This window comes from Salminus brasiliensis, chromosome 13, assembly GCF_030463535.1.
Source record: "Salminus brasiliensis chromosome 13, fSalBra1.hap2, whole genome shotgun sequence".
Taxonomy (NCBI): Eukaryota; Metazoa; Chordata; class Actinopteri; order Characiformes; family Bryconidae; genus Salminus; species Salminus brasiliensis.
The window spans coordinates 18,881,314-19,025,492 of NC_132890.1; the positions used below are offsets into that span (position 1 = coordinate 18,881,314).

The 144,179-nt window shown below is 38.5% G+C and overlaps 3 protein-coding genes across 5 annotated transcripts; all 3 read left to right on the plus strand.

The window, feature by feature from the left end:
* The first annotated feature begins 24,758 nt into the window (after positions 1-24,758).
* rasgrf1 (Ras protein specific guanine nucleotide releasing factor 1) lies at positions 24,759-89,006 on the plus strand. 2 transcript variants are annotated; one of them, XM_072694624.1, is made up of 27 exons: positions 24,760-25,431; positions 40,458-40,564; positions 42,800-42,947; positions 44,416-44,505; positions 45,202-45,455; positions 45,974-46,053; positions 47,137-47,330; positions 52,450-52,559; positions 53,380-53,498; positions 53,978-54,138; positions 55,029-55,092; positions 59,002-59,144; positions 59,254-59,336; positions 59,503-59,751; positions 70,110-70,480; positions 70,673-70,792; positions 73,152-73,322; positions 73,405-73,511; positions 73,663-73,775; positions 77,348-77,408; positions 78,337-78,440; positions 79,013-79,097; positions 79,620-79,817; positions 80,470-80,549; positions 82,035-82,152; positions 83,071-83,139; positions 87,085-89,006. In XM_072694624.1, exons 1-27 carry the CDS (start codon positions 25,156-25,158, stop codon positions 87,175-87,177), a joined length of 3,768 nt encoding a protein of 1,255 aa, XP_072550725.1. In that variant the 5' UTR covers positions 24,760-25,155; the 3' UTR covers positions 87,178-89,006. The 2 variants fall into 2 exon arrangements, with proteins under 2 accessions (XP_072550726.1, XP_072550725.1); XM_072694625.1 differs by lacking the exon at positions 87,085-89,006 and having other exon boundaries at positions 24,759-25,431; positions 83,048-83,129.
* Positions 89,007-90,926: 1,920 nt separating this feature from the next.
* ctsh (cathepsin H) lies at positions 90,927-97,389 on the plus strand. Its single transcript, XM_072694626.1, has 12 exons — positions 90,927-91,075; positions 91,250-91,281; positions 91,459-91,564; positions 91,675-91,745; positions 93,096-93,200; positions 93,361-93,447; positions 93,596-93,651; positions 93,809-93,890; positions 94,465-94,533; positions 94,622-94,728; positions 95,855-95,980; positions 96,653-97,389. Exons 1-12 carry the CDS (start codon positions 90,997-90,999, stop codon positions 96,726-96,728), a joined length of 996 nt encoding a protein of 331 aa, XP_072550727.1. The 5' UTR covers positions 90,927-90,996; the 3' UTR covers positions 96,729-97,389.
* Positions 97,390-98,724: 1,335 nt separating this feature from the next.
* blm (BLM RecQ like helicase) lies at positions 98,725-110,473 on the plus strand. 2 transcript variants are annotated; one of them, XM_072694622.1, is made up of 21 exons: positions 98,725-99,259; positions 99,586-100,340; positions 100,459-100,600; positions 100,808-100,845; positions 101,754-101,874; positions 102,138-102,823; positions 102,922-103,098; positions 103,949-104,067; positions 104,195-104,308; positions 104,423-104,521; positions 104,609-104,757; positions 105,188-105,294; positions 105,396-105,556; positions 107,278-107,473; positions 107,764-107,954; positions 108,118-108,262; positions 108,342-108,541; positions 108,772-108,967; positions 109,270-109,392; positions 109,647-109,842; positions 110,085-110,473. In XM_072694622.1, the coding sequence occupies exons 1-21, from the start codon at positions 99,159-99,161 to the stop codon at positions 110,269-110,271; spliced, it is 4,203 nt and encodes a 1,400-aa protein (XP_072550723.1). In that variant the 5' UTR covers positions 98,725-99,158; the 3' UTR covers positions 110,272-110,473. The 2 variants fall into 2 exon arrangements, with proteins under 2 accessions (XP_072550723.1, XP_072550724.1); XM_072694623.1 differs by lacking the exons at positions 109,270-109,392; positions 109,647-109,842; positions 110,085-110,473 and having other exon boundaries at positions 108,342-108,572; positions 108,772-108,862.
* The last annotated feature ends 33,706 nt before the right edge of the window (positions 110,474-144,179 follow it).

Here is a 144,179-nt window from a genome sequence, read left to right on the forward strand (position 1 = left end):
ACTGCAAGGGAACTCTGTAATGTACCCAATCTAACAAAAAAAAAAGCAAGTGCATGAGCGTGAGGGCACACATGAACACACACAATATACAGCACAAGAAGAGGAGAAGAGGGAGAGACAGTAATAAGAAACACTGTAATAATCATTGGTACATTTACACTGGTGGGGAAAAGTCTTTGACCACCTCCGAAAGTGGTTTGAGTGATCCAAGCACAGTCCCATTGCAATGTGTCTTTGGGACGTTTATACCTGGCTTTTCATGCGGACAAGTGAAATCCGAGCATGATCTGATCACCAAAAACACATGTTAATGCCAGGTGTAAACAGGCTTTTGAAGTCCTAATCACAGATTGAATTTGCTGACTACCAACACTCAGGCTATTGCTAATTCCAAGCTAACCATTTTTGGAAGAAGGCCCATATAGTTCTCTGTGTGGTAGGTATAGACTATGAAGGTATCCTTAATCCCTTTGAGATTGAACAGGGAGTAGGCAATCAGGAGCAAAGGGAAAGCTTGGTGAAATGAGGAAGCTGCTAAAAAAAGGAGGGCGTAATTTGTCAATGTCGTCTGAGTAGAGCATGGTGAATTAGATGCCTAGTGGATCATATAATTAGGGGTAAACCAGCCTCCAAAACAAAGCACAAGGGTGAAAGAGATACTGAAGGTTTAAGGAGAAAATGTGAAAGGCCTGTTCTTGTATCGAGGTATGAGTTATTTACATGGTCACAGTATGCACAAAACTAACAGAATTGCTGTGCTTTAGTGACTTATAATAATATGAGCCAACTACAGTATTTATAGTGTGTGCACACTATCAAACCTCTCAAACTCCCTGTCTAATTGTTAGGCTAAATTGATCCAAAACATGCATAAATGCTGCTCAGTTCTCCTGCTTAGTGCTCCTGCTCAGTACTGAGAAGCTGGTGTTCGAGACTCACTGCCTGTTTACCTTGTACCTTGCTTACACATCTATCTTTGTTTATCAAATTAAATCAAATCAAATGTATTTGTATAGTGCTTTTTACTACTGGTGTGAGGTGCATTTATTTCACTATTTTAGGTGTTTTAGAACTGTCCTTAGTCCAAGCTGTGCCATCTTGGTGTCTCCTTTGTTTGGTTTTCCCACCTCTTTTATTTCATTGTTTTAAGGGGTGCAACTCCACCAATTGCCTGGTGGCGCAGTGGTAAGGTGACCTCCATTGCCAGGGTTGCTTGTTCAATACCCAGCTGGGAGCAACTGTTGTCCCACAGTACACAAAAGCACCCACACTCACATTAATCTGAAAACACATTAAGGGCTGTCCTGACAGGTTTTCCTCTCTGCACTTGGGTCAGCTCCCTGACCGACCTGTAACAGAAAGGTGTGACCAACAGCAGAGTTGGATCAGTTTAAGACAGCCTTGCAAAGCAAGGGGGCCAGTGCAGGAGATGGTTCAGCAGTTGTCTGCATTAATCAAGGCTGTTCAGCCTGGTGCTGATGCACCACCCACCCGATCCACTGAGGCAGGTGAAGCTCCTCCTCCTGCTGTGTGTGGGGCCTGTTGGTACTTGTTGGCAGACTACGCTATTGCGTTCCGTACCCGAGTGGTTGGACTGATAAGGCACTTTGGGCAGTGTTCCTGCAGGGGCTTACTGGCAGGCTGCAGGGTGAGCTTGCCGCTCGGGATCTCCCCTCTATGTTAGAGAGTCTGTATGATGTGTGCATCTAGCTACCAGGCAAGTCAGAACCAATTGAGCCCATGCAGTTAGGTGGTGCTTGCCTTCTCAGCCATGAAGCCTCACCCCAATCCTTTTGAGGCCAGGCAGTTTAGTGGCAGGTGTCACCCATCAGGAAATGTGCGGCCTCCTCCTGGCTAGGGGGACCAGTAAGAAGCCCACAGATAACCCCAAAGGCCTTCGGGCTCCAGCTAAAGGCAACCCTGTCATGGGGCCCCTTCCATCAAGCCACCCTGTTAGCCTTAGACTGCCTTTGGAACCCCTGGACCGACCCTTCAGACTGGTCATGGCCATTGCGAGAACACCTCACTATATATAACTCAAGTCCCCTACTTGCAATTTGCACTGGGGTATCCCTGGTTTGAACAGCACAACCTCCACATTGATTGGTCCACACCGTCAGTGTTTGCATGGGGTCCACGGTGCAGGGGCCATTGTCTGGACAGCTCAAGGCCCCCTATTGGAGGGCCAACTTCCCTAGGCCCAGAAACACAGAACCTTGAGGGGGTCCCTCGGGAATACTGGGACCTCCAAGAGGTTTTTAGTAAGACAAAGGCCCAAATTTTGCCTCTTCACAGGGAGTATGACTTTGCCATAAGCCTCCTCCCGGGCACTACACCACTCCGAGGACGGTTGTTCGCACTTTCACCCCCTGTGTACATTAAAGAAGCATTAGAACTACCAGGGCCTAAACTCACCATCAAGGACCGCCACCCCCTGCCGCTTATATCTACAGCATTTGAGGCACTGCAGCAAGCCACCATATTTATGTTAGGCAGGTCCTCCAACTGATATTGGAGAACTGCCAGTATGTTAAACTGGAAAAGTCCATGTCCAGAGTTCCATTCCTCGACAGTGTCATTTCGGGGCTTTGTAGTGTCCAAGGGCATGCTCCGTATGGATTCAGCCAAGATAAAGACTGTGGTGGACTGGCCCCGCTCTACTTCCTGTTACGGTGTGGTGTGGGGTTTGGACTCAAGTGCAGTTAAAGTTTGTTTTATTATGATCAAATGAAACTACTTCTCTTGCAGTGTGTGCTTGGTGACTGTTGGGCTTGAACTCCCAACCCTGTTAATGGGAGCCCAGTATATTTCCACTGTGCCACCATGGCAGTGAGGGGTGGCAGTATAAACACTGATCTAAAGCAACACAGAAAATGGCGGGAAAACAAACAAAGGAAAAACCAGGAGTGATGTTTACTTAAACTAAAGACAGCAACTCAAATGCTTTACTCTTTTCTGTTCACAATTTAAACTTTTCTCTTTTCTGTTTACAACTTAAACTTTTCTCTTTTCTGTTTACAGCTTTTCACTTTTCTGTTCACAACTTTTCTCTTTTCTCTTTTCTGTTCGCAACTTAAACCCACTGTTACCGTTCACCCCTCTACAAAGGTGTGACGGGGAAGTGTGTTTGGCTGGGTGTATTTATACCGTGCCACACAGGTGGGTCTGGTCAGCGTTGAGGAATTCTGGAGCTTGGAGTTCTTTGCTCCAACCCCACCAGCTTTCCTACTTTGCTGGCCAGGCCCCCTGCTGGCGGCTGGCGGTACATGCTGCCTGCTCACACTTCCCTCTGGCTGGTCCAACGGTTCCTGGGGTTTGCCAGCTTCTTCCAGCGTTTTGTGCAGAAATTCTGTGGCAGCTAACCCTCACTGCACTTACCCAAAAGACCCCGGTCCATTCTGTTGGACAGTTCAAGAGGCATCTGAGGGTCTTAAGACACGACTGACATCCCCCCGGTCCTTCAACTGCCCAATCCAGAGGAACCTTTTGTTGTCAAGGTAGATGCCTCGGATGTTGGTGTGGAAGCTGTCCTTTCCCAACGCCTATCTCCAGCCTATTCCCACAGGCTCAGCAGAACGCAATGACAACACTAATGATAGGGAGCTCCTTGCTGAAAAGCTTGCTCTTGAGGAGTGGAGGCACTGTCTTGAGGGGGCTAAACACCCCTTTGTAGTTTGGACCAACCACAAGAACCTGGCCTATATGCAGCAGGCCAAGCAACTCAACCCCCATCAGGCGCAATGGGCATTTTCAGCCGCTTCAATTTCGTGCTGTCCTACAGGCCAAGTTCCAAAAACACCAAGCCAGATGCTCTGTCCAGGCAACGGGCATCTCCTGGGCCCCACTCCAGAGCCCATTATTCCTGGCTCCCCTTCAATGGGAGCTTGAAATTGCCAATCGGGAGACTCTCCAACAAGAACCAGATCCCAGGGGTGGCCCTGCTGGTAGGATGTATATTCCCACAGCTATCAGGGGACGTGTCATGTCCTGGGGACATCCAGGGGACCCTGGAATTTTTACGCAGGTGATTCTGGTGGCCTAGTATGGAGAAGGACCTGTGTGCCTTCATTGCGGCGTGTGCCTATCCCTGCACGTCCATGGTCCCACATTTCCTTGGACTTCATCACAAGGCTATCACCTTCCAAAGGCAATATGGTGATCCTGGTCCTTGTTGACCGTTTCTCCAAGGCATGCAAACTTCCATCTGCTAAGGAGATGGCACAGCTCTTGCTGCAACACGTGGTCATGGTACACAGGATGCCAAGCAATCTGGTGTCTGACCGTAACTTTTGGAAGGCCTTTTGCCAACTCATGGGAGTCACCCGGGTCAGCAGGTCTGATTGTCCACTAAAGATCTCTCACTCCAAAAAATTGCCGCCACGGTTCGTGGGACCATTTAAAGTAGTCAGACGCATCAACCTCTGTCAAGCGGGGGCCCCTCCACCCCAGCCTCCTGCACCTCGGCTTGATCTCGGTCTGCTTGATTGCCGCCGGGTACGGGGTGGCACCCATTACCAGGTGGATTGGGAGGGCTTTGGACCTAAGGAGCAGTCATTAGTTAAGTGCACGCAATATTTTGGACCCGGAATTTATCCGGGAGTTATGTCTAGCCCGTGCAACAGGCCTGGGGACTTCTGGAGCTGTCCCTAAGAGGGGAGGTCCAGGGGTCCAAGGGGTCAGGACGACGACACGAGGCCTGTTACCCAAGGGAACTCCAATCCCCAGAGGTCCTGAGGTAATCAGTGTAATCAGACACACCTGGTGGTCACAGCATTTATAGATTTGACAAACAGCACTTCTGTCACACCTTTGTAAAGGGGTAACTGGTACACAAAAGTGAAAAAAAGAAGTCTTGACAGAAAGAAAAGCAAAAAGAAAGAAGGTTAAAAAAGGACTTTAAAGACAAAAAATTAGAAAAGTAAGAGTTGTGAGAGAAAAAGAGCTGAAGAGTTCACAGCTCAAGACTCAAGCAGGTCAATGGTGAAAAGAGTCAGTAAGTCAAACTAACAGTAGGCTAAGGTTTTAGTGAGGGAAGTATTGATCCTCAGTTCCTTTGTTTAAGAAGCTGCATTCACCAGCTCCCTCTCCAGAGAGAGGTGCATTTTTTTGACTGACTGCCCTTCTTAGTGTCTGCTTTGTTTGGTTTTCCCACCTTTTTTATTTAATTGTATTATATATTATTTATATATTTCATTTATATATATATATATATATATATATATATATATATATATATATATATATATATATGTATATATATATATATATATTTGACATATATTGAGCCCTTTGGCCCACTCCTCGTAAGCAAAGTTTTGAAGGGTGTCTTCAAACTGCATGACTGCATGTTTCAGCTCCTTCCACAGATGTTCAATAGGATTTAGATCAGGGCCCATAGAGGGCCACTTTGGAATATAATATAATACATTTAATTTGTATGCTTCATTTTTTGTATCAGAGAACAGAAAGAGCTGATGTGACTTGAGTTACAGTTTTGTCTTATCTATCCAAAGGCTTTTCAACATGCTTTTTGACAAATTCCAGTCTTACTTTTTTATGATTTCTCTTCAACTGTGGCTTCCTCCTCAATGCAATCTGGTTAGCCTTCTCTTCAATTTGTCATTAGTTCTTCTCTTGTGGTCAAGGGAGGCTACAGTCCTGAGTAATATTTGCAACAGTAGTGACAAGAACATCAAGCTGCTAGGAGATGGTATTATAGCCTTTACCTTTAACATAACTTCCTTTCTAATCTCCTGATCTCTCTTTAGCTTTCTGTGGTCCATGTTCAGTGTGGTACACACCATGATACCAAACAGCACAGTGACTACTTTTCACTCTTTAAATAGACAGACTGACTGATTACAACTTTGAAGACACCTGTGATGCTAATTACAAGACATCCCATTTTAACATGTCCTTGTGGTCAAATTATTTTCAGTCTTTTCTAGAAGTACCATCATTTTTGTCCAGAGAAATGTTATTAGTTTTTATAGTTTTATACTCTTCATTAGTTTTACAAAAAATATTCTGTTGAACCATAATATAATTCAAATGGAATGTCAGATTTTTATTAGTTGAGTTTTAGTAAATCTTAAAGTTATTTCAGTGACCATTGTGAAACTCACAATGGTCACTGAAATAACTTTAAGATTTACTAAAACTCAACTAATAAAAATCTGACATTCCATTTGAATTATATTATGGTTCAACAGAATATTTTTTGTAAAACTAATGAAGAGTATAAAACTATAAAAACTAATAACATTTCTCTGGACAAAAATGATGGTACTTCTAGAAAAGACTGAAAATAATTTGACCACAAGGACATGTTAAAATGGGATGTCTTGTAATTAGCATCACAGGTGTCTTCAAAGTTGTAATCAGTCAGTCTGTCTATTTAAAGAGTGAAAAGTAGTCACTGTGCTGTTTGTTTCTTTCTTTAATGGAAGCATGGAAGGGTACCAACAATTTTGTCCATGTGTGTATATGATTCTGCTGTGTAGTCTTTGAATGCTAATTCAGACTACCATTAAGTATCAGTTTGTACAGGATACATGGGGATATACTGGTGAGTAAGGACAGCATTTGGTACAGATATTAATATCTTAAAAAACATTCCGGGTCTTTTTACGCGAGGTGTTACATGATTTAATGTGTATGTACATATATTCATATTTAGAATAGTTACAACACTATAGTTACATCACTATGCTGCTGTAACTATAGAGACAATATATGTTACTTTAAATGTTATGGATGCAATTGTTCTTTGTAGAATCTGTCTTTTTAGGACTATATGGTAGTTATTTATGAATGCTAAATGAGTGACTGAACTGGACATTTCAGTAAGTGCTTGTACATTTGTGTACATTTTTTAAATCAATGTTGAACTACATTTAAGCTGGACTGTCCTACTACCCTCACTAAGCCAATCCATCGCCCCTGCATCATCTATTTCTCACATACCTTCAGTTTTCTAATATTCATCATCTCTAGGATCAGAGACATTACATTGTGAAGGAGTATTAGAGACTGAGTGCACTCTGGGAAATATAATTGATTGAGGTTTGATAACTAATAATATTTAAATTATTTGTTCATTTTATTGAGATCTCATTTATTTATTTTTTTATGTTCTATTTTTTTAATTTACTTTTTAGAGATGTGATTGATGTTTGATTATTTATCACTCTTGGGGTGAAAAATATATATTTTGAATAAATTTTGTCAGCCAAGTTCTCCTTAAAGAACCTACACCATACATAATAGAACTAGATATACCCAGTGTTTGTATTAAATATGAGCACATAGTTAGACCCACACACTAGCACACCCAAAAATACAGCGAGTGTTCTCACCTCTCATGTGCATCTATGCAAATGTATAAAAGAAGTAATGAGGTGATCACTTGGTAACATACAAACGAACAGTAAATTAGTTAGTGCTAATATTAATTCTATAGACAAACTGACAGCACTAGGAGAGAGGGTGTTTATGGCAGACTAGATGTAAGGAAGAGCAAATAACAGGGATAGTCATAAATACATTTCCTCTGAGAATTAGATACCAAGTGCCAGAAGAAGGACTGGGCCTTAACCAACAAATTGGGTGCTCAGAGAAGCATACAGACCATGTTTTATTGCCTGTCCCAAAAATTATCCATATAACAGCCCAGACAAAAGGGAGGAGTGAGGACACTCACGTTTTTATTTTATGAAGTGATGAAATAAAGACTGAATTAAATGTGATGTGCAGTGACCTTTAGCACTGGCAAAAGGAAACCCCACACGACCAGAGAACAACCATTACAATATTTAATAATAAAACCATGTTTGCAAACTAAATATTCATTTCCTGCTTGCAAAGCAAAAAAACAAAACAAAAAAAAAACAGAGATTGCAGTCACTTGTCATGCCTGGTCAGGTGTGGCAGCAGTGAAAACAGGGAAACACTTGCAGGGATGGACAATGCAAGACTTTAATGAAAACAGGCTAACTTAACAAGAAACATTTAAACAGAATACAAACGGGTGCAGCAATCTAAGGCTGTCTAGTGGTCTGCATGTGGAGCCGACCGCTCACGTTTGTTAATAATAATAATAATAATAATAATAATAATGTGACAAGTAGCGTCAATTTGGACGACAATTTGATAGGACTGGAATAAGCAACTAAATACAATTAGTATGAATGGGCATGGGAGTGTCACATTAAAAACCCCAAAAATAATCCATGACACAGTAAAGACTAAGATAACAGAAAAATTCCAAAAAATAAATAAAGAAAGAAAAAAAGGGATAGAAATAGGAGTCTGCAACAAGGTAGATAAAGAATCTATACAATAAAACTTTTATGTAGTTATATGAATATATAAACTTACATACTTTGGGATAAAACCAAGAGAGCAGGAAGGGATGAAAGGGATGGGAGCACCCTAGAACAGAGTATAAGGGAATTTAGCTGAGGTGAACAGAGTCTGTCTGAGGTGAGCAGTGGATGGAGCAGTGTTGAGTTTGTTAGAGGCAAATGGAGTTGAGTTGAGATAAACTGAGAAAAATTAACTTTGGTAGAGGCGAATGGAGTTGGGCCAAGCCAATTTGAGGCAAGCTGAGTGGAGTACAGCTGAGTTTAAGGGATACATGAGGGTAGAATGGAATGCAGCAGAGCCGAGCTGAAAAAAGGGAGCAGACGGAAAGCAGAAATGAGGGAAGGAAGTAAGGCACAGGAGAGAAGGGAGCATGGAAACAGAAGACGCATGATGGAATGGCCCCATGCCGCTCAGAACGTAGAGAGGTCACGTCATTGTGCTGAATGCGCATCGGCACGGGATGCCAGCCAGGGCAACAGATTGTTTACATCCGGCTAATCCGGAGAAGTATGACCCAACAGAGTAGGAGGCAAAACAGAGAGAATCCTGACACTTGAAGGGAGGGAAGCCAGAGGCTGGAGCAGAATGAAGAAATATTCATGCTTTGGAGGCAGTCAAATGCAGAATGAGCAAGAGTCTGTGAGAGGAGAGAATAATGGAAGACAGGTATAGAGGGAGATCTAAACAGGGCAACATGTACTCTACGTTAGCTCGAAGCAGATCAGTCAAGGGGTAGACGACAACAGAAAGGTTCTTGCAGAAAGAGCGATAGTAATCAGCCATACCTAGAAATCTGCACAGTTTGTGCCTAGTGCTTGATAGAGTAGTCTAGAATGGGTTTTGGAACAAGGATACACAGAGAGCACCATGGGCTGGAGCTAATGAATGCCAACTTATGCTCAACCACGTAACTTCTGACTGTATAAAAGCATGTTTAATGTGATTACCACGATAGCAGTTTTGTCCAACCTGACTATTGTTACCAACTTCAATGTCATGCTTCAGCAGATTTGTTTGCCACAGTACATCTGTTAAGAGGGTTGGATAGGACTTGATCAATGCCTTGAGGTTATCACTAGCATCTTTAGACAGATGTTGCCGAACTGAATCAAGTTCTGAAGTCGGGCAGACATAACTGAAAGAGAGGATGGCATTAAGCCATCAACTTCGTTCATCAGTCTCAGGCACCACAGCTTACTGTCAGAAACTTCACTTGGGTAGGAACAACTCACATACGGTTTCAACATGACATATGTTGCTCACGCTTACGGTCAGGTGTGGAGATCACATAATTAACTTCACTTAGTTTTTGGTAAATCTCATATGGACCTGAGAATTTTGCACACAAATTAGAACTAGGCATAGGCAACAGAAACAAGACCTTGTCTTGAGGTTGAAATTCACAGTTTATAGCCTTCTTATCAAATCTTGTCTTCATAGACTGTGCAGCGAGAATAGCTTGGGCAATATCACATGCTTTGTGAACACATCCACGAAATCTAATCACATGGTACACGAGCACACTGGCCATTCAACAATTGTTAGTTTAGCAATTTTAAGGGACCACGCACAGTGTGAGCAAATAACAATTGAGCTGGGCTAAAACCAGTGGATTCCTGCACAACCTCACAGAGAGCAAACATAAGGAGGTGCAACCCCGCTTTATTGCAGTTTTTATCAGACTCAAGGCAGAATGTGCACAACTGGGTCTTTAAAGTCAGAGGGCTCAGAGGGCTCCTTGAGATTCAGGGGGGAATGCTGAGGATGTGCAATCATCAATTTGCGTTTAGCTGTTAAAGGACTTGGAAGAACAGCTTAGCCATAAAATTGTTTCCCTGATCGGTCTGTATTGTTTTTGGTAGACCAAATAGAGAAAGAAGTGTACCAAAGCTTTAGATACTGGCTTTGCAATGATACTGTGTAAAGGTATCGCGTCAGGAAAACGACATACACAGGACAGTGAACAAATATTGATTCCCAGCTTTCATTTTTGGGAGTGGGCCAACACAATCCAGCAAAAGATGGTTGAACGGGTCCCCTACAGCGGAAGCCCTAAACAAACCCCTTGACTTTGTCTCTCTCTTTTATGCTGTGCACAATATACAGGCAATGTAGACTTCACAGAACTGTGTTCACAGAAGGGAATACAGTTTTATGAGTCAGTTCATACTAATCTGTTAACACAGCGGCTTCAGGGATTTAAATATACAACCACAGCCTCGGGCACAGAATTCAATTCAAGTCCTCAAGCAAAAGAAGTTATTTTAATTGAGCAAAAGTAGTTAAATTAGAGGCTGAGCATCACTTTTCAAACAGGACAGTTTTCTCCCTAGCAAACTCGAAAAAGGTTTGGTCTGGCGATTTTGAGTGAGATCGAAATTGTGGGTCTACGCCTCAGGCACTAACTCGTAAGCTCTGAGCACGGCAGCCTCAACCTGGTCATAGTCAAAGATTTGCTCGACACTTAAAGATGAACACACTTTCTGCGCCTTGTATGCCAGCTTACATTGGAGTAACAAAGGCCACATAGCAGCAACTCACTCAAAGGCAATGAAGTAGGAATCTACTTCAGATTCCCTAAACGTTGACACCAAAGAGGTGTGCTTGCTAATATCAAACTCTGAAGAATGCAAGACTGGTTGCCTGTGTGGGAGGGGAGCTCTCCTCACCTCCAACTCCAAAGCGCTCACACACAGCTACTGTGTTTCTCGCTCCTGCTGCTTGATAGCAAGATCCAGCTCCTTCAGCCTTATAGCCATGTTTAGGTTCAATTCAGCCAGAGCACCTGGCCCAGGGGGAATGCCAGGCGAAGACTCCCATTTCACCTACAGCAACACCAGTACCCTCTACCACAGACAACACAGCAGGCTGTGCTCTTGCAGGAGGCCGTTTATCAGGCGACACTGGCAAGATTGTCCCTTATCTCTGCTGTCCTAGCCTTTCAACACTGAGCCAACCCCTCCACAGGAGACAACACAAACTTCTCCAAGTGAAACTCCATGCTAACTAAAAAAGGAATTAACACCCGACCACATGCCCCCACCAAAAAAGAGAGGAAAAGAAAAGAAACACTAAACACAAGCACAAACACCACACACAAAAAAAACACTAGACGCAAAGACAGGCCTCCATTTGTTACAAGTCAGTCTAAGGGATGAGGTAGAGGTGGGTGGAACTACTCAGATAATGAATAAAACCACAGACAAGAAGTGTGTTTATCTATATGTACTGATTATTTAAAAAAGGGGAAAAAAAGATAAAAATAAAAAGATGCAGCCTAGAATTAGCCTAGCTCCCTAGCTAAGCCAAAACCAGGAGAAAAGGTAGTTAATTAAAACAAATGGCACTTACCCCCTTCCAGCAATAAGTGTGCAACAATATACAGATATATGTGAAAAAGTGAACAATACTATTTACAAACAAATACAAGTCAGGTATCACAAAACACCAGAACTCATAATGAGCAGATACACACAGTTGACACAGTTAGCCACAGCCTTTTAGGAGGAGAGGGAAAAGAAACAAAGTGAGAGCACACAACAGCATGCACTAAACACTACACAGCAGCCATAACAGTAACCTAGTAAGTATGATGTTCCACATATCATCTGACAGCTCCATACCCAGATCATCCGCTCTTTTATTAATAGAAATACAGGTGCCATTTATTTAAGATATTATAGAAAATATCTTTAAAATCACCCCACAGCCAGTGGAATCAATGTCTAAAACAGAATCTACTTACGGTACCTTCAGTAGCAAAGCTTTAAAGTTGGCTTCCCAATAGTATAACTAGAGGTTCGGTAAAGCATGCATCAAGTGAAATAAGCACTTCGGGGAATGACCTATGAGGAGTCACCAAACATTGATACCAGTAAAGGGCTTAATTTTGGAGAAAATGTTTTATACATTTCTAAAGGAAAACCATCTGGTCCTAGAGGTCCTGGAGGTCTTAAAATTACAAGATTAGATGGGGTTTCAGAAGAATACAAATCAGAATAAAATTTGCAGAACTGTTCATAGGTTCTCTGCCTGTCCTGTAGAAAAACAATCAAATTCAGTTTTATACTGTTGTCTCCTCTGATATAGGAGTGTCTGTCTATGCTCGTAATAAAGCATTAAAAGAAATCTGTTCTCTCAAAAATACTTTTAAGGTCTCCCAAAGTTGAGCAGTCAGGTTTAGCTTTAGTCTCTAAAAATATATCTATCTGGCCATTAATAAATGTAACAAAATATAAATTCGATAGGAGTAGGGAGTTGAATCTCCACTGCCTGTGTTCAGGTCTTCCAGGGGTGACCAAGTTCAATGTAAGTGGTGCATTATCTGAAATGACAGTACTGTTGTAGTATTAAAGTATTTGAAGTATTAAATTGGAGTGTATGCATGTATGACCTTCCCAACTACTATAAAAATGTTTTTGAGATTGTTTGTGATTGTTTTTTGTATCACAATTGATGCAGGTAGATGCATATCAGTTAGGAATGCAATATCTGTTTTTAGATGCTAAAAATGAGAGAGCAGCTTTAATTGGATAGTTTTATCGCTTGACAAGTAGTTTGCAGCGTGCTTTTTTAAAGTCAAGTCAAGTAAAATTTGTTGTCACAAAGCAGCTTTACATAATCAGTAATTAGTAAAAGACAAAAATCATATCATAACATAAAAAGACTAAAACTAAGACCCCCAGTAAGCAAGCCAACGGTGACAGCAGCAAGGAAAAACTCCCTCAGAGCTGGAGGAAGAAAGCATGGGAGGAACCAAGACTCACAAGGGGGACCCATCCTCCTCTGGTCAGAACTATTTATATATTATTGATAAAAGTTACTAAACCATCTATTTTGTAAAACTGCTCTGCACTGCACTGATCATAATCATAATATAAAAATCATGGTGTAGTATAACTTAAAATAGTCATGGCAGTGATTGTAAGAGTAATGAGAGTAATGATAGTTAATATTGGTAATATTAATAGTGGCAAAGAGTTAAGAGTCCATTTAGGTTTTAACATGGTCATTAGGCAAGTACCAGTGGTAGGAGGGTGTGCCGCGGGTCTGGCATGGGTAGTGGTGTGGGGGGGGGTGTGCTGCTGGTCGGACTGGTAGGTGGCAGCTGGTCTGACGCAGGTAAAGGGGACCTCAGCGGGCAGTCTTCCAGCAGATCGGGTTGAGTTAGTTCTGAATGGAGAGCAGTATCAGAGTGTATCCGATGACTCCGGCAGGTCTGACTATAACAGCCTACTTAAAAGGAGAGAGCCAGAAGGAAACTCAGACATGGAAGCACCCTGAAACGCTAGCGTCCATCTGCTCCACTGTCCACAAACCTGAGTGATCTCAGTATACTACAATTCCCTGTGTCTGTGAACCCCAGGACCTACAGCCGTTTTCTAAGGAGAAACATTACTTACCAAACGCTAAACTAAACAGATGAGTTTTCAGCTCGAGTTTCAGCAAGATTGAGTCTGTGTCTGAGTCCTGAACATTATCTGGAAGGTTATTCCAGAGTTGGGGGGGCTATATAAGAAATGGAGTTTTTTTTTTTAATTTTGGGAACTACTGAGAAGTCAGCACCCTAAGATCTAAGTATTCTTGATGGTTCATAATATGTAATAAGATCTCGCAGGTACACACTGGAAGCCAATGAAGTGCTGTTAGAACTGGACTGATATGGTCAAATTTTCTAGTTTTAGTAAGGACCCTGGCTGCAGAATTGTGAACCAGTGGTAACATGTACAGTGGGGAAAAAAGTATTTAGTCAGTCACCAATTGTGCAAGTTCTCCCACTTAAAAAAGAGAGAGGCCTGTAATTTACATCATAGGTAGACCTCAACTATGAGAGACAAAATGAGAAAAAAAATTAGAAAATCACATTGTCTGATTTTTAAAGAATTTATTTGCAAATAATGGTGGAAAATAAGTATTTGGTCAATAACAAAAGTTCATCTAAATACTTTGTTTTATATCCTTTGTTGGCAATGGCAGAGGTCAAACGTTTTCTGTTAGTCTTCATAAGGTTGGCACACACCGTTGCTGGTATGTTGGCCCATTCCTCCATGCAGATCTCCTCTAGAGCAGTGATGTTTTGGGGCTGTCGGCGGGCAACACAGACCTTCAACTCCCTCCAAAGGTTTTCTATGGGGTTGAGATCTGGAGACTGGCTAGGCCACTCCAGGACCTTGAAATGCTTCTTACGAAGCCACTCCTTTGTTGCCCTGGCAGTGTGCTTGGGATCATTGTCATGTTGAAAGACCCAGCCACGTTTCATCTTCAATGCCCTTACAATACATGGCCCCATTCATTCTTTCATGTACACGGACCAGTCGTCCTAGTCCCTTTGCAGAGAAACAGCCCCAAAGCATGATGTTGCCACCCCCTTGCTTCACAGTTGGTATGGTGTTCTTTGGATGCAACTCAGCATTCACTCTCCTCCAAACACAACGAGTTGTGTTTGTACCAAACAGTTCTACTTTGGTTTCATCTGACCATAAGACATTCTCCCAATACGCTTCCGGAACATCCAAATGCTCTCTAGCATACTTCAGACGTGCCCGGATATGCACTGGCTTAAGCAGGAGAACACGTCTGGCACTGCAAGAGTCCCTGGCGGCGTAGTGTGTTACTGACGGTAGCCTTTATAACGTTGGTCCCAGCTTTCTGCAGGTCATTCACTAGGTCCCCCCGTGTGGTTCTGGGATTTTTGCTCACCGTTCTTGTGATCATTTTGACCCCACGGGCTGAGATCTTGTGTGGAGCCCCTGATCGAGGGAGATTAGCAGTGATCTTGTAGGTTTCCCATTTTCTGATTATTGCTCCCACAGTAGATTTCTTCACACCAAGCTGCTTGCCTATTGCAGATTCAGTCTTCCCAGCCTGGTGCAGGTCTTTTGTTTCTGGTGTCCTTCGACAACTCTTTGGTCTTCACCATAGTGGAGTTTGGAGTGTGACTGTTTGAGGTTGTGGGCAGGTGTCTTTTATACTGCTAACGTGTTTAAACAGGTGCCATTAATACAGGTAATGAGTGAAGGACAGAGAAGCCTCTTAAAGAAGAAGTTACAGGTCTGTGACAGACAGAAATCTTGCTTGTTTGTAGGTGACTAAATACTTATTTTCCACCATTATTTGCAAATAAATTCTTTAAAAATCAGACAATGTGATTTTCAGAATTTTTTTTCTCAGTTTGCCTCTCATAGTTGAGGTCTACCTATGATGTCAATTACAGGCCTCTCTCATTTTTTTAAGTGGGAGAACTTGCACAATTGGTGACTGACTAAATACTTTTTTTCCCCACTGTATAATGTAAATAATAGTGGTCCTAAAATAGTGCCTTGCAAAATTCCATATCTTACTTTTGTGTAATTTGAAGATAAATCTTTTATCTTTACGAACTGATAGCTGATAGTTGTTCATGTTCATGTCACGTTTAGTTTCACGTTTCCACCCCACTCATGGTTGTTTTGTTCATGTTTTCAAGGTAAGCCTGTGGTGTCTGGGACCCCCATTCACGGTCAGGCAGGTGCTGGGTTCTGGCAGAGATGTCGGGGCCGGAGGCAGCACTTCATGGTCTGGGAGGGGTACACTCCTGGGAGCCGGCCGATCATGTCATAGGTCCCGCTCTGAGGCGAACGTCGCCCAAGTTGGTCAAGTAGGGCTAATAAAAACAGAGCCTTGATTAGAGGCAAGAAAGAGATTGTTTGTAATTTTCACTAGGATGTTTCACTAGGACTAGGAGTTGTTGGGCCAAAGCTTTTTCTAATATCTTGAATATAAATGTTGGAGATGGGTCTGTAATTAAACAATACACTGGAATTAATACACAAATGATTATATTATTTGGTTTCTTGATTAAAGGTTTTATGAATGCTAATTTAAGTTTTGGGTACATGCCCTAAGCTAAGGGATGCATTTACTATTGTTAAAAGAGGTCTGATTATAATTTGGAGTATTTATTTGAGTATTTCTGACAGAATTGGGTCAAGTGTACAAGTGGTACAATTTGCTAAGGAAGTGGGTAGAAGGCTTCCAGCCTTTGTTCTACAACTAAGTTATGTTCTAAAGCAGATATGTTCTTTAGAGATCTCACTAAAAAGTACTCTTGGAATGTTTTTGTTTTGAGAGGCCAAATATGCTGAGCGAGATTTAATGAGTGCCTTGTCCTTCCAGGCAGAGTGGAACGCCTGTAATTTGGTTGTCTGCCATTTCCACTCTAGTTTCTTTTTGTTTTAAGGTACGAGTTTGATCACTGTACCACTGTGCAAGTTTTTTTTGCCTTGTCATTTTACATTTAAACTGTGCCATTTTGTCTAAGGTTAATCGAAGGGTATTTTTTAGACTGTTTATTAATCTATCTAGCTACAGAGTGTAAGCTAAAGTCAATAGGTCTCGAAGGTTTTCAGTAAACTGTACAGTGGCCACTGGGGCTATTGCACGCTTTAGACAGTGGCAGGGGGTCAAATGAATATTTTGCCTTATATATAGCTCATAGGAGATTAGGTAATGGTCTGATATTTCTGAGCTTTGAGGTGGAATATTTAGATTGTCAATACTAACACCCAGGATCAGGACTAAATCTAGGGTATGATTGCAGTAATGTGTAGGTCCAGTAACGTTTTGGATGATGCCAACAGAATCTAGAATCAATGCAAACGCCTTTATTAATGGATTGTCTGCTATTTCAAAATGAATATAAAGTCTCCAGCTATTATAATGTTGTTGCTGCATACTGCCAAATTTGCAGCAAAATCACTATTACTAATTATTAAAAAAAAATCAGAGTAGCTGAATCTAAAACTAATCTAAAAATCAAATTTCTGATCACTTATAGCTTTAGGTCTGAGGTGGTGTTGTTACCATTTGAGTGTGAGAATTTAACACCAATTAAATTATTAAAACGAGGTGATTTAGTTTTTCTATGTTTGAGTTTAATTCGGGGCACAGACACAGTCTCAATACGGTAAAACCTGGGTGACGCCTCAAGGCAGCTTGCAAACGGTTGGTTTAGCCTGCCTGTCTGCGGTCTGGTCCCGGCTCTGGATTGTCAGCCTTTTACATTACTCTGCTTACTAACTAACAGACATTTGACATGTGCTATGTTGCGTGAAAGTAGGGCAGCACCCTCCCGTATGGGGTGGACCCCATGCCAAACTAAAAAAACAGGCTTGCCCTCAAACTTTATCTATGAAGCCCACATAATTTTCCGAACACCACTTGGACATCCAGCGATTTAGCGCCAATTCTGCTGTAAGACTCAGCCCCATGCCTCATAGGGAGGTCTAGCTCTCCCTAAGGCATCTGGGGCTGCTATCAGTGATTCTTCCTCTCTATCCTTTAGTAAACCCAGGATGCACACCTCTTACTGGTCCACTTTAACCACCAAAGAGCTAACTAGCTCACATTTAGTACAAACACTATCATTATCACTAGCGATGAAAAAAGGGTCTGGACTAAACATACAACACTTTGTACACTCAAAAATCCCAGCAACAGCCGTGATAAAGCAGGAACGTACCGTTTGGTAAACTAAAATAACCTAAAATAAACTGCTACATTTTTTTGATAAACCTGTGGGAATAGATTGTAAACACTACATTGGTGGCAGCAGTGGAATTTGTTTGCTATCCTTTTTGTGTGTAAAGAAAGCCTGATCAACCAGCATATACACTTGGTGGTCCTGACCATGTTCTCCAGTCTCAGCCCACTCAAATCAGTCAAGTCCAGCATCCAGTATTTATGCCAGAGACCTTTACAGGTTCAGGACGTGGCTGGTCTGATTGGTCTGAACATTTTGAAATGGCAGCAGATGTAAATGGCTGGAATGATGTGCTTAAACTTAAATTTATTTCACCACTTCTTACTGGTAGAGTGAGGAGGATATATATTGTACTGGCAACATATGGAAAGAGCAGTTGTCAAAGTTTAAAAGATTTAAAAGTTCAAAGATTTAACTAAATGCTTTCATCTATGTAATAGTGCTGAATGGAATCAGGGAAAATTTACAAGTAGGAAAAGGTTTTCTCAAAATGTTCATAACCTGAAATTACTGTTATTGTTTGTGAATTCTGCTCAGATAGGCTAACATTAGCTTGTTTAGGCCATTGCTGCAAAGGCTCATAACCTGTGTCGGTCTGAGTCTTTATACAAAAAAGCTGTTACTGACACAATTATTGCTAGATTGTATTTTATGGTTATATGCCAATGCTGGATGACTTGTTCTAATTAGCAAGTTCATCTGTTTGTTGTTAATGTCAGGCTGCCACTGTTTTTGTATATTATTATATATTATTTACTACACCACAGGAACAGCACTATTGTGATTCGAATCATATCTAACTGAGCGCTATCAGTTTGTAAAGACAAAAGATTTATCTTCAAATTACACAGAAGTAAGGTATGGAGTTCTGCAAGGCTCAATTTTAGGACCTCTATTAATTACATTATACATGTTACCACTGGATTCAGTTATAAGCAGACATGGCGTTAATTTCCATTGTTATGCAGATGACACACAGCTCTATATATCCGCCAAACTGATGATAAATTCTGATTACAGAAAATGGAGGACTGTGTAAAGGATATAAAACTGGATGTCACATAACTTCCTTCTTCTTAACAGTGACAAAACTGAGGTTCTCCTTTTAGGTCCAAAAGACACTAGAAATAAACTATCAGACTTAATGTTAGACTTGGCTGATGCTTCCATTATTCCTGGTCTAGAAGCTAAAAATCTTGGTGTCATATTCGACTCAGATTTATAATTTGAGCAACATATAGCCAATATTAGTAGGACAGCCTTTATGCAGCTTAGGAACATTGCCAAACTAAGAAACTCCCTATCTCTACAGGATGCAGAAAAGCTAGTACACACTTTAAAAAATATATATTACCTTTTATTACCTATTATATTACTGTAATGCACTTGTGTCAGGTTGTTCCAGCAGGAACCTCAATAAACTTCAGCTTGTTCAAAATGCTACAGCCAGGGGTCCTTACTAACACTAGAAAAGTTGACCATATCAGTCCAATTATATCAGCACTTCATTGACTCCCAGTTAAATTCCGTATTGAATACAAAATTCTTCTATTAACATATAAAGCCCTACATGGCTTCGCTCCTGAGTACTTGCGGGTCTTATTACATATTACGAACCATCAAGATTACTTAGATCTCAGGGTGCTGGCTTCCTAGTAGTTCCCAAAATTCAGAAAACCTCAGCAGGGGGAAGAGCCTTTTCTTATAAAGCCCCCCCAACTCTGGAATAACCTTCCAGATAATGTTCGGGACTCAGTCTCAATCTTTATATCTAAGCTGAAAACTCATTTGTTTAGTTTAGCTTTTGGTAATTAATATTTACCCATAGATAAAGGTTGCAGGTCCAGGGGTTCATGGACACAGGGAATTGTAGCACACTGAGATGCTGGAGCTGTCGTCTTGCTGCTTGCACGCGATCACTCAGGTTTGTGGACGGTGGAGCAGATGGACGCTAGCGTTTCAGAGCGCTCCCGTGTCTGTGTTATCTTCTGGCTCTCTCCTTTTAATTAGGCTGTTACAGTCAGACCTGCTGGTGTTGTCAGACACACTCTGATACTGCTCAACATTCTCTGCTCTCCATAAAATCCTCTCAGAACTAACTCTCTCTTTTTACCTTCTCCGAGTAAATGGTCACCCAGCCCGACCTGCTGGAAGATTTCCCACTGACCAGCAGGCCCCCCACCCATCACCACCCGTACCAGACCAGCGGCACACCCTCCTACCACTGCTACCTGTCTAATGACCATGTTAAAACCTAAATGGACTCTTAACTATCTGCCACTATTAATATCACCACTATTAACTATCTACACCATAAATAATATATTATGATTATGATCAGAGCAGTTCAACAGTATAGATGGTTTGGTAACTTTTATCAATAATGTTTAAATAGTTCTGACCAGAGGAGGATGGGTCCCCCTTGTGAGTCTTGGTTCCTCACAAAATGGGTAAGGAAATGGGTGCATCACTTCAGCCACCTTTCTACTTACCCTGATGCACCCATCACTCTTAAACAAAACTCCCATGTGTAAAAAAAAAAAAGTCCCACAGGACAATTTTTGAAATTGTATTTAATATATTATATTATTATTATTATAATATATTATTGAAAATGTACAATGATTGTTATAGTGGATTGTATGGACGGTGTCAGGTCCGCGTCGCCGCGCCCGCCCCGCAATCCCGAGCCGCGGTCCACAGGCTTCAAGTTCAAGGACATTTAAGGTAATGTTTAGTTGATTTCCTGGTTTACGGACTTCCTGTTCAGTATTCATGTTCATGTCAAGCTTCACGGACTGTGTCGATTTACATTCATTGGTTTGGTTAATCACGTGTGTTTGTTCTGATGATTTGGTTCACCTGAGGCTGGGGTACTTAGGGAGCTGACGCAAACTCCCCGTTGCCAATAATTACGGTTCCTAAGCCGCCCTGGAGTGGCGGCGTTTGTCTAATGTATTCTAAGTCGAGTTAGATCTTCACGAGGACGTCTGAGAGAGTCCGTCACGTTCATGCGCATACTGCTACTCTGGTTGCTTCTGAGTCGCCTCGAGGGTTCGGCGACTGATCCCCTGGCACCGATCCACGTCGTGTAAGTTTAGTTGCGCATGACGAGCGCGGGTTTTCGTTTGTTTCTTTTACTGGCACTTTTACTGATACCTCCCTATTTTATTTTCCCTATCGCGCCTAGCTCCCTGGCTATCCTCCAGCCTCAGGTGGCTTTCATGTTTTGGCCCCGTTTGCTGTGTCACATTTTGTATTTTGGTTGATCATTATTCTCTGGGTTATTGCTGCATTTTCTTCTGTTTATCCCCTGTTTTGTTTATTAAAGTCTTGCATCGCACCGTCCCTGCGAGTGAACACTCGCAGGGACTGTGCGATGCAAGATGGAATGGGTTTGAGCTATAAAAAAAATGAAATAGGCAGTAGATGTGGAAAGTCTGGCATCATAAGCTTGTCATAAGCTTAAAGGCCCATTGCAAGACATCTTAATTGACAGCCAGAGGTAATTCCCCTGATAAAGAAGCCATCTGTTTCTTAACCAAAAATCTCAACTTTCCTGACAAGTTATTATACTGTATTTAAAAAAAAAACAGCAACAACAACAACAAAAAATTATTGCCCGGTCACGCAATCCATGGACACCCCATGGTTTCTTTCATGCGGTCATCAAATTCCATGAATTCCATTACATTAGTGAACACATAAGCCTCCTAGCAATTTTGTTGAATTGGCAGTAGCCGTCTGTCATGACTGGCTAAATCAATGAATTCATGGAATTTCATGACCGCATGAAAGAAACCATGGGGTGTCCATGGATTGCGTGACCTGGCAATTGTTTTTTTTTTTGTTGTTGTTGTTTTTTTTTGTTTGTTTGTTTTGTTTTTTTTTTAAATACAGTATAATAACTTGTCAGGAAAGTTGAGATTTTTGGTTAAGAAACAAATGACTTCTTTATCAGGGGAATTACCTCTGGCTGTCAATTAAGATGTCTTGCAATGGGCCTTTAAGCTTATGACAAGCTTATGACGCCAGACTTTCCACATCTACTGCCTATTTCATTTTTTTTATAGCTCAAACCCATTGCATTCAGAGAGAGAAAGAGTTGTAGTAGAGGCAGAATGTCTAGGTCTGAATCAAGAAATTTAACACAGGGAACCGCAATTAGCTACATTGCTAACACACCTGCTGAGATACCTGTTAAAGGCACTCTGGAGACTGTTGTTTGACATGTGAAAGTAGCTAGTCCTTTAGGGGCACCAGCATTAACAGTTTGCTGTTACTGGCTTACAGCAGACAAGTGCTAAATTGCTGGATGTCCAAGTGGTGTTCAGAAAATAAAGTGGACTTTGGACAGTTGGTTAAAGTTTGTAGGGATGGTCTCCATCCCACATGGGAAGGTGCTGCCTTACTTTCCTGCAGCATAGTCCGTAGTCTTTTAGTTAGTCGGCAGAGTAGTGTTATTAGCTCCTGCAATCCAGAGCTGGGACCAGCCTGCAGATATACAGGCTAAACCAACCATCTGTGAGCTGCTTTGACAAGTCACCTAGGTTTAACCATATTAAGAATTAAATCTGAACATAGAATCTTAATTTAATCAGTATTAAATTGTCACATTCTATTTTTGACAAATCTTAGACTTAAGGTTTGGATTTCTCAAACTAAGATTGTTAAACTCAAAAGCAGTCATTGTGAATTAAATTATAAGTGATCATAAGAAACCTTGGGAGGAACTCACAAAGGGGACCCCATCAGAACATGATTGGTTTAGATCCATCATTTGACCAACAATGTTATCTAACATTACTAGGACAGCTATTACAATGTACTAGACTATTGCAATTGCTCGACTATTGGCTAGACTGTTGCAATGCACTATTGTCAGGCTATTCCAGCAGGAACCTCGGTGAACTTCAACATAGTTTAAAATGCTGCAGCCACATTCCTTAACTAAAACTAGAAAATGTGTTCATATTAGCCCAGTTCGATCAGTGCACTGCATTGGCTTCCAGTTGAATTTTGGAATGATTATAAAATTTAACTGTTTACATACAAATCCCTACACAGCCTCGCTCCTGAGTACCTGCAAGCTCTCATTTCCAATTATGAACCATCACAATTCCTTTTCATATAAAGCTCTGAAACTCTGGAATGAACTTTCAGAAAATGTTTAGGGCTCAAACAGTCTCAATTTTCAAGTCTAGGCTAAAAACTATAAATCCATTTAGTTAAGCCTTTGGTAATTAATGTGATTGTGGTGATTGTGGTAAACTGAGATGCTGGAGTTGCCGTCCTGCCACTTGCACACAATCGGGTTTGTGAACAGTACAGAAAATGGATGGCTGTTATACTCCGATTGTTAGCCACACTCTGATCCTGACGTTCTCTGTACTACATAAATCTAATCAGAACTAATATTCTTTATCTCTTTACCTTCTCTGAGTTAATAACTGCCCACTTATCCAGCCTAACCTGATGGAATCTGGGCTCCCCTGCACCTGCGACAGACCAGCTGCCCACCCAAAAGACTGACAGCTGACAGCCCATCTGAGCAGTAGAACAGTCTTGGTGGTATGGTACAATAATTTATAAGTAGTTTCGACCAGAGGAGGATGGGTTCCCCTTGTGGGTCTTGGTTCATCCCAAGGTTTCTTCGACCAGTTCTGAGGGAATTTTACCTTGCCGCTGTTGCCTTTGGCTTGCTCACCGGAGTTTTTAGTTTTATGTTTTGTTGATCTCTTATCCTATTACTGATTTCTGTAAGGCTGCTTAATGACAATATCAGTTGTCACAAATTTTATTTAATTAGATTTGTTTTGCTGTCTGGTGTGAACCAGAAGAGGGTGCATTTCCATTTTTAGTCTCAAGGTTTTTCCTTGTCACTGTCAGTGACACAGCCATCATGTGAGGCTATGCATGTTTTTATGTATTTATTAAGGAAAGGTTCTATGTTCAAAGTAGTAAGATAGCTCTGCCTCCTGCCTAAAATGAAGTGGGGGTGGGGACTAAAAACAAATGGGATGTAGCAAGCTTAATAGTTACTACAAGCTTGTAAGAAGGAGTGCACTTCAATAATTACAGGTTCTCACTGTTCCCATAAGGTATAGCAAGACTTAAAAAGCCTTTATCTTAGTTCCTGACTTTTTTACAATTTTCACTGTACGACATTGCATATTAATAAATAAATAATTCTTATAAAAGGGACAAAAAGGCTTTATGAAGGATACATTGTACATTATGATATGTATGTATTAAGAAAAAATATTCAACACAATCACCCTCTGTGAAAAAGTGATGGTCTCCTCAGTAGCTGGTTAAGCCACAGATTTAAGATGTAAACATGACTAACAGAATTGTTGACAGTTGTGGTGATAAGAACCAAATGTATGAAGAGTTTAATGTCTGTAAACGGCACATAACAGAAGGTTATTACACAAATGCAATATGTTGGCTAAAGCCTGAGACATGGCTTAATGATAGTATTAAAAAAGTGTTGGCCTAAAATCTACAATATTTTTTGTGCATGCAGGGGGTTTTAAGGGAAAACGGTACCCAAAGAAACATTTTCTTTTTTTATATAGGTTTATCTTTATTTTACCATTATCAATATTGTTTGATGAGAGAAGACAATTGCAGTGCTATTCACTACAATAGAGTTGAACTGCGGCTAAAATGTTATTTTATTATAGACACTTATGAGGGTTATGAAAAGTAATTCCCATTTCAGCAAAGCCTTTCAGATTGGCCTCAACCAAATCCTGCCAGTTCATCTGCATCTGCCTAAACGCAGTTGTCTCTGTCCGAAGTACTGAAATGAAGTCGCCACGATAGACAGTGACAGAGTGTATCACGTGACGACTCAGCCAATCTCTTTACATCCCATATGCTGGAGCGATTTCACGTGAGAGCAACTCGAAGGCAGCATTCACGCACTGTCGCTCTACGTTCACCTCGTTCTCCCGCTGCTGCAGGGGCGAGGCTTTTTTTATGGCGGGTGTCGTCTCGCAACGGTCTGAGTACGCGCCTCCGGATACATTTAGGATGGTCGAGGCTTACAACGCTTGTCTCTCGGCGCGCTTTGCCCTTCTTCTTGATGCGCGGGCACGCTGCGCCGTGCTTCGCTTCTAAAACACCAACGCAAGTGGTCGCCTGTTTTTTGGAGAGGGGGTGAAGCTTTCTCTTTCTCTTCAAGAAGATGTAAGGGAGGTAGCCAGCATTTTCGTTCCTTCCTCGTCCCCCATTCCCAATTCAGCTTTTCGGCCGGCAAAATGCAGAAGGGAATTCGCCTCAATGACGGCCATGTCACCTACCTGGGTCTCCTGGCCAAGAAGGACGGCACGAGGCGAGGCTGTCTAAGTAAGAAGAGCTCGGACAACACGAAATGGCATACCAAGTGGTTCGCCCTGCTGCAGAACATGCTCTTTTACTTCGAGAGCGAGTCGAGCTCTCGGCCATCGGGGCTGTACCTATTGGAGGGCTGTGTGTGTGACAGGTCGCCGTCGCCCAAACCCTCGCTCTCTGCTAAGGAGTGTATGGAAAAACAGGTAGGCTAAGGGCACGAAGCGCAGTGCCAACTTCCTACCCTAACTTGGTGCAAGCTGCAACAGTCGTCGACTTCTGACGATGTAGGTCAGGCGTTGTCAGCAACGTAATAAGGCTAAACATATGCAACGGCAAGCTGGATGTTTTTGGCTGCGCATTTGTGGCTTCATTGCGTCCAAGCATTTGTAAACGATAAGCACGCGTTTGCTCAAGAGGCAACAGTTGTATACGTGACCGAATAGACATTTGTGGTATTTCACGATTAAAATGTTTATCGCTCCCATTCGGTTGGTCTTGTAGAGACTGATACAAATAAAGCATCTAACTCGACGTAGGGCAGGCTGCGTTACATAATCTGTCCGTTGGCTGACGAATTAATTATCCACGCCTAACTGAATTCAGGAGCTCTATTGCTGTTGTTTATTGCATCGTTTAAAAACACGTAACGGAAATTTTGCAAGTATTTTTTTATTTTGTCGTTGTCTATATTGTTTTGTCACAGTTGGAACACTTCAGCATGTTTTCACGTTTCCATAATGGTTTCGCCCCAAACCTTGAAGTGTCAAATCGATGTTTTTTTTTCCTCTCGGGAGAGAAAATTACGCTATAGAAGACACTTCAAAAAACCCAGTGTCACCCTCTTGCGGTGAAGTGTTGCAAAACCCAGTCTGTCCTTATTCGTACCCAGAGCATGGAGTGTTGTGTTTTTTCAGCCTCAGACTAAAATCTCAAAACCTCAAACACCCATACGCGGCAGATTTCTCTATCAAGAACCCCCGCCCCCCCATCAGTCAAAAACATATGAACTAAATGTAACTCTTTCCAGTAAGTCTATTTCTTGGTGGCTGCCGCTAGTGGTTCATTCTGCTAACCCTGCGGTTTTTGGTATGTTGACTGAAGCAGTCCCTTTGCACTGTGCGTTGAGATTTTATCTTTCGTTGTGGACAGTGCGTAGGAGTTTGTGAGGACTGCCATTCAACGTGAGTCCAGGCCTTTCCTGTGAACAGCTGTCCTTGTGCTGACAAAGCAGCATACACACGCCAATGCTTCCTTCCTCCAAAAGAGCAGATTTACTGTCTTTGCCAACATTGAAAAGCGTTGTGCTCACACTAACACCAGAAGTATTATTGTAATTATGGCATTCATGCTCGTGATTCATTGCATACACTGTTTGGAATACTGACATTGTGGTCAAGGTAAATGTAATATATCAATTAATTATAGATGTGATGAACATGACATTTTTTTGGCCATCTGCGTATTGTAAAGCGCTTACATTTAAAACGCATGCAAATATAAGACGTGCTTTATAATTTCTATAAGTTCCTTGTGCTTCATAATTTGTTACATTTGATGACATTTCTGTTTAACTGACACAACAACAAATCTGTAAATTCATAAACAAAGCAGGGACATATAAATGTGGTGTTTTAGCTGATGTTGGGCTCACTTTGCTCACTGGTTAATGAGAACCTGCAGCAAAGATTGAAGCACTAACTGCAAATGCTTGGATCGACTGCTGTCTCATTTTGTCAGCCATGCCAACACTTGTGTTCCTTACACCCATCTCTTTGGCCCATGTGATGACGTATAAAAACTGGCTGCACAGAGCTAGACATTGTAGCTTACATAATAAGATCTAAGCGTTTGAAATGATGACTTGAGGGATATAACCTTTGTGAATGTCATCTTCATCTGCATATTCAACCTCAGCTAGATGTATGTTATTCTTCTGTTATGTTGAGTTACTTCAGAAAGGCTGTGAATGTGGGAATCTCTACATTGTTAAGCCTTACATGGTGAAAAAATGGAAATTCTGTGTCCATGTTCACACTGCAGTGTGATTTGCACTGGGTAATATACAACTTTTAATGCTAAAGGTTTCGTCAGTGGTTAACATCTGGGCATAGTTGATCTTAGGGCCGTCATCTTTCATGTCTGCTCATTTTCAGCTAGCTTTGACCTTTTTTCACTTGATGTTCTACCCTCCATTTATTGTCTCTTTTTTTAATATATCTGCATTTGAGCACATGGTTCCTATGGCAACTTCTATTTAAATTAGAAAAAGAAGGCCAGTGTGCTCAGCAGCGTCAGGCACTGCGATGCGCCTACCTCATTAATACTAACGCTATTTGTGCTAAATTTGCTTCAGCACAGTACCTCCAAGGGGTCATGCCCCATTTATAAGAAAGCACTCATCTCTCTTTGAGCAAGAACTGCATTTTTGTAACAAGGTTTAAAGGAACAAGAGACATATATAAAGACACAAGCTTTTGTTAATTCATTATCTTTTCCAGTGCTACAGCTTGGATTGTTCAAAAAGATAGAAGAGGTAACAGAAGTAGCAGAAGAGAGAAATGAATGTACACAGTATCATGGGTTGATTTACAGACTGGTAGTGAAAAAAGCATTATGTTAGTGTGCAGGATAAGAGGTATATGTAGTGGTGGCTTGTGGACTGTTGTTGATTGGGTGGCTGCTGCCTTTTCAAGAAAACATCTCTGGTTACTCAGATGTAGAAAGCTATAAACACACTATGTGAAGAGAAAGTCAGTCAAGTAATTCAGCTGGAGCAGAAATAAAAGAAGAAAGGAAACTTTAACAGCATGCACAAAGAAATTGTAACATTTTATTGAGTCCTTAGGAAACCTAAATCTATAATTCTGTAAACATAAAACCGTTATTCTGTATACCTAGGTAACTACAGGCACCATGTATCTAATGTTGTGTGAATAAAACTGTAGACAGACTTTACAGTCTGAAGAACACAGTTTCACTACTCCACAGCTTAATGCTGGGTGGCCTAGTATACCTCTATCCCACACCTGACATTAGAAGTAGTGCCAATGGGTTCATGTTTATCTACTCCAGAGAGTCCTATTCCACTGGCAGTACTTCTTTACAAGGACTAGACAATGGTAAAGTCAACTTTAAATCCAGTAGTGCCCACCAAGACATACAAAATATCTTGTGGCTAAATTTCTGTATATTAATAACTAATGTTATGGAAATAATCCATAATAAACCACATCTAAAACCACTGTAATGACTTGTGATGTACACAAAGACAAGCAATGCATGGTACTGTAGGTAAAGATTTGCATTTAGTAAAGAAATGCAATTTGGTCTTTGTATGAAACAAAAATACAGTACATGGCCAGAACCTAGCCTAATCAGCTTTTACAAACATTTGTAAAAGAATGTGTGGCTCTAAATGGCAACAAAAAAGAATAAATGTTTGCTCATCTAAATGATACAACTGGCAAACCAAGATTCCCTGCAGAAACACCTTAATTCATATATATGTACCACCACTGTTAAATCTAGAATAGCACACTGCTTATGATATTTGATTTTATGATATTTTCAGATTTATTCAGAAGCAATCTAATACAATTAAAATATTTAACACAATACAAACTGTGACAATAGTACATTGATGTACCATAAATCAATTACAACATTATCATAGATTCAGATCACCTCATGGTAGGCCACAAAAACCTGATTACATTATAACAATACAAGAAAATATGAGTTTACAAAACAACAGAATCTTTGTTGCTGTGATATCTGGGTTCTGTGAGGCTTATGTGTGACACTCTTTTGTGTAAATCGTCCTTTTAGATCAGCAAAATTGTCCATGAAAAATATTGAATATTGGCATCTGCCTACAATTTCATGTTAGTGCATGCAGTCAGATCTGACCATTTTTACATAACCCCTTCATTTCCACAAGCTCAAAATAAAATGGACAAGCATTTTTTTTAATAGTACCTTTTTTAGGTACTTTTAATATCAAATCAGATCAAATGTATGTGTATAGCACATTTTACAACTGTTGTTCAGTAATTAGTAAAATACCATTAAAAAAACCCCCATAAAAACACATGAAAATTGAAGACCCCCAGTGAGCAAGCCAACAGCGACAGTGGCAAGGAAAACTCCCTCAGAGCTGGAGGACGAATTCCTGGGAGGAACCAAGACATACAAGGGGGACCCATTCTCCTCTGGTTAGAACTATTGACAAAAAGTCACCAAACATATTCATAATATAATAATCATGGTGTAGTATAACTTAATATAGTTGTGGCAGTGATGGTAAGAGTACTGAGAGTAATGATGGTTACTAGTAGTAATATTAATAATGGCATCTTTAGTCCATCTTGAGTCCATTTAGGTTTTAACATTGTCATTAGGCAGACAGCAGTGGTAGGAGGGTGTGCCGCTGGTCTGGCATGGGTGGGGGTGGGGAGGGGGGGTGTATCGCGCCTGCTGGTCGGACTGGTAGGTGGCAGCTGGTCTGACGCAGGTAGAACGGACCCCAGCGGGCAGTATTCCAGCAGGTCGGATGAGTGGGTGACCATTTACTCAGAGAAGGTAAAAAAACAGAGTTAGTTCTGAATAGATTTAAAGAGAACAGAACAGTTGAGCAGTATCAGAGTGTGTCTGATGACTTAGACTCTGACTCTCACTATAACAGCCTAATTAAAAGGAAAGAGCCAGAAGGTGACCTAGACACGGGAGCACCCTGAAATGCTAGCGTCCATCTGCTCCACTGTCCAAAAACCTGAGTGATCGTGTGCAAGCAGTGAGATGACAGCTCCAGCATCTCAGTATATCACAATTCCTTGTGTCCATGAACCCCTAGACCTACAATCTTCATCTAAGGGAAAACATTAATTACCAAAAGCTAAACTAAACAGATGAATTTTCAGTCTAAATTTAAAGATTGAGACTGTGTCTGAGTCCCAAACATTATCTGAAATGTTATTCCAGAGTTGGAATAACTGCTGAGGTTTTCTGAATTTTGGGATCTACTAAGAAGCCGGCACCCTGAGATCTAAGTATTCTTGATGGTTCATAATATGTAATAAGATCTCACAGGCACTCAGGACCGAGGCCATGTAGGGCTTTGTACACACATGGACAAAATTGTCCAGGCATGTTTAATGAGTTTATTTTTTAAAATAATTCTGTTGAAGCATGGTTGAAAAGCAATGTCTGATTTTCATTGGTTGATTTTCATAGCATTTTTATTTATTATTACTTTTGTCAGATTCAAGTTATTTCAGTGACCATTGTGGGCTTTTCTTTCATTAACCAGGGGTACTGTCATGGCTGGTTAGGCCAGACACCGCTGTCTGAGCCGGGTAGGGAAACGGGGGAAATACAAACAAAAACCTACAGACAGTGCCTGGGGAGACTAAGGAGGAAACTACGGACGCACGATAACCGCACAGGGAATGAGCGAAAGCACCTCACTAGATCTGAAAATATCTGGACGGTCCGCTAGTGGACCTGAACCAAGAAACGAAGCTGGCCTAAACAAACCGTGATCAGTGTACTGAACCTCTCAGGCTAGGCGCTCAGTATCCGAGCTCCTTAAGTACCCCCAGCCTCAGGTGCAACACATTAACTAAACAAGACACAATGAACCTGAACCATTTAATCCATCTTCAAAGAACCATGGCTGCAGCCTTTTGAACTAGTTGAAGTTTTTTGAGGTTCCTGCTGACAAAAGTGCATTGCCAAGCATTCACATTATGTTTTGGGTCATTATCAAACTACAATTATACTAAAACTACAACTGTAAAGTAGCATCTTAGTTTTGCAACATTTGACTGAATCTAAGCAGACAGCATAGCTCTATACACAGGGTGCGATCAGTCATATCATTAGTAAACACCAGTGACCTATTTTTTTTTTGGCAGCTTGAAATGTTCATGCAGTAACATTGCTTTCATAATGTTTAACAGATGATATGGTATGCTTTAGATCCTGAACCCTTGTTTGCCATTCTCCTTTCTCCATAATTCAGCCTTGAGTGTTACCAGCGGTTTACATTTTAAAGATAAATTCCTATATTAAGCTATATAAATGCATCTCTTGATTGTAGACTTTAACAATGTTAAGCCTTTTCAACAGTCTTCTTGAGCAGTGTAGATGTTATAAGGAGGGCTTTCTTCACCTAAGTAAGATTTCTGCAGTCATCTTTTTTAGTGATCCATGGTCTTCCATTGTGTTGTAAAGCTAGATTGCTAAGCATTCTTACTTGTGTTTCAAGTCATCTTAAACATGTACATTAAATATACACATCATCTAAACACCAGCAACTTCAACAGTTTGATTTGGTTTCCTTTCCTCAGTAGCAGCTCATTGATTAGCTCCACATCTACTCAGATCCACAGTGATGAGAGGTCTTCTCTCTGTTAAAGGATGGAAAGAAACTGGATTTTTAAAATCTAAAGCAAAACTGGTCCTCAATTTTGTTCTCTCTCTTAAAGATGAAAACTATGGATACTGTTGACAGCAGTTTATGTGGTGTAGATTTTTTTTTTTTTTAATTTTCTCCATACCCCTACTCCGGGACCCTGGCCCTACAAGGGTTACTGGTACAGAAAAAGGTTAAAGACTATAATGATTAATTTTGTCTGACTACAAAAAGATTAAATTGAGTCATGTCTGAAATATGAATACAGAAAAGAACATTATTAAAAGTTTGCATAGTAGTATGCCCTTAACTACAGGTTAATAAACAATGCAAACCAGTAAGCTAAACTTCATGTTGGTTTAAGGTCACACAGATGGATTTATTAATGGTACACAATAACCTGAGTTACAGTTGGATAATGAATAAAGTAATACAGCTATAATGCAGACCATAATATAATAAATGCTATAATAATAAAGCCTCCATTGTTAGGAGAGTATTTTCTTTGTGTCTTGTAATCACTCAAACTACTCTATTTTCCTTTAACTTTTCTTTTCCTTATACAGGAGGATAATTCTATATCTAGATTCCTATCTTGTCAAAATTATGTAATGGCCACCTAGAAAATAAACAGGTGATCTCTAACATTTTGCACAGTATTGTACTTTTTCTTCCAATCATATCAAAATTGTTTAAATTATATATTACCTTATTCAAAAGCTTATCCTGCAATAACGCAATGGTTTTGACAGTTCTGAAGCATGGCAGCAGAAATGGAGGTTGTTGGGGATTCAGTGCTGAGGTTTGCCTTTCTAAAATGGAGAGAGAGAGGGGAAGTTCATAGAGTGCCTTAGCCACTAGTGCATTAGGGTGTTGCTAGGTAACAGGTAGCATACAGTTATGTAATGCACCATGCCTCCAGCTTGGTTTATAGCACAGTTCTTGGGACTATGAGCTATCTCTGGCTCAGGGAAGTTACCCCTCAATACTCTGAAGAGACAGTGTAAGTGACTTTGAGGGCAGATTTTCACTTGCTTCTAAAAGATCATCAGCCAATGAAAGATGTCCAAGCTGCAAATTATTTGTATACTGGCTCTGAATCAAAGCAGAAAGTAACAAAAAAGGCTATCTAAGATGTTCAGATCTTGCATTCATTTACAGAATTTGTATTGCATCTTTGAATTTGCTGCATTTTTAAATGGAGCCCATGTGTTGTAATTTTTATAAAAGGGTTTCTGGTTTTGTATAATGTATAATGCACCACATTTGTAATATGTGGCATTCGTGATGTCATTTTCATGGATGTGTTTTGTGATTTTTTTTTTTTTTTTTTTTTTTTTTTTTTTTTTTGAGACTTGAGTTGGGCCTTGTTGGTAAATACATCAGCAAAATCAAAAATACTATTTTGATTTATGTAATTCATACTTGTTTTTACTATGTTGCCAGTTCCTAGTTTTGTAACAATTCTAGTGTCTTTGTAGAAGTAATCTAGTTTTTGTTAATATCATTACCTTGTCTTGTCATTTTGAACTTTTGACCCCAGGGTAATGTTGTGTATAAGAGTCTTTCAGTGGAAGACATTGATCAAATATCACTGCTTTGAGATAAAGAAAATGTCAGCACTTCTTAACGTTAATTTAATGTCAGTCAGTCACTTGGCTTAAGTGTTCTACACCAACAAACATACAGATTCTGTCATGTGTTGGCAAAAATGAGGATGACGTCAATCTAGAATCCCAACAGACTGAGAATCTGGGAGTGTCTAATCTAATAATGTGTTTACATAAGGGTGATGAGAACAGCTAGCTTGGACCCCTAATCTACCAGATGCTGCATGTCTTACAGATGGCTCTGTATAAGCATTACCTTGCAGTCATGCAAAAAAACCTGAATTTGGCAGTTGTTCTTCACAAAGTGTTAAAATGGAATACTAAATGGACCAAGAGAAATGACTTGGATAGGAAAAATTAGCTTTTTATTTCATTTCTTGCCACATTTGTGTGTTAAATGTAAAAAGGGTTGGTTGAGCGTACTCATTGGAACGACCAACACACAATACATTAGTATAGTGCAGATCTGAGAAAAATTATCATGTATTGACAAGTCAGAAATGTATCTTGGAGCTATTTCTAAAGAACAAATCAGTTTGGATGGTCAGAAACAATCCAAAGATCCACCTATGTACAGGCCTCAAATGAACTGGTAGCTGATGTGACACCAGTGTCACTGTCACATAAGTTGTTTTGCCACAATGACCAGAGATATGTTTGGGGACTAGACATGAGGTATTTAACCCCAAGAATACTGTAACAACTTAAGCATGGTGGTGATATTGTCATGCTGGGATAATGAAAATTATCTCAGAATTCCTCAGTGTAACCTTAAACCATTAGCTAGATGAGTAAAACTTGGACTCAATGTGGTGTTCCAACAGGGCAATGACCCCAAACACACATTAATAGTCATTGTGGAATTGATTGGATTGGGGTAATAACCCATAACCATAATGGACCATAACCCTGTACAAAATATGTGGACCTTAAAAAGCGGGTCCATGACAGTAAATCAGCTAATTGTGGTTAAATATTTAATCAGAATTCTGCAAGAAGCTTGTTAAAGGCTACTAAAAGTGTCCAAGTATTAAATGTGTTGTATGTGTATTTTTACCCTATATTATTTTAGGGTAAAAAGATATATATATGTGTGTGTGTGTGTGTGTGTGTGTGTGTGTGTCTATAATTTTGGATTTTTAGACAGAAAGTTATTTTTTCCATTATAAAAACATCTTAACATGAACCATTTCTTGTTAATGCATTTTTACTTGTTGCTGATTCAGTTTCTAAGTCCTTTACATAACATTAAGATTGTATCCTTCAGTGCCTATGAATTATATGCTGATATAAATATTTTAATAATATTATTATTATTATTATTATAAGGTTCCATAATTGTTGCTGACTTTATTTTCTGGTAAAAGTATTGTCCCATTCCGAGGTATCTAAAAAATTAATGATTCTAGGCCATAGTAATATGTTAAGGCTTGGAAACTTTGGAAATTCCCCAATCCAGCATAATACAGTAGGCAGAGAGACCTTTACTAATGCACATTTTGAAACAATCTAATGTATTAGGAGGAAATTCCATATCAACTGAGCACCATCTTAGTATTTTCTCCATATCCTGCATGTTGTATTTAATAATACCTATATATAATATAATAATATTATTCTAAATTTTCAATGATAGTTTTACCCTTGGGTTTTCAATTGCATATTTCATAAGTAACCTTTTATCTGCCACCATTTCTTGGATTGGGATATCTCCTAATAACATAGTCTCTATATTCCTCCTTTTTGCCTTATATTGTGGATTACACCAGCATATCAAAGGTCTTATCTGAGCTACAAAGAGATGAATGTATCCCGTTCCATACATTTTTTGTAGATAATTCCACTGGTACGGATAGAATCAAATAGAGGAGCCATGGTAATATGTTTTGTTTAATTGATTTTATTCTGGAACCCACATCCAGGGAGGAGATCAGATTCCATCTCCTTATATCTACCTTGATTTTAACATTTATTAGATCATAGTTAACTAACAGTAGATCTTTAATATCCTTGGGCAGATTAATTCCTAGGTAGCTTTGCTTCTCAATCTAAATTGTAGTTATAAGTAATTACTTGTGTTTTATGCATGTTTAATTTAAAGCCCAAAAAAGATCCAACATTTTTAAGTGGTCTCATAAGATCAAGGAAAGAGGCTGATGGGTCTGATAAGTGCAAAATCAGAATCTCAACAAACAGTGCTATTTTGTGCTCAACTCATTTAATATTAATGCCTTTAATATCTTTGTTCTGTCGAATCCATTGACTTAGAGATTTGATAAAGAGTGTAAAAAGGGTCTTGCCTTGTGCCTCGCTCTAGTATAAATGTTTTTGCCAAAGGTTTGTCATAAAAGATTTAAATAGCTTTTATAAACTATTTGTGGAACCCAAATTTATGAAGCACCATTACAGCCTCTATTATCTTGAATTTGTTTTATAATGTGGAGAGTCTAATATTATCTTGAGTCTGTTTATCTCAAATAAGGCCTGCTTGATCCAGTCTAGTAAGGTCTGGAAGAACATTTGTGAGGTTTAGAATTTATAATCTATATTCAATACCAAAGTAGGTCTATATGAGGCACATTCAGATTTATCTTTTTCGTCCTTTGGTATCACTGAAATTATTGATTCTCGCCACAATGGTGGAATGTCTTATTGTTTTAGTGCATAACTACATTCCATCAACAAGCTTGGAGTAAGCTGTTGGTAAACATTTTGTACCTGAACTAAATCCATCTGAACCTGGTGATTTATTGATCATAAGTCTGCTAATGGCCTTATGTAGTTCTGCTTCAGTAATGTCTGCTGTCAAGAACTAATTTTGGATTTTGTTGATGGATGGGTTCTAGAGTGATAGATGAGATACTTTGAGATTATGTTTGTCTGTGTACACACATGGACAAAATTGTTGGAAACAAAATGAAAGAAAAATCCACAATGGTCACAGAAACAACTTGAATCTGACAAAAGTAATAATAAATAAAAATTCTACCTTTGTCAAGGTGTGTCCACTAATTAGCCTCACAGGTGTCTACAATCTTGTAATCAGTCAGTGGGCCTATATATTGGGCTACAGGTAGTCACTGTGCTGTTCGGTGACTTGGTGTGTACTGCACTCAACATGGACCAGAGGAAGTGAAGGAAAGAGTTGTCTCAGGAGATTAGAAAGAAAATTATAGACAAGCATGTTAAAGGTAAATGTTATAAGACAATATTCAAGCAGCTTGATGTTCTTGCGACTACAGTTGCACATATTATTCAGATATTTAAGATCCATGGGACTGTAGCCAACCTCCCTGGACGTGGCCGCAGGAGGAAAATTGATGACAAATCAAAGAGATGGATAATATGAATGATCACAAAAGAGCCCAGCCCACTTCTAAAGAGATTAAAGGTGAACTTCAAGCTCAAGGAAAATCTGTGACAGATTGCACCATCCGTCGTTGTTTGAGTTCTATGTTCACAGACAGAAAAAAATAAAGCATGTCAAGAAAAGAACACTGTCCCTACTGTGAAACATGGAGGAGGCTCTATTATGGTCTGAGGCTGCTTTGCTACATTTGACCCAGGGTGTCTTGAATCTGTGCAGGGTACAATGAAATCTCAAGACTATCAAGGGATTCTAAAAAGAAATGTGCTGCCCAGTGTCAGATTATTTATTATTACTTTTGTTAGATTCAAGCTATTTCTGTGACCATTGTGTTTTTTTTCTTTTCATTAACCCAGGGGTACCAACAATTTTGTCCATGTGTGTATATAGTTTCTTATAATAGCCAGTTATTTGGATTTAATTAAATTTATGGCAAATTACCTTTTACCATCATGTTAATTTTTTTGAAGAAGAATACATGCTCCCTGGTGGGGCATAAACATTGAGAAGTAATAAGTGTACCTTCTATTTTGCCTTTTATTATTATGTATCTCCCTTCTTTATCTTTAATTTCAGAAATTAGAATGGCTACTCCTCATCTGTGACCAGTTTTATACAATGCTGAGAACACATTATACTAGTTTAGCATGCTCTATTTTAGTCAAGTGAGTTTCCTGGAGATGGTCTAAATGAACTTTTTCTTTTTTAAGTTTGGTAAAGTACTCAATTTACATGAAAAGTCATTATTTTAATCTGATTGTTCATTTTTAAATGTGTTCAACTCTTTGACTTCCAGTTATTTATTACAGCTGGAAATTATGCTCAGTGCGGTTAGTCTCTTTCTCGCCTATTGAGCCGAGGGCCCAAATAGATGGCCTATTTGTGCAACTTGGTCGTAACATATCAAAATAGTGCTCCTACAGTCTTTTTGAACATATCGGGAACTGTTTCAAGTTCAGACTTTAACAAGTGTACTACCTTGGGGCAACAGCCCTTTTAATGAACAATATTAATAGTAATTTACTAGCCACAGTCACGAAGAAGACAGAGCGTCAACCTACTTTGCTTAGGTTTGTTTCACTGTTTGTGCAGTGAACGTCTGAATACTTGCAGTCTGTCTTTATAGTTCACATTCGGTCGGCCGCTGCGCAAACATCCTGAATGGAGTGCCCCCTAAAGACAGCCAAAGAGGTTGCCACGCCTCTCATTGAGTGTGCATGGATGCCTGAAGGAAACACTAGCCCCTCACTGGAGTACACCAAGGCGATCGCCTCTGGAATCCAGTGTGAAAGTCTTTGTTTAGTAATCACTTTTCCCATGTATGACTAAGACAAAGACACAAAATGCTGATTACTCTTCCTCATGTGTTTTGTTTTATCCACATAAATGCAAAGCGCCTGCATAGGACATACCACGTTTAGCTGTAGTTGGCCTTGCGAGGTGAAAGGTGGAGGATAAAACGCCTGAAGCTCCAGAGGGAGACAGGACTGAATAACTTCGGGGGAAAAAGCAGGGTTTGGACGTAAGTCCACCTTAGAGTCCCCCTGCGAAATGTGTGAGGAGTGGACAGAGAATGCATGTATCTCACGTGTTTAGCCGAGGCCAATAAAAGTGCCGTCTTGAAAGACAACGTCTTTAAATCCACCCAGTCCAGTGGTTCAAATGGTGCAGTCGACATAGCCTTAAGCACCAAAGACAGATCCCAAGACGGAGGCGGCCTTGTAGACAGGTAATAACCGCTGCGCTCCCTTCATAAAACGGCACACTAAGGGGTGCTGTCCCGCCGGTTTCCCTTAAAAGCCCACATGGAGCAATAGCTGCTAGGCACACTTTAACCATGGAGAAGGCTTCATTCGAGATTGAGACTGTTGTGCTCCTTTTAAACCACTCACAGGCTAAGCCCATAGAGCCAGACGCTCTGGAGGTGGATGAAATATTTCTCCCCTTGCTTGCATTAGTAAATCTCTGTGCAGGGGGAAGGATCAGGGGTTGCCACGACTCTGGTTGTGCAGCGAGTAAAACAGAGGGCATTGCGCATTCTCTCTCGATCCAAAAAGATCCACTCCCAAATCTGTTGAATGTAACGCTCCGTAATGCTGCACTGTGATTGCACTGTTGAGTGCCCATTCCCTATTTAGGGGGATGCCCTTTGACAGCACCTCCACCAACCTGTTCAGCATTCCCGGAACATGTTTCACCCTCAGGGATTAAAAGTGCACACTGCTCCACAAAATCAGTCTGTGTGCCGGAGTGTGTAACCGGCGGGACCCCTTTGTCGGTTGACACACTCCACTACTGCCGTATTGTCCGTTCTTACGAGGACGTGTTAGCCCTTTAAATAGGGGAGAAAATGTGCCGGCGTCAGATGAACCGTCAGCATCCCCAAACAATTTATGTGAAGAGATTGATGATGGTGACTCTACCTGCGATTCACTGTTCTGCCTTCGCAGGTGCCCCCCCAACCAGACAGCAACGCTTCCGTCGTCACAACCCGTCTGGCATGCACCATGCCCATAGGGACACCCTGTGTGAGAAAGCGCAATTGCTTCCACTGATACAGAGACAACACCGCCATCTGAGTGACTTTAACTCTCCAGCGCGTGACGCAACGGGTCCAGCCTGAGCGAGGCCACCCAGCGCTGAAAATCCTTCATGAATACATGCCCCAGCGGGATAACGTCTATATCTGAGGTCATCATTCCCAATAGACTTAGATACATGCGGAATGGGATCGTGCTGTCCCTCCGAAACGCAATCAGACACCTTTGGAGCTTCACAACTCTCTCCACAGACAGGTTTGCCAGCAACAGTCCCAGGTACAGTATGTGCTGGGTCATAATCAACACTCATGCAATTGCAGACTGTTATCCTGGTTGAACTCTTAGCTCAAGTATTTTCTCCAGGCTGGCTGGGTCGGTTAACACCGACCAGGGACAGCCTGAAGCTTTCTCTAGCTCTGAGGCATTACCGCTACTGACGTCATCTTTTACTGTGTTTCTTCTTTGTTTTCCCCTCATTTCCATCAGAAGCCCTTCCATATCTTTTTTGTGTGAATATAAAATGGTGTAGAATCATGATTTGGGGTTTAAAAGAGAAGCACATAAAAAAGGAGCTTCTGCATCCATCAGCTTACCGCCATAACCAGTCCCGTCTCCAAACAAATAACACCAACACTCACTTATGTACACTCATTCTGCCCCAGAAAAAGAATAGTTCAATGAAATAGTGGGCTATCTTAGAATTCTTCAGCCTTGCATTAAAGCTGATGTGAACTAGACTAGAACACAACTGCGTGCATCAAAAGAACAATGACCCCAATCACACATCAAAGGTGATTGTGGAATGGATAAAGCAGGTTACCATTAAGATTTTGTCCTTCCCAAAGTCTTCACCTTTACTGCCAAGAATAATTTCTTTTTGATTTATCTCTTCACACATGGACCATACAATCCGACTTGTTTACAACCAAAAACTTAGTGGTGCTGGGTATTGTAGTGGGTACGCCCATCACAAACATGGATAATCCACACAGTACATATCGCCAAAATGGTGCTATATAAACTCACTTGACTTTATACAGACTCTAGCGTTCCAAAAGCTTTCAGTTCAGTTCTGAAGCTACATTCTGTGGTGAAAATAGTCTTAAAACTGTGAAGTTTATATCAGAATCTTTCTACGAAGTCTAATTTTTCTACATTTTATTAAGTAGGAAATTAAGATATTTCTAAAGATTTTCACATTTAAAAAAAACTCTAATTTAATACCCTTCATGATTCTGGAAGTATACAAAATGTATATTGTCTGTTTTAAAATTTATATTGTATTTGTGTGTTTCAGTATTATTTCACAATCAGCTTCAGCCATGAGAATCAAAAAGCTCTGGAGCTTCGCACCGAAGATGTGAAGGACTGTGATGAATGGGTGGCAGCAATAACACACGCCAGGTATATCTTTGCTATAAAAATATGAAATTATTAAAAATGACAAGACATTTTAGACAACTTTAGACATATCTAAAAGGCCACAAAATAAAGAGGGTTAAGTATTATTATTATTCAAATGTGGTGTTAGTGGGGTGGTCTGGGCTGTTTTGCTGCCTGTTGTCCTAGTCAGTTTACTATTATTGAAAGAAGCATGAATTGTTTAATGTGCCAGAGATTTCTTAATCTATCTCTTAGCTGAAATATAATTTGATTGTGCATAAACAAATATACTACAAATAAATGCATTGCTAATAAAATCAACATAGGAATTTTGTTTCATTTGCATGTTGAATTTTGCTCCTTAGTAGATAATAAATAAAAATGTTTATGTGTAATAAGGTTATGTTAACTTGATGTGGTATTTAATAGTAGATTTTAAACTCACAGTATTAAAAAATATAATATAATAATGTGAAAAGGGGCAAAAACATTTTTGTAGGGAGAAAGTGCCACCTGCCCAGTAGAGAAAAGCTCTGTCAGGGCCCGGCTGTGGATGGCTAGTAGCATGACTGGGAATTTAAGTAGTGATCCTCTGGTCATAGTGACAGTGCCTTATTCTGCTGAACCACTCACTGAATGGCAGTTTTACACAAACTAGCTAACTAACTATTTTTGAAGCTTAACATTAGCCTTCCTGATCCATTCCACAACCACCTTTGATGTGTGTTTGTAGTAAAGTGTTTTTTATGTTACATTACAAAATGTTAGAACCTTACAATTAATGTTTAAGTATCTGCATGTTCCCTTAAGTATTGCATTCATGCTTTAATTAAGCAAGATTTTGATGTGCCTCTTAAGTACTGTACTGAATTGTTGTATAGTTCTTTTGAGGTATATTCATGCTAATAATTGGGAACATCACAATATAGATTTTGAGCTCCATTCTGGCCTCTATAACATTTGGAAAGTCCAGACCAAGGTTCGAACCAAGGTTCAGAATTGTGTTGTGTTAAATAAATGGCCTGATTAGTCTTGGTTTCACACTGACAAGGACATATTTACCAATTGTGTTGGACACAGATGTAATTTGGCCTCCTCCTTTAACCCATCCATGCAGTAAGCACACTAGTGTACAAGCACACACAGTGATTTGGTGAACACGCATGCTCAAAGCAATGCAGTTTATTTAGTTAACTTAATAATAATGGACAATATACCTACATCCTGTTGTTATAATCTATTTTGGTTTCGTCTCCCTATACTCAACATTGATTGATTTGAAGAAGGGCATATGTCAGCATACTCTTAGGGTGGGGTCCAGTTTTATTTCTGTGTACAAACAAGGGTTAAACTACATTAAAAAAAAAAAAAGTTAATATACTGATACTTAAGACACTGTTATCTTGTTTACTATGATGGAAAAATCAAGATAAATAGTTATTTATTAAACAGAAACAACAGGACTCGCAAGCATAATCTTTGCCATTATTGTGTGTGATGCTCGTGATCGCAAAAACTTGCCTCAACAAACTGTAATTGGTCTCAAAGGCCAAACCAATCAGAAAAAGTGTTTTCACTTCAAATGAACCGAAGAACGGTTGAGTTCATCTGGACCGAGATGACCTCTCTTGGTAGGACCACATTTTGGTCCTTTGAGCTGTATCACGGTCCAGAGAGACTTTCTCTCCTACTGATTTGGTTCGGCTCAAACTGAAAAGGTCCAGACCAAACAAGGTAGGTGTAAAAGCATCCTCATGTATGTTTCTATAGGGACCAACAGAAGTTGTAAATCGTCTACACTTAAATGGGCCATATCCAACATATTTCTTTATCTTTTCTTTCCTGTGTTATTTTGTGTTTCATAAATGGTCATAGTTCATTTTTACATGACCGTTTCTCAACCTCTCTTTATCCCTAAGGAAGAGTGAGAGTTTTTTTTTTAATGAAACATAAATATTCCTTACACAGCATACAATTTTGTATAAAAAATAAATATTAGAGCTGGATTGGCTTGCTATTTCTTTAAAAACAGATTTATTTGAGACAAAACCTATTTGTTTTGTTATGATCTAATGTTTACATGGCCATGGCATGGCAAACAAAAAATGTTTATCACAGTTGTGTGTGTGTGTGTGTGTGTGTGTGTGTGTGTGTGTGTGTGTGTGTGTGTGTGTGTGTGTGTGTGTGTGTGTGTGTGTGTGTGTGTGTGTGTGTGTGTGTGTGTGTGTGTGTGTGTGTGTGTGTGTGTGTGTTCAGTTACAGAAACCTGGCCACGGAGCATGAGACACTCATGCAGAAGTATCTCCATCTACTCCAAATTGTGGAGACCGAGAAAACAGTTGCTAAGCAACTTCGACAACAGATAGAGGATGGGGAGATCGAGATTGAGCGTTTAAAATCTGAGGTAACGTTGGGCTGCTATTCAAAGTGCTGTAACAGGGTTTTTCAATATTAAACAGAGCCTATACTTGACATGACATTACTTCAGTTTCCATACTTCTCCAAAGCAAAATATTACTCTTATCGACTGAGTGATTGTTTGGTTTGCTCTCACTCAAAGGCGAACAAAAATGTGTTTAGAGGAGCGTGCATTTCAGGGAGAACTAGACAACTTTGCACTCCTCTTTGCATCTTTTCTGGTAAAAAAATAGCCTTCCAATAGATCTATGATCCCTGCTGCATGCTCCATCAACCAGATCAAATAGTCAGTTTACTTTAAAGTGCAAATGTAGCGCTCCAAATGAAACAGCTTGCGGAATATGCATGAAGCCAGCACTATTGTACATGTCACATCCCCACTCTGTAACATGATAATAAGCTCTTTCAGTTGCTGTAAATGGGAGCTCTCAAACTAAGCCTGCATTGGGCAGCCCTCACCTTCATTGTGTCACCAAGGTGCATGATTGTGAATTGAATGTGCAAATCCTCATGACACATTAATAGATGACATCCTCCCTCCCATCCTGAACGCTGGAAACCACGTCTGAGGTATTGGATGAAAGAGTGTAGCGGGCCAAATGATGTCAGCATGTTTGCATGAATCACCCTTACAGTGGGTCTCAAGTCTTAGAGTGACACTGCTCTACCCAAAATATTTTCTGGTCTTTATAATATTTGTTTGTATTTACAGTGGTAAACTGTTGAGTTTACATTTAAAATGTTAGGACAAGTTGTGTTGCTTTATCTACTGTAAGTAAATAAAACGAGTTAAAGTTAAATCTGCACATTGATTTGAACTATTAAGTAGCATATCCGTTCCACAATTCTGGATGAAAAGTCATTATATTTGTCATCAAAAGTCATTATATCACATATTTGCCCATTCAGTTATATTTAGTTACACTACTTTTCTGAACTCTAAACTCTTTGAGTAAAATATTAATTTAATAAACAATAAACAGTAACTTAGTAAACATACTTAAAACTATTCAAAAGTAAAGTAAAATAGAATATAAAATGTATTGTGTACTTGTATTGTGGGTACCAGAGTTATTTGGAGTCGAATCGAATTTCTGTAGATTCTTCTTAGAAAACATTTGAAAAATCATTCTAATAAATGTTTCCTATAATAAAAGTTACCTCTCCGCACTTGCCCACAAAGGCATTTTTGTTGCAGCTGCTGTTATGAGGTTAGAAGGCTTTATATAATACTAGCACAAATTAATATTCTGAATCACAGCTCTAAATAACTAACTCTAAATAAGAATTGCTATACTTTCTCATTAAGTTGAATTTGATTTGTTTTCTAAAGCTTGTCCAACCTAGCAGCAATAACTACAAAAAACATTTGTGGATGGGGCATTTTGTGGACTGGAGAACATGGAGGTAAGAACTTTGCTATGATCCCACTCTTAACAGACATTTTTTGGCAGATTGCTGGGCTGCTCAAAGACAATGAGAAGATCCAAACCAACCCCACTGCCCCTAGTGAGGATGACTCCGAAATCAAGAAAATTAAGAAAGTAAGACTTCAGTACATGTAATGAACATTAAAAGTGCAGTTTGTGTGTTTTATTATGAAACAAATTACATTTCCATCAAATTTCAATACCAGAGCTCAGCTCTATCTGCTGCTAAGATTAACTGAAGCCCTTATTATGCAGTTTAACCCCTGTTTAATCTGAATTAGAATTAGAGATGTTTAGATGACAGTTAAGAGGAGAATAATTACATGGAAAATGGTGGTTTTGTTAATAAACACATGGGGAGGGCGGAGCTACACACCATACTGCAACTAGCCAGCGGAGGCACAAGACCTATGGTGGCTTCATTTTTGGTTTTCAACAGTCATTAAATCTTAAGTAGTTAAACATGATTAGGTTAGTACTGCTCAAAAAGCACACCAAAACACAGCCCCAAGCAAAATCAACACTAAAGGTATACTTGACTACCTTTTTGCTTTACTTTGTGTAGGACATTTCCTTAAATGGTTTCCTTATTGTTAAACTGAATATTTTTATGTGAATTAGTTTAAATATGGAGCTAATGTCAAGGCATACAGCGGATCATGTCCACATCCTACTAAGCCTCAGAATAACAAGAAGAAGGAAAACTCCCACAGACTGACTACCATGATGACATCCTGCAGTTGTTCCATGCTAGTATAATACCAGAATCTACTCAAATGAACTCTTATACCGCTCAAATAAAAACTTTAGGTGCAGAGCTTCTTGCGGGGTTGGATGTGTCGGCGGAAGTGGAAGACCATCATACAAGATTACATCCGCTCGCCCCACGCTGAGAGCATGAGGAAGAGAAACCAAGTGGTCTTCAGTATGCTAGAAGCCGAGGCTGAGTATGTCCAGCAGCTGCACATCCTTGTCAACAACTTCCTCCGGCCACTCCGCATGGCTGCCAGCTCTAAGAAGCCGCCTATTACCCATGATGACGTCAGCAGCATATTTCTCAACAGGTGGGCCCACTGATGAGTAAGAGTGGATAACATATTCAATCACATATGGGGGAAATAAAGGGGACTATGCACATAAAAAAACTGCTTAACTACACTGAAAGGTTGATAAATCGTTACTGGCTTGAATATATGACAGGGAATATGGTAGAAAAAACTACCATAAATTTAATCTATTTCTATATAAAAAAAACATTGAACATTAGTGTATGTGATTCTTTACATTTAACATCTTATTTTAAAAAAATGGGTTCTTTTGGTAACCAAAATGTTCTTAAAAAGCAATCACTTCAGAGAATTTTTAGTTTTAACTGTATCATGACCTTTGAAATAATACAGAAACAAAAGTAAGTTTTACATTAACCATGTTTTAAGGTCTAATTAAATTCAATAATTTGAATGCTTATTTTGTCTTGTGATTTTTTTAAATAAGATGCTTATGTATACATTGATTAATGAATAATTATAAATATCTTTAGCTGAAGTTAGATGTGTGTTTTTTTTGTTTGTTTTTTTTTCAGTGAAACCATCATGTTTTTACACCAGATATTCTACCAAGGCTTAAAAGCACGGATAGCGAGTTGGCCAACATTAGTCTTGGGTGAGTGTTTCTTCCAAGGATCTTGCAACTCAATCTGTCACAATCAAATAGTACATAAGTACAACAAAAATGTACATTTACAGTAAACAACTGGCAGCAGACTTACCAACAATTTAATCTTTACAGGGTCACTACAGTAATTCCTATATATGGATTAATACTGTGATTATATATCAAAGTAGTTACATCAGCAGCGTTACCAGCCTTGTAAATGTAAATTTACAACAACCTTACAGATTCTCCAAATTCAACACAAAATACTCCTTTTAATGACTACTGCAGTTTCAGAATGATTCAACTCCTTTGTGACAAGCGTCTTTAATACTTAGTAGAGCACCCTTTTGCTGCAATGACCTGCTTCAAGCGTGAAGCCAGACTCCAGTTTCTGGGAGCGTTTCTGAGGACTCTTTTCATTAGTCAATCCTCAATGGCAGTGACCTCCAGTTCACCAATATTCTTGGATGTGCATGCAGTTTCATCGCTCCTCAAAACAAAATCCCTAAATTTCTATGGCTTATTTGTATGGTTTAAGCATACTGGAAATGACATTTCTTGTGCTTTTGGGTCAGCAGAGGTGTATAGGCATGAAGACTTTCAGCGTTTAGTATGTGCCTTACTGTGCAAACTGAAACCTCAGTACCTGCCTACCACCAGATGATGTTGCAGTTTTTTTTGCTGTCTCTCAAGGGTTTTTTGACCACCTGCCTGCTCAGGTGAAACTTTCTGGGCAATTCTCTTTAATTACATATGATTAAAAGTCACAGGCAACGGACCCCTATCAAGTACAGATGTTTAATGTGTTTTATCTCAAGCACACCTAACACAACTTATGAAGCCCTTGATTTGCCACCTGATTTTCAAATGGGTGCTGTTATTAGGGATTCAATGCAAGGGGTTGAATAATTCAGAAAATGCGATTTTCATTAAAAGTTGCAAGTGTTGAATCTAGAGTAACCACTTGTTATATTAGAATGCACAAAATACACCAGTTTTACAGCAATCTGCTTAACAAATACAAAAGATTACTGCAGATCTCTTCAAAGTAACTATTCTCTTTTTTATCTCTATATCTTCTGTCACCAGCTGACCTCTTTGACATTCTCCTGCCCATGCTGAATATCTATCAGGAGTTTGTTCGCAATCACCAGTACAGCCTGCAGATTCTGGCACACTGCAAACAGAACCGCGATTTTGACAAGCTGCTCAAGCAGTATGAGGCCAAGCCTGACTGTGAAGAGCGCACTCTTGAGACATTCCTTACCTATCCCATGTTCCAGGTGACCATTCACTTCTTTGAGATCTTGTTTTTATCTGCTCCATAACATCTAAAAGCACATAAAGAATAGAACACAGAAGAGCAAAGTAAAAAGAATCTGACTTTTTTTTTATATATTTAACACCAAATCAAATAAATTTAACGCAAATTTATTATCCTCCTATTGTCAAAAGCAGTTTTTATCTTATTCAAAGCTATTACGCTGTTGGCTACACTTGATTTGGGCAGAGCGCTGCGAGTCCATGTTTCGTTTTTCTTGGTAAGACTTGCAGTTGCTTGAGTGCTGCTCCACCAGAGCCAACCTTTGGCTCTGCTGCATAAGTATTACATTTGTGCTGATGAGTGAGGTTGTATGTACTTCTGATCCACAATTAACAGGTGCAGGAGGTTTAGTTTAGTTTCTGCTAATTAAATGTGTGTTTGCATGCATGCAAGTACGCTTGGATTTCTGTGTGTGTATTTTTGGCTTATGAGTATGACTATTAACTTTCAAATATAAAACAAATTGAGCATTGGAGGGGGGCTTAAAAAGATGAGATGAGGTGCTATTTTATCTAGGGCTGGCCCGAATACCATACCATACAATACTGGCTCCGGATATTTGGCACTGATTTCTAGCTTATATTCAAAACTTTTGGGGTTTTTTTTTGGTTATTTTTTTTTCCAAACATAAAAAATGTAATTTAAATTTAAAAATGGATTAAAGTACAAAAAATAAAAGAAACTGCAGTGAATAGAAGGTAGTGGCAAAATGTAAACAAGAAAAAGAAATGCAAAACTATATGTAAAAACAATGAACAGTACCTTTTTATTATTTAACTCTTAAATTGCAAAACATTCTGTTGGGAACACATTTAATAGATTTAAAATAAATCATTATTAAATTATTATGGATTACAGGAAAGCTTAAACAAATGAAAAAATACCAACTGTAAGAAATTTTACAATGGAACAGGAGTAGCACCTATCATAACAGCGGCGCACACATTAAAAAATAATTGAAAAAAATTAATTACCTTAAACACAATAATGCAAACTCCTTGATTACTTAAAATAATTATTTTAAAAACAGTTATACGAAATTTAATTATTTACCAAGCTAAGAGTATTGCTGCTAAAATAGATACACAAAAAATACACTTTGAAATGTTTTTTAAAAAATTAATACTCTGATTAGCTAAATGTAACAAAATAGCACATGTCCAGCTATTAAAATAGAATCACAAAAAAGAACACATATGATAGAAAAGTTGCACACATTGTGCCGTTAAAATAGCAGTGCTAATAACACATTAAATAGTGCTACCTTAAATACAAAATATAGTAAATTTAACAAAATGGCACAAGTTGCATTGTTAAAACAGCAGCACAGATAAAAAAAATCGATGTTGCTGTTTTTTGTGCTGTTTTAACGATGCAACTCTTTAAATTAACATCTTAAATACAAAAAAGGATGATATATTTTTTACAAAATACCACACGTCTCAAATTGTAATATGTTTTACATAATAGCACATATAACGGTATAGCACACTTTTAATTAACACAAATTAAATATTAATTAAACAGAGCATAACCTACACCTACTTCATGTTGTGTGCAAGAAACACAAGTTTGTCCACAGTTTCTGGTAGCATTGTGTCTTGTAAACTATGTAGCCAGCTTTGGAAAAAATGTGCTCCGAAGGCGTTGATGTGGCCGTACGCAAATAATAATTTTAAAAATAAATAAATAAATATAAATAACTATATTTTGTATTTTTTTATCAACATAGGTTCAAAATTATTATACATACAGTGTAAAAAATACATATATAAAAAATACACTTTGATTATTGATTCATTGGTGCAAAATGAACTTCAGGAAAGAGTTCTCCATCAATGGGACCACTATGGAAAGGGTCAACAGCTTGAAGTTCCTTGGTGTTCACATCATCGAGGAAACTTACATGGAGAGAACACACCACACGGGTGGTGAAGAAGGCAAAACAGTTCCTCAGTGCCTCAGACAGGGACGTTTGGTATGAATCCCTGCATATTCAGGACATTCTACACCTGCACTGTGGAGAGTGTTCTGACAACCTCTATCTCCACTTGTTATGGGAAGTGCACCGCTCTTGAGCGGAAAGCTCTGCTGAGGGTGGTGCGCACAGCCCACACATTATTGGGGTTCAGCTTCTGGATTTATACACCAGTCGCTGCCTGAGTAAGTCAGGGACTCTACCCACCCAAGCCACTGCCTGTTCTCACAGCTGCCCAGCGGCAAGAGGTACAGAAGCATGAAAAACAGAATCAGGCGGTTTCGAGACAGCTTTTAGTTTTAAGCAGTTAGCTGAACAGCCTGTTTTGCAGTTTACCAGTCCACCATCCACAAAGTTATCTCACCGGCCTCATCACACCTCCACCCCATACAAACACACTCTGCACCCTGCACTTACAGTGTATCACAGAAATGAGTACACCCCTCACATTTCTGCAGATATTCAAGTGCATCTTTTCATGGGACAACACTGACAAAATTACACTTTGACACAATGAAAAGTATAATCTGTGTGCAGCTTATATAACAGTGTAAACTTATTCTTCCCTCAAAATAATTCAATATACAGCCATTAATGTCTAAACCACTGGCAACGAAAGTGAGTACACCCCTTAGTAAAAGTTCCTGTAGTGTCAATATTTTGTGTGGCCACCATTATTTTCCAGAACTGCCTTAACTCTCCTGGGCATGGAGTTTACCAGAGCTTCACAGGTTGCCACTGGAATGCTTTTCCATTCCTCCATGACGACATCACAGAGCTGGCGGATATTCGGGACTTTGCGCTCCTCCACCTTCTGCTTGAGGATGCCCCAAAGATGTTCTATTGGATTTAGGTCTGGAGACATGCTTGGCCAGTTCATCACCTTTACCCTCTTCAATAAAGGCTCTTCAGCCTCTTCAATAAAGCAGTGGTCGTCTTAGAGGTGTGTTTGGGGTCATTATCATGCTGGAACATTGCCCTGCGACCCAGTTTCCGGAGGAAGGGGATCATGCTCTGCTTCAGTATTTCACAGTAGATATTGGAGTTCATGTGTCCCTCAATGAAATGTTACTCCCTAACACCTGCTGCACTCATGCAGCCCCAGACCATGGCAATGCAATCTGTCAGCAATGCTGACAGCACTTCTGCGCCTATCTTTCAAAGACAGCATTTGGATGTGACGCTGAGCATGTGCACTCAACTTCTTTGGACGACCAACGCGAGGTCTGTTCTGAGTGGACTCTGCTCTTTTAAAACGCTGGATGATCATGGCCACTGTGCTGCAGCTCAGTTTCAGGGTGTTGGCAATCTTCTTGTAGTCTTGACCATCTTCATGTAGCGCAATAATTCATATTTTAAGATCCTCAGAGAGTTCTTTGCCATGAGGAACTTTTGAGTGTGAGAGCTGAACTACAAAATTGAACACACCTGCTCCTTATGCACACCTGAGACCTAGTAACACTAACGAGTCACATGGCATTTTGGAGGGAAAATGACAAGTAGTGCTCAATTTGGACATTTAGGGGTGTAGTCTCTTAGGGGTGTACTCACTTTCGTTGCCGGTGGTTTAGACATTAATGGCTGTATATTGAGTTATTTTGAGGAAAGAATAAATTTACACTGTTATAAAGCTGCACACAGACTACTTTTCATTGTGTCAAAGTGTAATTTTGTCAGTGTTGTCCCATGAAAAGATATACTTAAATATCTGCATAAATGTGAGGGGTGTACTCACTTTTGCGATACACTGTACTTAATCTCAGTCACACTGCACCCACAAAGCTTTCTCCCCATTCACACTATACTTTCTCCCCTATTCACACCTTATCCAGTGTCTATCTGTAAATAGTAATGTAAATATTTCAAATTATATATTAACTCTGTACATTTTAAACAGCGCAATAATGTACATCTGTGTAATGTAATGTGACAATAAACCTGATTTTATTATATTTTTTATTTGATACAGTTGGTAGCTTTTCTGTGCCCACATGAGAAAGGTTTGTTTGAGGACACTCATTGCTTTGACCAACACACAGTACAATGTTTTTGAATGTCCCTTGGAGCCATTTCTAAACAACTACAGATTTAAAGATCATCATTTTAAACAAATGTACAAAAGTACTGAAGTATTATTGGGAAGTGAAGCCCAATAGCAGAGAGGAAATTAGTTTGGATTGTCAAAAATATGAACAACAGGAAGCTCCCAGAACACCGGTGTTACTATCTACAATCAAGCATGTTTTATAACGCCATGGACTAAGAGGCTGCAGTCCAAGAAAGAAGCCTCTGCTCCGAAATTGACACCTGCAAGCTTGACTAAAGTTTGCAGCTGACCACATGAGCAAAGACAAGCCTTCTGGAAGAGGGGTTTAGAGTAAGATGAGATACAGATTCAATTGTTTGGCCAAAATGACAAAAAATATGTTTAAAAATGTATTTAACCTGATAACACTGTACTAACCATTACGCGTGATAGTGATAGCTGTTCAAGGAGGACTTCCTCAGAAGTCTTCAGTATAACTTCAAACCAACATCTACAACAATAACCCTGAACACAGCTGGGTGTTCCAGCAGGACAGTGACTCCAAACACACATTACAGTTTGTTGTGGAATTAGACAAAATGTTGTAGTCCATTACTACAATTGTTTGACTTTATGTGGATGGTCCAAACATACATTTACATTTAGTGCATTTAGTGTCAAAATGCAGTTACCATACACACTGTATAGTTAAGATATACACAGTTACAGATATTCAGGATAGTTAAGATAGTTAACTGGCATGCAGTTGACAGTATGGGTTTTGTAAAATTAAATATCTTTATAACGTCTTGTTACACTTAACTGATAAACAATTATAAAAAATAAAGTATTGCAAAATGAGCCTTGCCAGCTTTTTCACTGGAGAAAAAGTGTTGCAATTTAGTTGAGTCAGGTTTTATACAGTGATGAGATGTATGGGGTGATACATATTTACAAATTCAGAACCATTTTCCAGTTCTGACAATGCCCTGTTTCCTCTGTTTGTTTTTTCTGAAAATGTATGAAAACAAACACACACCACAACATCTCACTTTATCACTTCTTTTTTGGCAGATTCCTCGTTACATTTTGACTCTGCATGAGCTGCTGGCGCACACGCCTCACGAGCATGTGGAGAGGAACAGCCTGGAATATGCCAAATCAAAGCTAGAAGAACTATCTAGGTAAAGTTCACCTACACCACCTTACCACCATTGCATCCACATCCTTGCCATATTCTGCATCCACCACCCACTATCTTCCAGTATGAAACACACTAGAGTCTGTGATTACCTGAGGCACACTCTAAAAACTAAGATAAATTTCAAAGCTAATTCGTAAGGATCTGGCTTCTACAACAGGTTAATGATCCAAAACGCACCTCAAAGTCCACAAGGTACATCCTTGCAAGACATCTCAATCTCACAGAACTAAAAACTTTTTGCAAGAAAGAATGAGTGAAAATCCTCCTGAAAGAGGATTTACAAGCTGTGAAGGATGTACTGACCATGCAGGATGCTCAAATTTTGAGTCCTTTTCCTTTTTTTGGTGTTTTGACAGTCGCTGTAAATGTAAAATAATATGTGTAAAGATATGTGTCATATTTAATCATCATTTTATGCCTTTTGGAAAGCAACTCACTTCTTTACTTCTAATCCTTTACGGCAACAGATATTCTGACCAGGGGTAAAATATTTGCATGCCACTTTCCATACAAAAGCAAACAGTGTTGTTTGAAAGCTTAGATTTTAGGCAAACTGTATCTGCTTGTTTTAGTAAACAATGAGCTAACTATTATGAATTTGATAATAGTTATTATCAAGTTGAAATATAATCTTATTGCAGTTAATAAACATATAAACAGTTCATGCAAAATAATCTCAATGAATAAGTGAATATTCATGACCTATTCATGACTTATCTGATAACATATGCCTTTCAACAGCACTAGATTTATGTGAATATGGTAAACATTTATTAAATATTGTTTGATATAATCAATAGAATTATGCACGATGAGGTGAGCGAGACAGAAAACATCAGAAAGAATCTAGCCATTGAGCGCATGATTGTGGAGGGCTGTGAGATTCTCCTGGACACCAGCCAGACTTTTGTCAGACAAGGTAAATGCACCCCACAAACACACACCAACAGCCTAGAGCTCCACAAAAGAGCCTTAGATTTAGACTTAGATAAGAGTAAAATCCCACAGTTGGATTCTCTGCTCTTTTCCTCTGTTCTCTAAACTGTCACTCCTGTCACCCTGGATTGTCACACATTCCCTCTATTTTTTTGCCTGGGCACTAACCCATCCTAATCCTGCCAGTCTCAAAAGAACAGTCTAAAAAGTTAAAGTCTATGGCAAGGCTTTCAATTCCAAAACTCTAATTTCTAATCACACTCTTACCATGAGTCAATGCGGTACTGGGAAATGTTACAGATCCTCCTCATAACGGACCAGAGTTACGAAAATAAGTGATAAAGTCCTGTGGATTATTTATGGAATGAAGTGCTATGTTTAACTTTATCTTTTATTTCAATTCACATCTACCACTTTCCACATGTCTTCCAAACCTCTATCCTACACTGCTACTTTTCCCAGGATCTCTTATCCAAGTACCCATGAGTGAGAAGGGGAAAATCACCCGTGGTCGCCTAGGCTCCTTATCTCTAAAGAAGGAAGGAGAACGACAGTGTTTCCTTTTCTCTAAGCACTTGATAATTTGCACCAGAGGCTCTGGGGGGAAGCTGCACCTAACCAAGGTGAGATTATTCTGCCTTAATGCTGTTTTAGCTCTAATGAAGTTAGCTGGGGGGGGGGGAGAGAAAATACTTAAACATTTTAAAACTTTGGTCAGACTTGCTTTTAAGTAGCAAACTAGTCAACTTCTACAACACCTTCTTTACTGAATTTTGCAACTACAGCCTACACAACTAGCATAAGCGAAGAAGAAAATAAATAAAGAAATAAAGAAAGAAATAAAGTAATAGAAGGGCACACAGAACTGTTCTCCTACTACAGTAAACCTTTAGCCAGACTACTCAATTACCCAAATTGAACACACAATGACAGCCATTTAACACTTTACATAGCTAGCTAATTACTCTCTGAGGCTTCCTTAACATGTTTTTATCCTTTCTTTATTGTCCCATTCTCCTAGTAGCCTCTTGTATGCAATGCAACACAGGTACAATGCATTTCCAAGTCTGGCAAAGACATGTTAAACAGTATTGAAAGTAGCTTCCAATGAGTCTTCCAACGAGAACAAATTTAGCTTAGATCATATTTCTGAATTGTATTTTTTTTAATTACCCCACTCATTGAATATGTCTTATGATTGGTTACTAGGTAAATTAACATTTAACTGACTGCAGGTCAACATTAGTTTAAGGTTATAAGTAGCTCTTTTATTTTTCATAAAATGACTTTAAACCATGTTAAGTCAATGAAATGGTTTGTTGCATCAGGGACCATAAAGATAAACTTTGTGTTGGCTGTAGTTTTACCACACTCAGTAATCCCATACTGTCCCTTGGTTTTGGGGTAAATTAAGGCAATTTAGCAATGACTGTTTCAGGGTCACCTGTATTGATTATTCGATAGCAGCAGATTTGTTCAATGTGTCTCACTGTGCTGTGTTTCTGGCTGGCAGAATGGAGTGGTGTCGCTCATCGACTGCACACTGATAGAGGATCCAGAGAGCACAGACGATGAGTGTAAGTATCAGATTGTTTTGATTTCTATCTATCCCTGAATGCAGTGGAACATCTACTGCTGAGAAATACCAATGCATGATTACCTTTAGAATGGACTCGGTAGCTATTAATATATTTCTACAAATAAACACAGAAAATGATGTCACTCATATCATTATTGGCTCGGTATAATTTCAGTATTATCAATTTAGGAAGATTTTGAGGAATCTACAAAATCTTTTTACAAAAATGTTGGACAACTTCATATGAATCAGCCTAGACTTCCAATCCTCAGTATTATGAATTAAAAGGGACATATCATATTCTTAGATAGATAGATAAATGGACAGACAGATATATAGATTATCAAATATTTAGCAGGCAGTAGCAATTACATAATACAGCACAGTAATGCAATACAATAATAACAATAAATAGAATAAATGTAAAAAATAACTTGTATATGAAATAAAAATGTGCAGGAGGAGTGTGTATTATCAGATAGATGACTACTGAATAGATATGTGCATATGTTGGTGTTTAAGTAAAGTATCAGTAGTATAAACGTATCAGAGTGTAAACGTACAGGATGCACAGTAAAGTGTAAATAGTGCAGATTAAATCTATGATTAAACATAAGAGACATAAGAGGCTCATCCGTCCTCCTCCCTCTTCTGACCCCACTGGGATAAGTTGAAGAGCCTGATGGCTCATAGAACAAAGACTCTCCTGAGTCTGACTGTAGAGCAGCTCTGTGACAGCAACCTGCCACTAAACTTGCTCCTTTGGTCCATAATGATGGTTTGCAATGATTGTGGGTGACCATCATCATAATAATGGAGAGCAGTGCAGTATCCTTCTCTCTGCCACCTTAACCACAGAGTCCAGTCCAACTACTGAATCAGCACCATCTGACCAGCGAGCTCATGTTCCCCATTACCACCAAAGGGATAGATGGTTTGTACTTCCAGCATTTCTCCATGCGCTTACCCTTTAGCTTAGCTCTAGCTCTGCAGCCCTGATAGCGTCTCCACAGCTCCTCCGAAATGCTGTGCTTCGTGCCGGTGTCGTGACACATCCTATCCCCAGACTATTCTATTGGTTAAAATCGCTGTTTTATATTTTATCCTTTATCTTTTACTTTCGCCTCATAGCAGTAGTGCAAAACTAAATAAGCACATTTTGCATATTAAATTTCTGTTTGGAATAAATAAAAATCAAAAATTAAAATTTGTTTGTATAGCGCTTTTTACAAATGGTATTGTCACAAAGCAGTTTTACAGATTCAATCATCAGTAAAAAGAAAGAAATCAACAACATAAGAAGACATGAAAACCTAGTGAGCACCCCAGTGAGCAAGCCAAAGGTGACAGTGGCAAGAACAAAAACTGAGTAGTGATAGTTAATGCTGGCAATATTAGTAGTGGGAGATTTTACCATAATCATTAGGCAGGTAGCAGTGGCAAGAGACAACTCCAGCAGATCTGACTATAACAGCCTAATTAAAAGGAGGCAGCCAGAGGGTAGCAGAGCCACAAGAGCACTCTGAAACACTGGCATCTATCTGCTCCGCCGTCCACAAACCTGTGTGATCACATGTAAGCAGTATACTACAATTCCCTGTGTCCATGAACCCCTGGATCTGCAACCTTCATCTAAGGGGAAACATTAATTTTCAAAAGCTGAGCTAAACAGATGAGTTTTCAGCCTAGACTTTTGAGACAGATTGAGACCGTGTTTGAGTCCTCAACATTATCTGGAAGGTTATTCTACAGTTGGAGGGCTTTACAAGAAAAGGGGGGTTTAGCTGATAAACCAGGAATAACAGAAAAATCATTAGCTTGTAGCTTTTGGACTTAAAAGGAGAACCTCTGTTTTGTCACTGTTTAGAAGAAGTAAGCTATGTGACATCCAGCATTTTATATCTTTTACACAGTTCTTTAATCTAGACTTGTCATCAGGTGGCTGATATATAGAGCTGTGTATCATCTGCATAATAATGCATAATAATGTCTGCTTATAACTGTGCCCAGTGGTAACATGTATATTGTGAATAAGAGTAGTCCTGACGTAGAGCTTTGCGGAATTCCATATTTCACTTTTGTATCATTTTAAGAAAAATCATTTCCCTTGACAAACTGATATTCTTCAGTTAAATATGATTTGAACCCGATTAGGGCAGTTCTTGTGATTCCAACCATGTTCTCTAACCTTTCTAGGAGGAATGTGTGATTAGTCATATCAAAGGCTGCACTGAGGTCGAGTAGAGCTAATAAGGATACATAGCCTTGATCAGAGGCAAGATAGAGATTGTTTGTTATCTTGACTAGGTTGGATTTTTTTATACAAGCCATTCTTACCCAGTTATGAGCAGAGTTGTTGGGCCACAGCTTTTTCTAAGATCTTAGAAATAAATGTTAAGTTAGATATGGGTCTATAATAAAACAAATGTTAATAAATAAAATATTTATAAATACACAAAGGTTTTATGACTGCTAATTTAAGGGCTTTGGGTACATGCTCTAAGCTAAGGGACAAATTTTCTATTGTTAAAAGAAGTCTGATATTTGGGAGTAATTCTTTTAGTATATTTGAGGGAATTGAGTCCAGTGTACAGGTTGTACAATTTGCTGAGGAGATACTTTTCTCTAGTTCTGGCTGTGGAAGTGGGTAGAATACATCCAGCCTTTGCTCTAAATCAGCTATACCAGGTGACAGACATATTGGATTTAATAAGGACGGTTGGATTTGTTGTCTAATATTTTCTGTTTTATTTTTGAAAAAGTTATTTTATTAAGTTTTTTTTTTTTTAAACATTGCTGGTTAAATTAGCTGGAATCTAAGGTTCGTTATCTGCCTGACTTTTAGTAAGTTTTGAAATCACTCTAAAAAGCATTTTAGGATTATTCTTGTTATTTTCTATCAGCTAGGCCAACTGTGCTGAGCGAGCTTTAATGACTGCCCTTCTATACTGAAGGCCTGTAAATATTAATTAATGTGAATGCATTCTTATTTGTGACTGAATTGGGTATATTCATGGAGAGAATCTCAAAAGAAGTGAAGGTGTCACGGTGTTTCTGAATCATATTTAGTGTATTCTGGTAAAGGATGCATACTCCACCTCCTCTGCCTGATAATCTAGGGCTATGTTTCCGTAAGACAAAACCATCTAATTTCTGATTATTTATCATTTTATTTACAATGACTGCTTTTGAGTTTAGTGATCTAATATTGAGCAGACCAGGCTTTAGGTCTGAGATGGTGCTGTTACTGTTGAGAGTGACAATTAAACACTGATTCAGTTATTAAAATAAGCTGTTCATCTGTGTTTGTATTTAAACCTGGGTGATGCCTCAAAGCTTGCGGTCGGTTTGGCCTGTCTGTCTGTAGCCTGGTTGATTGTCAGCAGCCTTTTACAGTACTCTAACCAATACTCTACAGAACTTTAACCAACTGTCTATAAAGCCTGTATGATTTTCTGAACACCATTTGGACATGCAGCGGTCCAGCACTGTGAGTCTGTTGTAAGACTCAGTGCCACGCCTCATTGGGATGGTGCCAAAGCATATTACGGCATCAGACATCGTCTGGAACAGCTCTTTAATGTTATCCTTAGTCACTTCAGACTGCCGCAGATGAATACCGTTGGCCCCTACTACCCTTGAAAACCCGTTTGCTGGGTGCTTAAGGTTGCCACTAATGTCCGGTGCTTTGGCTCCTGGTAAACAGCTAACTGTTACTGCTGGAGCCCCTAAAGAACCAGCTATTTTCATGTGTTGAACAATAGTCTCATATGAGTATTTTTAGAAGTATATATTTATTTTTTGCCAAATTATCACTTTAAACTTTAAACACTTTAAACCACCGAACACCTACAATGCAAAAATAACATACAGGGTAATATGGTTTTGTATCATCTGCTCTCTGTAGCAAAGTCGGACAAGAGCAGCCAGGACATGGAGCACCTGGATTTTAAGATAGTGGTGGAGCCCAAAGACAGCCAGTCCTTCACCGTCATCCTGGTGGCCTCTTCACGGCAAGAGAAATCAGCCTGGACAAGTGACATCAGCCAGGCAAGTCTAATGCATCATCACCGGTCATCCATATAGCATCAGCCAGGATCAGTGTATCTTTGGTCAAAAATCTGTGTTAATTCTCTCTGTCTCTGTCTCTCTTCCACAGTGCATAGACAACATTCGGTGCAATGGACTTATGATGAATGCCTTTGAGGAGAACTCAAAAGTCACAGTACCACAGATGATCAAGTAAGACTTCTCTTAGACACACATAAGCAACAGAGACTTAGAAGGTAGACACTTGCGATACAGCACATGTATGTATTTTGACTGCCTGTTTGTTATTTACTGTAATGTAACTCCTTTAAGTGTTGTTATTAATCAAGTGTTTCATCAATATGTTTTCCATGCTCAGGTCTGATGCCAGTCTGTACTGTGACGATGTAGACATCCGATTCAGTAAGATGATGAACTCATGCAAGGTGCTGCAGATCCGCTACGCCAGTGTGGAGCGGCTGCTGGAGCGGCTGACTGACCTGCGCTTCCTCTCCATTGACTTCCTTAACACCTTCCTGCACTCCTACCGTGTCTTTACCACTGCTGATGTCGTTCTTGACAAGCTCATCACCATCTACAAGAGGCCTATAAGCGCCATTCCAGCCCGGTTTGTCTCACATCTACCTTGCATAAATAGAAATATGTTAATTGAAACATAAAATGCATTGGATGGACTTTAGTGCATCAGGCATAACAGTGGCATGTGGTTGAAAGAATGTAAGCATGCCTTCAGCGTCAACCAGTTCCTATGGCTTTCATTCATTATTAGCAAAAATAATATTTTTGGGCAAACGATTCCTTTAAAGGTGCAGTAAAGCCAAAGCAAAAAGACATGAAGGCAGACACTCCTGCCTTCCTCTGCTAACCGAGTGTATGTGTGCTAACACGCGTGCACACACACACTGCACAGACACAGGGAACTTGAGGGAAAGAGGGGGGAAAACTTCAGTTCAGACAGAGGGAAACAAACACAGGACGAACACACGAAGGAGAGTAAAGGTAAAGGTGCACGTATTTGTCACTGTACACTGTACAGCAAAATGTGTCCTCTGCATTTAACCTATCTGTGGTAGTGAACACACACACACACTAGTGAACTAGGGGCAGTGAGTACACACACACACACACCCAGAGCGGTGGGCAGCCAACTCCAGTGCCCGGGGAGCAGAGAGGGTAAAGGGCCTTGCTCAAGGGCCCAACAGTGGCAGCTTGCCAAGCCCGGGAATCGAACCCACAACCCTGTTAGCGATAGCCTGGTGCTCTAACCGCTGAGCCACCACTGCCCCCCTATGAGACCCACTCAGCCTTCAGCTCGAGAATGTGTCTGATACAAATACTCAACCTCAAAAGATCCAGCAGTGGGCAACTGGATCTGAGTGCGTATATAGCCTTTTGCCCAGGTGTTGTAAATCAGGCTTAATTACCGGCTGGCATGACTCGGGGCCTCCCCCTGGTGGCAGGAGGAGGCCTTGGCCTAGAGCTACCCCTTACACTATGTACGACATTAGTTCTGTTTTCTTAACAGTTCATGGTTTAACTTGATATAACTTAAGTTAGTGAAGGAACCATAAAACCAAGTGAAATTTATTTGTATAGCACTTTTTACAACTGTTGTCACAAAGCAGCTTTACATAATTAGTAATTAGTAAAAGACAGAGACAAAAAAGAAATAACGTAAGACATGAAGGATCAAAGACCCCCAGTGAGCAAGCCAACGGCAACAGTGGCAAGGAAAAACTACCTCAGACTGGAGGAAGAAACCTTGGGAGGAACCAAGACTCACAAGGGGGACTCATCCTCCTCTGGTCAGAACTATTTAAACATTATTGATTTTGTTAAACTGCTCTGATCATAGTTATATACTACCACAATATACTAATCATGGTGTAGATAGTTAATAGTGGTGATATTAATTGTGGCAGATAGTTAAGAGTCCATTTAGGTTTTAACATGGTCATTAAACAGGTAGCAGGGGGTGTGCCGCTGGTCTGGTATGGGTGGTGGTGGGTGGGGGGCCTGATGTTTGGACCGGTAGGTGGCAGCTGGTCTAACGCAGGTAGAGGGGACCTCAGCGGGCAATCTTTTAGCAGGTCGGGCTGGGTGGCCATTTACTCGGAGAAGGTAAAAAGAGAGAGTTAGTTCTGAGAGGATTTTATAGAGAGCAGAGAATGTATCAGAGCGTGTCTGACGACTCCAGCAGGTCTGACTATAACAGCCTAATTAAAAAGTAGAGAGCCAGAAGGTAACACAGACACAGGAGACATTAATTACCAAAAGCTAAGCTAAACAGATGAGTTTTCAGCTTAGATTTAATGATTGAGACTGTGTCTAAATCACGAACATTATCTGGAAGAGTTTGGGGGGCTTAAGAAAAGGCTCTTCCCCCTGCTGAGGTTTTCTGAATTTTGGAAACTACTAAGAAGCCAGCACCCTGAGATCTAAGTAATCTTGATGGTTCGTAATATGTAATAAGACCCCGCAGGTACTCAGGAGCGAGGCCATGTAGGGCTTTATATTTTAATAGAAGAATTTTGTATTCAATACGGAATTTAACTGGGAGCCAATGAAGAGCTGATAGAACTGGACTGATATGGTCAAATTTTCTAGTTTTAGTAAGGACCCTGGCTGCAGCGTTTTGAACCAGCTGAATTTTATTGAAGTGTATTACAGTAATCTAGTCTTTAGGTCATAAAAGCATGTACTAGCTTTTCTGCATCCTGTAGGGATAAGGAATTTCTTAGTTTGGCAATGTTCCTAAGCTGCATAAAGGCTGTCCTACTAATATTAGCTATATGATGCTCAAATGATAAATCTGAGTCGAATATGACGCCAAGATTTTTAGCTGCTAGACCAGGAATAATGGAAGCATCAGCCAAGTCTAACATTAAGTCTTTCTTTTGGACCTAAAAGGAGAACCTCAATTTTGTCACTGTTAAGAAGAAGGAAGTTATGTGACATGACAGAGCTTTCTATCCTTTACACAGTCCTCCATTTTCTGTAATGTAAATTTATCGTCAAGTTTGGCTGATATATACAGCTGTGTGTCATCTACATAAAAATGGAAACTAACGCCATGTCTGCTTATAACTGAACCCAGTGGTAACATGTATATAATAGCGTAAAATATGTAAAATAGAGCCTTGCGGAATTCCATATCTTACTTCTGTGTCATTTGAAGATAAATCTTTTATCTTCAAACTGATAGCATTCCGTTAGATATGATTTGAACCATGATAGGGCTATTCCTGTGATTCCAACCATTTTCTCTAATCTTTTTAGTAATATAGTATGATCTATTGTATCAAAGGCTGCACTAAGGTCTAGTAGGGCTAATAAAGATACATAGCCTTGATCAGAGGCAAGAAGGAGATCATTTGTAATCTTCACTAGGGCTCTCTCTGTGCTGTGAATGGGTCTGAATCCAGATTAGAATTTCTCTTACATGTCATGTTGTTGGGCCACAGCTTTTTCTAAAATCTTGGATATAAATGTTAAGTTGGAGATGGGTCTGTAATTAGACAATACGCTAGGGTCAAGATTTGGTTTCTTGATTAAAGGTTTTATGACTGTTAATTTAAGGGCTTTGGGTACATGCCCTAGGCTAAGGGATGAATTTACAATTGTTAAAAGAGGTCTAATTATAATTGGGAGTATTTCTTTTTGCAATTTAGAGGGAATTGGGTCAAGTGTACAAGTTGTACAATTTGCTGAGGAATTATTTTTTTCTAGTTCTGGCTGTGAAAGTGGGTAGAAGGCTTCCAGCCTTTGTTCTACAACTAAGTTATGTTCTAAAGCAGCTCCACCAGGTGACTGCCATGTTTGATTTAAAAAGCAGGGTTGGATTTGTTGTCTAGTATTTTCTAATTTATTATTAAAATAGTCCATAAAAACGTTACTGGTTAAAATCAACTGGTCTCTGATCTCAACTGGTCTCTGATCAAAACGTCTACATGATACTTTAGAGGTTGATACCTCGGATATACCTCAGAGGGTTCAGCAAATTGTATGTGTTAACTTGCTATGTTGAGAGTTTGTATGAGGTGCCATGTTTTTGTGAACGGATTACGCAGTTACAGTGGTTTTCTTACCTTTTCCCAGCCGTAGTGAACCAAATAGCCTTATGTTCCCATTAACACACTTACTTGATGTTTAGTGTTTTCTCATCCTACATCATTCGACTAGCAAAACCTAGGGGCACACAAAGCAGTTTTTAAGAACAACATAGTGCACTACGCATGGGGTTAGGGACCATTCTGCCCTAATGTGTGATAGGATAACGTTAATCTAGTCACCTGTAGCATTAATTTAGTAAACAAACTGGCCAATTTGGAATAAAATTCAGAACAGTCATGATGAATGACCTCTCTTCAGTACTGTCAGTGTATAGAAGAGCTTTTAGGACAAGCATTGGACACTATGGACACTATTGGACAAATGTTTTGGCACCCATTTTAGCATTCAACACTACTCCATAGCAACAACCTTATTACTAAACTGTTACCATGTGTCAGTGCATTAGAAACAACATGTTACCATAGCAACCACCTAGCCACACTTTAGCAACTTACTAGGAACACCTTAGGAACTGCTTTGCAACACATTAGCAAACGTTTTCAGGATGTTGTAGTAATTTTAGCATTAATGTTATATTATCCAAGAACATTTGGCTCTTCAGACATGTAATAGCATTATACATTTACATATTTTTGAACATATTCAGCTTTAATGTTTAACAATTTATTTAGCCTTACCATAGCAAACACCTTGGGTACAATAGCAACTGCTTATAAACAATTTAGCAACCACATTGAATACTATTGCAACAGCTTATTAACACCTTAGCAATCATCATGGATACCATAGCAACCACCTAGTCACACCTTAACAACCAGAAACACCATAACAATCACCTGGGAAATCAAAGAAACCCCCATGCATCACCATAGCAACCATTTAACAACCAACTAGCAACTTCATAGCTATCACTTTGGATACACGCTCATTTACACCACATACACTTTGACAAGCCAACTTAAATTTACCCTTCCTTGTTTGAGAATACACTTGTTGCCCAGCTTTGTAACTAAGCAAAAGTTTCATCTAAACAAACAATACAACAATCTACAACAAACACATTCTTTAGCCTTTACACAGTTCTTTACTGACATGTCCAAAATCATGCAGTTTTATGCATTTTTCTCTTTATTTTTTATCTTGCTCTAGCATTGCCTTTTTTTATCAGGCACCATTTCAGCCCACACTTAACACTTTTTGAGCTTTTTTTATAGCCTTTACGGTTTACCCTTCTTGATTGTTTTCATTACACCTTTTCTTGGGTACAGGGGTATGCCTGATGTCCAATAGGAATTGGATGATGAAAGTTGGGGAGACATCACATGCCTAGTTGTTGTAATTGTGGTCTATTATAAGCTTGGTCTATTATAAGCTTTGTTTTTTTAATTTATTTATTGTTTGGCTCCATTAAATAATTGTTAAGGCAGGTGCAAGGTCTGTAACTTTATACTTGCGTACCTAGGACACCCCAATTACACAAGATGCAAGCTAGCATGTGTTTCCTCCAAGATACATGAAGCAATCCACCACTTTAAAACTGCTGCTAACTACTAGTATTGTTATGTCAGCTGACAGATGAATGGCTAATCAGAGTAATGGGAAGAACAAAGGCCAATTGTGCTTTCTGAGACCCCTGCCCCAGACGACTGTGGCATCACTGGGGTTTGAACCAGCAGGTCTCCTGATAATAGGGCCAATGCTTGGATGGCTGTGCCACTTGGGAATGTCATTGTTTTCAAATGTTTTTTTATTTCTGTGTGTGTGGACAAGAACATGGTTCTTATTGACTTGTGTTTAGTAGTGTCTAAACTTTTTGAATTTATAGCCTATTCAAACTAACTGAGGTTATCCTTGGGTAAATAGCAAAGCACTTTTGTAAGTTGCTCTGGATAAGAATGTCTGCTAAATGCCTTAAATGTAAAGATAAATTAGAGGAATTATTCAGTGTGAGTCTGTGTGCTATAGTGGCAAACAACTGATATCCTGATAACATAATTTAGCCTTTTGGTTAATACTTTCAGCTGCTTAAACTAAAAACAAAGTTACCTACTATTTGACTATTGGTACTAATGGCAGACTAATTGTTAATTGACTTATTGGTTTAATTTCTGTTTTTAATCACTGTGCTACCATGCTCAGCTTCAGTGTCTTTAGTTCAGTGTGTTTCTTTCACATCTCTCATAGACCTTTTTGGTTCATGCAACATAAACATAAAAACTATATTAAAAAACAATATGCAGGTTTTATTTGAGTGTGATTTGTGATGCTACTAAGATGTTGGCCTAACGTATTTGTCTGTTCTGCTGAAAGCAGCTGTGATTGGGACTGAGTTCCTCTTTCTTGCCTTCCTAACTGAAGACTAATCTCAGCAGGGTCTGTCACCATCACCTTAGCAACTGGCTACTCTGCTGCAATACCCCGCCCTCAGCTGCCTGCAGATGATCTGCTGGATGAAATATTTAGTATATAAATTTATAGCCAATCTCTCCTCTGCCCCCTCCCTTACTCTCTAGCTCCCTCTTTTCCTCCTTACCCACTCTTTTGTTGTAACTTACAATCTTTCCCACAATTCTCTTTCTCTCTCTCGAGTTCTTCTCTTTTTGTTACATCATCTCTCTTGCTCTCTCGTTTGCCCATCTCTTTCAAACTTTACTGCAGCATCTTTCTATGCAGCATCTCTCTCCCTTGCACTTGTTTATTTTCTTTCGCTCTCTCTACAGACGGAACTGGGGGCCTCAAACACTCCTACACCCAGCAGCACTCCCCCAACCCTCCTCGGGCCTCCCGCTCAGCTTCTTTGTCCCTAACCTAGCTTGTCAGAAAGGGCTCAATTTTTGGCCGCTAGGGGGCAGTGGACTGAGCTTGGGCAGAGACTCAGACATGCAGCTGGGATCAGCGGCAGCCCAGGACTGCTGGTTTGTCTGGTGGCTTAAGTTTCCTAAGAGAAAAACACAGAGGAAGCAAAAATGTAGCATTAGTCAAATGTAGCCACATGGAGCAAGAGCACTCACTCAGCTGGCCTCTGCAAGGGGTTAGTGCTCTCCAGCCATACACTTTTAGGTCACCAACTTGTAAAGGCTGCTGGGTCTTGTGTCTTTGGTGGCCTGTGAGTCCGCCACAGTCCCCCCCTTAGAGACTTGGCTGGGCCATTGTAGCAGCTTTATTTTCTTTCTCTGAAACCAACTGAGAGTTTCCTTGGCTGTCTATTTGGGATAATTGTCTTTCTGAAATGTCCACCCTTATGTCATCTTTATCATTCCAGTAGATGACAGCAGATTTTAATCAAGAATGTCTCAGTACATTTGTCTATTCTTTTTTCTATTATATAAAGCGTGCCACTGCCGAATCTTGAAAAACACCATGGATGTTCCCACCTTCAGACTTCACTGTTGGTATGGTGTTTTTGGGGTGATATGCAGTGCCTTTTGACCTCCAAACATGGTGTGTATTATGGCATCCAAAGAGTTCTCCCCCTATTTCACAGGCTTGTCTAAATGTTTTTGAGTAAACTTTAAACATGCTTCTGTAGTTTGTTTCTTTAGCAATGTTGTGCAGATGAAGGAGAAAAATGTTTAATTGACTTCTTGTGTATAAAACAAGTTTATTAAGTTTCAAGTATCTTAATCAGACTCCATGGCAGTCTGTGAGAGCGCTCAGTGTCAATCGAGACATCTCTGAATGTGTTCTCTGAGCTGACCATGGGGATCCTGACCATTTAACTCCAGAAATTCTCAGACGCCAAACGAATTCACATTTTAGCCATGAAGCAGAATACACTACACTTCAACATACTTTTTCTTCAGCAATGAAGTCTTGTGTGGTGAGCGTGCATACAGGCCATGGCGGACAAGGGCATTACTTTTTTGTTTTCTTTAAAACAATTGTATCTGCTGATTCCATGTCTTTCTAACTCTTCTGATAATTCTTTTTACTCCTCTGTCTTATGAGGGAGCACCTGGTCGTGGCCGGTTTATTGTGAAATTATGTTATGGATTATGGCCCCAACAGTGCTCACTGAAACCTTTTAGCTCTCACTTTGGTTGTTTAGAAATTCTTCTGTAACCAATGCCATCAGTTTTGCTCACTGGTTTTACCCATCATGGGATGTTTCTTGTGTGACATTGTTATTTGACTGTACCATCAACATTACCATCAAAAAGTTAAACACCTGTCCTAAAATACTTTATGATTCTATTGCGTTGTATTATTTTCCTCAATTCATTAACATTGTGTGAGTATAAATTATTTTAAGTTATTGTGAACTAATGCCATAATTAAGAGCCGACTAGACCTTAAAAATACTTTAATATCTTTATTTAATTTTAATATCTTAAAATTAAAAGACCTTAAAATTAATATCAGCTGGAAATAGGCCATCAGTTGAACCAGCTGATATTAAATTGCACTAAGGGGCAGGATTGCTTTCTAATTTCTGATAAAACATATTTACTTTTTAATATATTGATGACGTGTTTAATACTTATTTCATCCATTAAAAAAAAACAGGGTTAATATCTAAAGGGCCCATCGCAGGGGCTACCCTCTGTTTCTGGTGGGCAATTAAAAGAACCTCTCCTTATGCTGCCTATCCTCCCTCGCACTGTGGGGGACTCACAGAAAAATAAGAGAGGGCAGGCAGGAGGCAGTGGACTAAGCTTGGGCAGAGTCTCAGACATGCAGCTGGGGTAGGCTGAAAATGGCAACTCTTCATTGCACATCTGCAGTTAGAGATGTCAAATACACATGCAAACATACAATGTACAATTAAAACACTTCTAAAAAACTTGCTACTAACCTTAGATATGAGACTGTATAAATGGTACATACTTTGAATAAGTACTGAGCAAATTAACACTTGTGCAATGCAACCCATTTATTTCTTTACACTGCATTTAAATTATTATTACTATTAATCTTTGTACTATATAAAATACATTCATGTTGACTGTATCGTCAACATTATCAATTAAAAATTAAACACCTATCTAAAAAAATCTTAAACACCTATCAAATATCTTTGTTCATGATTCTGTTGCTTTTTATTATTTTAAGTTATTGTAAACTAATGCCATCATTTTTTTCTTAAAAGAGCTGACTAGACCATAAAAAGACCTTAACTTTTATCTACACATCCCATCGCAAAATACATTCATTTATGAATGACCAATTAAATTAATGGAATTAAAACAGAAATAAAACATTTTGGGTTTAATCCTAGTGGATGAAGTCTGTAAGTAAGATGTTATCTCTTAATTTTTGAACAGTCTCAAATAACCCATTGGTAATTAGTGCAGATCTGGTGAATGATAACAAAAAAATACAACATTGATGTTAATGCTGATGGTACATAACAGTAGCGATAACATGCAACAATAAAATACACAAAAGAAATGTCAATAATAATAATAACAATAACAACTAAAACTTCTCAAAATATAAAAAAATAGTAAGTTTTTTTTGTTGGAGTTGTTAATTCTATATTGTATGTTTGTATGTATATTTTATATTCATATTTTACAGAATGCTTGTATATTATGCATATGCTTACAAACCTTATCTATGGCAACTGCAAACTGGTGTCATAAAGTGGGCTCAAGCCATTTTGGGCACAAAATCTAATACTCCTCAAGAACAAATCCCTTAGATCTCCTTAATTATGCATCATAGATGCGATGCCTTGAGTTGCCGTGACAACAGTCTTAAACTTCTGGTTTGGGAAAATTAAAAAGACAATTAAAGATAAGAAATGTAATTCTTTTTTAGATCATGTATATGTATATTTCTGGCAAAAAAAAAACCAAAAACATTGTTGTTGTTGAATTATAAAACAAAAATCAAACAACCTACCATTTAAATTATACTTTTTTGAAATGAAAAAGGAATGATAAAGTACACAGACACAGCTTTAGTTTGACATAGCCATGTGGCACAAGCGCATTTACACAACGTTCCCCCTAGCAAGGGGGTTTGTGCTGGCAACTGAGCAGCAGATGAGTAGCATCAGGTGGACCTGTTAGCGCTCTCCAGCTTTGTGCTTTTAGGCAGCTCCGTCCTAGAGCCACACAGTTTTAAGGGCTGTCCAAAACAGAGGTGATGGTGCATGGTCAGAACCCCGGACAGCGTGACCACCCTGTAAAGGCTGCTGGATCTTGCCACACTGTGATTCCAAACTAAATAAGGCTTTATTTTCAGATTGCAGCGATTGCAAAGCCTACACACCCAATCACACCAGATTCCCTCTAGATACTGCATAGCTGTACATATGACCACCAGCATAGTCTTTTACATTAACACTGAGCATGTGTTCTTGACTCACTCATATTCTCATAACTCATGTCTTGCTTTCACATTAGCCGGATAGCATTATTTCACTTTTTCTTTCTAGTTAGTTTTGTTGTCCTGTTAGTTATTTTATCCAGTGTTGACCAGAGTAAGATGGCTTCACCTCCGGAAAGTCTTGGTTCCTCTCAAAGTCTTTTTATGTTATCATTCACCAGATCTGCACTAATTACCAATGGGTTATTTGAGACTGTTCAAAAATTAAGAGATAACATCTTACTTTTGGCTTGCTCAAAAGAGACTCAGGCATACATTTCTGTAAAGCTGCTTTGTGCGAGGAATTAGATACTGTCTATAACTTGTTGAAAAACATTATGTTTCAGTTCTGAGATTTTTGTCCTTAGATTGTGTCCAGAGATGCACCAGTAATGTAATTACACTCAAGTGATGGACTAAAATTACAGCTTAAAAAAAAGTTAAAGTTATACAGTGTCTGTAATAATGTAATACTATTCTTACATTATCACTTTTAGCTGCTTCTCTACATTGTTGTTTTCTGTTTTCTTTATTTCTTTCTTTTTTTATCTCGGTCTCTCTTTCTCTGATGTGTAGTTCCCTGGAGCTGTTTTTTGCCAGTAGTCAGAATAATAAGCTGTTGTATGGTGAGCCACCTAAGTCTCCTCGTGCAAGCCGTAAGTTTTCCTCTCCTCCTCCACTGGCCATCGCTAAGACATCTTCGCCCAACCGCCGCCGGAAACTCTCCCTCAACATCCCCATCATAACAGGTGGCAAAGCTCTGGACCTGGCTGCTCTCAGCTGCTCCTCCAATGGCTATGCAAGCATGTACTCCACCATGTCTCCCTTCAGCAAGACCACACTAGATATCAACAAACTCTATGTGTCCAGCCCCATCGCCAGCAAAATCCCAGACGAGGGAGACAGCAAATCTGACCGCGCAGAGGAGTCCTCACTGGCCAAACAGGGTGAGTGAACATGTAGAAGTCATCAAATTCTTTACAGTTCTTTAACTATTCTTAATTTAAAACATCTGATTCACATAATCTGAATTTTACACTGATGTGAATTAGGGACATGACAATTAATTTCCTGAACTTTATTCAGTATGATTTGCCCCAAAGTATAGATCTTAACATGTTGTTCTGAAATTCCTGCAGATATTTCGGTGAGGGAAGAGAGTGACAGTGAGCAGGTTCAAAGCGATGATGCGGAGGCCGAGGCATCACCCACTAAATCGCCCACCACTCCAAAAAATGTCAAGTGCAAAAACTCCTCAGGTATAGTACACTCTGTCCCTGTCTTGCTGGCTGAGAGCAAGGAAAACCAATGCACCTGCATCTCCTGCAGATGAGCCACCTGCATCTCTTATACTAGCCCAAAATCTGCCTTAACAATGTCTCAATCACCACACCAGTCACTCATACTGGTTTGGCAGCATTTTGTGATTGTGAAATAGCAATACAAAGTGACAATACATTGTAGATAACAGATATATGTATTATGATGTCTAATGCAACTTGCTTTAACACAAACAATCTGCACCAATAAACAGTCCACTCCAGCACGGTCATGTTACGTACAAATGTTATGTCTTATTCTGAGGTCATTTTTTTCTGTCATATTTTGTTAAAAATTTTGTGAGAATATCAAAGTTAATTCTTGCCTTGAAATTTTGCCTTTGAAACTTGAAATTCAATGCAGTTGTCATGGCGTGTGAGGACCTGAAGGGAAGAACACTCGCAGAGATGGAAATCAATGCAAGAGGGTTTTTTGAGCAAAACATGCACAAACACAAGGGGTATGAAAAATGTGAGCAGCAACAGAGGGCAAAACAGCAAACAGAATCAAAACATGACCAACAAGATGGCGAACACAACAAACCTGGGACTGGGACTTAGAACCACAAGCCGTGCTTGGGCAAGAGTAGCTATGTAAACATGTAAACAACTAAATTGTTCTACAGTAATTACTGATTACATTAATTCTAAATAGTGATTCCAAACCTTCTTCTGTTATGAAAAAAAGAAAAGAAAAGGCACAGGGAAACGCCAATGGATTCCTGTGTAGTTGTTTGGAAAACTTGTATCATAGCAACCATTAGCATGTACTTTCTTTGCCCCTGGTTATGGGGGTTTGCTTGATGTGCAGCTCAAGCTGTCAGAACTCAACTGCAGTGGTTTGCTGCTCATAAAAGATTATTCTTTATAACAACATCAAAATGTTGTTTGTTTTAATTGTGTGGCATTGTAGACCTCTTTTTTTTGTCTCTAACCTTTTTTATTTTATGGGCTATTTTTAGTCAAAGCACTGCCCATTGCCTTGCCTGAGACACATTCAGCAATTCTGTGTGTGATGCTGCCCTCTGTTGGTTTCAGATACTCACTATAGAAAGCAAATTTGCAATAACATGCAAAACCTCTTCATGATAGAAAACAATCCACGTCACATGAACAAGCTTTGTACAAGCTTTGTATAAGCTTCATCACTGAAGAGTCATCCACTGCGGTGATAATGTCACTGCCTCCTTTATTCCTGCTTGAGCAGATCATGAATTACGTGACACTTACTGTTTTAAGTGTTTTGAAGGGGACTTTTACATTTGTACACAAATTTATACACAAATACATAAATTACATTTATGTGAAAGTGTATGGTCATTTAGTTGACAAAAATGTCAGATTTTCCTTTAGATGTTTTTTTAGTCAAGTTGCACAACATTTAATTTATTAATCATTAATCATCATGATACTTCCCTTGTACAATAATTACAAAATCACAAATGTAATCTGTAAATGTGAACCGTCACAAAAATGCCGTAAGCATCCTCACCATCTTTGACAAGTTTCTAACCAAGGCATTCAAGTAAGCTTATAAATAAAAACAACTTTAGTCCAATTAATCCAGACCTGTAGTTTTTAATTTTGTATATCATATCAAGAAGGGCCGTATAGATACACACATTTTAGAGATTTGATTTGACCATTTCTATTTATTTTTTTATATATTTTTATAGAGGTGCACTAGCCACTAGTGACTCTGTTTGCTCTGAGTTAATAGGCTAGTCAAGAGCTATTTTTTACAAATAATATTTTTTAACTTGCTATTTCCTATCACTTCCTAAATGATATTCTCAAAGAACATATTTTCTGCCACTAAAGGAAGGAAATAGCAAGTTAAAAAATATTATTTTAAAAAAATAGCTCTTGACTAGCATATTAACTCAGAGCAAACAGAGTCACTAAGTAGTTGTATACAACAGTATTCAACTACTTCAAGGAGATTTTTTTTCTTCAGTCTATTGAACGTATTGTTTGATGCCTGTGTGTATTGACTTAAGACACATACAGATAATACATTGTATTGTTACATAACTAATAGCAAAATTCCACAATTGTATTTTTAATATATTGTGCAAGCCATATTATATTCACACTATGTAGCAATAGAATTGCATTGTGATGATTTTGTCCAAATATTTTACAGAGTGGATTAAACTATTTCTTTGTTTTGGGGTTCCAAATTAATTAGTTCAATTTGGTTAAACAAACATAATTTGATTTATTTAATTAACCAAATCCTCCCACATCGCTTATTGTACAATAGGTGATTTTTTTTTTTCACTCTTTCATTGTGTAGAGTTTTCCTTGTTCTCTTACAATAATGGCATGGTGATGTCATCCTGCCGAGAACTGGACAACAATCGTAGCGCACTGTCTGCAGCATCTGCCTTTGCTATTGCTACGGCAGGTGCCAATGAGGGAACACCGACCAAAGAGAAGTACCGGCGCATGTCTCTGGCCAGCACAGGTATTAGCCAAGTGGTCAGTATATATACGTTATAAGTTGCTGGGCAGAAAATGGTCAGTTTGAATTCTGATTGGTTTTTCAGGGTTTCCTACAGACCAGAGGAATGGAGATAAGGAGTTTGTGATTCGCCGGGCAGCAACTAACAGAGTTCTTAATGTCCTGAGACACTGGGTGTCCAAGCACTCGCAGGTGAAAAAAGCACTTCGCATTGGCTCACTTTTCACAAGCAGAAAACAAATTTTAGATGAATGAATGTCTCTTCTTACTTTTGTCTTTTGAATTTGTAATTCTTTCTTTCTTTTTTTTCTTTCTTTCTCTCTGTGTCTGTGTGTGCATTTAGGACTTTGAGACCAATGTAGAGCTTAAAATGAAGGTGATTAGTTTCCTGGAGGAAGTCATGCATGACCCAGAGCTACTGACCCAGGAAAGAAAAGCAGCAGCCAACATCATAAGGTAGAGTTTGTATAAATACCCCCCCCCTCCCCTTCAGGTTCCTAAGTATGATTTCACACCATAGGCCTGTTTATCAAAAACAAACTTCACCCTAAGCTTAGTGTGTCCAAACTTTTACACAGGCCACACTGGATGATTTGCCACTGGGATTTGATGATTTGTCACCAATTAGTCAAATCTTTGCAGGGCAACCTCTCCTGATTTACCCATTCTTAGTTTGTCAAAATATCTCTCTCGGCAGAACCATGATGCTCTAAAACCAACCACACAGGTTTTAACATTTTCCAGAGTACAAAAAGGTTTTTTCTCTTTAGGATTTTCTTTTGATCATGGCCTGTTACTGATAGTGTTATTTATTGATAACACTTATACATTTACATTTATGGCATTTAGCTGACGCTCTTATCCAGAACGACTTACATGGTTACTCATATTACAGAGGTGGGCCAATGGAGTGTTAGGAGTCTTGCCCAAGGACGCAGCATAGTCACCCAGACCGGGAATCGAACCCCAGTCTCCCACATGGTGTGGTAGCTCAGTGGCAAGTAGTGGTGTTATCTGTTGCACCACACCAACCACTATAGATTGACTATATAGACTATAGATTATATTGGGGAAAAAAAAGGTAACTGCATCACTCTGGTGATAATCTTCATTATAATGTTATTATGTTTAGTAGAACTGGCATGATTAATTAGTTCATTAGTAATATATATCTTATTATATATTAGGTTTGGTTCCTAATATATTTGGATAATTTGCAAAATTTTTAACTAAGGGGACAGTTGCGTTTTCAGATGTGTAATTTACATGTAAGATACCTTTTGTTCCTTAAACAAGTTAAATGAAAATATATAAAGGCATATGTTAATGTAGGTTCACTATGTTGCAATATTCTTGTTTGTATATTTGAATACATTTACTAAGTAATTTCTATGGAACACTTCAAGTTGACAGAATAAGAAACATTGTCAATTAGTCTCCATTTACTCTAACCCCAGAATATTAACCTAATTCAAGTCAAGTCAAGTCAAGTGGGTTTTATTGTCATTTCAACTACATACAGAGTACACAGTGAAACGAAACAACATTCCTCTAGGACCATGGTGCAACATAGACACAGTGCATACAGAACACAAGTGCAACACAATACAAGTGCAAACAGACAACACAACACAGTACAGACAGAGAATAATAAATAATTGGGGGTAGTGTGCAAATTATGCAGTGTGCAATAAATATTGAGTCCACTGAGGTAGTAAGTTATTTGTGCAAAATGCTTTGTGCAGAAATGCTTCCCATATTATCTGGGCTAAATGGTTGGAGAGAGAGAGAGAGAGAGAGAGTGTGTGTGTGTGTATGCATGGAACAGAAAAAAACATCAGTTCAGAAGTTGAGTTGAGAAGTCTGATGGCTTGGGGGAAGAAGCTGTTGCAGAGTCTAGTCGCGTTGGACCGGATGCTGCAGTACCCTCTTCCTGAAGGCAGGAGGGAGAACAATCTGTGTGAAGGGTGGGTGGAGTCATCCACAATGCTGGTTGCTTTGCGGATGCAGCGGGCGGTGTAAATGTCCATGACGGAGGGGAGAGAGACTCCGATGATCCTCTCAGCTGTCCTCACAATGCGTTGGAGGGTCTTGCGGTCAGAGGCTGTGCAGGTCCCAAACCAGGCAGTGATGCAGCTGCTCAGGATGCTCTCTATGGTCCCTCTATAGAAGAGGGGGAGGATGGGTGAAGGGAGACGGGCCTTTCTCAGCTTCCGGAGGAAGTAGAGCTTTGTAGAGTTGGTGTTCAGGGACCAGGTGAGGTTCTCCGCTAAGTGGACACCAAGGAACTTGGTGCTCTTAACAATCTCCACAGAGGAGCCGTTGATGCTGAGCGGAGAGTGGCCGTGTCTTATTTTCCTGAAGTCAACAACCATTTCCTTGGTCTTGTTTACATTCCAGTGAAGGTTGTTGACTGTACACCAGTCTGTCTGCTTCTGCACCTCCTCTCTGTATACTGACTCGTCTTTCCTTCCTTCCTTCCATCCTTTGCTGATGAGACCCAGCACAGTTGTGTCATCGGCGAACTTTATGATGCTGTTAGAACTGTGTTTCGCAACACAGTCATGAGTCAGCAGGGTGAACAGCAGAGGACTCAGTACACTGCCCTAGGGTGCCCCAGTGTTCATTGTGATGGTGCTGGAGATGCTGTCCCCGAACCGGACTAACTGGGGCCTCCCCAGCAGGAAGTCCAGGATCCAGTTGCAGAGAAGGGTGTTGAGGCCCAGCTTAACTTCCTGATGAGATTCTGTGGGATGATGGTGTTGAATGCTGAACTGAAGTCTATGAACAGCATTCTGACGTAGGTGTCCTTCTTCTCCAGGTGGGTAAGGGAGAGATGAAGGGTGGTGGTGATGGCATCATCCGTGGAGCGGTTGGGACGATATGCAAACTGCAGGGGGTCAAATGAAGAGGGCAGTTGGGTCTTGATGTTCCTTATGACTAGCCTCTCAAAGCACTTCATGATGATGGGCATGAGAGCAACGGGATGGTAGTCATTGAGGCAGGACACCGTGGACTTCTTCGGCACGGGGACGATGGTGGTGGTCTTGAGGCACGTTGGGACAGCGGAGCTGCACAGGAAGACGTTGAAGATGTCCGTGAGAACATCCGTTAACTGGTCTGCACACTCTCTGAGCACTCTGCCGGGAATGTTGTCTGGTCCTGCAGCTTTCCGTGGGTTGACTCTGCGCAGAGTTTTCCTCACATCCACTGCAGTCAGGCACAATACCCGCTCGTCTGGCTTGGGTGTGGTCTTTCTCACCGACGTTTTGTTTTGTGCCTCAAACCATGCATAAAAGTCGTTCAGGGCATTAGGGAGGAAGGCATCACTGTCACAGGACGGTGGCATTGTCCTGTAGTTTGTGATTGCCTGGATGCCCTGCCACATGCGTCACGTGTCACCCGTGTCCTTGAAGTGGCTGTGGATTCTCTGGGCGTGTGTGCGCTTTGCCTCTCAGATGGCTTGTGACAATTTGGCTCTTGCTTTCCTCAAGGCCACCTTGTCACCCACTCTGAAGGCCGAGTCACGGGTCCTCAATAGCGCACGTACCTCAGAAGTCATCCACGGCTTCTGGTTTGGGCGTGTGGTGATGGTCTTGGAGACAGTGACATCGTCAATACACTTGCTGATGTAGCCAGTGACTGATGCTGTATACTCCTCCAAGTTAACAGAGTCACCTTCAGTTGCAGCCTCCCTGAACATGTTCCATGCAGTGCACTCAAAACAGTCCTGAAGGGCAGAGATGGCTCCTGCCGGCCAGGTTTTCACCTGCTTCTGAACTGGTCTGGAGCGTCTGATGAGAAGTGTGTATGCTGGAGTCAGCCACACAGACATGTGGTCCGAGAACGCGAGGTGGGGGCGGGGCTCTGCCCGGTACGCGCTGGGGATTTTTGTGTAAACAAGGTCCAGAGCGTTCGCTCCTCTTGTTGCAAAGTCCACATGTTGATGGAATTACATTAATTGTAATGTTGCCTATTGAAGAGAGTGCTTAGGCTTTTGTAAAGACTGATCATAATTCCCTTGACAGAACACTGACCCAGGAGGATCCCGGTGACAATCAGATCACCCTGGAGGAGGTGCTGCGTATGGTGAGTGGCACAATATTGGGTTACTTTCAAAGCTGCAGTTATTTCACAATTTGGAATTAAGAACATCAGAAAAAATAATCAGGAAGCGCACACTGGCTGAAAAATTAATACATAGCAGAGTCGACCCATACTCAAATTACGAAGCCGCTTAGGACCCCAGCGCCACCAGGGGGCCCCCAAGAGCACCAAGATATCATGATAAATAATATTTATTTTAAAAATAACAATTTTGAATTTGAATAATAAAGTAAAATGTTATTACACAGGTAAAAGCAATTTTTATTTTAATTTATTTTCATAGTTGGCACACCAATACTAAGTTAATCAATTCCTGCTGTTGGCTGCAGATATCTACCGCTTGGGTGGTCAATAAAGGCCCAGGCCCTTCAGCGTATTGCACAATATCTCTCTCTTGGCAAATCAGTGTCATCTCCCACCTTAGGCCTTCCACTGCCTTTTTTGTTTCTTTTGTCTGGCCCAGGGAGAAAGGGAATTGTGTGGTCGGAGTTAGGGGACCTGTCGATAAAGTGCCATCCTCACATTTTTTTGCACATCTATTCAAAATTAACAAACAAAAGAAATTAAACTGGTTAACTTGTCTGCTGATGTTACTGAACATGTATACACTAGCCATTAGTGTTCCAGATAATTTTTTCTGTATAATTTATCAGCTTCTCTTACACATTATTCAGTCTTTATTCTTTATTACTGCACTGCCTTTTATCTCCAGATAGGTTCAAATGCAAATTTGCACGTATATTTATTGCATTACTGTGTCATATTATTGCATTACTGTGCTGTATTGTGCAACTGCTACCGGCTGCTAAATTGTCTTCGATCTATCTATCTATCTATAAATTTATGTAAAACATGACATACATTTACATAGCTCATGTCTAAAGTGTGTGTTTATGTCTGTGTGTGTCAGGCTGAGGATGGAAAAGCAGAGCCATTTGAAAATCATTCAGCTCTGGAAATCGCAGAGCAGCTCACCCTGCTGGACCACCTGGTTTTCAAAGTCATCCCATATGAGTGAGTACACATGACATTGAGTATTTTCTAAAAGTGCAGTAAACAGGCCTAGGGTTCGATTATTTCTATGCAGTGCGTTTAATGATATGTTACATATTTGTAGCTTAATTTAGTTAACATGTAAAATAAGTCATAAAAAAGTATAAAATGTAATAAAAATGTTTATCATAAAGCAAACTTGGATTTAAACCAGACTAAACTGTGGCCAGTCAAATATTTAATTTTATCCAAAAGCAGTTTGTTATCTGCAGTTGAATGCTTTAAATATTAGCTTTGGACTGATGTTTACATTTGACCAGTATTTTGTCATTATTTATATAGTATATAGTATTCTTGAAAAGCAAAAGGTTTATAGTGGAACTGAGCTACACTGCTAACATATCTGCTTCCTGTTTCATTTTAATCCTATTTCATTTTTATCTTGAAATTATCTTAAATGTTTATGATTTTATTTGCATGTAGATATGTAAACAAAATCTAATTGTATCACTGACAGTGTAGTAAGAGCCGAAGTAAAGAAGATCCCAGACTGTGTCATTTTCTAAAAGTTGTGTGCTCACTACTATTTTCAGGGAGTTTTTTGGCCAAGGCTGGATGAAGAATGATAAAAATGAAAAAACACCTTACATCATGAAAACAACCAAGCACTTCAATGATGTACGTATCAAGTTTTGGTTAACCTGTAGTGTGTTGCAGGTTTAGTTCAGTATTTCTCCGCACTGTTGCTGAAGTGCCCCTGTGCTGCATATTTTAGTATTTTTGTACACAGGCAAACTTATAAATGGCTCAATAATTAGCTGAAAACATGATTTTGTTGTAAGCAGAAAACACTCAGATGTGCAATGCATAAATGGAGATTGGGAAACACTGTCCTAGATCAGTACTTCCAAACATGAAAGCATCCAATAACAGTCCACAGGCCGCTGATGTATTCATTATTTTCTGAATTAAACATTCATTTTTAAAACACAATATTACAGTGGCTTTGTATAAGTTCTTATGACATTATAAATCTTAAGACTTCTAATTTGGTAATTACTATAAATATAGAATGACTTTACTATATATAATTACCTTACAAAGTTATAAAATGTGGTAATAAAATATACATTTTAAAATATAAATAAGTTATTAGCTATGAGAGAGACTTCAAAATAAGCTACCTCTTCTCTTTCAAAGATAAGCAACCTGATTGCCTCTGAGATCCTGCGTTGTGAGGATGTAAACACACGGGTCGCTGTGATGGAGAAGTGGGTGGCGGTAGCTGACATCTGTCGCTGTCTCCATAACTACAACGCTGTGTTGGAAATCACTTCTTCTCTCAACCGCAGCTCGATCTTCCGCCTTAAGAAAACGTGGCTCAAAGTCTCCAAACAGGTGGGACAGAGTAGCACTAAATATAAAAATACTGCTCTGTAAAACATGCTCAGGGCTTCATGTACACAATATTAAGAATGGAGCTTACAGGGCCTATATCATGGAAATCTGAACCTTCCATGCTTTCTTTCTGAGAGGTTTATGATGGTATACAAATTTGTTAAACAGTTAACATATGCAAACTTAGCAGTAAAAACGATTTTTTTCTGATTTGCTTTTATTAATCACAACAAATTTACATATCCACTTATTCAGCACATTTACATTGTTATAAGCAGCTTTTTCACTTTAAGTATGAAATTGTATTGTGCCTTATTCAAAAAGCAGTTAAACATAATCTTAAATCTTTATAAACAGTCTGCTTAATTCTATATGAAGGATAAAGCTGAAAAAAGCCCTATGTAAGATATGGGTTTTTCAAGAGTAAAGTAAGAAAAAAATAAGACCAGAAAACTTTCCTTGTGGAGATTCAGTGATATTTGACCACTGGTTACTGGCAGATTTTTTTTCTCTTTGTAAAATATGATGTAATAAGATGTAAAACTTAAATATATATAAATAGATATGATCTATAAATAGATCAATGAACATATCAGTTTTAAGTAATTGTAAAAATTAAATAATTGGTATTTGGTCTTCTTTCATTCTTTAGACCAAAACCGTCATTGACAAGCTGCAGAAGTTGGTCTCATCTGAGGGAAGGTTCAAGAACCTACGAGAAGCTTTGAAAAAGTAACCTCCATATATACATTACTACTTTAAACATTCGGTGTGCTTTTTATTGATTTTCTAGCAACTATTACTCACTAATGTAGGGCTGCCAACTTTCCCACATTGGTCGGAGTACTCACGCAATTGGGTCCGATCTTCAGCTCTTCTATGTCGGATCCGCAAGACTTCTATTTTCTTACACAATTTTATCCAGCTAACTTACATTAAGCTCACTGCTAGATCCAAGTATCCACATACATGCAGGTTGCTGGTTTGGTTGGTTAAAAGCAGTGGATTGTATAGCTGATTGGTTGTCAACAGAGGATTGTATAGCTGATTGGTTGTCAACAGAGAGATGTTCTGCCCATTGTACATCCCTGAAATTAAGGCTGCACTTATTTCAAACACTGCATGTGTGACAAGGCACACTTTGCTGTGTGGCAACTTATACTAACATGTAGCATTATTGTGCAGAACCGGGGGATATTCCATTTCATTCTTATTAAAGCCATGTCTATGGGAGTTAGTCTGGATTAAACTAGCCAAACAGTAATAAAATCCATGTGTGATCCATTTCCCCTCAGTCAAGCCAAGATTCTGGAATCAAAGCTCATGGGTGGCACATGTGATGTTCAATATATACACATGTGATGGCACATGTGATGTTTAAATGTTTGATTTGTTAAATGCAAGCTAATCAAACAAATATTTCTTACTTTATACTGGAGTATAAAACCTAATCTGTATAGTAAACAAAAAATAAAAAATATATTTAAAAATGGTTTTAATATTTTAAAACAGCACCTTAAGTGTTTAAACACTGCTTCAGAGCAGGTTCTAATCAGGGTGTAAAAAGAAAAAAAAATTAACTAACCCTTCAGAGTAAACCAGAGAAAAACAAATATTACTAAACATTACAGTTACATTTACACAGGCAGTAGTAATCAAAATTGTACCTTTATTACCATTATGCAGGTAATGACATTTAAATTGTTACATTTTGGCCATAATACATTCTTGGAACTAGTAAGAACCCAGCACCCTGTGATCTGAGTAATCGTAATAGCCCTTAACGAGGTCTCGCAATTACTCAAGAGCGAGCCATGTGCTCCTTTATATGTCAATAGAATAATTTTACAATCAATACAGAAGTCGATGCAGTGCTGCTGCCATGTTATCACATGGCTCATCCAATAAAATTCATGAAGCTGAGCTAAGCTTCAACTTTAGCCTGGTATGGAGCAGGTTTGTCCAAATGCATCTTTTGCTATAGTATGCAATTAAACAAACATAACCAGACATAATATGTAATGTTGGTAAATAAATATAAATAAAAATACCAACATGCTGCATTTTATTGTTTCTGTCTTACTGTCTCGAGTCTACAGCACTGCAAATCTCCCTCCAACAAAATCCAAAGTTGGCAGCCCTGTTAATGTTCTTAGAGCATGTGAATGAAAATGTACAGTATGTACATTTTGTGACGAGTGCTACTGTGTCCACTAGTTGTGACCCTCCATGTGTGCCGTACTTGGGGATGTACCTCACAGACCTGGCATTCATTGAGGAAGGGACACCAAACTATACAGAAGACAACCTTGTTAACTTCTCCAAGATGAGAATGGTAGGACTAGTTCTATTGTCTGGCATTGTATGTTTAAATGTACCTTCATTTTTATTATTATTTTTTTTATATATATGTAGAATATAAAGCATTGAGGTATTATTTTGTTTTGTAAAATTCTATAGTGAAATTAAGGAAAGAGCACCATGCAAATATTTGGGTACCCCAAGAGATTTAAACTTCTTTTCAGACACTAAATAACTTTTAAGATCTAAAGAGAGGAATTTTTGGATAGGGTTGAGGTCAAGACTTTGGGAAGGCTATTCTAAAACCTAACCTATTGTTAGCCTGCTTTTTCACAATTACATTTGATGTGTGTTTGGGGTCATTGTCCTGTTGGAACACCCAGTTTCAACCATCTAACTGATGGTATGAGGTTATTCTACACAATTCTGAGGAACAAACACTTTGTGCAATGTACCAGTTCTACTGCACTTCCATGCAAGAGCATGCTTTTGGAGTTGAGTGCCTCACCTGAAGTGCCTAACCATTACTCCTACAAAGCATATATTTGGTCATTGTGGCCGAACAACTTGATCTTTGTCTCATCTGACCACCAACTTTTTTCTCCAGAATGCTTTTTCTTTGAACATGTGATCACTTGCAAACTAATCAGGATTTTTGGAGCAGGAGCTAACTGCAGCATTCCACTTACACAATATGCAAAATTATTATTAACCATATATAAAAACATGCACTGTAACTGTAACTGTTTTTCACATGGCTAAACTGACTGTCAATGGTGTTATTTAGAGAGCATGGTTAGGGCTAGGTGTATAATATTGAAATTGATGTTAACATTAAATTGTCCTGACCTATCAATTTGACATACTGTGTGTTATTGCTTTATGTAAATTGATGCAATTGAACAATGCAACTTTCACAGTTTCAGTAGATGTAACACATGTCTATTTTTAGATCTCCCATATAATCAGAGAAATAAGACAGTTTCAACAAACTGCATACAAGATTGATCATCAGCCAAAGGTATGCACTATTATTATTGTTGTTGTTGTTGCTATTGAAGTTTATTACAAATGTTATTATTGTTATGGGGCAGCAGTTCTGTGGAGGGGGAATCTGGAGGGTCCTCCCAGGATGGTCACCAAGTGTGTTTTATCCCATTGTGTCTTTTTAGACAACAACCTGGGTGGACTCAAATGCAGAAAAGGTATTCCAGAGAGTGGGATTTGACCTGGGGTTGTTGGCTTGGGAGAGCAGTGCTCTACCCAGTAGGCTATGAAAGCCTTCCAAAACTGGCTGGCAAACTGGTCTGTGGGTAGACCGTGGTATTGCACAACTTGATGTAAAATGATCTGGGCTGTCTCTCTGGCCGAGGGGAGTTTGGGCAAGCTGAGGAATCTAGCAGCCTTAGAGAACCTGTCCACTGCCATCAATATCACTGGACCCTGGACTTGGGTAGGCCTGTGATGACGTCCAGAGACAGGTGTGACCATGGGCAATGTGGAATGGGTAATGGATACAGCTGTCCAGAGGGCTCACATGTGGACACAAACTGCCAGACATCCCAAGCAATATATTGCTACCAAAATCTACATTCCAGAGTGCGGGTAAATCCCAGGTGCCCTGCTAAGGGGCTGTTGTGCCTGCATTTCATAACCTGAGTCCAAACTGATGTGGGGACATTGGGTTCAGCCAGAAGAGCCCTCCTGACCACTTCCTCAATATCCCATCGCAGAGGTGCATTAAATCTTTCGACAGGGTGTGGCAGACTGAGCTGGAGGCTCTTCCCATTGCCTGGAGAGGGCATCTGGTTTGGCATTCTTGGTGCCTGGGCGGTACGAGAGAGTAAAATCAAACCGGCTAAAGAATAAGGCCCAGCGGGCCTGATGAGGGTTCAAGCCATTTGGCCCCCTAGATGTAGGCTAGGTTTTTGTGGCCAGTCCAGACTTTGATGCTTGGCCCCCTCCAGCCAGTGTTTCCATTCCTCGGGAACCATTTTAACTGCAAGCAGCTCTCAATCTCCCACATTATAGTTGCACCCAGTAGGCGTTAGTCGATGGGAGAAGTAGGCGCAGGGATGTAGCTTGACAGTACCTGAGTGTTGGAAAAGTACCACTCCTACGCCAACTTCCAAAGCATCAACCTCTACCAGACAGGGTCAATCAAGGTCAGGAAGGGGCAGACCTTAGTCTATGATTGTGTTCTTTGAATGCTTTCTGAGCTTCGTCAGTCCAAAGAAATGGTCCCAGTAGTTTGCGGGTAATCAAAGATACCAATCTTTGATTGTGATTTTATTTAGATCTCTTTAGATTTAGTCAATAGCACAATCAGAAGACCGGTGAGGAGGTAAGACCTCTGTCTTTTGTTTGCTAAAGACCTCCCTGAGGTTATGGTAGGCTGCTGGAACCTTGCTCAAATCAACCGGCTCCTGTGCAGAAATGCCAGGACCTTGGCTTGGGAGAGCAGTGCTCTACCTACTAGGCTATGAGGAGGGTGCAGTGCTTGTTACTGTGGAGGAAAAGCTTAAAAGGATAGGGACCGCAAATAGGTGGTAAAATGGAACAAAGGAGTAAAATAACTCCTTCAAGAAGAGATATCTTTTACCGGCAAGGTCTGGTGTCTGAGGGCAAAACACAAGACTGATGAGTGAGCTGTGTGAAGCCCTTAAAAAGGGCAGAACCCGGCAGTAATCAGTTAAGTTAATTATTGCTGGGAGCTGAGCGTGATGACCTCTGGTGGCAGAAAGATGGTGGCGCGGGCGCCTCCTTACAATTATTAGTTGCAACATTAGTAGTAGTAGTATATTTTAGCATTTTACTTTTTACTATTCTAAAAGACCTGTGCAGATATGTAATACTCAAGCTGAATAATTTTTGTCAGATTGTAAAAATGTGTTTATATTTTAGATTTTCTTGAGTTCATTAGGGGTAGGGGTGCGAGAGTTCTCTAAAAGGGTCTGCAAACTCAGTTCTGTAGTGAGTTTATACTTACCTTTTTATCTATAATCATGCAAATAGGAACAATTCTTTACTGTTTAACAAGAATTTCCCACATCTGCTTAACAAGTACTCTCTGAAAAGCCTTAACCAAAGTCAAGAGTTAATACTTCCTTGCTATTCTATTCTATAATGCAATGAACAACACTCACCGAACACTTTATTCAGATTTCCTGTACTACAGACTAATATCAGGTAGAGCCTCCTTTTGCTCTCAGAACAGATGCAGTTCTTTGTGGCATGGATTCCACATAATTTTGGAAACATTCAGTTCAGATTCTGGTCCATGTTGACATGACTGCATTATTTGAATCCTGGAGTTTTTAACAGATGCATTTTCATACTGTGTATCTCCCGTTCTACTTGGGCTAAGCATTTATTTAACAATAAATCAAAATCAACATTCTAATGTTGGTTATTTAGTTTTTATTCTGTTAATTAGTGCATATAATTAAAATTAAATTTAAAAATTGCATTTAAAAAAGAAAAAAATAAATTTAGTTGCATCACAACTCAAATGCTTGGCACCATGTTGCTAGCAACAGTAGGCTAGTACACATGTTCCCAAAGAACCCCCAGGCTGTTCTCGCACCTGCCTGATTTACAGTAAACCTGCTTGCTTCACATACTGTCAGTGAACTCGATTAAGGAGAAGATTAAATCACTGCTACAATAAACTCGCAACTGGGGTACCAAATGTTTTTTTAACATGCTACAATAAGGTTGAGAAACTTTTAACACATTTTTGTTTTCAGTTTATAAACTTTCCAAAGATGTTTTTAAAGTCATATTTGAAATATTATGTGATATGAATGTTTGCCCATACTACCCACAACTATGAGAACAAAAGGAATTGTGACTGATCAACAGCCATTTTCATACTTGAATATTACAGTAAAAATAGATTTACTTAATGCACCTGTTCTTAATGCATATTGACTACTTTATAGCTTTCACTTTACACATGATGAAATTAAAGATATGAAGATAGGTAATGAGATTAGAAGATAGGTAAAATGTGGCCATGGCAGGATGCACACGGCGAGCAGCAACAATACCCAATAGGATGTGGCAGGATATAATCGATTTTCGATTGTCATAATTGATTGGTATCAAAGAAGTTTGACAAGAATTCTTTTTCCACACCATAACACCACCTCCACCAGACTTATGAGACAAGACAAGTTGGATTTATGGATTTATGATTTTGGTGCCAAATGCTAATCCTTCCATCTATGTGCCTCAACAAAAATTGAGATTAATCAGACCAAGGTACAATTTTCTGCATTTGTTTCTACTATCCATTTTTGGTGAGCATGTGCCCACTACAGGCTCAGCTTTCTGTTCCACATAAGTGAAACACAACATGGTCTTCTGCTGACTCACCACAATTGTACAGACTGGTAATCTGCATTACCACTGCCTTTCTGTAAACTCAGTACAGGCTGATCATTCTCAGTTGCTGGCCTGTATCTGCATGCCTTTATTACACTGCTGCAACATGATTAGCTAAATAGATCATTGCATTAAAGAGTATGTGTTCTGGTGTTCCTAATAGACTGCTCAGTGAGTGTACATTGACATTGCACTACATTTACATTCTGTGTCACAGATGTGGCAAAAAGTAAAGGATTGTTTTCAAAACAACACTACACTACATGGATAAAAATATATATTAATTTATATTAATGTGGACTTGGTCCCCCTTTTGCAACTATAACAGCATACACTTTTCTATGAAGGTTTTGTCCAAATCCAAATATTTTCTGCTTACAAATATGAATATTAAAATTATATAATTAAAATTGCATACAGCTTAATTAATGTATTTGTTTGTTTCAATGAGATATGAGTGAAATTATTACACCTATTCTTTTTGCCAGTATTGCCTGTGACTTTTAAGGGTTAAGAAGACAACCAACATGTCATGTTCAACTAAAACTTGATATTGCATTTTTCATGTCTTTTCTAGGCAGCCCAGTATTTGCTGGACAGTAGCAATGTATTGGATGAAGAAAGCATGTACGAAGCCTCACTCAGAATTGAGCCCAAAGTGCCCAACTGAAAGGAAGGCTTTTCTTAAGATCTACACAATGTACAGTCTTCTATCATGTATTCATACATGCCTATCATGTCTATGTATTACATATTTGAAAATATATTCATTTGTGTCTCTCCCATTGTAGATATCATGGTGTTTCTCTTTATAACAACAGATTTCCAGTCACCTACACCAATGCAAGTATATAAAAACAGTGTTCATTTAAAGGTTACTCTGTCCCAGGGTCACACTGCTGAATTTAAGGTCAAGTGTAAGATTTGGTTGTCTCTGTAGTCAGAGCAGAATATGATGGATCTTGCCTGCTGTCTGAAGAGAAACACAGTGCCAGCAGAGATACTTTGACCAAATAGGAATTTTAATAGATGCATGGAGCTAATCTATATGCATTCTATGTAGCAATGAGAAATTATATTATTGTATGCAAGTATTATTGGTTATAATAGATGTATTCCAAGGTCAGTGTTGCCATACTAAACTAAACAAAGCCAGTATACACATTTTATTGTTTGAGTGGAAAGGTATGTGATTACCATGTTGAAGTGCCACTCCTATGTCAACATTTGCCATTTCACTGGTGTCTGACATGGAGTGCATTTAACAGCTGTTTTAAGCATGATTAGATAAAGAAGACATTTTGCTGGTAAATTATGTTAAGGTTGTTGACCCACCAATGCATGCAAAAAATGTGACTTCACCTCTCAAAAACAAATGATCCCTCATTTGAGAGTCACTATTTTCACTATTAACAAGGCACCTACTTATATGGCATAAGATTAGATTAAAAAAAGAAAAACATAACAACATAAGGCAGCCTGCTTAGGAGTTTGTTATTCACAACCTACATTCTCTTCTCATTTGCAAAACAAGAGGGTTAGAATAAGAGAAGAAAAGAAAAGAAAAGAAGGAGTGTACTCCGAGGCTAACAACATCTGTCCACACCAGAATATCCAGCTATTGTATATTAACAGACAATTGTCCTTAAAAGACTATGTCCTTTTTGCTGTTCCAGTGATTGTGGAACGTGACTGTATATCACTTTGTAAAATGCATTGTCGTTTAACAGTATGATCAGAACAAGTGAATGAGTCTCTCTGCCTGAAACATACAAAAATAGGTATTTTTGTAGCCCTAGAATAAAAACTACATCCTTGCCAGAAAAAGATTAAAAAATAAGAAAAAATGAATAAACAAAAACATGGAAATGTATTTTGTACAAATGCATCACAGAGATATATTCTGTATATTTTGTACATGCAGCCCCACATATTTCTTAATGTGTACTAGTGTAAAGCACACCTCTTTGAAGTGTTGTATCTTAAGCTCACACTCAATGCTTAGCAATTTGTGATTTTACCACGATCTAGAGGTAGAGAACTTTAAAGTGTTTTGCAAATACTGTAATCCTGTCTATAGTCATTCTCTTAGCAGGAATATAGTAATGTAGTGCTTATTCTGTGAATATTTGTATGTATTTTTACTATGTACAGTTTACGAACACCAAATGCTCAAAAGGCAGGCATGCAAAACACTATCAACCAGAAACTTTAAGAAGGACATATTATATATAGATCTATATATACATACTGTATACACATCTATGTGCATATACTCTTATAAATTATATATAAACAAACAAATGTTTTGCTGTTAGCAATACCCAGTGGTATGAGAATTATCTTTCAACCCTTAAGTTTATGGCTTGAGAAATATTTCCAGTTTTATAAGAAAAAAAAAAGAAGAAAAAAATGAAAAAGAAAAAAATGACAAAATAAATTGTATGTTTCCTGATTACCTCTTGCTAATAAATCTATTCTATCTCAGGGGGATTTTGTCTCTTTGTGTGTGTTTTTCACTGTGTGTGTTTGTTTTTGTTTTTTTTTTTGTTTAGTTTGTTTGAGTGCATTTTAAGTTCTGTATAGTAAGTGATGGCTAACTAAGGCCTAATGAACTTGCCTTACAGACAGAAACATTCCCTACAGGCTTGTAAGCATACTGTTTGTTTTTAGCTAGGAAGGTGGGGCATAAGCCTCATCAGCCTGCCAGAAAAATGAGACAAGTAGTTTTTGTAGAGTTACTACACTTTCCAATATGTAAAATGTATTTCTGTTGGCACAGGAATCAACAAAACATATAAAGTTGTGTGTAAAGTTTGTCATTACTCTCTGGTATCAATGGCTCGTGGGACACCACTGTTATGTCATTGGGAAGCACTCAATGTGTGGGAACTTCATTCTTGGTACACCTTCTATTGCAGCAGCAAGTTAGCGGTTTCTGAAATGCTGAAAATCCACAGATGCTGTGCATTCAGCTAGTATAAAACATGCTGCCAGTGGACGTATATGTTGCTCGATGATGATGTGTCCTGATTATGACTACACATAGTTCCTAGGGTCAACATAATTTATATTTATGCCAACCAATGTCATGAGCATTCATAGTGTTCCAAGTCTTAAGACATCCAAACTTGCCCCGATAACATGTTTATTTCTGTTGCATAAAGACGTAAAATATTTATGTGTTAACAGGCCATATGCTGTTTTATTAAGACATACAAATTTGACGTGTTAACACGGTCAAACCCAGTACTAGAGGTTAGGGACCAAACAGCATCTGGATGCGACCATTTGATAGGAAATTCTTACACAAAAGGAATAAACTCTCAAGAGTAGGCATGACAAAGTAAGGTAAATATCCATTAGTTATTTCTTCATTTCTGAATGCATTTGTTGTTATTATCCTGCTATCAAGTGTTGTCCTACGAGGAATGCGTTCCCTTTGCATCTTAGAACAGATTTAGCTTTTTTGTTTTGAAAATGTATTCAGTAAAAAGTACATATTGTTTTTGTGAAATGTAGAGAGTAGAATTTGAAAGTATTTACTTAGGAACAGAAATACTAGAAATACAGATACTCGACCTAAGGACTTTGTTACTTTATACTTTGTTACTTACCACTTCTGGATATGACCATTTGATAGAAAATCACCGGAAATTGTTACACAAAAGCAAAAAAACTCTTGAAGGTAACCGTGGCAAAATAATAATAGATAAACTTGTCTCAACTTGACCTGATTTAAATGAAATTAACTTGAAAAACTGCAAAAATCTGGCAATCCGGGACTGTAGAAATAAAAATAATTCAAGTGTATGTGTAAACATAAATTGGTATGTTATTTAAAAATAAACCAAAGATACACTAAAATTATATTAGAATAGTTAGTGGTTAATGTATTTAGGTATATTTAATGACAGACATATAATTAGAGGTCAACTACATTTATGCTGTCATGAGTTGTTCCGAAATAACACCCTTAGTTACTTACTGCTTAGATAAATGTGCAGGTGAGGTGTTGGTAGAATTAAACAAATCTACACAGTGGCCGGCGTTCCGAGAGGAGACAGCAAACCAAACTAGCGTTTTTTATCAATAGGTATTGTGGCCTAGTAATAGTGTAGGCTAGAATTTGTAGTGGGTAGAACCCTTGTATGTGGGCTACATTCCTAGGCGTACATTAAAGTGCATAAGGTAATTTATTTTGGCCGGAGGACGTTAAGAGTTGGGATTACACACCTGATCTCCCACTTCCAGTCAGTCTGTCAGAGCAGGAGTAGAATATGGATACTTCGCCGCCCTAGTGCCTGTTACAAAATGGCCTAATGTCACTCACATTAATTTACGCCTTTATCCTTCTCTTACCGCCATAGACGTTCTAAGCAGCTGAATGTCATGTGGCATCTGGATGTCATGTGACGGACGGAACCTTTTAAACACCCCTGTTCAGGCCCCGCGGCGCTCAGTCGTGAAGGAGCAGTCGGCATGAAAGATGAAAGCTAATTTTTTAACGGCATTCTTCCTTGTGATTCTGCACTTCATCTGTGCTTCTCCTCTTTTAACCGAAAAAGGTAGGGCTTAGTGATCAATTTTAACTACAAAGACGGCATTTTAACGTCAAACAACGTTTAGTTTCGTTTTGCTGTTGTTTCGACACTGCCTTTGTTATTCTTCTCTTTTAGAGAAACTTCTTTTTCTGAATGGACACGTCCCGGAATAAATATAACCTTTGTTTGTGTTTGCAGATGAGTATGTCTTCAAAACGTGGATGTCTAAGGTACTAACTCCGATATTATTGTACAGATGTTGGCACAAGCCAGGGAGCTACTTGCATCTTAACTGTAATCTGAGTTAAACAAGGAAGTGGGAGTTATTCTCAAATTTAATATAACTTTACTTCTATAATATTTACAGTATAAGTGAAGTGTTTGTCATGTGTAAATCTTGTCCGCAGCACAATAAAAGATATAGCTTGGATGAGTATTACCAGAGGCTGCAGGTTTTCACTGAAAACAGGAGGAAAATTGAACAACACAATGCAGGAATCCACACGTTTAGAAGTAAAACTGTTTTTATTATACATAAAATCTCCTGACACAGTTATAAAAGCCAAATATGAAGTAATAATAAGGATGATAAAAATAACAATATTTTTTTTTTTACCCAACAGTGGGACTAAATCAGTTCTCAGACATCACTTTTGCTGAATTCAAGAAACAGTACCTTTTGACAGAGCCCCAGGTATGAGGTGGTATCATTTGCTATTTTTGAATAACTTCAGCATAAAATGTAGCTATTTAATGTTGCTAATAAACTAGAAGTCAATAGTCACTAATTTTGTTCTGAAAACACACTTCTCTCAGTTCAAAGAATACAATATGACTATAAAACATAACTCTAACGTGACTCTAACACTGGGGCCATCCATTTTCACCAGCTTTCACTTTAGCAGACTTTTCACATTGTTCTGAAGGAACTTTGGCCCAGGATTTTATACTGTTCAGCTGATTTTGCTCATGCTTCAAAAAGGAACCTGCAGAGGCCTATAGGTTGCTTTGTTTAACCAAATAGTTTAACCGAGCTGCTGCAAAATAGTCAGCACACACCGGTGCCGATTAAAAGAAGAAAAGTAATGACTTGCGTGTTATTTGGAGTCAATCCAGACCAGAAAAAAATAGTCAAGACAGCTGGCCAGTCCACCGTTTACATTTATGTCATTTAGCAGACGCTCTTATCCAGAGTGACTTACAAAAGCCATTTACTCAAAGCTAACCTTAGCTAGTTTGAATAGACCAAAATAAGCTTAGACACTACTAAACACAAGTTTATGGAGACCATAGTACTCTACTATTCACCCAAGTATTCTCGGAAGTATCTACTGATTTTAATACAGTCAAGATCACTACCCTGGCATGATCCCACATTGAAAGAGTCACAGAGTATAAATTCCTTGGCATATGGCTGGATGATAAACTCTATTTTAAAACTCTCTGTTGGCAGTATTTTTGTTTTGTTAAATGTAGGTAGAAGCTTCGTTATCTATACTAAAATAAATCTGTTTTTCCATGCTTGCACGAACAAGAATCGTTGGAGCAACCAAACTGTCTTCTATCTTCTGTCTTATATATATATATATATATATATATATATATATATATATATATATATATATATATATGTATATATATCCTGAAATACCAAACTGAATATATTTATAAATAGTAACAACACAAAATGGGAGCATAATCAACCATGTGATGTGTGCGCACATGAAGGGACATTAGATTAGTTTTGTTCATTATTTGCATTATAAGTGAATAATATGTCTTTAACCACTTTGACAAATCTGCAAAACATCTTAATGAAGATCTGGATGCATTTAGAAAAGGTGTGTAAGCTTGTTTTTACAGAAAATATTTGGGTGACTTCTAGTGTGCTCCAGCGCTATATGAAGCATGAAACATGTCCTGGCGGATCCACTACATTTTGGGCAATAGGAAAAATATGTCGTAAAAAAAGATTTTTTACCTTTATCTTTTAGATGTATTCTTTTCTTAATATTGAAGATAACATTTTGTTTAAACATGGCAGAACTGTTCAGCTACCAAAGGAAATCATGTTAGCAGCAATTGGCCCTACCCAGACTCCATTGACTGGAGGAAAAAAGGAAACTATGTCACTCATGTCAAGAATCAGGTAACTTACATCAGTCATCTTGTGTTACTAAAAGGTAATAACATTAAATAATACAATTAATAATATAAATATAATAAACAGTCTAACATTTAATAACATATAAAAAAATATATGTACATAAAAAAATATATGAACATATATGTTATGTGTTTTTTTAAAGGGCTCTTGTGGCAGCTGTTGGACTTTCTCTACTACAGGATGTCTGGAGTCTGTCACTGCAATTGCCACAGGGAAGCTCCCTCTACTGGTAAGCGGCGTATTCTGAGCATTGTGGTTGCTCCATTTTACAATTAAAGATGCAAGGTGCACTCATTTCAGTGAGTATTTCCCTTTTTTACAAGAGAAGCATAGAATTGTACACTTTATTGATTGTATTGATTATTATAATTTTTCAGGCAGAGCAGCAGTTGGTAGATTGCGCTGGAGCGTTTAACAACTATGGCTGCAATGGGTGAGTGTAAGATAAGCAGGCCAAAAGCCTCCTTTTTCCAACAGAGATAAAGTTTGTAGACAATAAAAGACAAATAAAACAAAACGTAAAACGTTAAACCCTTGTTCATGTCACATGACAAAAAAGGCATAAACATATAAACACCTTTACCTTTCAGTGGACTTCCAAGTCAAGCCTTTGAGTACATCAAGTACAGCAAAGGAATTATGACAGAGAAAGACTACCCTTACACAGCTCAAGTAAGTGAGTGTCCATATTTCCCCTAAAGAATGCACTGCAATGCAATTGTAGGTATTTGGGTTATTAGACCGGACTATATGCACTAGATGCAGTAATCCAAGGAAGTCTTGTTTAGAGGCTGTAATTGCCTTGTTTTGGTACTGCATTATTTGGAAATGTAGTAAATAAGCATGCATCATTGTAACATAATTACATAATCTTGTATCATGATAAAGTCACAATGTTGTTTTTAACTTTCTTTGGTTTTGGTTTAAGAACTTTTTGCAATCCTTTTTTTGACAGTTATAATGAACATGGTGTATTTGTTTTTCTCTGTGCTTTTGTCTTTGTTTGTTTGGATTGTTTTGGGTTAAGTAAACCCATGAGACCCTTGTTCCTCCAGGAAACACATTGAGCTGTGAAAATGCTCAGACCAGTTATACAGTAAAACAGCTTTACGACAATGAACTAAAGCACAGGGCCACAATGTACCTCATCACCTTAGCACATTTAACAGCACATTCACTAGTAGTGAATAATGATGGTGTGTAAATGATTGAAAAAATAGCTAGAATTACTGTGTTCTGTTTGTAGGATGGTCCTTGTGAATACAATCCTAAACAGGCAGCTGCTTTTGTGAAAGACGTGGTAAACATCACCCTAGTAAGTGATCCCAGATCTCCTCCACAGCACAAATAGACTTAAAGCAGGCAATTGTGCAGCAGTTAAATGTATACTGTTTTCCTTTAAGTATGATGAGATGGGTATGGTGGATGCCGTGGCCAGGCTCAACCCTGTCAGCTTTGCCTATGAAGTGACAAATGACTTCATGTTCTACACAAGTGGAGTGTACAGCAGGTACACTTTTTTCTATTTGCCTTTTCCTGGGGATCCCCACACTAGCTACAATAAAACATATTGTGCTAACTAGAGCTATAATAGGGCCAATTGGTCCAAACCTTGAATAGAGTTTAACAAAATGTTGAATTGCCAAACTTAGATTACCACTGAAAATGATCCTGACCTGATGTTGGCAAACTTCTGAACTTCCAACACCAAAAAGGCTAAATAAACGTCCTATTTATAATGAAAGCACCTCCCTAATAACATTAGTGATAATCCTGAGCCACCTAGAAACAATGCCAACCACCATAAGATCCTTGATTAATTAAGAATTAGCCAAATATACAAATTGAATACATTTGTTCATCAACTAATGCCTTCAGAAAAGCATCAGTTTTTTGTCCAGGTAAACTACACAATATGCACTGTTATCATGCTGGTCACCTCAATGCCACAACATAAGTGTGCAAATGAAAAACTGTTCAATGTAGTGAGGAAGAATAAAGTAGAGAGAAAAGTAAAAGTATGTGCAAGTGAAATTCGTGAAAAGTACATTCTTGAGTACATCCCTGAATAAAAAAAATATGAATATCCATATAATATTCAAATCCAAAAAGAGCAGTTGGTTCATTGATTTGAAAAACTTTCATAAGCTGTAATCCTGGCTGAGAGGTTTGGAATTCAGTTGTTTAGGCTCTGTTGTTGTTTCAGTTTCTGACCTATCCATCTAATGATGGAAAATTAAATTTAATGCAGTCAGTAGTAAAGACTCATTTAGTGGCATAATTCTGAGTTGCGTTAGCTGTTGCGGCCAACATGACATATTTATCACTACCGTTATAAATGACATTGCACTGTAGTATCTCTCATAAAGAGAGCATAATTAGGCCTGTTTAATTAGACTAAGTGTGACACTGTATGGCACTGAATGAATTTCTTTGTATTCTTTTTTTTGGCACTACTGATTCAATTTTGTCTGTTTCAAATCATCAAATCTAAAATACAATTGTTGTATATTGAGTACTTATAATTATGTCTGACAAATTGTGATGTTTTATTTTAATTTATTTATTGTGAAGTGTAATGCTGATTGTTGTTGGTAGGAATATTACCTTCACTAATAGCTATTGACATTTGTTAGCACTGAGTGCCACAACACAACCGACATGGTGAACCATGCAGTCCTGGCTGTTGGTTATGCTGAAGAGAATAGCATCCCTTACTGGATAGTCAAGAACTCTTGGGGAACCGGTTGGGGCATGGATGGGTATGTGCGTTGCTGTTGATAACATAATTAGAACTCATGGTATGCAGATATAAAGATGGTGTATAAAAAGATATCCTTACATGATTACTCATGGGAATATTGCACAAATGCAGTGTAAAATATGCTATATGTCCAATTGTTTGTGAAATTAATGAATTCAGCTGCTTTAAGGTTGTACCCATTTCTAACACATATATTTAAATGCACACACAGCTTTTATAATCTCCCTTCATGTAGATATCTACAGATATCTACATAAACAGCGATACCAATAGACTGGAAATGTCTGGAGCAGCTGCACATAAATAAAAGGTTACCATGTGCAATACAAAACATTAGCATTGGGCTGTGGAATTGTGAAATCACTACTCCTAAATGATAGCACTCCATCCCAACCTTTGGGATGAGTTTGAGTGGTGTTTGTGATCCAGAACTAATTATCCAAATCATCAGAACCTGGCCTCGCTAATGCTCTTGTGGCTGAATGCAATCCAATTCTCAAAGTAATGTTCCTAAATCTTGCAGAATGCCTTTCACAAACAGTAGAGACAGTTACTGCAGAAAGGGGGGCAAACTCCTTTTTAATATTTTTAAATTAGTTTAAAGTGTAGTACATTATGCAATTTACCCATTTCTTGAATTTTAATTATTTCAATGATTTATTTCACACAGGTATTTCTACATAGAGCGGGGAAAGAACATGTGTGGTCTTGCTGCTTGCTCATCATATCCTCTACCATTGGTGTGAATGATTAAGCCACATTAATGTTTTTCTTGGAAAGGGAGCTGTTGAGCTGCAACATGTAGTAGCTCATATATTTGAAATTTACAATATTTGAATCGATGATAAATGTCAAAATGCTGCTTGTGAAATTGAGTACTGTTATTATGTAATTATTTTACTTTTTCTGTAGGATTGTTTAAACACATCTGTGTCTGTTATATTATTCATATGTCTAAAGTTACGACAAAAAAAGAATTATTTTGTGAACTAGTAAAGTTTATAGGCACAGTTATTAACTTACAGATAATAAAAGTTATAGCAGCTCAACTAGGATACTGATAGTAACTTGAAAATGACTTTTTTCATGTTGTTTTGTGGTCAAAGCTAAAAGATTGTAGAAAGCAGAGCCGGACGCTCTGATAATTTCACCCAGATTTTTGAGTTTTTTATGAACTGAAACTGAGAAGTATCGTAAAAGTACACTGGACTTAAATTCTTGGTTCTCCTATAAATAAACTCCATTGCCAAAATATATTAACTAAGAGTTAAAAAAGATTCTAGTAAGAAAAAAACAGACAGATTGGACAAAAACGTTTTATCACATCCTGCATCTTAGCTTAGAAACTAGGTACTATTCTGTTGTTTTTGGGGTACATATGGTGTAAAATAAAATGCTTGAAAGTGAGAGATGAGTCCAGTTACTATGACCCACAGAATAAAAAAAGAAAAGGAATTCAAAGAAATTAGCTGCAATTACTGCAATTTATTTCATAAATGTATACTTATCAAGCAATTTATTAGGAAGACCTGTACATCTACTGATTCATGCAAGTATCTATTCAGCCAACCATAGGCTGAGAAAATCATGATGATAATGTTCACATCAATCATCAGAATGGTGAATTCCTCTTAGTTTATTTTAAATGGTGCAAAAAAGAAATCATCCAGTGAGAGGCTGTTATGCTGACTGAAACACCTTGTTGATGAGGAGGATCAAAGGAGAATGGCCAGACTGCTTTGAGCTGACAGAAAGACTATGATTACCACTCTGTACAATTGTGGTGAGCAGAGAACCTCACAACAGATGTGAAAGTTTGTGGCAAATGGGCTACAACAGCAGAAGACCATTCCAGGTTTCTCTTCTGTCAGCCAAAAACAGAAAACTGAGGCAGTAAATGCTCACCAAACCTGGAATCTCAATGCTGAGGTACACAGAGGGTATGTTCAGAATTTGGCAACAGGGTCCAGTATGCCTTGTGTAAACAGTCCAGGCTGGTGGAAGAGATGTACTATGTATTTTCCATATTTTCTTTTTTTTTTTTTTTTTTAAGGTATGGTGGATTTTTAGAACTTGAGATTATATAGTTTTGTTTATGTGTAAAGTATTTTTAAAAACATAGTTTAGCTAAATTCCATATGCTCTGAATGTTTGTCAACAAATGTTGACAAACAATTACAGTTTTAGGGCAATTACAGTACATTTCTAAGATGTAAATAAATAAATGTTATATCTAACATAGCTTGTGCATTGCTCTACACAAACATAATGAGTCATAATTGTTCATGGTGATGGTAATAGAAGCCAGATGTCTGAAGCATCTAATGCCTCTAAAATCTGTAATCAAACAAGCAGATATGAAATGCTATATCAAATGAAAATACATTGTAGGGTGCTGCAGGGCACTGTAAAGTAAAATAGTCACAAAGAAATATTTACATTTTCAAATATTTTTCAATTCTCAACATTACATATAAAATGAACCAATGTGACCAGTGTGAACGTCGTTTTCTCATTTCATCAAATTGCATGACATAAAATTAGATAGTCATTAGACAGCCAAGAGTGTTTATCAATATTTTGTAGGTCTCCATCTGACGTCTATTCTAATGGTGATTTACTATTTCCCATACTAGTTACCGTGCTAGCATGCTGTTTTGGATTGGATGTAGCGCGGACCAACCGAAACAAGCGGGAACTCGTCAGACTGTGACGTACCAATCGGTGGACGACTAGGTAACCCGCGATAAACACGTAAACTTCCGTATTAGCACACAGTATGTTTGTAGTGTTGTATGAATGCTGAGTTCGGCTATATATTTTCAAAATTCAAAACCTAATCGCAAGAAACATGCTTTTAGTTTTCTTCAGGTCCGGACATTACACATGGGATATCTGTAGTGCCAAGATACACCGACAGAGAACTAAACATCAGCATTGTTAACATTGTTAGCTTAGCTAGTTAGCTAGCAGACTGCAGAGCGGATAGTTTTGTTTCTCTGTTGTTAACCTGCAAATTTCAGTAAAGTAATTGTTTATTATTTAGTTGGCTGGCCGAATTTCGTTGTTTGTTTACTGATTGCGGCTGCGTTGGGCAAGTAAGTGGGCAACGTAAAATAGCTAGCTAGCGAACTGTTAATTTAGTTTGTGCCTATGTTTCTTTCCTCTTCGCGCAAATGCCTTTTCTCCCTCAAAATAATTTAAAAGAGCAGCTGGAGAGGCACAATAAAGTTAGTGCCGCTCAGAACAAGCTGTCTCTGGCGAAACCACGACCTGGGTAAGTTTTACCTTATATTTGTGGGTTATTTCTGGGTCTTCAGTCATAACAAAACTGCGTAAATCCATTTCAACAGTTTGCCGTTTAATAAACACTCCTGGGTCTGCACGATACATTGTAGCTAGGGTTAGCCCAATCAGTTTACCGATGACTTTATTGTACTGAGTACTTGAGCCTCCAAAACTGAAAATGGGTCAGCAACGTTAAAATGACGATGTGTCGATTGTCTCTTCGGTGGCTCTGGTTCGCATCCACATAGCTACGTTAAAAGGTTATGCACTGTTCAGAATTATTTTCCTAACATTTATCTTCTTCTACTACTCTAGGGCATTTTGCTTCAAAAAGACATCTGCATCAGCCATTAGCAAATCTGTAGTTCCTCAGAAGAAAATAATTGAAAACTTGAGTGATAATGTTCCTCACAGCTGTAAAGTAACAAAACATCTTCTGACCTTTCCGAAGAAGCCTGAAAGAGCACCTCCAACATTTAATTTCTTCAGGGCACCCAGCAAAATCAAGACTCAATCCATCAACCCATCAGCCAACCCATTTGCAGTGAGCAAATCTACCCCGATCCCATCCGTCATCAAGGCCTCAACTAAATCAGACGACATCCCCACTGATACTATTGACGGTAGAAATGCAAACGGATTTGTGGGCAACAGCTCCTATGCCGTTGCTGTGGATGACTGGGATGACTTTGATGATTTTGAAACACTTGTAAAAGGAAGAGCGTCATCGCAAAGTTCTCAGATTCCAGTGAAAAAGACACCTGTACCAGTCAAAAACATATCAATTAAAACTGCCGACTCAACAGTGAATGGAAGTTTGCCTGTAGGACCATCATTTGTTGATTTGGGGAAAGCTTTAGAAATTACAACAGATGCCTCTGGTGCTGATCAACATGATGCCCTATGTGGACTTTCAGCTGGGGTGTCGGAAGATTCACCTGTCAAGCCAATCAAGCGATGTTTATCTGTGGTTCAGCTAAAGCCACTGCTCGGTGACTATGAGAATGAGAGCATCACTGACAATGTTAAACCTCTTGACAAAGCTGATGAGAATTCTAAGTGTTCAGCAGGTCAGAATTTCTTTTTAATTTTTTGATGAGTGCATATACATATCGATTTGTGTTGTCAGATTTGTTTCTATTTTTATTATATTAGTGAAAACTTTTTTTTTTCTTTCTGTCTTTACAGACAATGTTCCTAAATGCAATGGTCCAGAAATCATTAACATAGATGACAGTCAGGCTCCGGATGTGCTTGAAAATGACTTGGATTTTATTCCACCATCACCTATACAAGAAGACAGGAGTCTGCCTATTTCAACTCAGAAAAGGTAGTTGTTCCATATGTATATGGAAAAAATAAATAAAGCAAAGCTAAAACAGTGTTCATACTTATAGCAAATGATAGACGTTGCATCTGTATTGGGTAACCCTCTTTATTTTTTTTTTGCGAACAGTAAAATGTCAAATGAATCCTCAAAATATTCTATCTTGTCTTAAAAAATCTGATTTTGTTAAAAAAATTTGTCGATTTCAAGCCTTTCAGGTAAAGATATTCCTGCAAAAGATTCGAAAGGTATGAATTTCAGTTTGAGTTTCAGTTTAATTTCTAGCTCTGCATGTACAGTCTTATGCAAATGTTCATGCACCCTTTGCCAAATTACTATGTTGTTAATGTTTATTAGAGACATCAAAAGTTTGGGCACCCTTGGCCAAATTATGTTATGTGATGTTGATGTTGAGTGGTAAACACAGTTTTTGTAGCTAATAAAACAGAGCTATTTTCTGCAAATCCTGATGTCTTTAATAACATAAAAAAAATAATGTTTCATGGGAGAGTCATTCAAAAGAAATGATAATTGTGACCTCATCCCAAAACTTAACATTTATTTAAGGCATTTATTTAAAAGAACACTGTCAGTTGTAATGCATGGGGGAGTATTTGTCATTCTTTAATATTGTTGTCAACAGTGGGGTTAGTAATATTGCACATGTGGAATAAAAATAGTGTCCACAAAATACCAGCTAATCCATATTTTTAACCATATTTAAAAAGGCTGAAGCTGAAGCCTGACTGTTTCTAATAGGATGATGATCCAAAAATATAGCTCCATGTCCACCATGGACAATCTGAAGAGAGACAAACTGAAGCTTTTGGAATATCACTCGCAGTCCCCTGACCTAAACATCATAAAAATTGTGGATTGACTTTAAACAAAGCTGTGTATCTAAGATGATACATTTCTCTGAACTGGAAGCCTTATGCAAAGAGGAGTGGGGGAAGAATATCAAGTACTAGAATTGAAGGAATTATCGATTCCTAAAGAAAAATCTGGGTTTTATGGTATTCCAACCCTGTTAAAAAAACCAAACACTATGTTTATTACTCATTACAATTTGACCAAGGGTGCCCAAACCCTTGCATAGGCCTGTTGGTATTTAAGCCTCTTTTCACCCAGCCTGTTCAATTGTTGATCTGTTTAGGACATGATTATACTCTACTTAGTATCATGGAGTCTATCTGTTCTCAAGTGGACAGTATCCCTGAGCATGAGCTCATAACCCTAACTTGTGGCACAGAACTGCTGTTACATAGAGCCCACAGGTAAATAACCAGACAAGTATTGATTTCAGAGCTTTTTTTATTATTATTATTTTTTTTTTTTTTATTTTATTTATGCTTCCTTCCTTATGTAATTTCATGCAAAAATGAATTGATTCAACTTAAATAACTTAATTACTTTAATTTTTATCTTCTTTTTTTTTCTTGTTGTAATGTTGTTGTAATTATTCAATAAGAATATTTTTATATAGAAAGTGTATTGGGACATCCTTAATTATTCAGTTACTATTTCTACTTCTCCACAGGAAAAAGATTTTGGCTGAGATTGCATCATCAGGAAAGTCCCTGTCAGTAAGTGGAGCAACAATTGAGTCCAAATTGGTGCACAGAGAGAGTTTTGGTGTCACTACACCTTTGACCTCAGGCAAAAGAGAAAGTATAATTCAAGGCTTTCAATTAAAGAACTTTGCCTCTGCAATGTCTGCAGATTACAACAACAGTGTGTTTGAAAACTCAGATTGCATTAATAATGGCTCCTGGAACCCCAGCCCTCCCCTCAAATCAGCTGTAAATGGAAACCAGGAAAACACATATCTCAAAAAGAAGAATGGCAACATTGAGTCATCACGGATGCTTTTAAATCAGAAAAATGATCAGACTGTGGCTCTACTACAGACCGACCTTTTCTTCTCACCCAAGAAGCCAAAAGAGGCCAACAAAAAGAACTGCAGCACATTGGAGTCTTCCTGTGTTGATTCACAACTGGACACCGGGTCAGATAACTTTGACATTGATGACTTTGACATTGATTACTTCAATGAGAGTGATATTCCAGATTACTACGACAAACCTGTGGATTCATTAGCTTCAAAGCAAAATTCCGATGCCCTCCCGCAGCCAGTTTATGAAGGAGGACCATCTAAGACCTGTGAGAAAAAGACTGTTACGACACCCACTGCAGTTGTAAAACCTACGCAGCCAGCCTCTCCTGGTCAGTATCTTAGAGAAGACCTATATTTGGATGTTTTTGATTATGGTTTTAGTTTTGTGGTCTAGTATTAACAGTTAAATGTACTTGCGTCTTAACAGAGGTTACATATGGAAATCCAGCACATGACCGATTCAGGGGCTTCAACTTTCCTCACTCCTCAGAGATGATGAAGATCTTCCACAAGAGATTTGGTCTTCATCAGTTCCGTTTCAATCAGCTAGAAGCCATCAATGCTACGATGGTGGGAGAGGACACATTTGTCCTGATGCCTACAGGTTTGAATTGCAGCATGACCTTATATCAAATGATAACTGTTCACTGTGCGCTTTATCAGGAGCACCTGGACACATTCATCCAGTTATCTATTTTAGCCAATCATGTGGTAGCAGTGCATACAGTTGTGCACATACATGCAAGCAGTTTCAGGTAATGTTCACGCTATGACACAGTTAGCTGCAGGCACCCTTGGTCAAAGGAGCCACGTTTGTGGGATGCTGATATAGACCACTCAGTGTAAACAGAATATTGATGGGAGTAATGTTCGACAAGGTGTGAGATGGTAATATGGAAACTTATGTAAACATTGACTGGCTTCTTGTCCACTTAAAGAGAAGTGGATAGATGTGTTAAAAAGCCTGCAGCATAAAATGTTGTAACTCAACCAATAATAACTGACAAACAGGGCAGGTTTACCCAGAATGTTCCATGCTATTGCAGGTTTACCCAGAATGTTCCATGCTATTTGAGGGCAAATGGAGTCCAGTATAGTGTTCCTAATAATATTAATGCTGCTGTTACTCTTTTTGTAACACACCTTTTGTTGGATTTTACTTACTTTTTAAGTAAAAATACAAGTTTTACAGAACTTACTTGACAATTTTTCAATGTCTTGGTGGAAATTAAAAATATTCAGGGCCTAATAGTGCGGTATGGTGACAAGGATTTGTTTAACGCCCACTTACCTAGAACATGTACTTTGCAAATACAATGTTGACTGTCACTTTTAAACTGATGATGCAGCAAATGTTGCACACTGTAGTAGTCTTTACTATATAATAGACAGTTATGTTCTCTGAATGTTATTTCATATTTGAAATTTCATCTGAAATTTTAAAAATCTTGTAGGAGGGGGCAAAAGCCTCTGCTACCAGCTTCCTGCCTGTGTTTCTGCTGGAGTGACTGTGGTGATATCCCCTCTACGTTCCCTAATTGTGGACCAGGTCCAGAAACTTGCCACATTAGATGTAAGATTTTTCTTTAAAATAACTGCTTTAAATATGTGTTCTTTTCAGATTTGTATTATTGCAATATTAAGAGTAATATGATGGTTTTGTTACTGAAGAAGACATTTTTCGTGTTGTACTTTCTTAGATCCCTGCAACTAGCTTATCGGGGGATAAAAGTGACAGCGAAGCTGGGCGAATCTACATGCAACTTTCTAAGAAAGATCCCATCATCAAACTCCTTTATGCCACTCCTGAAAAGGTTGTTACTTCAGTTTCAAAATGTACATTTAGACTGAAGTTATTAATGTTTTTTACAGTTAATAAACCAGTGGGCTCATAATTGTTGGATGTTTTTTTTGTTTTTTATGCCTAGATATCTGCAAGTGGGAGGATGATAAGTGCTCTGCAGAATCTGTTTGAGAGAAACCTGCTTGCTCGTTTTGTCATTGATGAAGCCCACTGTGTCAGCCAGGTATACAGTGACCAGTTAGCTTGTTGTAAAAAAATAAAATAAAAAAAGTAGCATATTTAAGATGTAATAGTGTTTTCTTTTTTGTAGTGGGGACATGACTTCAGGCCAGACTACAAGCGTTTACATGAGTTACGGCAGAAGTTTCCCAATGTTCCTGTCATGGCACTGACAGCAACTGCCACACCTCGTGTGCAGAAGGATATCCTCAATCAGCTGGCTATGATTCGGCCTCAAGTGTAAGTCTTAATCTTGGACAGCGATTGATGCACTTTTAAACATCTTTATTAGTTGGTTCTCTTTTTAGGGATCTCTCATTGTAGTAGTGTTGAGGTCAACTGTTCCTGCTTGCAGATGTAGCTGCTCCATGCTTTGTCACAATCTTAATATTGTTGCTGTCATGAAAAAACTTCACAAAAGCTTTACAAAAAAAGTTTAAAAGATTTTATTCTAGGTTATTTGAGTGTTTCTGTTGGCCTATTCATCATGATCAGATTCATAAATGATCAAAGTGGAAAAACTGCAAAAATGCAGATATGAGGTTGTATGCTGTGCTTATAACAAAACTCTAACTATAACATCTATACCTCATGTACACATGCTCATTACTGTATGGCAGTGAGCTTATCAGTAGTGAGTGAGTGTGAGTCAGTCTTGTTATTTGTACAGATTCACAATGAGCTTCAACAGACACAATCTCAAATATTCTGTACTACCTAAAAAACCCAAGAAAGTAGACGAGGACTGCATTAACTGGATCAAGAAACATTATCCACGTGAGTGTGGCATTTTTATGTTATGTAGATTAGATTAAATTAAACAAAAGAATGGCTCCATTGTAATTATTTTTGTTCACTAATAAATGCTTTCTATATAGGTGACTCTGGGATTGTGTACTGCTTGTCTAGGAATGACTGTGATACCATGGCAGATAGTCTTCAGAGAGCAGGAATTGCAGCACTGGCTTACCATGCAGGGCTAAATGACAGCGACAGAGAATATGTTCAAAACAAATGGATCAACCAGGATAGATGCCAAGTAAGAACATTTCTTTGTATAATGTAATGTTTTGGCGCAGCGTATTACTGGTCCTGATTTAAATTACAATTATTTACTGATCATTTTTAGGCAGTCACTTTGCATCACCAAATTAATTGCTGGTTAAAGCAGAGATGCACTATGATATTGGACTTTAATAATTTTGGGATAATAAGATGATTGCAGATAAACACATTGTTATTGGCCAGATGTTCATACACTGCTCAAAAAATAAAGGGAACACTTAAACACCACAATGCAACTCCAAGTCAGTCACACTTCTGTAAAATTAACCTGCCCAGTTAGGACGCAACACTGATTGTGAATCAGTTTCACCTGCTGTTGTGCAAGTGGTACAGACAACATGCAGAAAAGAGAGGCAATTAGCAAGACCACCGGAGTGACCACAGACCATTTCTCTGTTCTTATCCATTCTGGCTGATGTTCACTGATGTGATATTCACTTTTGCATATTGTCAGTGCTCTCCCCCCTTAGGGGTAGCATGATGTATTGTCTACAACCCACAGAAGTTGCTCAGGTAGTGCAGCTCATCCAGGATGGCACATCAATGTGAGCTGTGACAAGAAGGTTTCCTGTGTCTGTCAGCTCAGTGTCCAGAGCATGGAGCAGATACCAGGAGGCATCCCAGCAGCAGGACCACTACCTTTAGGAGGAACGGTGCCAGAGCCCTGCAACACGACCTCCAGCAGGCCACTAATATCCATGTTTCTTCTCAAACTGTCAGAAATAAACTCCATTATTGTGGTATGAGGGCCCGACGTTCACAAATGGGGCTTGTGCTTACAGCCCAACACCGTGCAAGGCGATTTTACATTTTGAGACCATATGCTGGTGCAGTGAGCTCTGGGTTCCTTCTGATGCATGCTACAATGCTAGGCCTCAAGTGACTGAAGTGTGTCAGCAGTTCCTGCATGATAAAGGCATTTTTGCTAATCCCCAAACCCTGAATCTAATCGAGCACATCTGAGACGTCTCGTTTCATACCACAGAATGTCCAGGAGGTTTGACTAATGCTTTAATCCAGATCTAGGAGGAGATCCCTCAGGAGAACATCCGCCTCCTCGTCAGGAGCATCTCCAGGAGTTGTAGGGAGGTCATATGAGCCTCGTTTTAACTTGATGAATTTCCACTGAAGTTGGAGCAGCCTGTTGTTGGAATTTCCACTTTTATTTTGAGTATCTTTTCAAATCCACACCTTCATGGGATAATTTTGATTTACATTAATCATTTTTGTTATTTTGTTCTCAACACATTCCACTATGTTATGAATTAAGATTTTCAACTGGAATATTTAATTAATTGAGATGTAGGATGTGTTATTTTAGTGTTGCCTTTGTTTTTTTTGAGCAGTGTATTTGTCCATAATTTTAAACTGATATTTTATACTGACATTTGATGTACTCTAGAGGAGCATAATGTTTATGTGGGAGCAACAGTGCTAAAATGTCCTTTTATTGATTTATCATTTATAACTCATTAGAAGTAAATGCTATATTTTAGTACACTTCAGATTGCGAAGATTTTTTCCTCTTTAAACCAGCACCCATTTTAAGTATATTCGAATAAAACCGTTATTTAATGTAATTGGTTTTTATTTCATTTCATTTAAGAATGCTGTGTATCCCAAGTAGCTAGTTTTACTAAACCAGTGAATGTGTTTTTTTCACACATTTGTTGAATTATTACTGTATCTCAACAGGTTATGTGTGCCACCATTGCTTTTGGCATGGGCATTGACAAGCCTGATGTGCGCTATGTGATCCATGCCAGTCTGCCCAAGTCAGTTGAGGGCTACTACCAGGAATCCGGTAGAGCTGGCAGAGATGGGGAGATCTCCCACTGTGTTCTCTTCTATTCCTACAACGATGTTATCCGCATCAAAAGACTAATTGCCAGTATGTACTTCCTTCATTTTGTCATTGTACAGTGTATAGGAAGGATGTAGTGTTTATGTACGTGTGTGTGTGTGTGTGTGTATGTATGTATGTATGTATGTGTGTGTGTGTGTGTGTATGTGTGTATATATATATATATATATATATATATATATATATATATATATATATATATATATATATATATATAAAATACTGACTTGAGAGACATTATTAGCCTCAGGTGCTTCACCATGTTTGAACAGACATTGTAGCAATCAATCATATTAAAATGCATTATGTCATTGCAGTGGATAAGGATGGCAACCACCATTCTAGAGCAACCCACATTAACAACCTTCACAGCATGGTTCATTTCTGTGAGAATGTGGCAGAGTGTAGAAGGATACAGCTTCTTGCCTATTTTGCCGAGCACAAATTCAACGCTGACTACTGTAAAGAGCATCCCGAAGTCATCTGTGACAATTGTGCCAGACCACATGTAAGAACCATATTTATTCATCAGTATTCACTGAAGTAAACTGGTGCAGTTTTGACATGTAGTGTGCAAGGTTTTACATTGTTCGGCAAGTTTTTGTAGAATTATGCTCCTCTTTCATAGTCATACCTTCTGAACATTGAATCTAAATGAAGTGTATTTTCAGCAATATAAAGCCAGAAATGTGACTGAGGATGTGAAGAAGATTGTGAGGTTTGTGCAGGAGAACTGTGAGAAAGTTGGTGGCAGATATGGCAAATCTTCACAGCAAAATAGACTTACTCTGAACATGTTGGTTGACATTTTCATAGGTAAGAGGGTCATAAGTTAATGGTCTTAATTCCATTGATAATTAATATATAGTGGGTCTTACTAGTGATTTCTTTTCAGGCTCTAAAAACGCACGGATCCAATCAGGCATGTACAGGATGGGTGCAGCCTACTCCAGACACAATGCTGACAGGCTTTTTAAAAAACTTGTGCTGGACCACATTCTGATGGAGGATTTGTACATTACCAATAACGGACAGGCTGTGGCCTACATTTCAGCTGGCCATAAAGCCATGAATGTTCTAAGTGGCAGCTTGCAGGTTGGGACTACAGATGTTTACTAAACTTTAAGTATGTTTGATCATGCCTAACCATTTTATTTGGAAGTGCTGGTTTTAGCTACATTTGACAGTGGATACAAGCTAATGCAGACATGTAATTGTGGTTTCATTTTATACAGTACTAGTTTGTCTGCTCAGACTTTTTATTTATGTATTCATTTAAAATCTTTTTTAGGTGACCTTTTGCTTTTAATGTGTTTTCGTTGCAGGTGGTATTTCATGAGACTGAGAGTGCCTCTAGCATCAGAAAACACAAAGCATCTGTAACCAAGAATGTTTCTAAGAGAGAGGAGATGGTCACAAAGTGCCTGGAAGAGCTGATTGAGTTGTGTAAAAAGCTGGGCAAAGTGTTTGGACTTCACTATTACAATATCTTCTCCACAAGCACCTTGAAAAAGATTGCTGGTGAGCCCACATGGATTCCTAACACCCTGTCATAGCTATAGTGTATATATATGAGACATATATATAGTATATATATGAGACATATTTTGAACATATTCAAATATATCTAAATAATCTCTCTCTAACACAGTAGGTTAATACATATGTCTTGCATATTTCTTTTATTTTAATTGAAACCAAGGTTTCTCTTTGGTAACTGTTGCTAGTTGCATTTTTAAATAAATATGCAAGGTTGTGAGAAACATTTATATTGTTTATGCCCTTAGTGGTGCATTGAGCATTGTGTTGACTGTTCTGCGCAGAGACTTTATCTCCTGACCCTGAGGTGCTGCTGCAGATTGACGGTGTGACTGAGGACAAGCTGGACAAATATGGAGCAGAGTTTATTGAACTTTTGCAGAAATACTCTGAATGGCAGCTGCCTAGTGAGTTTCTGAGTAACAAAAATAAATAGCATGTGACATACCTGCCCTGTGATTATGGGGAAAAGTTATAACTTCACAGTTTAAGTAAATTGTGTACATTTGAAATTTGTAATCAAAGTTACTGCAACATAACTCTGTCAAATGGGTTATCTTTCAGCGATCTCTCTTTGTTAAATGAAGGTGTGGAGACACGATTATAACACATTTTAACATGAAGGTCTTGGTTCAACTATTTTATTTATTTCTCCTTCAAGCTGAGGAGCAGGGTGAGAGCTCTGAGTGGATTGACACAACACGCATCTATCCAGAGAATGATCTGTATGAGGACGAGGACTGCTCATCAGCTTATTTCAGAAGCAGCACAGGCCAAGGAGAAAAGAGAAAGAAAGTGCCCTTCTCAAGGAAAACCAAAAGGCGGAAGGGTTACAACAACCAGAACTCCTTCAAAAGGTCAGTGTTTGTTTTAGAGCAAGTCACATGAAGTATTTTCATGTCACTTTAAGACTATGATTCTAACTCTGAAACCACTGCATTACCAATTTAAATGCTCCCCTAAATTGGGCTGCGTGACGTGTGAATGTTTTAAGTATAAAAACAGTTTGAATAGTGTGATGGTCAAAATCACTGATTTAGTCTTTAGAAATTAAATTATTTAAAAAGAAACTTAAATCCTTTGCATTCACTTTTTGCAGCAGGAATAGTGGGAGCTGGTCTTCATCTAAAGGAGGATATAAAGGTGTAGGCAGCGGAGCAGGACGAGGCTCCTACAGGCCTGCACCTTCAGCTCCATCAGGGAGAAGACCAGGTGTCATGGCCCTGCCTACACCCCAGAGTGCGGCCCGGCCATTTCTCAAATCTACCTTCTCTAATCTCAGCTGAGTCCACATACTACGGATGGTTTCTCACACTAACCTGTGTTCTGTCACTTTTATGTATGTTCACATTATTGTAAAGTTTATATGTATTATTTTTGTGGATGTGCTCTTTTGCATTTGTTCCTAGTATTATACTGCATTGTTTAAGGGAGCAGTTAGCTTCTATGTTTTGAGTTTTAACTCACCATTAAAGCAATACATGTAAATACTGTGTTTCTCTGGTGTCAACTGTTACAGCTGTCTAGTGTTTAGTACTTGATTCATTATGCATGCACTTTATTGATAGCTTCTACAGGATGGATTTTGTGAGGGGAAGTAGAATTCCTATTTTGTAATTATACTCCCCCTTTCGTTATCTCTGGAGTATAAAACCTGATACACTTTAATGTATCTAATCTATGTTGGTGACATGTTTGGAAGTGTAGATGACACCTTCATTTCATTGTAGCTATAACTGGTGGGGTTTTGTCAGGCGAGTAGAATTTTGGCAATCCTGTTTTGATGCCTGCAAGAATTATGTCATCTGCTCCCTCTTATCTCTGGAGTGTATGCCAGATACACATCAAAACATTTTGTTATATATATATATATACATGACATATAAACATGACACCTGTTTGAAACCACCCAAGTTTCAAGTCATCAAAATGGAACATGTGACAGTCAGGTGTTTCTTTTTACCCAGGAGAGTCTGTTTAATTTAGATTAATTAGAATAATTAATAGCTCAGAATGTCTTCTCTTGGTTTGTAAAGATTGCATCTGGTGTTAAAAAGGTAAATGAGCCATTGCAGAAGCACAAAGAATAGACAATACAATTTGGAATGTCCTAAAGCAAGAAACCACTGAGAGAGCTGTGAAGATCCTGGAAAATTCACTGATCAAAAAGAACTGGCCATGTAGTTCCCATACTGTACTCCACAGATGGGGGTGGGTATAATTTCGGCAGGCATCAAAAAGCCGCCCCCCCTCTCCCGTTTTTGAAATAAATTTGAAAGATGATAACATCTACACAAAAAGACATGTAACCAAAATAAATGATTTCTGCTTCTTCATACTCCTGAGCAAACAGATTACTTGACAGATTGGCTGCCCCATGAAGGATCGGCACTGCAGATTCCTTTTCAGAATTCCAAAGTGAATTTCTTTTCAAATACCTTTGCCAGATTGTCATCAGTAAGAGAAGCACAAGGTTCCAATTTAAGTACTGACAGTTGGCACTGTGCAATTCCTCCACATTCCCACAATGATATTCAGTGTGCATATAGCCAACAGATCCATATGCATTTTTCAAAGCATCAAAAAACACATAAAAGTCTTGTTCAGTGGTATCCACTACAGCGCAGACATAACACCTTGGAATTGAGGTTTTAACCAAGTGTTGCAACTTTTCATTACAGTTGTACCAGGACAGAAGATTGGTTGAAAGATTGGGATCATCACAATATTGCCTTTTGCCTCACAACTGTCAGACTAGTATCTTGGCTCTGGTTGTAATTATTATTATTATTACATTAGTATTACCCAGCGGGTTGTAGTGAATGGCCAAGACCTTCCAAAGTCAGTAGTGGGAACTTGTTGCTCCATGGCAAATCCAGGTGGAGGCCTAATGTATTCAATGTATTCTCTGCAAGTCACAGTTCATTACTGGCTGATCTGGGCTCAACTGGGAAATGACAGAGGGTATTGCTGGCTCACTTTCATAGTTCAAATCCTCCCACTGCTAAGAGGGTGTGAAGTTGATTAATCAGCTCTTTAGCCTGTTGCTGCATTGCAATGTTCTGAAAGTAAGTATATGTCATGTAAATAAGTGGCTCTCTACTGAAGTGTGCACCCCCTCACAAGTACCAAAAAAGTAGTACCAAAAAGGGAGAACTCGTACACGGTTTCCGGGGCCTCCTGCTGCATTACACCAAAGGAACTTGAGTAATGGTCAGGCAGCAGGCGAACTTGATGAAATATGCCTTTTGTGTCACTTGTGACAGCAACCATATATTCCCAGAATCAATTCACCTTTTTTGATTGTGTTGCCACTAGATGGTGTCAATTCTGTTTAGCCTTTCTTTTGGGCAAGTTTGTTTAGAGAGTTAATTGAAGACTCAATTAAGTTAAATGAAGTTAATTGTCCTTGTACCACAGATAAAGGAATTGTGACAGTCTTAGCATTTAAAATAATATAAACAATGATATGTAATCTATATTATATAATAACTACATAACACAATACTAGTACTTACAGTACTTAAGTAGTAAATTTTAGAATAAACTTATTGCAATACTTAAGTAAATGTTGAATACTTCAGTACTTCCACTTATGTATGGTGCTTAAAGAACACTTCTACTCAAGTCACTTTTTAGATAGCGCACTTGCACTTCTACTTAAGTCTGAGTCTAGTATTTCATACTAGAGCTTTAATTCTTTATGACAAATCCTGTCGTTGCTTGTGCACTTTAACATGAACATGATTTATTGCTTTGCTTTTTATTTTTTGTTTTGTGTGTGTACATTATACACTGACAGACATGTTAAAATTTGCTTGTTTTTTTGTGAGTAGTGTTAAACATAGAAATAAGCATAACATTTAAAAAACTAATTAACTGGAATCATTGTAAATTGCTTTAAGAACAAAATGCAAAAGTCAAAAACTAAAAAACATCTCAAAAAGCTTCACTGAGAAAGTCCATTAAGAGTACAAAAGACACAAGTACCACCACCCAGAGTTCACAACCATGGAGCAGGAAGGTCAAAAAAGATTCAGGGAGCAGGAGAAAAACTGAAAAACAGTAAAAATAACATAAAACAGTCCACATATTTGCCTTGACAGCGCACACCCAAAGATTACAAAGATGACATCTGTTAATGCTCCGCAAAACTGAAGCGGCAGGAACAACTTTTTAAAGGGAAGGTAATTGCAGAAAAAAGGGATTCAGGTGAGAGGGACGGGAAGTGGAGCATTAACTAAAATTCTGGCGATGCTGACCTCTGATGCCCGGAATGTGTAGTGTCCTGGGGCAGATCCCTCTGAGAAACCACTGCACTGCCAAATTAAACTGGAGGGATAAATTATTTGGTGTATAAAATCTATTGTGGTAGAATAGACTTGTACCTAATGACATTTTTACAATAATATTAATAATATTATTTAAATAAAAATATTCCTTTTGATTTTTCAAGGAAGAAAATGTCAGGCCAAAATCAAGGACTGTGTAAAGAACCTCTGGATGTCACATAACTTCCTTCTTCTTAACAGTAACAAAACCGAGGTTCTCCTTTTAGGTCCAAAAGACACTAGAAATAAACTCAGACTTAATGTTAGACTTGGCTGATGCTTCCATTATTCCTGGTCTAACAGCTAAAAATCTTACCGTCATATTCTATTCAGATCTATCATTAGCTAATAATAACATATAGCTAATATTAGTAGGACAGCCTTTATGCATCTTAGGAACATTATTGCCAACCTAAGAAATTCCTTATCTCTACAGGATGCAGAAAAGCTAGTACACACTTTTATTACCTCAAGACTAGATTACTGTAATGCACTTTTGTCAGGTTGTTCCAGCATTAACCTCAATAAACTTCAACTAGTTCAAAATGCTGCAGCCAGGGTCCTTACAAAAACTAGAAAAAATTACCATATCAGTCCAGTTCTATCAGCACTATTGACTACAAAATTGACTACAAAATTCTTCTATTAACATACAAAGCCCTACATGGCTCCTGAGTACCTGCGAGATCTTATTACATACTATGAACCACCCAGTATACTTAGATCTCAGGGTGCTGGGCTCTTAGTAGTTCCCAAAATCCAAAAAAACTTTTCTTATAAAGCCCCCCAACTCTGGAATAACCAATAATTTAATGTTCGGGACTCAGACAGTATTAATCTTTAAATCTATGCTGAAAACCCATCTGTTTAGTTTAGCTTTTGGTAAATAATGTTTCCCCTTAGATAAAGATTGTAGGTCCAGGGGTTCGCGGACAGAGGGAATTGTAGTATACTGAGATGCTGGAGCTGTTGTCTCGCTGCTTGCAATCACTCAGGTTTGTGTACGGCGGAGCAGATGGACACTGAGCAGTGTGCTCCTGTGTCTGTGTTATTTTCTGGCTCTCTCCTTTTAACTACGCTGTTATAGTCAGACCTGCCGAAGTCATCAGACACACTCTGATACTGCTTAACATTTTCTGCTCTTTCTAAATCCATTCAGAACTAACTCTGTTTCTTTACCTTCTCTGAGTAAATGGTGACCCAGCCCTCCCTGCTGGAAGACTGCCTGCTGAGTTCCGACCAGCCTGCTGCGTCGGCTGCTTCCTCCAGCTCTGAGGGAGTTTTTCCTTGCCACTCTTTTTATGTCATTTATTTTTCTTTTTTCTGTCTTTTACTAATTACTGATTAAATAAAGCTGCTTTGTGATAACAAAACAGGTTGGTGAAATCTATTCTATGCTGGTTAAGACACGAAACACGAGACCCACCGTTCACGATTCAAGCTTCTCTGTGTCTGTAAGGAAAAGTGGACTGATAAGGTGAGGTCCGCCTTTCAACAATAACGCATTCTTGATCATCACGCTACACGGACCATGATAACACCTACAGAGTTCAGCTGGAGGTGCAAACAGCTGAGGTCATACGTCAAGAAAGCTGATGTACGTCAAGAAAGAATGCTGTCATTTTGTTGTCATTTCTCATTTTCATCTATTTCATGTTATATATATTTTGATGTAGACAAAAAAACGCATTACTCCATATCCACATTTATCATGTTTTTTACGTAAATGTATTTAACTACGTTGATTATATCATGGCGTGTGCAGCCAGACAAGAAGGGATGAACACTCGCAGAGATGGACTAAAAGCAAGATAGTTTATTAACATAAACAAAGATACCAACAGAGGGATATGAAAAACTAAGGGCAGCAACAGGGCAGTGAACAGAATCAAAATGTGACAAACAAAAGGGTGAACACAATGAACCTGGGACTGGGAGGAGTTAGGGAGCTGAACGGGAAAATGACAAAGGGGTGAACTAAAAGGGGGACTAAACATAAAGCCACAAGCCTAGCTTGGGCAGAAAAGGTATGATATAACCTAAGGGCAGAGCCGTGCTGACTGACTAGAAAACAAGGCCAACCCAACCTGAACTAGCAGAGACTGCCTAGAACTAAGGTTGCCTAGAAACATCAACAGGAAGCGACTGTACCTCGTTTGCCTCTAGAAATACATGAATCCTCCTGACTAAGAACAGAACTCTTGCCAACCTGAACACGCCACCAGAAATTCTGAAGATTCAATTCACGGCAACGGTGAATGGTAGCAGTAGAGCCCCTTAAATACTCCCAGTCCCAGGTGAAACACATGAGCAGACAATGAATCGTGAATGAACACAAATGAACAGCAATGAATACAAACAATACGGGAGTGCAACGGAAGTCCTTATTTCGGCCTGTGGGCGGCGGCTCGAGAGGCCCCGGGGGAGGGTGCAATAACAAGGGCCTGACAGATTAAACATATATATAGCATGTTTTGTATTATTAATACAACATATAATTATGTATGGTTAGTAGCATCTGTATGGTTTGTAGCATCTGTAGCAAAAAAAAAATATTTCATGTATTCAGTAACATAAATCATAAAAAATTGCATCCATAAAAAAACATTTTAAAACCATTTATGAAGAGGAAGAGGAAGATTAGGATTACCAAAATTATTTCTATTATACTAAATGCCAGAATAGGATTTTCTAAAGGTAATTTTTATTACTTTCTTCAAAGTCAAAAGTTTAAATAGATTTCATTAGTATTTGGTACCATTGCCCTTAAACTGTGTGACTTGGGTCAAATGTTTTGGATATCCTTCCACAAGCTTCTCACAATAGTTGGCAGTAACTTTGGCCCATTCCTCCTGACAGAACTAGTGTAACTAAGCCATGCTTGTAGGCCGCCTTGCTTGCACATGCCTTTTCATCTTTGCCAATAAATACTCAATAGGATTGAGATCAATGCTTTGTGATGGCCACTCCAAAACATTGACTTTGTTATCCTTAAGCCTCTTTGTAACCAGTTTGGCAGTATGCTTATTGTCCTTTTGAAAGACCCATTTACGCCCAAGCTTTAACTTCCTGGCTGATGTCTTGAGATATTGCTTCAGTATTTCCACATAATGTTTATATGTAATCTTTCCTCATGATGCGTGATTTTGTGAAGTGCATCAGTCCCCCTTGCAGCAAAACAACTCCACAACATGATGCTGCCACCTCTCGGTTTTTCACAGTTGGGATGGTGTTCTCAGGCCTGCAAGCTTCCTCCTTTTTCCTCCAAATGTAACGATGGTCATTATGGCCAAACAGTTACATTTTAGTTTCGTCAGACCACAGGACATAAAAAAAATCATTTGAAATCCAAAAATGAAGGTCTTTGTCCCTGTGTGTATTTACAAACATTAATCTGTTTCTTTTGGAGTAATGGCTTTTTCCTGGCAGAGTGGCCTTTCAGCCCATGTCAATACAGTACTCGATTCACTGTGGATAATGACACACTCTTACCAGCTTCAGCCAGCATCTTCACAGGGTCTTTTGTTTTTGTTCTTGGATTGATATGCACATTTTGGGCCAAAGCACGTTCATATCTTATACAGAACCTGTCTCCTTCCTGACTTGTTTGTACAGATAAACGAGGCACCTTCAGCCATCTGGATATTGCACCCAAAGATGAGCCAGACTTGTGCAAGTCCACAATTCTCTTTCTGATATCTTGGATGATCTTGGATGTGCCTTAAAATACATCCACCAGTGTGTCTCTAATTAACTCAGATATTGCCAACAAACCAATCAGAAGCTTCCAAAGACGTGACATCATATGGTCTGTGTCATGACTGGCTAGGTCAGACAATGACGGGTGAACACTCGCAGGGATGGTGCGATGCAAGAGATTTTATTAACACAAAAGACGGGATAACGTAAACGTAATGGCAGCAAAGTACAGGGCAAACTGAGAAACAAAACAAACACGTGACAAAGTAACGTGGGCGAAAACAACAAACCCACCTGAGGCTGGTGGAAACCTAGGGAGCTAAGCTTGAACGGAACATCAGTGGGTCGCTACGCACAGGGGCTAGCATCCGGCCTGTATAAAGAGCTTTTTACGAAATTTCGAGATAAAGACAGATCAAAATCAAAACGTGAAATTCGACCTTGGGGAAAGTCACCAGTCAGTTAAAACTAACAAACAAAATGACCGTTTATTTTCCCGATGCCTTGCACTACGTGGAATATTACGCTAATCAAGCGGGAAGGGGAGGATTACCGGGGTTTCGCGGTGCACTGTTCAATACGGGAAATGTATAGGGAATCTTTTCCGGGGCTTGTATAGGTTGGCCGTTCCGCTGTTTAAAAAGGTTTCAGTCTAGTCCGTCCACACCTCCAGAAAGCTGCTCAGAACATCGCTAAAGATGTTGTTTCTGCTGTGCCAGATAAAGCGGTTCGAGGATGTATGGCCAGTCAAGAGGGAAGGGGTCTGTCCGCGCTTTGTCGCGTGCTCATGCGCCCTCTGGGTCGACGCGTGTCTAACCCCCATAAAATCAGAGGATCTCGTTTCAAAGCAGACGCTCTAAGCAAAGTGACTGAGGCGCTGGCCTTTGGATCTTTGTAAAAGAAGACGAAGAAGAAGAAGCAAGAGAAGCCTATGAAAAAGACCAAAACCGCATAGAAGACGAAAAGAGTTCAAGTGAGTCCCGATATTAAAAAAAAAAAAAAAAGAAGTAGAAGAAAAGACAAACTACAAACATGTCTCTGATACACGCCGCTCCTACCGAGTGAATGAAATCAGAGTTGGATTTCTTTACTCTGTTTATGACACAAACCAGCATCGAATATGTGGAAACGCCGCCCATCACAGACATCGATCCTATTCATTTCTTTGTAGCAGGTTCGGTAGACGCATATCTGGATTCGAATCGTTCGCTGTTGTTCCATACCTGCAAAATTACGAACCCGGAATATTCTGATTTAGCACACGATGCCAAGGTCGGTTTGATCAACTACCCCATCGCGAGCCTTTTTAGCCAGGTGGACGTTTCTCTCTGCGATAAACTGATTTCACAGAGCAGTTCAACTTATGCCTACCGAGCCGTCATGGAGTGTTTGCTGAATTATTCTGAGGAGACCCTACGATCTTAATTTTCCGTCCTCATGTTTAGAATAGATACTGCGGAATAGATGACGCTGACTCCACCGGAGATAACGAGGGCCTGGCGTGGAGGCACGGAGCCGTTTTTTAACTGAGGTGACACAACGATTTTGGGTTTCAGGAAAAAAAAAATATTTTAAATTCCGTGGACGTGAGAGTTAAACTGAAAACCAATTTGTTTGATGTATTCCTGTCGGCTCTGCTGTATGTCAGAAAAGTCAACGTCTTGAGGAGCGGGAAACTCGCACACGCCTCCGCACTGATGAGTTCAAACGCCAAGTGTCCGCTGGAACGTGTGACCGTTAAACTGATCAGTGTACCCGCAGGTAACCGCGGATCCAGTCAAGATCATTTATTTCTGGGACAAGTGCGTACATTTATAGATTTGGGATTCGTCCATAACGAGGCCTTTAGCTGTTCTTACACTCGCAACCCTTTTTATGTTCATCACTATGACGTAGAATCTTTAAATTTGACGGTGGATGTTGGGGTCAAATTCGGGGTTACGTACCCCGATATGCCTTTCCGTCCCGTTTTTAACCGTTAAAGATGTCTGAGAAAATATTTCAGTGTGGTCGAGGCCACGGATCACCACCGATTCCGTTCTATTCAGAAACCCATTGCGCAACACCTTTAACGTGGTTGTTTTTGCCGTCTACGACAACGTTCTGGAAAGCAATTATAAACTAGAGGTGTTGATGGACTATTTTTAACAACGGAAGAAAGAACAAAGAATGGAAACACGCCAGATCCTGAAAACGATGCGCTGCATCAGAGACTTTAAAGGCGTTTATCGAACCGTATTTTTTTACGGCCAGACAAGTTCAAGACTATGCGTCTGACACCTGCGGTCAACACTTTATTTTTAATGTAATTATATTTATGAACTTGGAACGTAATCACGGCTCCTCACCGTCCAATAAACTGCTTCGCAATCTAAGCCTTTCTGGCGTTTCAGCTTTAAGGTCCACCAATAAATAGCCAAAGGGATCGCTCGTTGCGTGGTGAAACGCCTCTGAAAAACGTATACGTTCGGGGTACATCTGTTTAGATATCATCGATATTTGTTGTTAATCTTGGGTTTTTTAAACAACGCAACAGCATGTCTTAAATCTCCAAATGTCACAGGACCAGACGACTTTGTTAAAAGGTCAGAGAGGTCTGGCCAGACACCAAAAAAAAAACGTTTTCTGCAGCGGCTTCGGGCCCGCTAGTATACATCTGAAGGGGTGGTTGTAATCTCGTGTTAAAGTTAAAATCCATAAGGCAGAGTGGAATAGTTGCGTTGCAACACTGGTTTGTTGTAAATTTAAAGAAAACTTTCTTTACGCAGGACTTATCCACGAGTCCTTCAAAAAAAAGATGATTCAAAATCAATCCCTTTAGCGTTTGTGGGATTAATCGTAAACCCCTTTAGTTTTAGAAAAAAATTATGGTTGTTTGTCACGAAACAGTAACTTTTTGGACCGGTGGCTACAAAATGTGGCTACAAAGTCACCTTCTCCCAGCTCGTTTGTTAAATCCCCTTGGTAATATCCTGTATGCGGAACAAACTGTCCGGGTTTGGCAGTAAAAATCATAGAATCCGTGTCATCCGTGCAGCGTCAAACGACCATACGCTGCCGTGAACATAGCAGCAAACACGTTTGAAACCACCAGCTTGTGTAAACAATCATTTTCGTAATTTCACTGAACCAGGGCCACGTCCTCCTCCTTAAGGAAAAAAAAACATTTTTACCGGAACAAAACAGTAATTCCAGAAATTTGCTCGGCTCCGCGATCAGTTCGGTGCGCGTGCGATTTGTCCTGTGCCCCAGCTTACCCCACAGCGCGTTTAAAAAAAGGTTTCACGCTCGCTAAGGTGTGGAGTTGGACGGCAAAGTAGACAGTATCAGTAAACATCTGATACTGTCTACTTTGCCGTCCAACTCCACACCTTCGTGAGCGTGAAACTTTTCCGAATAATTATTTTTTCCCTTCCGTGTTCATGCCGGATGGAAACCCGCTGGCCTCCGCATTTTTTCTTAGGTGCAGGTTGATGTATCCCGTAAATAAGTCGGAAGATTTTTGTTGCTCCGCGCACGTCCTGCAGAGTGTGAAAATCAGCTTGTGTAACTTTTCACACCTGTAAGGTAAAACGGGGAGAAAACGGACCCCGAGGAGGGTAAATCTTTAATCTGACCAAGCCGAAATATTCCGTAATATCCTTAAAGTCTTTGAAAACCACAGTGGGGTAAGCCATCGGTTAAGCTCTCATTTTATTGCTAAAAGGATACAAGCTGCAGGAATCCTGATATATTTTTTCGCAGGGTTCCGCTCTGTCGAATGGCATTGGTCCTACCTCAGATCAAGGCGTCTCTGCACTGTAAAAATATTTGTAGAATTTACGGTAATAAACTATAAAATAGCAACAGTAAAAGATCCTAAATTCGAAAAATAGAACATCACCATAAAATATGCATGTTTTTCTTAAATAAATAGTATATACAATTATTTTTACCGTCATATGTAGAAAACACACATTTCCAAGAAAGAAAAGAAAGAAGATTCCATAATGTCATAAGCAAAGAATTGACCATAAAAATAAAAAAACATTCAGTCTAAATGACAGATTTTCCTGATAAGCCCATTTAAAATTTACAGAATAAAATAATGAATCAAACAAAATCATACCTTAATTTCTACAGAAAGAAAATGTGAGAACATGGCATGTGCTGTTATGTAAGGCATGTTTAAATATTAAGGAACTGTCTTTGTAAATATGGGTCAAATATACCTCTTAGTATGCTATTTGCAATGGAATACTTAAACATAACTAAGACATTTCTGTGCAGCAATGCTAACCATTTTTATGGCTGTCAGAGGTTGCTATGCTGTTTTTTAAGATATAAGCTAAGATGTAAAGTGGACTGGGGTGTTTAAAGGTTGCTAAGGGTGTTCTGGCTGGCTATAGTTGCATGTAGGATTATTGCAAAGTTTGCTACAGTGTATCAAGTGGTTGCTAATATGTACTTAGTGGTTGTCAGCGTTTTGACATGATTGTAGGATGTACTGGGATCTGTATATGGTTGCTATAGTGTTTATTGGTGGTTTCAGGTGTATAAGGTGGTTGCCAAAGATTCTTGTTGGTTGTTGCTTGTTATTGTTGGATGCTTTTATTTACCAGGTGGTTGCTAGAATAAGAATATGCAGAAAAATACTAATGCAATAATAATAAATGAGGTTTCACCTATTGTAAGAAAAAAATTATAAAACCAACAACAAAAAAGGGCAATTTAAAAGAAAAATATGTGCCCCCTGTCATGGTGCGTATGGCCAGACAAGACACTCGTAGAGATGGAACTAAGCAAGGTGTTTATTAGAACACCAAAAGGTGTACAAAGCAAGGTTGATAAACAGGGTGCAGCATTCTAAGGGTCAGAACTAGAACACAAATGTAAGGTGACAAACAAAGTGGCCAACACAACAAACCTGGGAGAAGCAGGGAGAGACAGGGATTAAGCCGGGCAAAACTAAGGGTATGCTAAAGGGAAGGGGACAACAGAAACCACAAGTCTCGGCACAGGGGAAACTCTAACTGAAAACCAGAGCCTGAGTAAACAAAGGGAGTAGCTGGAGAGCTACTCAGACCAGATCAGACCTCTAGCCTACATGAACCCGCCACCGCGTGAAGAACCGTGGAGAGTCAAGGAGATTCATTTCCCGGCAGGTGCAACACATGAACGAGAATCAAACACAAATTACCAGAACGAACACGAATGAACTTGAAACAAGGCGGAAGTCCTTATATGGGCATGTGGGCGGGGAGGGCGCGATAACGAGGGCCTGAGACCCCCTTACCAATATTATATTTTAAAATATTATTATTATTATTATTTTATTATTATTATTATTATTTTATTATTATTATTAATAATAATCTCCTATTACCTGACAAATACTCCCAAAAACATTAGTTTAGAAATGTTTCACCCTGTAGCATGTGAAAGCGTAAAAGAGAATAATAAAAAATAACACTTTTAGCATGCACCTGTTGAGTGTTCTAATTTAAAAGGCGAACAAGACGACAGAAAAGAGAGTGTTCCAATGCTAACGGAAACAGAACGTTTGACCCAATTCCAATCTAACAGCGCCATTTCTGCGCGGCCAAAGCAAACGCATCTGTGTGCATTAGGCTACCTGGTGATGAAAAAAAATCTTTTTAGGGTTAAGCATTTCCACATAAATTGTCGCAGTATAAGAATAAAAGCTTTCTGGTTCGTTTGGGATTTAAATGTTTCACTCCTGCCACCTTTCAGGCATTGCATTCCAACATTCTATAAGTGGTTTGTGGATTATGGAAGGAACAACATGCTGGCCAATTAGGAAAAGGTGAGATTCTAATGGATTTTAAATCAGGCTTTTATTGTTTGATACTTTAGAAGATTGGTTTAGCATTTTTACCTTTTTGACTGCTGTGGTAGAGAGAGACAAGAAACACAGTAGAGAGAGGAGATTAAATGCAGCAAAGGGCCCATGCCAGAACTGAACCTTGCCCGCTACAATAATATATGGTATGTATTTTACCAGATGTTTTACCTGGGTTGTTTGGGAGGCCTGTTAGATAGATACCAGTCTAGTCAAAGATAAAAAAAAGCAGAGGTGTCAATTAATGAAGTACCTTACTCAGGGAGAAATTTTAGTTATCTATACTTTACTGGAGTAATTATTTGTCAGCCGACTTTTTACTTCTACTCCTTACATTTTTGACGCAATTATCTATACTTCTCTTTACATTTTAACACATGTACATATTTACACTGGTGGGAGATAATGCTGAGGTGGGTTGGCTGCTACCACCTCCAAACGCTATGGGCCACTTTACAAAAAAGATGCTCTAGACCCTGCCTAGATCTCCCATTGTCTTCCCTGCCATGATCATGCGGTGTGTCCCGCGTTCGGTGCCCATCTGCCTATAACAGCTTTAAGGTATTTACCTTAAAGCCCTCCCTAGACTAGACCAACAGGTAATTAGCTTACAGGCAGGTGGACAAATAAACAGACAAAAATGCTATTTACATTATATACATTCATTATGATGACACCAGCATTCATGCCTTTATGGACATCCAGGTAAGTATATTCATGTACACTATGTTAGAATCTTATCATATTGTTTTTCTCTTTTTTTCCTCACAAGCCAAGCCCCCCTGCCCCCGGACAACTCTACCTTAAGTGTCTGGGTGTCTTGCGCAATGCTGTTCTCACTGAAACCATGTAAGTAATATCTTTAGAATGTCTGTAATGTTAAGGGGTTTTGAGTAGATAATGATGTGCTCAGGGCCCTGACATAATCACAAGCAGTAACAATTTTATAATCTATTTAATTATTTCCTGCCTGTCTCACCCTTCCAAGTCCCTTTCTTTCGATGTTTTGATCATTGATTAATAAATCTTTTATTCATAGTGATTTTATTACCTATGAGAACTTATATATATAATATATTCCTTATGGAAACTTTGCTTAAACCAACATTGTTGCCCTGTGTTTTTAGTTTGTCCATCTAGCATTTTTATCATTGAGTATGTTCACTCAGGTCTACTGTTGAACTAGTAATTTACTGATTAATGTCCCAATACTAGACAGACAATATTTGGCATACTGACTGACTTGTGCTTGTTTGGTTTTTGAATGTTCTGTTGTTCTGGTAATCTGGTTCAGAATCTGTTTTTCTCAGTCTGCTGTTTTAAGCGGCTCATGAAATCTTTATTGTAGCACTGTGTTGTATTATTATGACTAATATTCTTTTTTTAAAATGTTCTTCTTTTTTTGTGCTGTAGAGAGGATCATGTCAGTCCACAGCAAATGAATGACAACTTGTGAGTCTTCAAGCAAAAATGATGACAACACTCAAAGTTACAGTTTCCCGAACCAAATGCCATGTCTGTAGGACTCTTCAGCCAAATCTGGATCCAGTGACACTACTCTTGGCAAGTATACTTAGAAGTAAGATGTGGTACTTTTTAGTGTAGCAGACAGGTAGATGCAAGCACAATTCAGAATTCACACAATCTGTCTTCATCAGGTGCATAGACTGAGCCAACGGCTAAGACAAGTGGCCACTTTTTCATAATAAATATAATATATTTATTATCTGACCACTGCTTTGTGAGTATACTGTTGGATCAATCTGTTCAATCTGTTTTACACTGAGAATGCTAATGCAAATTACTCAATTATAGTGTGTACCTTGGTTTACATTTATTTCCTTATCATTAACAATAGTTTATTGGAAAATATATGTCAAACAACTGTAAAGCCCTATGTATAGTACTGTTTTTTGCAAAGATATTCTGGCAACCACAGCTGCCAATTTACTGTAATGTTGACCTTTACAATAAAATACTGTACAATAATCATGGTTGTAATGTGTTTATCATGGAGATGGGATTTAATTTATTATTTAGTAAAACTGTTGTTTTTAAAATAGTACCCTGTCATTAGGTTTACAAAATAGCTGTTAATTTTACAGCATATTACTGTCAACTGTAAAAAGTAATTGTAATTGTAAAAAAAAAAAAAAAAAAAAAAAAAAAAACAGTTCTAAACTGTTAAACTTTACTGTTGCCAAAAAAGATACCATAGTATTTTATTTGTTTTACATTGTCACCTTATTTTTTCGGTGAAGTTCTGGCAACCACAGCTGCAAGTTTTTTACCGTAAATTTTACAGATTTCTTTTACAGTCGGGAGTTTCTTTTTAGGATAATACATACATTTAAAAGAAAACTTAAGCTTGGGGTTGTTTTCGTTTCATGAGGGTTTATTCATGTTTCCACAACACGCGGGTTTGATAACCCAGAGATTTAAAATAATCCAACTTGTGTGCGGAAAGTTGAAGGGCGTCGCCCTAAAGCTCTCCCGTCAACGAGTTTTGAGCATTAGAGTCGTAGCACAGGTCACACCTGTGAAAAAGCATCCTTGAAATTTCAACACTGTGTTGCTGTCCGGAATAAAGCCGTCAGCGAAAAAAGGCCCGATTTATAACTCTCCCAAGTTCAATGCGTGCTGGATAAAAATGTTCCCTTTGAAACTTACAACCACTGGGTGCACGAACTAGAGGTTTTAGGAAAATTTGTTCTGAACATGGACAGCTGGGCGCTGGCCAGCATAACGCTTTGAAAAGGATCCACACTTCCCACAGACACTCTCAGCCTTTCTTAAAATAGACACGTAGTTACATATCTTTTTTTCAATCTAAACACGCCATGTTTTATCGTTTCATACCAGTTCAGAAATTCGTTCTGTTCCTTCTGCTTCATTTTAGAAAAAAACTATGCTTCTGGCTTGGGGAAAATACCCGCGTAATTCATGTTAGTTTTGTGTGAAAGAAATAAAGAATAGCCCTTTTTCTCATCTTCATATCCAGAACTCTTGGGCAATTCGGCCACTCTGGTCTGAAAAAAGATTTTGAAAGAGAAAGATTTATGACAGGCTCTGCACACGTGTTTTATGCCTCACAAAACTCGCAAGTTCCCAATACCTTATTAAAAAAAAAATCTAAAGCTATGTTTGCTACTAACTTTGCTAACTATCGTTCTGGCTATCTAGCTATTATAGTATTTCGTATTTTTTTAGTATTTTGTTTATAAAATAACCTTATAGTAATGCTACATATGACTGCAGTGTCATATTGCTTTGTGTATTATAATTGACTTGCCTCTCCTGTAAGTGTTAGTGCAGTTCATAGCTAGTTAGCAATTTTAGTGATGTTCCACCTTAAAACTGAGTGTCAGTATAAACTCAGGACTACCTTAAAATTCAGTGTCAGTGTAAACTCAGTACTACCTTGAAAGAAGTTCCACCTTAAAATTCAGTGTCAGGGTAATCTCAGTTCTACCCTATAATAAGTTCCACCTTAATTCAGTGTTACTTAAGCACATTTCCACCTTAAGCTCAGTTCCACCTTAAGGAATTGACTGTGTGTGCTGTTGCTGCTTAGCATTAGGCTGTCAGCATGGGAGACATTGGGCTCTGAGTCTGTGTAGTGTAAGAGAGTGTTGCTATGGTGTTGCTATGGTATTGCTAGGTGGTTGCTATGGCGTTGCTAAGTGGTTGCTAAAATGTTGCTAGGTGGTTGCTATGGTGTTGCTAGGTGGTTGTAAGGTGGGTACTGTGGATTTTCTAGGTGGTTGCTAAGATGTTGCTAGGTGGTTGCTATGGTGTTGTTATGGTGTCACATGGTGTTGTTAGGTGGTTGCTATTGTGCTCAGTTCCACCTTAAGGAATTGACTGTGTCTGCTGCTGCTTAGGATTAGGCTGTCAGCATGGGAGACATTGGGCTCTGAGTCTGTGTAGTGTAAGAGAGTGTGTGTAAGAGAATGTTGCTATGGTATTGCTAGGTGGTTGTAAGGTGGTTACTGTGGAGTTTCTAGGTGGTTGCTAAGATATTGCTAGGTGGTTGCTATGGTGTTGCTAGGTGGTTGCTATTGTGTCACATGGTGTTGTTAGGTGGTTGCTACTGTATCACAGGTGGTTGCTTTGGTGTTGCTAGACGGTTGCTAAGGTCTTAAAGGTGGCTTCTATGGGGTTGCTAAGTGGTTGCTATGGTGTCCCAGGTAGTTGCTATGTGGTTGCTATGGTGTTGCTAGGTGGTTGCTATTGTGTCACATGGTGTTGTTAGGTGGTTGCTACTGTGTCACAGGTGGTAGCTTTGGTATTGCTAGACGGTTGCTAAGGTCTTAAAGGTGGGTTCTATGGTGTTGCTAAGTGGTTGCTATGGAGTCCCAGATCGTTGCTATGGTGTTGCTAGATGGTTGCTATGGTGTCACAGGTAGTTGCTATCTATGGTGTGATTAATAGGTCATTAATAGGTTCGGGTTATATTAATGGCACAAATGTGCGGAAGAAACAAGAACTATAAGAAGAAGAAGAAGAAGTGAAGGAATAACAACATAGAGTTTTTTTAAGCACCTTTTAATAATTTAAAGAACAATCCTTTTCCCACAGTTGTCCAGTTAATATTATATGCAACATAATGGCCTTTTTTGTCTAAGCATCAGATATAGTAAAGTGGTCAATACTTTCAGAGCAGCATTAGATGTAGCACTGAAGTCTTCACTACTCTCAGAGCAGCATTAGATGTAGTGAAGTCTTCACTACTCTCTACTCTCAGAGCAGTGACCACTTCATTAGATGTAGTGTAGTTCATTAAATGTAGTGGTCACTACTCTCAGAGCAGCATTATATGTAGTTATGAAGTCTTCACTTCCCTCAGAGCAGCATTAGATGAAATAGTTAAGTATTTACTACTCTCAGAGCAGCATGAGATGTAGTAAAGCGGTTACTACTCTCAGAAAAGCATTAGATGTAATGAAGTGGCCACTACTTTCAGAGCAGCATTAGATGTAGTGAAGCGGTCACTACTCTCACAGCAGTATTAGAAGTAGTAATAATGTCTTGATGATACTACTGGCAGTGGGACACGTCCGCTCCTTGTAGTCTCACCACTCGGCATCACAAGGCTCGTTTTTTTGGTCCTCTTCTTTTCTCGCTCTATACTAGCTCTCTTGATAAAGTGATATCCTCTCATGGATTCTCTTACCACTGTTACGCCAATGACACTCAACTCATGCTTTCTTTCCATCCGTCTGACACACAGGTTTCTACCCGCATCTCAGCAAGTCTCGCTGACGTCTCTTCTTGGATGGCGGCTCACCACCTCAAACTTAACCCCAGCAAGTACATCCCGGGAACTGCTGGACTTAAAAACAATCTTGTCATCTCCTTTAAGAACTTACCGGTCACTCCTTCTACAGAAGCTTGAAGCCTTGGTGTATAGTCATGGATGATCAGTGAAGAAGCAACACAAAACTATGTCTCAGGACGTTCCAGGAAGTGTAGATACACTCCACAGCTGTGATACCAAATCTCAAGTATAAATAGAGCCTTACACGGGTATAATATATGTAACTTAGGAGTTATGCAGAGATTATATTTACCTTGGTGTAAAACAGTTAACCGCTCAGATGTATCAGAACACACAAAAAACACTTTACTGTATGGCAGCATTCATAACTCCTACATAACCCTTTTTTTCACAACTCACATAAGTCTACATAAGCGTTTATAAATATTTATTTCAGAAAGTATTAACTGTGGCAAAGTTAATTTTGATGTTATGTCACCTCTGAAACTTAGATTTGTATCAGCTGTTGTAAAAAGCTCAAGCTGATTGCTCATTGTAGGCATTAGGTCAGAGATGATAGGTCATATGTTGCTGCAGTTTCTGTTGGTTGTCTACTTGTGCTTTATCAGCAGTCACAGGATGTTGCCCACAGGAAACTGTTGGCTGAATAGTTGTGGTTGGTGTACAATTCTCAGTCCAGCAGTAACACTGAGGTGTTCGGCAGCCCTGGTGTGTCTGATCCACACACACACTGACACCACCACCCCCACAACATACTATCTGCTCTATGGTGGTTCTGTGGGGGTCCTGACCAATAAAGAACAAGGTGGAAGAGGATTAATAAAGTATGCAGAAAAACAGATGTGACCACAGATGAAGGACTAGAAGATGAGCAACATAAACTGTTGAGAACCAAATGAGCTCCTGTCTCTGACTTTACATCTACAAGGTGAACTAACTAGGTAGGAGTGTCTAAGGAGCAGTAGGAGTGTCTCCCCTTGTGAGTCTTGGTTCCTCCCATGGTTTCTTCCTACAGCTCTGAGTGAGCTTGCTCACTGGGTCTTAGGTTTTCATGTCTCCTCATGTTGTTGATTTCTTTGTCTTTTTACTGATTACTGATTCTGTAATGCTGCTTTGTGACAACACTGGTTGTAAAAAGCACTACACAAATAAATTTGATTTGATAAATAGACAGTGAAAGGACTCCAGCAGCTCTTGAGATATATATATATATATATATATATATATATATATATATATATATATATAATTTAATTAATAATATCAAATTGATTTTATATAATTTAATGTTAAAAAGTAAACTCATATTTTATATTCCTCACATTTTGAAGTCTTTTCATTTTAATATATTTAATATAATTTGTTTTAAAATAATATTAGTGCCATTCTTGTATAGAAGTATTTCCAAGAGTAACTGATGCTGTCGCTTTAAAGAGTAAAGTTAACAACAAGCATTTATTTCATTTTATTGTGTGCAGAGATGCTGTTTCAGCATAAAAAAAAAACATTTATAATTCATCAAATTAACCCAGCTGATCAGGCTTTCAATAAAACGCTTGAGCCGTGCTACTGATTGCACGTGCTTCTCATTAAATCTATTAGTATTGATTAACATCTTAATTATATAATAGACTACTATAGGTGTTAGGAAAAACCCCAAATGACATTATGAATAAAGAATTCACCCATTGTTACTGAAGAATAACTAATGATACAAAATCATTAAATGCAAAATTAATTTCTGCTTATGTGTGTATGCACCAGATATAGCTTTGCTAAATACGTAAAATGACATATACTGTGTTTGGTGAAAGTAATTTTATCCCTTTAGCTTCTTTAGGATCAATAAAAGTGATTTTTACTTAATTTAAACAGCAAATGTTTTTTATTTTACATTCACATTTTAAATTCACAGCATTTAAATATATTTATTAAATAATTTGTTTTAAGATTATGTCAGTGCCTTTCTCCATGGTCAAATGGCATTTGTAGAGTAATTCATTTCTGAGAGTAGGGGCCACTTTACAACAATGCTTTTTTTACAGATTAGATCCAATACAAAAGGACTCAAAAGATATACATTAGTGGTGAACTGCATGAAGCAGTTTTATGTTGGGACAACCTCACTCACTCGCTTTACAGGACTGCTGATTGAAGTGTAAAGTTAACGTTCACATTATTGTGACACTGTTTCAGCATGAAAACAAAATTGTCATTTATAATTCAATGAATGAATCCAACTGATAATGCTTTCATTAAAATGTCTGTGCCACGCTATGGTTTGCAGAAACTGTGTGTTAGAATCAGTGTGTAAGAAGCACCAAAAAGTAGACTTCCAACTATAACGAAAAATAAAGCTTTCCTTAAAACATGGCATTACTGCAGTTCTCCTGCATGAATCAGTTTTCTGTTGTGACTGTAGTATATTCATTAGCTATGTGGTTGTTCATAGACATGAAGGAATTGTATGGAGTTAAGGAATAATATGGTGAGGCCCATGGGCTAGACTTGGGAAAGGAGAGCGAGATCCATTCCCAGGCCTAACTTGGTAAAACTGCACATGAGCTGTACAAATATAGGAGATTAGATTGGACATACATTCCAATGTAAGTAACAGAGATGTTGAGTTGATCCAGCTGTGTCTTCATGTGTACTATGTATGTTAAGTAATGGTGGGGGCTGATTTTCATCCCTTATGGGTTACACATTACAACAGGACAACGACATATGACGCGTAGTAGGGTATAAAACGTGAGGTGTTCCTTTGTCTAGGGAGAGAGAGCAGAGGGGCATTGAGAATTGGCAGACTCTCCACACTGTACTTTTGATTGGAATAAAATGTTTCATGATTGCAACTGAAAGACGGTGGTCACGAGTCTCTTTTCAAGAAAAGTCCTTCCAAGAACACCACAATATGACATTGTCTTCATTGTCAACGTTGAAGATTTCTGCCTAAATGCCACGTCAAGTCAAAGCCAGGTCAACTGGGTTAATTTGATTCAATGACAAGTCTTGTTTTGGTGCTTCATGAAACAAACAGCATTTTGTAGTGTAGTGCAGTTTTCGTATTCAAAAGGCATTTTTAATGTAGAGGCTTTAGAATCGTGGTGGTCGCCAAATCACAACACTTTTTTTAAAGTTTAGTGCTAATATAAAATGAATTAAACACACTGTATTGATGCTGAACCGCATGAACCTGTTTTTTATGTTGTGACTACCTTACTTACTCACAGACATGATATCTTTACATTGTAAACGCTTGAGTAATACACATCTGCATGTATATCATGTTAGTCAACTAGTTTTCATTTTCATTTCTTTTTAGTACTATTGCTTGTTTTGGTGCTTCACGAAAGAAATTGCATTTCTATGGAAGGCAAAGCTGATCAAGTGCTTAACACAGAAGGACTGTGTTGTGAAAACAGATAAGTATTTCCGAAAGTAGTTGATGCTGTCTCTTTACAGGACTGCTGTTTGAAGAGTGAACGAAAAGCCTTTGTTTCACTTTATCGTGTACAGAGATGCTGATCAAGCGATTGACATAAGTCACGCAGCATACAGCAGGTTTGTCTTGTGAAAACATTGTGGAAAGTGTTTCAGAAAACAGGGGATGCTGTCCCATTACAGGACTGCTGTTTGAAGAGTAAAATTAAAGTCACGTCTTTGTTTCACTTTATCGTGTGCAGAGACACAGTTTTGGCATGAAAACAAAGCTGGCAATTACAATTCAGTGAATTAATCCAGCTAATCTGACTTTCATTAAAACCTTTGTGCCGTGCTTCAGTTTGCAGAAACACAATGTGTTGGTATCCACTAAAGGTAGACTGCCAAAAAAAAAAAGAAAATTAGCCCACTGTGTCAAGTGTTCCTTAAAACAAGACATTAGAGCAGTTTTCGTATTTAAAAGGCGTTTTTAAAGTAGAGGCTTTCCTTAGAATAGTGGCGGTCACCTTTTTTTTAAAGTTTAGTGCCAAAAAAAAGGGTTAAATGCATTAAATTGGTGCTGAACCACATGGACTTGTTTTTTTATGTTCTGAGATACACTGTTTCAGTATGAAAACAAAACTGCCAATTACAATTCAATGAATGATTTCAGTTGTTATGGATTTCATTAAAACGTTTGTGCCATGCTACAGTTTGCAGAAATACAATATCCATGTGTTGGAATCATCTAAAAGTACACCAAATATAACAAAGAAAATGAGCCTAATTGAGCTTTCCTTTAAAAGAAAAGTTCCTGAAAATAAGCCCTATTGAGCTTTCCTTAAAACAAGATATTAGTGCAGTTTTCCTGTTCAAAATGCTTTTATTAGAGACATTCCTGGGAGCATTGGTTGTTACCATATCACAACACTGCTTTTTTAAAGTTTAGAGTCAAAATAAAATGGACCAGACACTTTATATTGATGCTGAACTGCATTAAGCAGTTTCATGCTATGACAACCTCACACACTCTCATACATGGTGTCTCTACATTGTAAACACTTTGAGAACAAATATCTGAATGAAAATCATGTTTAAGTCAAGCCTCATTGGTTAATTTCTTCTCAGTAATAATCTTGTTTTTTGTGCTTCACAATACAAAGTACAATACAAAGTGAAAGTTTTACTATCACTGTAAAAAGGCAATTTGCTTTACATTAGTGTTAAACTGCATGTAGATGTAGTATGATGTTAAAAGTTTACATATTTTCAGAAAATACTTCTCTAGTTTTTCTTTGAAGGCCAGAAAAGCACACAGGGGTCAGACAAGAAACAAGGCAAACATATGGGCAGGACGCCGGACAGGGAGCTGGACACGAGACTGGACAGGAAGCTGGACAGGGAACATGGCACGAGGCAGGACAGGGAGCGTGGCTCTAGACTGGACAGATGAACAGGCAATGGACAGGAGACTGAAACCAAGACAGTGATGGGGACAGAAACAACCACAGTAATCGGTACAGGGACCAAACCAAAACCAGAAAAAAGGATGTACACAGAAACAGGGACCAGAACAGGGACACACATAGGAATAAACACAAAGTTAGGCCCAGGACTGGCAAAAGGCTGAGGTGCAGTCCGAGGGGCCAGTCTGGGCACAGTTCTGGGTATAGGCCACGGTGCACGACCTGAAACAGATGAGACCGTTGGCACAGAGTCAGGGGCGTACGGCCTAAATTAGGTTTAACTATTTATTGGTGTACAGGGCTTAGAAAACAAGAGTGAAAAGGTCCGACCCCTGGGCCTTCAGTCCCAGCACACCAAGAATTGTGTCAGCCGGTCCTCAGCAGGGGGAAGAGCCTTTTTTTATAAAGCCCCCCAACTCTGGAATAACTTTCCAGATAATGTTCGGGACTCAGACACAGTCTCAATCTTTAAATCTAAGCTGAAAACTGCTCTGTTTAGTTTAGCTTTTGGTAAGTAATGTTTCAGAGCAGTTCAACAGAATAGAAAGTTTGGTATTTTTTATTAATAATGTTTAAATAGTTCTGACCAGAGGAGGATGGGTCCCCCTTGTGAGTTTTGGTTCCTCCTAAGGTTTCTTCCTCCAGCTCTAAGGGAGTTTTTCCTTGCCACTGTCACCGTTGGCTTGCTCACTGGGGGTCTTTGATCCTTCATGTCTTACGCTATTTCTTTTTTGTCTCTGTCTTTTACTAATTACTAATTATGTAAAGCTATATAAGTGCTAAACAAATACATTTGACTTGACTCCTTAGCCTAAAGCTGTTTGGCAGTCAGTGTTTGTCTCAGGCAGAGTACTAGCCCCAGACCTACCCAGACATTAAGCACACTTCCTACTAAATAAACACTGAAAATCTTTCTGAGAGCATATGCTTGATGGCCTTTAATGGTCTAAACCTAATCAATAAGTCTTGCTAAGGCTTTCATTGGAATTTAAGACACTAAATTTAAGCATAATTTCCAGCTTCTACTATAGTACGAAACTACAGTAAGAACTGGCTCAGCAATGGGATGTTTATACATCATTTAGTGACCCCAAAGCTTGTCTCAAGCAAAGACTCACTTTTCCTTATGATTATATTAAACAAATGCACTACCCTGCACCACCCAGGAATTTCAGGCCAGAGACTAGGGTCTTGGTATTTATGCTATGACTCGCAAGATGCAGAGTGAGAAGAACATGCAGCATAGACAGCCCCAGCTCTAGCCTATCTGCTGTGTTGTAATTAAAAAATGTGTTTGTGGTAGGCAAGATGTTTATGAAGTCATGGTAGCAGCATCCACAGCCAGCACATTCATGCTTAAAAACATACCAGTCAGAAGACCTGGTTCAGGCAAAGGAGCTGTCTAATGAAGTTAAACCAAATAGCAAAGAGACATTGAATTGATTTTTTTGGGCCTGTTATCAGCTATAAGCTAGTTAGTTAGTTAGTTGGATTTTAGCTAAGCACATATCTAACTGTATATCTAGGGTCATTTAGCTGAAGTGAAGGTAGCTGAAGTTTCTGGCATTAAGCTTTTACATTTACATTTAGCTTGTCCATTGAGGCTATGTGCTGTCTCTTAATGACCTCTTCTTGCCCCCTGCAGCTTCTAGTGTGCTCTCAGCAGTGCAGGTTAGCATCGAGAACTAAAACAGAGCAGAGAAATATTATTAAAGAAAGATCAAATGAAAAAGCCCTGAATGGAGGACTAGTTGTTAGCTAACTAAAATTGCTTCTCAGTGTCCATGAACCATCACTCCAAGTTCAATATTGATCATCGGATACCATGAACCTTTGTGGCTTTGTAGGACAAAATATCAAGCAAAATATAAAACAGAATGTGGATGCAAGATTTGAATAAATTAGTGTGTCCTGGCTAATTCTGGCTTTAATAGTTTAATTCATCAGTGACTGTTTGATTATAACTGAGTTTGAAACATGTACACAATGACAAAATGACTCGGGGGTCTTGGGATTTCTGTTCTGACTCACAAGATGAACATGTTCCAGGGACAACCTCAATTACAGCTTCTGCATCAACATCAGCTTTTCAGTGTTGCTTTGCAAGCTGTTGTAGGGAAAGATTGGAGATTTAACATCTTATCCTTGCCACTGTCATCTTGGCCTGCTTGGGATGTGGGCCAGAATTCTAGTTGTGCTCTGGGCTTGTGAATCCCAGAATTCTGCCTTTCCTGAGCCTGTGAACCCCAGACCCTTTTCTGCTGTGTTGAAGACATTTGTGTAGACATGGTAGAACCATCCAGGGCCAGTGCATGCTTGCAAAAAATACTAAATAGCAAAGCAACATTAAATCAATGTTGATTTTTGATTTTCTTTGGCCGGTTTTGGTTAATGACGAAAATCAGTTATAAATCATGTTGAAGTCTTAAACTTTGTTTAATATTGAAAACAAGAAATTTCATTCCCGCTCTGAAGTCAATAAAAGGCAGAGACAAACCTTTATTCAGCCATAATGTTTCCAAAGAAGGTTTAAATAGTAAGGCACTACTGTTTAATCAAACAGTTTGAGAGATATTTCTGTTTACTTTCTTTCACTGCTGCTACAAGGATGAGAGGGATGCAAATAATAAGAACAATACATAAAAAATATAATAAAATGTATTGTACACAATATTAGCAAAACAAAAAATATATATATTAGTAGTGGTAGTAGTAGTCATAGTATTGTTTGTTTTTATTGTTCATGATGATATGCACTTTGGATTTAGGGTTTTATTTTATTAAAAAAATATGTACCAGGAAAAACTTGAGCAGGATAACGTGTTAAGAAGAGTAAACCAAAAAGTGTAAAAACAATCAAAGAAGCTTTGTGCCACAATGAATAGCAAATGACTTGAGGGGTAAACAACTGAGTCATTTGCTGTTCACACAGCTTCTCTGTTTGTTATAACATAATTATGGCTGTTGATTATTATGTTTATTTGCAATAATTACTAATATCCCAGTGAAGTTTACCTTCACTACTGAGATCACCAGTGACTGAGATAAGCTAAAAGATTTCTATGCTAAACCAAAGGTCTTTTTGCAGAAGTGGACATCCTGAAAATAGATTAATTAATAGAGAAACTGAGTAATAAGATACTTTTAGATGTGTTAGATTAGGCTAAACACATGTCTAGCTATATATGTGGGTTAGTCTGAGCAGTAGCTAATGCCACTAGTTGCCACTGAGCCACTGCGGCCATATTTGGGGTTTCCTGTCTCTGCCTGTATTAGTTCTAAGTGCTTACCTTCACTGCTTAGACTACAAAGTCTAAGAAATCTTAGAAATCCACTGACTAGACTTGCTTAATTAGAGGTTGGTCATGTTTGGCCAAGTTTCTCAGAAATTTCAGGGGTGGTGCAAAATATACCACATGCAGCATTTGTGGAAAATTATTTAAGGAATGGTTAAGAAGGTATGCACCAAAATGTAAAACACTGCTCCACAGCACCACAAAAAAGGCATTTGAGGTCTGCTTGAGATCTGCTTCTCTGATGAGGTGCACCCAAATGACACCTATTGGTTTGGTGCATGGCTGACTTGCATCAACCTCACACAATCAGTGTTTTTCAGTGTTAATGTTTATATCACAATGTCTTGCTGAACTTTAGTTTCTTACAATACACAATACACAAAAAAATACTCTCAATGCACAAAAATCACATTGATACGTTCAACTCAAGTAATAATCAAACCCAGCAGATCCATATTGGGAGGGACATGCATTCAAAGCAAGCCACAATAATTATTAGAATTACTCAGCAATATAACTGAATGATGATTCATGATGTTTTTGAAAGTCTATGCAACTTGTCCATCTCTTTCAGATTTGTTGTTCAGATGTAGTGTTTAAATGAACCAAGTCACAGTCATAAAAGTCTAATTGACATACCATGCCATTGCAAAGTTTTTCAGATTATACTATTAAATCATAAGTCACCAATTGTTTATCTGCACACCGTGCAAAATTATTTTAATTTGATTGTTAGTCATTTTTTAGTGCTGTAGATCACTCCCAAAAGGCAGTGTACAAATCACTCCCAAAGGACCCGGACCAAAGAATTTTATTTTCATCTGGGTGTTATTGGATATAGGTGCTTAAAATTGTGAAATGATCAGACCATCTGCTAATGGGATAGAACTTTAGGTTAGAAATGTCAAGGCTGCAAGGTTTGATTGATACAGTTGAGTACAAATGTTTGCATTTTTTCAACAATTTTTGTTGATGTCTTGTTATTTATTTTGAGTCTGCAGTGAGTGTTGTAGGGAAATGCCTGAAGCTTTAATAGTCGATCAGAGTTGCAAGTAAAAAAAAAAGAAGACTGGGAAAAATTAAAGGTATGCTTAACATCATTAAAAGAACGTAAGCCATTTTCATAAAAATGTCCCTTAGAGATAATGTGTGTCTCTTCTTTTCCATGGGGTTGTCTCTATAGGCCTGCTTCCAATTAACATCTTAGCGTTCCTAAATAAAGTGGAAGCCTAATGCCAATGTAATGTTATGTTCTATTGAGACCAAAGATCTTGCGTACAGCATAGAGACAAAGAGACGCTTGTCCTAATATATTATATGGGGCCAGTTGATGTTACTCCTGATGCTCTTAAATTTCATGTAGACGGAAATATTATTGTACAATCCATGTTGTATAGTAAGTGAAAAGTAAAAGAGATGGTTGGAGAGGTTGTGTTGTTACAAGACTCGAAACTCAAGTGTTTCTGTTGATAACTGCTTTTAATAAGGGTCACCCTGATTGGGAGAGAAGCTTAAAAACATTATTTTGGTATATCAGAGTATAACTCTTAATGCATAGACAAGGATTTAAAAACAGTCCTGCAGCTCTTTTACAATGTATTTTATTATTTTACATTTGACCATCCACCTGTCTATGTGAGTTCGGAAAAGTAGTGAATTGTGGAAATGATTAAGGAATTGAGGAAATGTTGGTGCTTTAGTCACTGTGAAAAGGCTAAACATTAGTTTCCTACATGAGCTTTGTTTTAGTGCCTCTAACACAAAGGAACACCATGTTCAAACAACTTTGATGAAGTGGGAACATTAGTTTTTTTCTGGCTTCTCTTTCAGTTTGGTACAAAACTCGTACAAAACTAATGTACGTTTGTACATTTAAGTAAGCGGTTAGAACGCTTTTCACTGTTTCCATTGCTTTGGTGCACTGTGATAAAACGTTTCTGCAAACTGCAAAGTGATTCAAAGTCTTTGCATTAGTGTTGAATTCAACAAACCAGCATTTTGACTTAAAACCACTACATATTCTCTGAATATCACTGAAATCATTTGCATTACCATATTGTTTTGAACAACGGATCAATCCTTAAAACAAGTTTAAAGCAACATTGATGTAGTGGGTTCATTAGTCTTGTTTTGAGTCTCTTTCACTTTGAAAAGACATTTCCACAGTTCAGAAAGCAGTTAAAACGCTTTCCATTTTGTTTGTGCACAGAGCAAAATGATATAAACAATTTAAATGAGTTTTTTTTTTTCACAAAAGCCCATCCGAGTTGTTTTTATTCTGGTAATATTGTTTTACGGGTGTTTTGATGCTTTGTGGCACTGTGATAAGGCGATTTTGCAAATGGCAAAGTTGATCAAACTCTTTACATTACTGTTAAACTCAAGAAAGAAGCATATTGACTTAAACAACTGCCTTTATTTACATTACTATATTGTTTTGACGAACGGAACAACCCTTGGAACATGTCTGAACCAACATTGATGTAGTGGGTTTATTAGTCTTGAAAAGACGTTTCCACAGTTGAGAAAGCAGTGCAAACGCTTTCCATTGTTTTTCTGCACAGAGCAAAACTATCTAAATCATTTTTTAATTAGTTTTTTAACCAATGTCCATCCTAGATGTTTTTTCTTCTATGGTTTGATGGGTGATTTGATGCTTTGTGGCACTGTGATAAGGTGTTTCTGCAAACGGCAAAGTTTACATTACTGTTAAACTCAAGAAAGAAGCATATTGACTTAGTCAAATGCATATTTTCAGAACTGACTTTATTTGCATTGCTAGTGTTTTGACCAACGAAAAACACTGATAACATGTTTAAAATTACATTGACGTAGTGGGTTCATTAGTCTTCCTTTGCGTCTCTTTCACTTTGAAAAGACGTTTCCACTGCTTAGAAAGCAGTTAAAACGCTTTCCATTGTTTTTCTGCACGGATCAAGACTATATAAACAATGTAAACGAGTTCTTTTTCACAAAAGTGCATTCTTGTTGTTTTTTGTTCTGGTAATATTGTTTAAAGGGTGATAAGATGCTTTGTTGCAGTGTGATAAGGCGTTTCTGCAAACGACAAAGTTGTTCAAACACGTTACATTAGTGTTAAATTTAACAAACCAGCATTTTGACATAAAACATCTATATAGTCTCAAACCTGACTTTATTCACATTACTATATTGTTTTGAACAACGGATCAACACTTAAACATGTTTAAAGCAACATTGATGTAGTAGGTTAATTAGTCTTCCTTTGCGTCTCTTTCACTTTGAAAAGACGTTTCCACTGCTTAGAAAGCAGTTAAAACGCTTTCCATTGTTTTTCTGCACGGATCAAGACTATCTAAACAATGTAAACGAGTTCTTTTTCACAAAAGTGCATCTTTGTTGTTTTTTGTTCTGGTAATATTGTTAAAAGGGTGATAAGATGCTTTGTTGCAGTGTGATAAGGTGTTTCTGCAAACGGCAAAGTGGTTCAAACTCTTTACATTAGTGTTAAATTCAACAAACCAGCATTTTGACTTAAAACCACTAAATAGTCTCAGAACTGACTTCATTTGCATTACCATAATGTTTTGAACAACGAAACAACACGTAGAACATTATTGAAACAACACTGATGAAGTGGGTTCATTAGTATGCTTTTCAGTCTCTTTCACTTTGAAAAGACGTTTCCACTGCTTAGAAAGCAGTTAAAAAGCTTTCCATATTGGTTCTGCACAGATTAAAACTATCTAAACAATGTAAACGAGCTTTTTTTTCACAAAAGTGCATTCTTGTTGTTTTTTGTTTTGGTAATATTGTTAAAAGGGTGATAAGATGCTTTGTTGCAGTGTGATAAGGCGTTTCTGCAAACGACAAAGTTGTTCAAACACGTTACATTAGTGTTGAATTCAACAAACCAGCATTTTGACATAAAACATCTATATAGTCTCAATCCTGACTTTATTCACATTACTATATTGTTTTGAACAACGGATCAACACTTAAACATCAACATTGATGTAGTGGGTTCATTAGTCTTCTTTTGCGTCTCTTTCACTTTGAAAAGACGTTTCCACTGCTTAGAAAGCAGTTAAAACGCTTTCCTTATTGGTTCTACACAGATTAAAACTATCTAAACAATGTAAACGAGCTTTTTTTTCACAAAAGTGCATTCTTGTTTTTTGTTTTGGTAATATTGTTAAAAGGGTGATAAGATGCTTTGTTGCAGTGTGATAAGGTGTTTCTGCAAACGACAAAGTTGTTCAAACACGTTACATTAGTGTTGAATTCAATAAACTAGCATTTTGACATAAAACATCTATATAGTCTCAGAACTGACTTCATTTGCATTACCATAATGTTTTGAACAACGACACAACACGTAGAATATTATTGAAGCAACACTGATGAAGTGGGTTCATTAGTCTGCTTTTGCGTCTCTTTCACTTTGAAAAGACGTTTCCACTGCTTAGAAAGCAGTTAAAACGCTTTCCATTGTTTTTCTGCACGGATCAAGGCTATACAAACAATGTAAACGAGTTCTTTTTCACAAAAGTGCATCTTTGTTGTTTTTTGTTCTGGTAATATTGTTTAAAGGGTGATAAGATACTTTGTTGCAGTGTGATAAGGCGTTTCTGTAAACGGCAAAGTGGTTCAAACTCTTTACTTTAGTGTTAAATTCAACAAACCAGCATTTTGACTTAAAACCACTAAATAGTCTGAAACCTGACTTTATTCACATTACTATATTATTTTGAACAACGGATCAACACTTAAACATGTTTAAAGCAACATTGATGTAGTGGGTTCATTAGTCTTCCTTTGCATCTCTTTCACTTTGAAAAGACGTTTCCACTGCTTAGAAAGCAGTTAAAACTCTTTCCATTGTTTTTCTGCATGGATCAAGACTATACAAAAAATGTAAATGAGTTCTTTTTCACAAAAGTGCATCTTTGTTGTTTTTTGTTCTGGTAATATTGTTTAAAGGGTGATAAGATGCTTTTTTGCATTGTGATAAGGCGTTTCTGTAAACGGCAAAGTGGTTCAAACACGTTACATTAGTGTTGAATTTAACAAAACAGCATTTTGACATAAAACATCTATATAGTCTCAAACCTGACTTTATTCACATTACTATATTGTTTTGAACAACGGATCAACACTTAAACATCAACATTGATGTAGTGGGTTCATTAGTCTTCCTTTGCGTCTCTTTCACTTTGAAAAGACGTTTCCACTGCTTAGAAAGCAGTTAAAACGCTTTCCATTGTTTTTCTACATGGATCAAACTATCTAAAAAATGTAAACGAGTTTTTTTTTCACAACAGTGCATTCTTGTAGTTTTTGTTCTGGTAATATTGTTAAAAGGGTGATAAGATGCTTTGTTGCAGTGTGATAAGGCGTTTCTGCAAACGACAAAGTGGTTCAAACTCTTTACATTAGTGTTCAATTCAACAAACCAGCATTTTAACTTAAAACCACTATATAGTCTCAAACCTGACTTTATTCACATTACTATATTGTTTTGAACAACGGATCAACACTTAAACATGTTTAAAGCAACATTGATGTAGTGGGTTCATTAGTCTTCCTTTGCGTCTCTTTCACTTTGAAAAGACGTTTCCACTGCTTAGAAAGCAGTTAAAACGCTTTCAATTGTTTTTCTGCACAGATCAAGACTATACAAACAATGTAAACGAGTTCTTTTTCACAAAAGTGCATCTTTGTTGTTTTTTGTTCTGGTAATATTGTTAAAAGGGTGATAAGATGCTTTGTTGCAGTGTGATAAGGCGTTTCTGCAAACGGTCAAGTGGTTCAAACACCTTACATTAGGTTGAATTTGTTGAATTCAACAAACCAGCATTTTGACATAAAACATCTATATAGTCTCAAACCTGACTTTATTCACATTACTATACTGTTTTCAACAACGGATCAACACTTAAACATGTTTAAAGCAACATTGATGTAGTGGGTTCATTAGTCTTCCTTTGCGTCTCTTTCACTTTGAAAAGACGTTTCCACTGCTTAGAAAGCAGTTAAAACGCTTTCCATTGTTTTTCTGCACGGATCAAGACTATACAAACAATGTAAACGAGTTCTTTTTCACAAAACTGCATCTTTGTTGTTTTTTGATCTGGTAATATTGTTAAAAGGGTGATAAGATGCTTTGTTGCAGGGTGATAAGGCGTTTCTGCAAACGACAAAGTTGTTCAAACACGTTACATTAGTGTTAAATTTAACAAACCAGCATTTTGACATAAAACATCTATATAGTCTCAAACCTGACTTTATTCACATTACTATATTGTTTTGAACAACGGATCAACACTTAAACATCAACATTGATGTAGTGGGTTCATTAGTCTTCCTTTGTGTCTCTTTCACTTTGAAAAGACGTTTCCACTGCTTAGAAAGCAGTTAAAACGCTTTCAATTGTTTTTCTACATGGATCAAACTATCTAAACAATGTAAACGAGTTTTTTTTACAACAGTGCATTCTTGTAGTTTTTTGTTCTGGTAATATTGTTAAAAGGGTGATAAGATGCTTTGTTGCAGTGTGATAAGGCGTTTCTGCAAACGACAAAGTGCTTCAAACTCTTTACATTAGTGTTCAATTCAACAAACCAGCATTTTAACTTAAAACCACTATATAGTCTCAATCCTGACTTTATTCACATTACTATATTGTTTTGAACAACGGATCAACACTTAAACATCAACATTGATGTAGTGGGTTCATTAGTCTTCCTTTGCGTCTCTTTCACTTTGAAAAGACGTTTCCACTGCTTAGAAAGCAGTTAAAACGCTTTCCATTGTTTTTCTGCACGGATCAAGACTATATAAACAATGTAAACGAGTTCTTTTTCACAAAAGTGCATCTTTGTTGTTTTCTGTTCTGGTAATATTTTTTAAAGGGTGATAAGAAGCGTTGCTGCAGTGTGATAAGGCGTTTCTGCAAACGACAAAGTTGTTCAAACACGTTACATTAGTGTTAAATTTAACAAACTAGCATTTTGACATAAAACATCTATATAGTCTCAAACCTGACTTTATTCACATTACTATACTGTTTTGAACAACGGATCAACACTTAAACATGTTTAAAGCAACATTGATGTAGTGGGTTCATGAGTCTTCCTTTGCGTCTCTTTCACTTTGAAAAGACGTTTCCACTGCTTAGAAAGCAGTTAAAACGCTTTCAATTGTTTTTCTGCACAGATCAAGACTATACAAACAATGTAAACGAGTTCTTTTTCACAAAAGTGCATCTTTGTTGTTTTTTGTTCTGGTAATATTGTTAAAAGTGTGATAAGATGCTTTGTTGCAGTGTGATAAGGCGTTTCTGCAAACGACCAAGTGGTTCAAACACCTTACATTAGGTTGAATTTGTTGAATTCAACAAACCAGCATTTTGACATAAAACATCTATATAGTCTCAAACCTGACTTTATTCACATTACTATACTGTTTTCAACAACGGATCAACACTTAAACATGTTTAAAGCAACATTGATGTAGTGTGTTCATTAGTCTTCCTTTGCGTCTCTTTCACTTTGAAAAGACGTTTCCAATGCTTAGAAAGCAGTTAAAACGCTTTCCATTGTTTTTCTGCACGGATCAAGACTATACAAACAATGTAAACGAGTTCTTTTTCACAAAACTGCATCTTTGTTGTTTTTTGATCTGGTAATATTGTTAAAAGTGTGATAAGATGCTTTGTTGCAGTGTGATAAGGCGTTTCTGCAAACGACAAAGTGGTTCAAACACGTTACATTAGTGTTAAATTTAACAAACCAGCATTTTGACATAAAACATCTATATAGTCTCAAACCTGACTTTATTCACATTACTATATTGTTTTGAACAACGGATCAACA

What these genes read in the sequence shown, in the direction of transcription:
- rasgrf1 (XM_072694624.1), top strand. Translation starts at nt 25,156, where the DNA reads ATGCAGAAGGGAATTCGCCTCAATGACGGCCATGTCACCTACCTGGGT. An exon ending in AGAGAGCACAGACGATGAGT is followed by an intron (nt 55,093 to 59,001) that starts GTAAGTATCAGA and finishes TGCTCTCTGTAG; the next exon opens with CAAAGTCGGACAAGAGCAGC. An exon ending in CTACGAGAAGCTTTGAAAAA is followed by an intron (nt 80,550 to 82,034) that starts GTAACCTCCATA and finishes TGTGTCCACTAG; the next exon opens with TTGTGACCCTCCATGTGTGC.
- ctsh (XM_072694626.1), top strand. Translation starts at nt 90,997, where the DNA reads ATGAAAGCTAATTTTTTAACGGCATTCTTCCTTGTGATTCTGCACTTC. An exon ending in TCCTCTTTTAACCGAAAAAG is followed by an intron (nt 91,076 to 91,249) that starts GTAGGGCTTAGT and finishes TTGTGTTTGCAG; the next exon opens with ATGAGTATGTCTTCAAAACG. An exon ending in ACCTTTTGACAGAGCCCCAG is followed by an intron (nt 91,746 to 93,095) that starts GTATGAGGTGGT and finishes TAAACATGGCAG; the next exon opens with AACTGTTCAGCTACCAAAGG.
- blm (XM_072694622.1), top strand. Translation starts at nt 99,159, where the DNA reads ATGCCTTTTCTCCCTCAAAATAATTTAAAAGAGCAGCTGGAGAGGCAC. An exon ending in GTTGGTTGACATTTTCATAG is followed by an intron (nt 108,263 to 108,341) that starts GTAAGAGGGTCA and finishes ATTTCTTTTCAG; the next exon opens with GCTCTAAAAACGCACGGATC. An exon ending in TTCTAAGTGGCAGCTTGCAG is followed by an intron (nt 108,542 to 108,771) that starts GTTGGGACTACA and finishes TTTTCGTTGCAG; the next exon opens with GTGGTATTTCATGAGACTGA.